At 39.2% G+C, this 132,533-nt stretch overlaps 3 protein-coding genes across 8 annotated transcripts; all 3 read left to right on the top strand.

Annotated features, from left to right (window-relative positions):
- The first annotated feature begins 51,701 nt into the window (after positions 1–51,701).
- Positions 51,702–71,892, top strand: STYK1 (serine/threonine/tyrosine kinase 1). 2 transcript variants are annotated; one of them, XM_032647255.1, is made up of 10 exons: positions 51,702–51,832; positions 52,484–52,637; positions 53,048–53,182; positions 55,903–56,169; positions 56,890–57,071; positions 58,903–58,986; positions 63,426–63,634; positions 65,404–65,444; positions 66,256–66,352; positions 69,074–71,892. In XM_032647255.1, the coding sequence occupies exons 2-10, from the start codon at positions 52,574–52,576 to the stop codon at positions 69,276–69,278; spliced, it is 1,284 nt and encodes a 427-aa protein (XP_032503146.1). In that variant the 5' UTR covers positions 51,702–51,832; positions 52,484–52,573; the 3' UTR covers positions 69,279–71,892. The 2 variants fall into 2 exon arrangements, with proteins under 2 accessions (XP_032503146.1, XP_032503147.1); XM_032647256.1 differs by having other exon boundaries at positions 55,983–56,169.
- Positions 71,893–76,819: 4,927 nt separating this feature from the next.
- On the top strand, positions 76,820–89,487 carry MAGOHB (mago homolog B, exon junction complex subunit). Of its 5 annotated transcripts, XM_032645412.1 has the most exons (7): positions 76,844–76,969; positions 77,371–77,579; positions 79,145–79,203; positions 79,884–79,994; positions 82,285–82,367; positions 87,359–87,448; positions 89,267–89,486. In XM_032645412.1, exons 3-7 carry the CDS (start codon positions 79,189–79,191, stop codon positions 89,367–89,369), a joined length of 402 nt encoding a protein of 133 aa, XP_032501303.1. In that variant the 5' UTR covers positions 76,844–76,969; positions 77,371–77,579; positions 79,145–79,188; the 3' UTR covers positions 89,370–89,486. The 5 variants fall into 5 exon arrangements, with proteins under 5 accessions (XP_032501301.1, XP_032501302.1, XP_032501303.1 ...); XM_032645410.1 differs by lacking the exon at positions 77,371–77,579 and having other exon boundaries at positions 76,820–76,969; positions 89,267–89,481; XM_032645414.1 differs by lacking the exon at positions 77,371–77,579 and having other exon boundaries at positions 76,960–77,050; positions 89,267–89,487.
- A 12,969-nt stretch (positions 89,488–102,456) lies between these two features.
- LOC116761237 (C-type lectin domain family 12 member B-like) lies at positions 102,457–112,786 on the top strand. Its single transcript, XM_032646980.1, has 11 exons — positions 102,457–102,484; positions 102,746–102,801; positions 103,192–103,306; positions 105,386–105,484; positions 106,495–106,614; positions 107,716–107,759; positions 107,980–108,019; positions 108,164–108,315; positions 109,828–109,934; positions 112,284–112,440; positions 112,536–112,786. Exons 1-10 carry the CDS (start codon positions 102,457–102,459, stop codon positions 112,423–112,425), a joined length of 903 nt encoding a protein of 300 aa, XP_032502871.1. The 3' UTR covers positions 112,426–112,440; positions 112,536–112,786.
- Positions 112,787–132,533: the final 19,747 nt, after the last annotated feature.

A 132,533-nucleotide genomic window follows, 5' to 3' on the forward strand; every position in this document is an offset into this window, starting at 1 on the left:
ACTTGAGCCTAGGCTTGCACAAAGCACTGTTCGAGTGGCACAAACCCACAAAGGACCCGAGTCCCGCGGAGTTTGCGTTTTAGTGAGTGAATATAGAGAATCAACAAATATGTAAACAAATGTGAAATTTAATATCAGATGGCAATGTATGTTATAAAGAAAAATAAAACATGGTAAGGGGCAGAGATTGGCATAATTGTGGGAGGTATGTTTATTTTAAAGGGGGGTGTCTTTCCTATAAGATAAGAGGATATATAGATGGAGTCCTGTGGTGAGGGATGGATAACCATTTGACTATCTGGAGAGAAGAACATTCCAGGCAGAGGGAGCAGATGCAAAGACTCTAAGCAGGGAGCATACGTGGCTTGTTTGAGAAATCACAAGCTGGAGAAAGTGGATTGTTCAAGAACCTTGTATTGCTTTGCAAGTTTAAAAAAAAATCAAAATTGGTAATATGCGCAAGGCAAAAATGTTCAAAGATATTAAAAAGTATTTTATGAAATAAGTCTCCCATCTCAGTCCTGGTTCCCTCAAGGCAACCGGTTAGCATGTTTTAAAAACATATATCTGTTTCAGATATGTTTTGTGCGTGAGTCTGTGTGCATGTGTGTGTCTGACCAACTAATGTGAATTCGGGGAGACAGGGTCTTAATTGTCTCTAATGAGACTTATACATCTGTTGTTATAATTCTGTAGGTAACTTTACTGCCCGGCTGTTTGCTCTCTTTTCTAACTTTCCCCTTTTCTCTGCTCATTTTAAAGCAATTTTACTATTATGGAGTATTTCCAACATACTTTTTAAAATGTTTTTTTAAAAATATACCATATACATTTGGGCCCTGAGATTCTTTTCCACCTAATATCTTTCCTCTTGTTCCGTCATCAGTGTATGTAGAGTCCTCTTATCCCTTGTACTGGCTCCATAACTTTGCATTGCATAGTTCTCCATACCTTTGTCAGTCTTCTATTATTGGGTATTGAAGGTTTTTCAACATTGCAATTATAAACACTTTGTCATTCCAACACCCTTACCTCTAAATACCGCCATCCATCAGGGTTACAGCTATTCTATTTCTAGAGAAAAAAATGTAGCAATGAGTGCAAAGAGTTAGGGGAAAAAAGTCTTAACTTTGGTAGTGTATATAATTACAACCCTAAAACACACTGGTTGGAGCTACAGGAGAAAATACAAATTGGATGTGATATGAGGATGGGCCTGAAGTAGGTTCTTTTACAGCACAAAATCAGGGACTTGAATTACTTTACCAAGAGACACACAGTCCCTGGGTGGGAGCACAGCTATAGAGATTAACTAGAGCCTGTCATCCCGTGATTACACATTAGCTGTGATCGGTATTCATTTGAAGCTCTGGAGTTTTGCATATTTGCAACAGCACCTATTGGGAAAGTAGCCCTATGCAACTCAAAATGATAGGGCCTGCTATGTGCCAAGTGATGCTGGGTGTTTTCACGTCACAAATATATCAGTTGCAATCAGCATTATCGGGATTCCTGCGTTTATTGCACAGAGGCAATTTTCGAAAGTACTTTTGCCCTTAGTGGATTGAAGAAATGTGTTATAAAGACTAATACTTCGAGATTTTGAAGTAATAAAGTTCTTTGAATCTTAGAACTGACACATTAAATCCAAGAGCTCGTACTTGGTTTCAGCTGAAAAGAGGAAAAAAGTCTCTTGACTTTAGAGGAATAATTGTATATATTATGGCATGAATGTCTGGTTTAATAGGAAAAGTCTAGAAAGGAAGCAGGTGCTGATAGAAATCTCTGAAAATTAGGTGATCTTGTCAGTGGCAGTGGTAAAGACTTCATCAGCTTTGTGACTTTCTCAGGGTGAAAACATTTCATTTTAACTGATAAACTAGTTCCAGAGCCACCCAGATACTCAGAATGGGGATGGGAAGCTGTAATGGAATTGAAACCACGCTGATAATGTAATATTTCCCCCAGCCCCTGTAGTTTGGGCAGTATTCCGTTAAGAAGGGTATAGAGTGGAAGCATGTGAGAAATGAGAAATTGCTACTTTGTTACTGCCATAGTATCATCCTTTCATGCACTGATCTTTTCACCGTTTCATTCATGGAGTATTTCACCTGTGGAGTTCTGAGTGACTCCTATACCTGCTACATTGACATGGTACCACGGGAACAGAATTTACCGAGCAATAAACACATGGGGAATTGCATGCGTGTGTGTGTATTTTATTTAAGGAGTTCCTAAACTATTTGCTAGAATGGTTGTTAGGGGCTGAATTGTGTTCCAAATTCTTACGTTGAAGCCCTAACTCCCAGTGCCTCAGAATATAACCATATCTGGAGATAGGTTAATGAGGCCATTAGGGTGGGGCTCAATTCCATAGGATTGGTGCCCTTATAAGACCAGGAAGAGACACCAGGGGCTCGCATGTGCTGAAGGATGACCATGTGAAGGGGCAGGCAATAGGGCAGCTATCTGCAAGCCGAGATGCCTCAGGAGAAACCAAACCAGCCAGCACCTTGGTCTTGGACTTCCAGCTCCAGTACTCTGAGAAAATAAATTGTTTAAACCATCCAGTCTGTGGTGTGTTTTTGTGGCAGCCCTAGCAGTCTAATACAGTGGCTGTATCATTTTACATTCATAGCAGCCATGTATGAGAGTTTTTATCTGCATTTGGTATTGTCACTTTTTAAAATTTAGCTCTTCTGTAAATAATGTGTGTGGTGATATTTATTGTGATTTTAATTTGCATTTCCCTAGTGGCTAATAATGTTGAATATATTTTCACGTGCTCATCTGTTGTGTGTATATTCTCTGGTGAAACGTCTATTCATGTCTTTTACAATTTTTTTTTTTTTTTTTTTTAAGCTGGCTATGTAGTGGCTGAGTCCTTTGGCTCAGCCAATCTTTTCAGCCTCAGGATCTAGAAGGGACCGTTGGAGGAACAGACCCTGGTCCCTGCTTCTTTGTCCTGGTGGCTGGGCCAAACAGGGCCCTTGCTCTTGAAGTCCGGGACTGGGCATTGACCTTGCGGGAACACGCTGAATTTGAAGTGCTGGGAAGAGTTTTAAGGGCCAGGGATGGATCTTTTCTAAATGTTATTACTTGTAAATAAAGTCTATTTTTCTCCCTTGGTGGGAAAATTTATTAAAAAAAGAAAACAGTTCTTTATGTTTTATAATTTAGATATGAGTCCTTTGTCAAATATGTGGTTTGTAAATATTTTTCTTCCAGTTAGTGGCTTGTCTTTTCACCCTCTTAACGGTATCTTTTGTTAGAGCAAAAGGTTTTGATTTCGATAAAGTCCAATTTATTATTTTTCCTCTATGAATTGTGCTTTTGGTGTCATGTCTAACAACTTTTCACCTAGCCTAGGTCTTGAAGATTTTCTTCTATGTTTTCCTCTGAGATAACTTTTGTATAGGATGTGAGGTACAGGTTGAGGTTCATTTTTTTGCCTACGAATATCCGATTATCCCAGCACCATGTCTTGAAAAGACTATCGTTCCTTGGCTGCACTACTTATGCCTTTGCCAAAATCCAGTTGGCCCTGCTCATGTGGGTTTACTTATGGGGTCTCTATTCTGTTCCATTGGTCTAGCTTGTCCCTCTGCCAACAACACATTGTCTTGATTACTGTAAATCCTAAAATATAGAAATACAATAGTTTTTATATGTTGACCATGTATTCTATAAATTCACTGAATCCATTTATCAGTTCTAGGAATTTTTTTTTTTTTTTGGTAAATTGGGATTTTCCGTAGTTACAAAACAGGATTTTTATCATATTATCTGAATATAGGGACAGTTTTATCCTTTTTTTCCAGTCTGTGTGCCTTTTATTTCCTCTCCTTGCCTCATTCTGCTGGTTGGCTAGGACTTCTCTTTTTATTTCATTGATTTCTGCACGTTATTATTTCCTTTGGGTTTATTTTGCTCTTCAGTTTCTGGTTTTTTTAAGATGGGAGCTTAGATTATTGACTTGAGACTTTTCTCCTATTTTAAGATAAGCATTTTAACGCTATAAATGTCCCTCTCAGCAGTACTTTACTTGTGTCCCACAAATTTAAAATGTTGTATTTACATTTTCATACAGTTTAGTGTATTTCTAAATTTCTCTTGAGACTTTCTCATTCACCCATTTAGAAGTGTGGTGCTTAATTTCCAAGTGTTTACTGATTTTTCTGTTCTCTTTCTGATGTTAATTTCTAATTTTATTCCCTTGTTGTCAGAGAACGTGCTGAGTAATTTTACTTCCTTAAAATTTGTTGAGAGCTTCCGGGAAGATGGCGGAAGAGTAAGACACGGAGATCACCTTCCTCCCCACAGATACACCGGAAATACATCTACACGTGGAACAACTCCTACAGAACACCTCCTGAACGCTGGCAGAAGACCTCAGACCTCCCAAAAGGCAAGAAACCCCCCCACGTACCTGGGTAGGGCAAAAGAAAAAAGAATAAACAGACAAAAGGATAGGGACTGGACTTGCACCAGTGGGAGGGAGCAGTGAAGGAGGAAAGGTTTCCACACACTAGGAGGCCCCTACACGGGCGGAGACTGGGTGGCGGAGGGGGAAAGCTTCGGTGCCGCCGAGTAGAGCACAGTAGCGGGGGTGCGGGGGGCAAAGCGGAGAGATTCCCGCACAGAGGATCGGAGCTGACCGGCACTCACCAGCCCGAGAGGCTTGTCTGCTCACCCGCCGGGGCGGGCGGGGCTGGGAGCTGAGGCTCGGGCTTCGGTCGGAGCGCCGGGAGAGGACTGGGGTTGACGGCGTGAACACAGCCTGCGGGGTTAGTACGCCACGTCTGGCCGGGAGGGAGTCCGGGGAAAAGTCTGGACCTGCCGAAGAGGCAAGAGACTTTTTCTTCCCTCTTTGTTTCCTGGTGCGCGAGGAGAGGGGATTAAGAGCACTGCTTAAAGGAGCTCCAGAGACGGGCGTGGGCCGCGGCTAAAAGCGTGGACCCCAGGGACGGGCATGAGATGCTAAGGCTGCTGCTGCCGCCACGAAGAAGCCTGTGTGCGAGCACAGGTTACTATCCACACCCCCCTTCCGGGGAGCCTGTGCAGCCCGCCACTGCTAGGGTCCCGGGATCCAGGGACAACTTCCCCGGGAGAACGCACGGTGTGCCTCAGGCTGCTGCAACGTCACGCTGGCCTCTGCCGCCGCAGGCCCGCCCCACCCTCTGTGCCCCTCCCTCCTCCCCCCCCCACCCCGGCCTGAGTGAGCCAGAGCCCCCGAATCAGCGGCTCCTTTAACCCCATCCTCTCTGAGCGAAGAACAGACGCCCTCTGGCGACCTACACGCAGAGGCGGGGCCAAATCCAAAGCAGAGCCTCTGGGAGCTGTGAGAGCAAAGAAGAGAAAGGGAAATCTCTCCCAGCAGCCTCAGAAGCAGCGGATTAAAGCTCCACAATCAACTTGATGTACCTGCATCTGTGGAATACCTGAATAGATAACGAATCATCCCAAATTGAGGAGGTGGACTTTGAGAGCAACATTTATGATTTTCCCCCCTTTTCCTTTTTTTCTCAGTGTGTATGTGTATGCTTCTGTGTGAGATTTTGTCTGTATAGCTTTGCTTCCACCATTTGTCCAAGGGTTCTATCCGTCCATTGTTTTTTTTTCTTAATAATTACTTTTTATTTTAATAACTTTATTTTATTTTACTTTATCTTCGTTCTTTCCTTCCTTCCCTCCTTTAGACAACGAATCATCACAAATTGAGGAGGTGGACTTTGAGAGCAAGACTTATGATTTTTTTCCCCTTTTCCTCTTTCTGTGAGTGTGTATGTTTCTATGTGAGATTTTGTCTGTATATCTTTGCTTCCACCATTTGTACTAGGGCTCTATCCGTCCATTTTTATTTTCTCTTAGTAATTATTTTTTTATTTTAATAACTTTATTATATTTTATCTTACTTTATTTTATTTTACTTTATCTTCTTTCTTTTTTCCTTCCTTTCCTCCTTCCTTCCTTCCTTCCTCCCTCTCTCCCTCCCTCCTTCCCTCCCTCCTTTCTTTCTTTCTTTCTACTTCAACTAATTCTTTCTTTCTACTTTTTCTCCCTTTTATTCTGAGCCGTGTGGATGAAAGGCTCTTGGTGCTGCAACCAGGAGTCAGTGCAGTGCCTCTGAGGTGGGAGAGCCAACTTCAGGACACTGGTCCACAAAAGACCTCCCAGCTCCACATAATATCAAGTGGCGAAAATCTCCCAGAGATCTCCATCTCAACACTATGACACAGCTTCACTCAACGACCAGCAAGCTATAGTGCTGAACATCCTATGCCAAACAACTAGCAAGACAGGAGCACAACCCCACCCATTAGCAGAGAGGCTGCCTAAAATCATAATAAGTCCACAAACACCCCAAAACACACCACCAGACGTGGACCTGCCCAACAGAAAGACAAGATCCACCCTCACCCACGAGAACACAGGCACTAGTCCCCTCCACCAGGAAGCCTACACAACCCACTGAACCAACCTTAGCCACTGGGGACAGACACCAAAAACAAAGGGAACTACAAACCTGCAGCCTGCAAAAAGGAGACACCAAACACAGTAAGATAAGCAAAATGAGAAGACAGAAAAACACACAGCAGATGAAGGAGCAAGATAAAAACCCACCAGACCTAACAAATGAAGAGGAAATAGGCAGTCTACCTGAAAAAGAATTCAGGATATTGATAGTAAAGATGATCCAAAATCTTGGAAATAGAATAGACAAAATGCAAGAAACATTTAACAAGGACCTAGAAGACTAAAGATGAACCAAACAATGATGAACAGCAAAATAAATGAAATGAATAATACTCTAGATGGAATCAATAGCAGAATAACTGAGGCAGAAGAACGGATAAGTGAACTGGAAGATAAAATAGTGGAAATAGCTACTGCAGAGCAGAATAAAGAAAAAAGAATGAAAAGAACTGTCTCAGAGACCTCTGGGACAACATTAAACGCACCAACATTCGAATTATAGGGGTTCCAGAAGAAGAAGAGAAAAAGAAAGGGGCTGTGAAAATATTTGAAGAGATTATAGTTGAAAACTTCCCTAATATGGGAAAGGAAATAGTTAAAGTCCAGGGGGCACAGAGAGTCCCATACAGGATAAATCCAAGGAGAAATACGCCAACACACATATTAATCAGACTGTCAAAAATTAAATACAAAGAAAACGTATTAAAAGCAGCAAGGGAAAAACAACAAATAACACACAAGGAAATCCCCATAAGGTTAACAGCTGATCTTTCAGCAGAAACTCTGCAAGCCAGAAGGGACTGGCAGGACATATTTAAAGTGATGAAGGAGAAAAACCTGTAACCAAGATTACTCTTCCCAGCAAGGATCTCATTCAGATTTGATGGAGAAATTAAAACCTTTACAGACAAGCAAAAGCTGAGAGAGTTCAGCACCACCAAACCAGCTCTACAACAACTGCTGAAGGAACTTCTCTAGGCAAGAAACACAAGAGAAGGAAAAGACCTACAATAACGAACCCAAAACAATTAAGAAAATGAGAATAGGAACATACATATCAATAATTACTTTAAATGTAAAGGGACTAAATGCTCCCACCAAAAGACACAGATTGGCTGAATGGACACAAAAACAAGACCCATATATTTGCTGTCTACAAGAGACCCACTTCAGACCTAGAGACACATACAGACTGAAAGTAAGGGGATGGAAAAAGATATTTCATGCAAATGAAAACCAAAAGAAAGCTGGAGTAGCAATTCTCATATCACAAAATAGACTTTAAAATAAAGACTATTAGAAGAGACAAAGAAGGACACTACATAATGATCAAGGGATCGATCCAAGAAGAAGATATAACAATTGTAAATATTTATGCACCCAACATAGGAGCACCTCAATACATAAGGCAAATACTAACAGCCATAAAAGGGGAAATCGACAGTAACACATTCATAGTAGGGGACTTTAACACCCCACTTTCACCAATGGACAGATCATCCAAAATGAAAATAAATAAGGAAACACAAGCTTTAAATGATACATTAAAAAAGGTGGACTTAATTGATATTTATAGGAAATTCCATCCAAAAACAACAGAATACACATTTTTCTCAAGTGCTCATGGAACATTCTCCAGGATAGATCATACCTTGGGTCACAGATCAAGCCTTGGTAAATTTAAGAAAATCGAAGTTGTATCAAGTATCCTTTCCAACCACAACGCTATGAGATAAGATATCAATTACCGGAAAAGATCGTTAAAAAAAATACCAACACATGGAGGCTAAACAATACACTACTTAATACGAAGTGATCACTGAAGAAATCAAAGAGGAAATTTAAAAATACCTAGAAACAAATGACAATGGAGACACGACGACCCAAAACCTATGGGATGCAGCAAAAGCAGTTCTAAGAGGGAAGTTTATAGCAATACAAGCCTACCTTAAGAAACAGGAAACATCTCGAATAAACAACCTAACCTTGCACCTAAAGCAATTAGAGGAAGAGGAACAAAAAACCCCCAAAGTTAGCAGAAGGAAAGAAATAATAAAAATCAGATCAGAAATAAATGAAAAAGAAACAAAGGAAACGGCAGCAAAGATCAATAAAACTAAAAGCTGGTTCTTTGAGAAGATAAACAAAATTGATAAACCATTAGCCAGACTTATCAAGATAAAAAGGGAGAAGACTCAAATCAATAAAATTACAAATGAAAAAGGAGAAGTAACAAGTGACACTGCAGAAATACAAAAGATCATGAGAGATTACTACAAGCAACTCTATGCCAATAAAATGGACAACCTGGAAGAAATGGACAAATTCTTAGAAATGCACAACCTGCCAAGTCTGAATCAGGAAGAAATAGAAAATATGAACAGACCAATCACAAGCACTGAAATTGAAACTGTAATTAAAAATCTTCCAACAAACAAAAGCCCAGGATCAGATGGCTTCACAGGCGAATTCTATCAAACATTTAGAGAAGAGCTAACACCTATCCTTCTCAAACTCTTCCAAAATATAGTAGAGGGAGGAACACTCCCAAACTCATTCTATGAGGCCACCATCACCCTGACACCAAAACCAGACAAGGATGTCACAAGGAAAGAAAACTATAGGCCAATATCACTGATGAACATAGATGCAAAAATCCTCAACAAAATACTAGCAAACAGAATCCAACAGCACATTAAACGGATCATACACCATGATCAAGTGGGGTTTATTCCAGGAATGCAAGGATTCTTCAATATACGCAAATCAATCAACGTGATACTCCATATTAACAAACTGAAGGAGAAAAACCATATGATCATCTCAATAGATGCAGAGAAAGCTTTCGACAAAATTCAACACCCATTTATGATAAAAACCCTCTAGAAAGTAGGCATAGAGGGAACTTTCCTCAACATAATAAAGGCCATATATGACAAACCCACAGCCAACATCGTTCTCAACGGTGAAAAACTGAAAGCATTTCCACTAAGATCAGGAACAAGACAAGGTTGCCCACTCTCACCACTCTTATTCAACATAGCTTTGGAAGTTTTAGCCACAGCAATCAGAGAAGAAAAGAAAATAAAAGGAATCCAAATCGGAAAAGAAGTAAAGCTGTCACCGTTTGCAGATGACATGATACTTTACATAGAGAATCCTAAAGATGCTACCAGAAGACTACTAGAGCTAATCAGTGAATTTGGTAAAGTAGCAGGATACAAAATTAATGCACAGAAATCTCTGGCATTCCTATACACTAATGATGAAAAATCTGAAAGTGAAATCACGAAAACACTCCCATTTACCATTGCAACAAAAAAAATAAAATGCCTAGGAATAAACCTACCTAAGGAGACGAAAGACCTGTATGCAGAAAATTATAAGACACTGATGATAGAAATTAAAGATGATACAAATAGATGGAGAGATATACCATGTTCTTGGATTGGAAGAATCAACATTGTGAAAATGACTGTACTACCCAAAGCAATCTACAGATTCAATGCAATCCCTATCAAACTACCACTGGCATTTTTCATAGAACTAGAACAAAAAATTTCACAATTTGTATGGAAACACAAAAGACCCCGAATAGCTAAAGCAATCTTGAGAAAGAAAAACGGAGCTGGAGGAATCAGGCTCCCTGACTTCAGACTATACTACAAAGCTACAGTAATCGAGACAGTATGGTACTGGCACAAAAACAGAAAGATAGATCAATGGAACAGGATAGAAAGCCCAGAGATAAACCCACACACATATGGTCACCTTATCTTTGATAAAGGAGGCAGGAATGTACAGTGGAGAAAGGACAGCCTCTTCAATAAGTGGTGCTGGGAAAACTGGTCAGGTACATGTCCAAGTATGAGATTAGATCACTCCCTAACACCATACAGAAAAATAAACTCAAAATAGATTAAAGACCTAAATGTAAGGCCGGAAACTATCAAACTGGTAGAGGAAAACATAGACAGGACACTCTATGACATAAATCACAGCAAGATCCTTTTTGACCCACCTCCTAGAGAAATGGAAATAAAAACAAAAGTAAACAAATGGGACCTAATGAAACTTCAAAGCTTTTGCACAGCAAAGGAAACCATAAACAAGACCAAAAGACAACCCTCAGAATGGGAGAAAATATTTGCAAATGAAGCAACTGACAAAGGATTAATCTCCAAAATTTACAAGCAGCTCATGCAGCTTAATAACAAAAAAACAAACAACCCAGTCCAAAAATGGGCAGAAGACCTAAATAGACATTTCTCCAAAGAAGATATACGGACTGCCAACAAACACATGAAAGAATGCTCAACATCATTAATCATTAGAGAAATGCAAATCAAAACTACAATGAGATATCATCTCACACCAGTCAGAATGGCCATCATCAAAAAATCTAGAAACAATAAATGCTGTAGAGGGTGTGGAGAAAAGGGAACTCTGTTACACTGTTGGTGGGAATGTAAATTGATACAGCCACTGTGGAGAATAGTATGGAGGTTCCTTAAAAAACTACAAATAGAACTGCCATATGACCCAGCAATCCCACTACTGGGTATATACCCTGAGAAAACCATAATTCAAAAAGAGTCATGTACCAAAATGTTCATTGCAGCTCTATTTACAATAGCCCGGAGTTGGAAACAACCTAAGTGCCCATCATCGGATGAATGGATAAAGAAGATGTGGCACATATATACAATGGAATATTCCTCAGCCAAAAAAAGAAACGAAATTGAGCTATTTGTAATGAGGTGGATAGACCTAGAGTCTGTCATACAGAGTGAAGTAAGTCAGAAAGAGAGAGACAAATACCGTATGCTAACAGATATATATGGAATTTAAGAAAAAATAAATGTCATGAAGAGCCTAGGGGTAAGACATGAATAAAGACACAGACCTACTAAGGAATGGACTTGAGCATATGGGGAGGGGGAAGGGTAAGCTGTGACAAAGCGAGAGAGAGTCATGGGCATATATACACTACCAAACGTAAGGTAGATTAGCTAGTGGGAAGCAGCCGCATAGCACAGGGAGATCAGCTCCGTGCTTTGTCATCGCCTGGAGGGGTGGGATAGGGAGGGTGGGAGGGAGGGAGACGCAAGAGGGAAGAGATATGGGAACATATGTATAGCTGATTCACTTTGTTATAAAGCAGAAACTAACACAGCATTGTAAAGCAATTATACTCCAATAAAGACGTTAACAAATTTTGTTGAGTCGTTTTGGTTTTATGGCTCATGGTATGGTCTATCATATAGCATGTTCTATGAGCTCTTACAAATATTTCTGCTCTTGTTGGGTGGACTGTTCTATGAATGTCAAGAAGATTCTGTTGATTGATGTTGTTGTCAACTTTTCCTGTATTCTTGCACCAACAGAGCATCTATCCATCTAGACCCACTGGTTTCTCCTCCATCAACATGCAGTGCTGAGTTTTGGGGGAGACAAAGGAAATCTTCAAAGCTATATACAGAGTTTATCCAAAGGTATGGTTTCAAATTGGGAGATTGGAATTGACATATATACACTAATATGTATAAAATAGATAACTAATAAGAACCTGTTGTATAAAAAAATAAAATAAAATCCAGAAATTAAAAACTAAAAAGATGTGGTTTCAGCCAGACTGAGTGAAGAAGGGGCAAGATCTTAGCACCTTCCCCACTTTGAAACTTGTCTTGTGAACTCATGTAGACCTAAGCTAAACCTACCTTAACTCCTTCAAAAATTTAAGAAACTGGGTCAGGCAAATTAAAGATGATAAAAATTGTATGGAAAAAAAGTAAAGAAATACGGTATTATTAACTTAGGGACTTTTTAATCTTTAAGGTTTCTTGCATAAATGAAAAATACATTAAGTGCCAGTGTTCTCAGCATTGTTTAAACCTTCACACCAATCCTGGCTAGTAGCTTTTGTTGCCGTTTAGGAAATGAGAAACTTGTGGTTCCAGGTCACACAGATTCAGTAGGAGGCTCAAGCCCACGGAAATGGAGGAGACAGGAAGAGTCTGGGAATCAGAAGATCTGGGTTCAGATCCAAAGTTTTCATCATCTTTAATCTCAAGCCACTCACACAGCAGCGGGATTTTCATGTCTGGCTGAAAGAAAAAACGTTGTGTGGATCAGTGGTTTTCAACTGGGGGTCAGGGTGAAGTAATTGCAGAATTTTCCCCAGCTCTCTCTCAACTTTAGTATGCCATTATCCCTTTGTAAGTGCCTCTGTCAAGACCACTTCTAGGGGTGGCACCAAAGAACTATATTTCACTGGCTGATATCCATAATCTGTGTCTGCACATAATTGTAGGGGAAATGATAGCAGAGGTTACAGCCAATGTAGAGTGTTCCAAGCATGTGGCAACACACAGGAACAGGCAACGGAGAAGCTGAATGAGGATTGGACAATTTGCTCACTTAGTGTCTGTTTAGAAGTGTGTTTAGGAACTTTCCTGGTGGCGCAGTGGTTAAAAATCTGCCTGCCAATGCAGGGGACACGGGTTCGAGCCCTGGTCTGGGAAGATCCCACATGCCCCAGAGCAACTAAGCCTGTGCACCACAACTACTGAGCCCGCGTGCCACAACTACTGAAGCCCACGCACATAGAGCCCATTCTCTGCAACAAGAGAAGACACCACAGTGAGAAGCCCGCACACCGCAACGAAGGGTAGCCCCTGCTCGCCACAGCTAGAGGGAGCCCACGCTCAGCAACGAAGACCCAACACAGCCAAAAATAAATAAATAAAATAAATTCATTTTTAAAAAAAGGAAAAAAAGAAGTGTGTTTAAACTGTGATATGAGACCATTTTTGACAAGTATAGTTTGAGATAACTCTAAAGTTGCTATAGTTAAGATGTACTAGTGATGATTAAGAACTACTGAAGTCATTTTCTTGATGGACTCTGAACTTTTCTTTTTCCTCCACTTTTCCTTTGCTTAGTTCTTCCGCTCCTCTTCCTTCTTCTTTTTTTTTTTTTTTTGCGGTACGCGGGCCTCCCACTGCTGTGGCCTCTCCCGTTGCGGAGCACAGGCTCCAGACGCGCAGGCTCAGCGGCCATGGCTCACGGGCCCAGCCGCTCCGCGGCTTGTGGGATCTTCCCGGACCGGGGCACGAACCCGTGTCCCCTGCATCGACAGGCAGACTCTCAACCACTGCGCCACCAGGGAAGCCCTATCATAGTTTTTTGGCTTTGTTTTGTTTTTCTGTTTTGTGAAATAACTCTCCCAGTTGTACTTACGGTCGCCTTTCCTGAGGCTCAGTTATGTTATAGGGTCTAGGCCAAAGGACTTTAAGAGACAGACACAACGCTGAACATCATTCTATTCTTGTCATTGGGCAAAGCCTTCTCGCTCCGACTCTTTCCTTATAATTAACAATTTTCTAGGGCTTTCTCCATGCCTCACGTAAACAGATTTCAGGAGGGTCCACCCCACCAGTCTTCAAGCTGGAATTCCTCCTCACATTTGTAGAACCCAACAGAATACACTAAATAACACAGGAACGAGTGTTGTTGTAGGAATTTAGAGGATCTGGTAGAGGTGTGTATGGACTAAACTGCAGAATGAAGAGGTCCCCAGTATATATTTCAGAGTGACCTCTTGCTGTTCAGTACTTAACATTGGCAGAGCGGAAAATGGGCATTCAGTAAATGCTGATTGAACGAATGGCGAGGCAGAAACAGCCGTCTGGCAGGGAAGGATGGACTGATGCGTTGCTGAAAATGAGTAGGAGGGACAGAGGTAATAATGGAAATTATAAGGGAATGAACACTTGGAGAGAAAAGAGAAATAAGGGATATCTAGACACCTTATTCATGCATATATGTGTGGGACCAGTGATACATATATGCCTCCTGTTTACATCTTCTGTTTAAGATTCTCTATCTAGCAGGTATGTAGGTGTTTCTGTGTCTGTGCAGTTATTTCCAGAGTTTTCCCTATCTCAGAAATTTTAAAAATTCATAATTTATTTGAATTGTTTATTAAAATTGGAGAATAAACTTTTGAATCCCCCTTTGTTCTATCTGTATATATTTTTTTAAATTTCTAGGTCCTAGAGGTTATTACTTCTGTGACTGTAGTGGGTCCTTTACAAAAACTAGATTTTTAAACACAACTCTGTGTATCAGAATGGGTATCTAGCAGTATGTTGGATGCTGCAGGAATTACAAAAATGAGTAAGCCATGGTCTCTGACTTCAAGGAGATCAGGGTTCTTGGGGAAGTAGAGTAGGAGATTACATAATATAAAGCTCAGATGAGTTCATGTGTCTTTTATTCATCAATTATGACATAAAGGATGGGAAGAAAATTTGAGTGATGAGACTTCATGCATTCTTTTTTAAAATTGAGGTAAAATTCCCATAACAGAATTAACCATCAACCATTCTTATCAGTGGCATTCAGTACAGTTCATCCTATTTTAAAAGAGATCTGAAGGAAATAAAACTGTCAATAGCAAAGACTAGAGAACTGAAGTATCTCAGTCTCTAAATGTGTCACGTCACATTGCACCCAAATTCTTTCTGTTCTAATGATGCCCAATTTCTGCTTAGTTTGTTAACAATGCTGAACAAACTGGTCATCTATTCAATCTATGACCTATATTTCTTGAATAGAACGTGTATTAGGTGTTAGTATCTAATTTGGAATTCTGTGTATTTTCTTCAGTGTCTCCTATGATTGTAAAATCCATGTGGGGGGACTTCCCTGGTGGCACAATGGTTAAGAATCCGCCTGCCAATGCAGGGGACACGGGTTCGAGACCTGGAAAGATCCCACATGCCGCAGAGCAGCTAAGCGCATGGGCTGCAACTACTGAGCCCGCATTCCACAAATAGTACTGGAGCCCGTGTGCCTAGAGCCCGTGCTCTGCAGCAAGAGAAGCCACTACAATGAGAAGCTCACGCACGGAAACGAAGAACAGCCCCTGCTCGCTGCGACTAGAGAAAGCCCAGGCGCAGCAACAAAGACCCAACGCAGCCATAAATAAATAGATAGATAGATAAATAAATAAGTTTTTAAAAAAGTTAACATGAATTCCACATGGGCCAGTAACCTAACTAGTTGTTCATCACTGTATCCCTAGAGGAGAACCGAGCACACAGATTATGTAAAAAGCATTTGTGAATGATTGATTACCTACTCCTGGGATCTTTATTTTCGCTTGTCCCATATCTATTGCCTCATGTCATAGCAGTGGTCAATATAATCTGGTGCACCCAGTAAAGACTTGGGGCTGCGATTGTCCCTGGAGCTAAAGTCAAATCCTGACCATTCTGAGCACCAATGAAGGCAGCTGTTATTGGGTCGCACAGGAGGTGGCGCTGTTGCGCTTTATCATGACTATAATTTCACCTGGACAGGCGTCTCCTTTATACCGGTCTAGCAATCAATAGTGAAGGAATTGAATAAGTTGATCAGCGACAAGTCCAGCTTTTACAGTTTCGGCAGAGGTTTCCTGCTGGTTCGTGTGTGGTGAGTCCCGGAAACCTCAGTGCCCGCAGACTTTCCTTTGTGGGAACCCCGCCCAAACTCCATCCTTTGCTGGCAGCCACGCCCCACAGTGGGAAGGAGGGACTGAAAAGCATTTCCCTGAGGACGGCACAGCTTGCCCTACCCAAAACAGTCTTTTTTTTTTTTTTTTTTTTTTTTTCCGGCTGGGCCCGTTTCATCTGAAATACAGAGTGACCGGAGGAAGGACACGGTAGTAAAAAGGGTTTGGGGGTACTAAGGGTGGGAGGGGGATGGCAGTGATGCAGCTCTGGGTGGACTTTGATGTTTGGGAAGAAAAAAAGGGAGGCGGCCGAAAATGGGGTGGTTGCGAGTGGCTGTTTCTATTTTATGTGAACAGCAATCACCAGGTGAATGAATCTGTATTTCTTTGGAACAAGCATCTCGTGGGTTTTGGCTTCTGTCTTTTTTTAAGGAGAGGCTAAACTTGCCTCAGCAATTTTGGTAAGGACAGAGGCAGCCAGAAAGCGAAGTGATGAGGGGTCTCTGTGTATTACTGGAGAGGAGGCCATCAGGAAAGGGGAGATATATAGAAACAAGCAGGTACAGGAATTACAGTACTTGTCACAGGACAATACAGTCGTTCAGACGTGCCGCCTTGGGCTCCCTGCTGTCAGCTTCAATTCCTCATCTCTTATGCATAATGAAGAACGTAATTACCTCACGGGGTTGTTGTGATATTTAAATGAGATGAGATAATATCTATAATCACGCTTAAAAATTGTGCAGTCTGATAATGCTGTTCTTCGTTTACCAAATTTCAGTTTCCTTCTTAATTTGTCTTCTTTTTCTTTTTTATTGAAGTATAGTTGATTTACAATATTATTAGTTTCAGGTGTACAGCATAGTGATTCAGTATTTTTATAGATTTTACTCTGTTAAAAGTTATTACAAAATAATGGCTATTATCCCCTGTGTTGTGCAATATATCCTTGTTGCTTATGTATTTTATACAAAGTAGTTTGTATCTCTTAATCCCATACCCCTATCTTGCTCCTTCCCCCTTCCCTCTCCCCACTGGTAACTACTACTTTGTTTTCTATATCTGTGGGTCTCTTCTGTTTTGCTATATACATTCATTTGTTTTATTTTTTATATTCCACAAGTAAGTGTGAATACAATATTTGTCTTTGTCTGACTTATTTTACTATGCATGCTGTTCTCTAGGTCCATCCATGTTGCTGCAAATGGCAGAATTTCATTCTTTTTTATGGCTGAGTAATATTCCATTATATATGCATATATAATGTATATATGTCCTTTTTTATCCATTTGTCTGTTGATGGCCACTCGGGTTGCTTCCATATTTTGGCTATTATAAATAATGCTGTTTTGAACATTGGTGTGCATGTATCTTTTCAAATAAGTGTTTTCATGTTTCCGGATATATACCCAGGGGTGGATTTGCTGGGTCATGGTAATCCTATGTTTAATTTTTTGAGGAACATCCATCCTGTTTTCCGTAGCAACTGCACCAATTTACATTCTCACCATTAGTGTACGAGAGTTCCCTGATCTCTACATCCCTTCCAACATTTGTTATTTAAAGCTATTCTCACAGGTGTGAGATGATATCTCATTGTGGTTTTGATTTGCATTTCCTTGCTGATTAGTGATGTTGAGCAACCTTTCATTTGCCTGTTAGCCATCTGTATGTCTTCTTTGGAAAAATGTCTATTCAGGTCTTCTGACCATTTTTTTGATTGGGTTGTTTGGTTTTTTTTAATATTGAATTGGATGAGCTGTTTGTATATTTTGTATATTAAGCCCTTGTTGGTTGTGTCATTTGCCAACACTTTCTCCTATTCCATAGGTTGTCTTTTTGTTTTGTTGGTGGTTTCCTTTGCTGTGCAAAAGCATTTAAGTTTAATTAGGTCCCATTTGGTTACTTTTGCTTTTATTTCTTTTGCCTTAGGAGACTGATCCAAGAAAATATTGCTATGATTTATGTCAAAGAGTGTTCTGCCTATGTTCTTTTTTAGGAATTTTATGGTTTTAGGTCTTACATTTAGGTCCTTTAACCTTTTTGAGTTTATTCTTGTATATGGTGTAAAGAAATGTTCTAATCTCATTGCTTTATGTAGCTGTCCAGTTTTCCCAGCACCACTTGTTGAAGAGACTGTCTTTTCTCTGTTGCATATTCTTGCTTCCTCTGTTGTAGATTAATCGACCATAAATGCGTGGGTTTATTTCTGCTTTCTATTCTGTTCTACTGATCTATGTGTATGGTTTTATGCCAGTACTGTGCTATTTTGATTACTGTAGCTTTGTAGTCTAGTCTGAAGTCAGGGAGAGTGATTCCTCTAGCTGTGCTCTTCTTTCTCAAGATGGTTTTGGTTATTTGGAGTCTTTTGTGTTTCCGTACAACTTTCTTAAGTATTTGTTCTGGTTCTGTGAAAAATACCATTGACATTTTAATAGAGACTGCATTGAATGTGTAGGTTGCCTTGGGCAGCACGGTCATTTTAACAATATTAATTCTTCCAATCCAGGAGCAGGATATATCTCTCCATCTGTCTGTGTCGTCTTCAGTGTCTTATAGTTTTCAGAGTACAGTTCTTCTGCCTCCTTAGGTAGGTTTATCCCTAAGGTATTTTATTCTTTTTGAAGTGATTATAAATGAGTTTTGATCCCCTTCCCTCTGTCTTCTCCTTTGATAACCCCTTTAATGAAAATATTGGTGTACTTAATGTTATCCCAGAGATCTCTTAGATTGATTTCATTTATTAAAATTTGCTTTTCTTTCTTTTTTTTTTTTTTTTTTTTTGCGGTATGCGGGCCTCTCACTGTTGTGGCCTCTCCCGTTGCGGAGCACAGGCTCCGGACGCGCAGGCTCAGCGGCCGTGGCTCACGGGTGCAGCCGCTCCACGGCATGTGGGATCTTCCCGGACCGGGGCACGAACCCGTGTCCCCTGCATCGGCAGGCGGACTCTCAACCACCGTGCCATCAGGGAAGCCCAAAATTTGCTTTTCTTTTTGCTGTTGTGATTGGGTGATTTCCATTATTCTATCTTCCAGATTGCGTACGTGTTCTTCTGTATCACTTAGTCTGCTATTCATTCTTTCTAGTGTGTTTTTTATTTGTTATTGAGTTCATCATTTTTGATTGAGTTTTTAAAAATATATTCTAGTTCTGTGTTAAAATTCCCATGGTGTTCATCTATTCTTTTCCTTAATTTAGTTAACATCCTTATTACTGATGCTTTGAATTCTTTACCTGGTAATTGTTTATTTCTGTTTGTTATTTATTTTTTCAGCATTTATTATTATTTTTTGGCTTAACTTTCTCTGACTGTATTGACTCTATGAACAGTTGTCTTGAAGGGGTGTTCTTGTGTGGGAGCATCCCTATACAGACTATGTGTGCCCAGTGCCTTTGGTGGGAGAGCTGGATTTACTGTGTCTGCAATCATGTCTTTCCTCAGGGTGTGCTGGCAGCTATCATTTTGGTAGGAGGTGGGGCTGGACATGGAGGGGCTGGAGCTGGAGCTGGTGTGAGGCGGGACTTCCCCTCTTCTCAGTGGCCATCGCTGCCCTATTGGTGGTGGGGTATGACCCCAAGTTGCTGGAGCAGAAGCCCTGAGGGTTGGGCCAAGCTGGCTCTGTTTCCTTTAAGCGTGTGTTTTCCCCTCCCTCTGTTCCGGGACCCTTGTCTGAATTGTCTCTGATGTGCTGCACGTGCAGATGCCTGCAATTGCTTCCCTCGCTCTGCTCAGAAGTAGCCTTGGGTCCAAGTCCCTTTTGCCCCTCACAGCTGATCACTGCCCCACCCAGGTCACCTCTGCATTGAACAGCTGAGCTTTCTTCCTGGCTGTGGCCACCCCAGATCCAGTGTCACACTAAGACCCAGAGTAAGTGGGGCTGGAGAGTTCTCTCTGCTTGGGCTGGGGCACATGCCGAGGCTGTCTCGGGAAAGCTGGCAGCCACTGGAGTAGTCCTCACTCCGTCCTCTCCACTTTGCCTCAGGGGCAAGCCAGCACCTGTGCGCTCCTCATGAGTGAGTCCAGGCTCCCCACAGCTCTCCTGTTAGCCCCAGTGGTCTTCCCACAAGCCAAGGGAGCTCATCTCCCCTGTGTAGGGGGATGCCCAATATGTGGCTTGAACTGCTCACTCCCCAACATGGGTCTTCACCTGTGTAATCTTCCTTTTCCCCTGAGTCGCCTTCCAGGGGCACAGGTCCTAACCTGATCACTTCTCTTCCCTTCTTATCCAGTTATGTGTGGATCTTTCCTATAGCCTTGTTTGTACAGGAGTCTTTCTGCCAGACTCTAGTTAGTTTTCAGTGAGAATTCTTCCATATGTAGATGTATTTTTGATGTGTTCGTGGGGGAGAAGTGAGCTCCGCCTCCTCCTACGCCACCATCTTGATTGATCCCATCTCTGTCTTCTCTTTTTCTTCATTTGTTTTTCCTTTCTATCAATCCCTCAACCTCATTCCCATGTTGTCTCCTATCTTTCCCTGTTATTTCTGTGATTGTGGACTCCTTCTGATATGAATCCTCTTCCCATCTGAGTTGTTCTACATTTCAGACCAAGCTTTCTTCCCACTACTTACTTGCAGCCATCGGTAGTTATGGTGATAAAGGCATTAAGCTACTGTAATGTGTAACACACCCACTCTGAAAAGCACCCGGAAAAAGCCCTGTTACCAAGTGCTAGGGGTACAGCCAGGAAGAAAATAGCCAAAGTCCCCAAATGCTTGTTCTCGTGAAGGCTTTCGTGCTTTCTCTTCTAACTCCCCACCAGGCTACTGCTCTGTGTCTGCTTCTAGGCTGTGCTCATAAAAGGACGTAAAGAAACTGAGTGTGCCCTCAAGGAAATTACTATCTGGTTAGAAAGAAACAGATAATCATAGGCAAACTGATTAAGTACTGAATAAGTAAGTTGGGTATTCAATGCTCTATATTAGCATATCATTTCTTGGATACAGTTTCTAACTGGGGAAAGTACAAGTAGAAGGGAATAAATGTACACAAAGAAAAAGGAGATATTATATACATAGTGTAAAGTGGAAAGAGTCCTGTCCTGAGTCCAAGGATCTGAAATCTGTTTTAAGCTCTGGTACTTTTTGTGAGCAAAGAACAAGGTACTTACTTCAGTGTGCTTAGTTGTTTTATTATTTTTTTTTTTTCTGTCTTAGAAAGTAAAGGGTTGAGGTAGACTGGCAAATCTTGGGAATTCTTCCAGATTAAAAAACTGGGTCTTTTATTGTGGAATTTCTCATAATTTCTCTCAGTTTCGTAATCAGAATGATCATGAGGAGATAGGTTAGAATTTAGCTGAGGAGACAGTCAACTCTGGATAAGGAAAGGAAGATGGGGATGAAGTGAAAGGGTTCCTATCCATGCCTTAGCTTCAACCTCATTTCCTAAAGTTAGTCTTACCCCCCTCAGCTCAGGTGGCCTTCTCCACAACGTTCCCCTGCCTACAATGCTAGCTGAACTGGGCGGTGTAGACTCCAGCTATATAACGCCGTGAAGGCCCCTTCCTAAGCGAGAGATTTCAGGGAACAGAAGGATTTCCTGATGCTCATGCTTTCTTTAACCCTCATCAGTCTAGGTTCTATCTCAGCTTTTAAGCATTGTCTGCCCCTGCACTTAATATGCTTTCTTACTTATAATGATAATCGTTCTTGGCCTTGATGTAGCCAATTGCCAGTACAGCCGATTCTTTTTCTTTTTAATTAAAGAGTAATTGGCTTACGGCACTTTGTTAGTTCCAGGTGGACAAAATAGTAATTCAGTATCTCTTTACATTACAAAATGATCAACACAATAAGTCTAGTTACCATCTGTTACCATACAAAGTTATTACAATGTTATTGACTACCTTCCCCGGGTTCTATATTTCATCCAAGTGACTCATTTATTTTGTAACTAGAAGTTTGTACCTCTTAATCTCCCTCACCTACTTCACTGGTTGTCCCCCCCTCCTCCCCTATGGCTGCCACCTGTTTGTTGTCTGTATCTATGAGTCTATTTCTCTTTTGCTGTGTTTGTTCATTTGCTTTGTTTTTTTAGATCTCGCATATAAGTGAGATCATACGATATTTGTCTTTCTCTGTCTGACTTATTTCATTTAGCATAATGCCCTCTAGGTCCATTAATGTCAAAAATGGCAAGATACCATTCTTTTTTATGACTGTGTAATATTCCATTGTATATCTATCTATCTATCTCACATATTCTTTATCCATTCATCTATTGATGGACAGTTAGGTTACTTCCATACATTTGCTCTTATGAATAATGCTGCAATGAATGTGGGGATGCATATATCTTTTTTTTAGTATTTTTATTGGAGTATAATTGATCTACAATGTTGTGTTAGTTTCTGCTATACAGCAAAGTGAGTCAGTTATACATATACATATATCCACACTTTTTTAGATTCCTTTCCCACATAGGTCATTACAGAGTATTGAGTAGAGTTCAGTAGGTCTTTATTAGTTATCTATTTTATATATGGTTTTGTGTATATGTCAGTCCCAATCTCCCAATTTATCCTTCCTCCCCTTTCCCCCTTGGTAACCATAAGTTTGTTTTCTACATCTGTGACTCTATTTCTGTTTTGTAAATAAGCTCATTTGTACCAGATTCCACATATAAGTGATATCATATGATATTTGTCTTTCTCTGTCTGACTTATTTCACTCAGTATTCATATCACCTCTTTTTACATGCATTACCCTTTGTCTCCCTAAAGATTATTATTAGTGATATATGAGAGGAGAAAAAATATGACCAATGAATAATAGGGCAATGAACATATATCTTTTTGAATTAGTATTTTTTTCTTCAGAAAAATATCCTGAAGAGTAATTGCTGGCTCGTATGTTAGTTCTGTTTTAATTTTTTGAGGAACCTCCATACTTTTCTCCATAGCGGCTGTACCTCACATTCTCATCAACAGTATATTAGGGTTCCCTTTTCTCCACATTTGTGCCAACACTTGTTTATTTGTTGTTATTTTGAGAATAACCATTCTGATAGGTATGAGTTGATATCTCACTGTGGTTTTGATTTACATTTCCATGATGATTAGTGAAGAGCATCTTTTCATGTGTATGTTGGCCACCTGTATGTCTTCTTTGGAAAAATTCCATTCAGGCTCTCTGCCCATTTATTAATTTTTTTTTTGATGAGTGTGTGTTTTTTATATATTTTGGATATTAAGCCCTTGTCAGATATATCATTTCCAAATATCTTCTTCAATTTAGTAGGTGGCCTTTTCATTTTGTTAAGAGTTTCCTTCACTGTGCAAAAATGTTTTAGTTTGATGTAGCCCCATTTGTTTTGTTTTCTTTTTTGCTTTTGTTTCCCTTGCCTGAGGAGACATATTCAAAAAATATTTCTTTGTCAAAATGTATATATTACCTATGTTTTATTCTAGGAATTTATGGTTTCAGTTCTTACAGTTCAGTCTTTAATCCAGTTTGAATTTTTTTTGTATATGGTGTAAGAAAGGAGTCCAGTTTGATTCTTTTGCATAGTGCTGTCCAGTTTTCTCAACAACATTTATTGAAAAGGCAGTCTTTTCCCCATTATATATTTTTTCCTCCTTTATCATGGATTAATTGACTGTATAAGCATGGGTTCATTTCTGGGCTCTCTATTCTGTTCCAGTAACCTATTGTGTTTGTGCCAGTACCATATGTTTTGATTACTGTAGCTTTAGAGTATAGATGGAAATCAGGGAGTGTGATACTTCCACCTTTGTTCTTTCTCAAGATAGTTTTGGCTATTTGAGGTCTTTTGTGCTTCCATACAAATTTAGAATTATTTGTTCTTGTTCTGTGAAAAATACTATTGGTATTTTGATAGGGATTACATTGAATCTGTAGATTGCCTTGAAGAGTATGTTCATTTTAATAGTGTTAATTCTTCCAATCCATGAACATTGTATATATTTTCATCTGTTTGTTTCCTTTTCAATTTCTTTCATCAGTGACTTATAGTTTTCTGAGTATAGGTCTTTTACCTCCTTGGCTAGATTTATTCTGAGGTGTTGTATTCTGTTGATGCAATTGTAAATAGGATTGTTTTCTTAATTTATTTTTCTGATAGTTCATTGTTAGTGTACAGAAACAGAACTTATTTCTATATTTTAATTTTGTATCCTAAACTTTATTTGTTAGTTCTGATAGTTTTTGTGGTGGTTTCTTTAGGATTTTCTGTATAATATTACATCATCTGCAAACAGAGTTTTACTTCTTCCTTTTAAATTTGGATTCCTTTTTTTCTTCTTCTTGCTTGATTGCCATGGCCAGGAATTCCAATACTATGTTGAATAAAAGTGGTGAGGATGGGCATTCTTGTCCTGTTCCTGATCTTAGAGGAAATGCTTTCAGCTTTTCACTTTTGAGTAAGATGTTAGCTGTGGACTTACATATATGGCCTCTATTATGTTGAGGTATGTTCCCTCTATATATACTTTGTTGAGAGTTTTTGTCATAAGTGGATGTTGAGTTTTGTTGGAAGATTTTTCTGCATCTATTGAGATGATCATATAGTTTTTATCCTTCAATTTGTTAATGTGGTGTATCACATTGATTGATTTGAGGATATTGAACCATCCTTGTATCCTTGGGATTAATCCCACTTGTTCATGGTATATGATCCTTTTAACGTATTGTTAAATTTGGTTTGCTAATATTTTGTTGAGGATTTTTGCATCTATGTTCATTAGTGATACTGGCCTCTGGTTTTCTTTTTTTTTGGTGTCTTTGCTTGGTTTTGATATTAGGGTAATGCCTGCTTTGTAGAATGGGTTTGGAAACATTCCTTTATCTTCATTTTTTGGAATAGTTTGGTAAGGACAGCGTTAATTCTTCATTAAATGTTTGGTAGAATTCACCTGTAAATCTGTCTGATCCTAGACTTTCTTTTTTTGGGAGTTTTTTGATTACTGATTCAATTTCATTACCAGTAATTGGTCTGCTCATATTTTCTAATTCTTCCTGGTTCATTCTTGGGACTCTATATGTTTTTAGAAATTTATTCATTTCTTCTAGATTTTACATTTCATTGGTGTATAATTGTTCATAGTAGTGTCTTATGACCCTTTGTATCTCTGTGCTTTTGGTTGTAACTTCTCCCCTTTCGTTTTTTATTTTATTTATTTTGGCCCTCTCTTTTTTTCTTGATGAGTCTGGATGAAGGTTTATGAATTTTGTCTATTTTTTTCAAAGAACCAGCTCTTAGTTTCATTGCTCTTTTCCCTTTTTGTCTCTATTTTCTTTCTTTCTTTCTTTTTTGCCATGCCATGCAGCATGTGGGATCTTAGTTCTCTGACCAGGGATCAAACCCACACCCTCTGCAGTGGAAGAGTGGAGTCTTAACCACCAGACCACAGGGAAGTCCCACTTTATCTCTTTTTTGATCTTTATAATTTTTTCCTTCTACTAACTTTGGATTTTTGTTTGTTCTTTCTTTCCCAGTTCCATTAGTTGCAAGGTTAGGATGTTTATTTGAGATTTTTCTTGTTTCCTGAGGTAGGCTTATATTGCTATAAACTTCCCTCATAGAACTATTTTTTCTGTTTCCCATTGATTTTGGATCATTGTGTTTCCATTTTAATTTATTCTCAGGTATTTTTTGATTTCCTCTTTGATTTCCTCAGTGACCCATTGGTTGTTTAATAGCATGTTTTGTAGCCTCCATGTGTTGTGGTTTGTGCAGTTTTTTTTTCTTGTAGTTGACTTCTAGTCTCATACTGTTGTAGTTGGAAAAGATGCTTGATATGATTCAATCCTCAAACATTTATTGAGACTTGTTTTTTATCCTGCCATGTGATCTCTCCTGGAGAGTGTTCCACATGCACTTGAAAAGAATGTATATTCTTCTGCTTTTGAATGGAATGTTCTGTATATATAAAATCTATCTGATGCAATCTATCATTTAAGCCAGTGTTTCCTTATTGATTTTCTGTCTGGATGATCTATCCATTGATGTAAGCAGGGTGTTAAATTTCCCCTACTATTATTGTGTTATTGTCAACTTCTCCCTTTATGATTGTTAACATTTGCTTTGTGCATTTAGGTGCTCCTATGTTAGGTGCATCTATATATACAACTGTTATATATTCTTGTTGGATTGATCTCTTGATCATTATGTAATTTCCTTCTTTGTCTCTTGTTACAGTCTTTGTTTTAAAGTCTATTTTGTCTGATATAAGTATTGCTACCCCAGCTTTCTTTTGGTTTTAATTTTCATGGAATTCCTTTTTCCATCCCCTTGCTTTCAGTCTGTATGTGTCTCTAGATCTGAAGTGAGTCTCTCGTAGACAGCATATATATTGGTCTTGTTTTTTTTTTAATCCATTCAGCCACTCGTTGTCCTTTGATTGGAGCATTTAGTCCATTTACATTTAAAGTAATTATCGATAGGTATGTACTTTTTGCCATTTTGTTAATTGTTTTTGGATTGTTTTTGTCCTTTTTTGTTCCTTTCTTCTTTATTTGCTCTCTTCCCTTGTGATTTGATGACTATCTTTAGTGCTGTATTTGGATTTCTTTCTTTTGTGTGTGTGTGTCTATCTATTTTAGATTTTTGATTTGTGGTTACCATGAAGTTTAAATAGAGCAACCTAAATATTTACATGATTATTTAAGTTGATGATCTCAAGTTCAAATGTATTCTAACAATCCTGCATTTAACACCCTCCCCCCACACACACTGCATGTTATTTACACCATATTTTACATCTTTTTGTTTTGTATATTCCTTAACTATTTTTGTGGATATAGATGCTTTGACTAATTTCATCTTTTAAGCTTTCTACTAGGTTTGTAAGTGGTTGATCTACTATCTTTACTGTATATTTGCCTTTACCAATGAGAATTTTCCTTTCATAATTTTTATATTTCTAGTTGTGGTTTTTTTCTGTTCTGCTTAGAGAAGTCCCTTTAACATTTCTTGAAAAGCTGGTTTAGTGGTGCTGAACTCTTTTAGATTTTGTTTGTCTGTAAACCTCTTAATCTCCTTTTCAGATCTGAATGATAGTCTTGTCAGGAAGAGTATTCTTGGTTGTAGATTATTTTCTTTCATCACTTTAAATATATGTTGCCACTCCCATCTGGCCTGCAAAGTTTCTGCTGAAAAGTTAGCTGATAGTCTCATCAGAGTTCTCTTGTACATAGTAGTTGCTTTTCCTTTGCTTCTTTTAAGATTATCTCTTTATCTTTAAGTATTACCATTTTCATTACAATGTATCATGGTGTGAAACTCTATGGGTTCGTTTTGTTTAGGATGCTCTGTGATTCCTGGACCTGGATGCCTTTTTTTTTTCCATATTACAGAAGTTTTCAGCTTCTTTTTCTTCAAGTAACTTCTCTGCCTCTTACCCTCTTTTCTCTTTCTGGGACCCATAAAATGTGAATGTTAGTACACTTGAAGTTGTCCAGAAGGCCTCTTAAATTATCCTCATTTTGAAGAATTATTTTTTCCTTTTTCTGTTCGGCTTGGGTGATTTCCACTAGTCTGTCTTCTAGTTCGCTGATCTGTTCCCTGTATAATCTAATCTCCTATTATTCTTTCTAGTGTATATTTTTAATTTTTGTTATTGTATTTTTCAGTTCTTTTTGGATCTTCTTTTAATTTTCTGTTTGTTAAACTTCTCACTGTGTTCATCCATTCTTCTCCTTAGTTCATTGAGCATCTTTATGATTATTACCCTAAACTCTTTATTGGGTAGGTTGCTTATCTCCACTTAGCTCAATCCTTCTTCTGGGGTTTTACCTTGTTCCTTTATTTGGAGTGTATTCCTCTGTCACCTCATTTTGCCTAATTCTCTCTCTCTCTCTCTCTCTCTCTCTCTCTCTCTCTCTCTCTCTCTCTCTCTCTCTATATATATATATATATATATATATATATATATATATATATGGTTGGTTATACATCCCAATCTTGGAGAAGTGGCTTCTGTAGGAGACATCCTATAGGGCCCATCATCACACTCTCCTCTGGCCACCAGAGCCGTATGCTCTAAGGGTACCCCCTATGTGGACGGCATGGACCCTTCTGTTGTGGTGAGCTGACTACTGTAGGTGTGCTGGTAGGTGGCGCTTGCCCCCGGCCAGTGGCTCTCAGGCCCTGCCTCATGTGAAGGATGCTGGCCCACTGGAGGGTGGAACTGGGTCCTTGGGTGACTGCTTGTGGGGCTTGAGCTGGGGGGGTTCCCAGGGCTGGTTCCCCCCATGTGGCTGGTTTCTTGGCCTGTGGGGTCCTAGGACTGGTGCCTACTGGCTGATGGGCAGGTAAGCCCCTGGTGCTAATAGGCTAGAGGAACGATTCCAAAACGGTGCTTGCCAGTGTTACCGAAAGCTCGGTCTCTCTGTACACGGGTGCCGAATCAAATCCTGGAGACAGAGTGTTGGGTGAAGTAGAAAAGGATAGCTTTATTATTCAATACTCTGCCAGGCAAAGGGAGACACACTGGGCTTCTGCCTTGAAAAACTGTGTGTCTCAACCCCAGAGGATTTGATGAAGGGTTTTACAGCAGTGGTTCAAAGGTGGGGCCTCTGACAAGATTAGGGTGTGAGCAGGGCTGCTCTCCCTTAATCTCATCTCTGGTCTCCTAATCTTGATGAGCTTCTCTGGTCCCTTTAATCTTTCCTCAGGTGGTTTCGTGGCTGCTCCTCCCTAGATTAGCAACTGTTCAAATCTGCCCTTTGGAACTCAGGGAAGGTCATGGAGGCTGGAGTCTTGCTTATAAGAAGTGGTGGACAAAAGGAGGCCTCCGTGCCTGCCCCACTAGGTTTCACCAGCACCAGTGTTCTTGTAGTAGAATGAGTTCCCAAAATGGCTTCTGTCAGCATCTATGTCCCCAGAGGGAACCCCAGTTGCTTCCTGCCTCTCTGGGAGGCTCTCCAAGATCAGCACATGAGCTTAACCCAAGCTCCTTTAAAATTACTGCCTCTTCACTGGGTCTTGGAGCATGTGAGATTTTGTGTGAGCCCTTTAAGAGTGAGTCTCTTTTTCCAAGACAGCTCTCCCTATGCAACTCGCCCTATGCAAGCCCTACTGACCTGCAAAGCCAGGCATTCTACGGGCTCAACTTCCTGGTGCCGGAACCCCAGGCTTGGGAGCCCAATGTGGGACTCAGAACCTCACTCGTTGGTGAGAACCTCTGCAGCTGTTATTAACCTCCAGTCTGTGGGTCACCCAGCTGCAGGTATGGGGCTTGACTAGACCATTCTCCTCATTCTCTTCACCTCCTACTTATCTCATTGTGGTTCCTTCTCTGTATCTTTGATTGTGAAAAATCCTCTCTTCTAGTCATCAGGTCATTTTCATCTATAGTTGCTCTGTAAATAGTTGTAATTTTGGTGTGCTGGTGAGCAGAGGCGAGCTCAGGGTCTTTTACTCCATCCTCTTGACCACTCCACCTCAATAAAACCAATTCTTGACAACTGCATGATCATAGCAACTTGAAGATAGTGATTGAATTTTTTGGACCTACACTTTTATACTTTCATGGACTAAATTACTGGCAAGAATGATAAATGAAAGGGAAATCTGCTTCAGTTTTTTTCTTGTACAGCTGTTAACATCTTATACCTTCCGTCATAGTAAACTGCCCCATCTTTGTATAGTTAACAGTGGTTCTTAAAATTGTCAGGTGACAAAATACATAGAAATATGGTGCTGTTTCTAGAACATTGATCTAAATTAAAATTATTATATGTATATAATTCTAGGCTATGTTAGAATTCTACTAAGAACAAATTGTAGCAGATGCTAAAGTTTAAGAAAAAAATGTGTTTCCAAGTGTACGTTGTAGCCATAGAAAAATCTCAATAATACATATATAAGACTCATATGTTAAGCCAGTTAGCTTCCTGGAGAAGACTTCAAAATTATTAGTTTTCATCTGATCATCGTTTTGAATGATTTAACCAAATGTACTGTTTTGTTGGATAAGTGTGGGGTGTTGGGTTGAACAACTCTGGGAGACACCATTTATGTTATATCCATATTATGCTATCACCTGAATGATGAAAAATACTTGCCAAAGATGATAATTTGGAGCTTAGAGAAGATGATCTTAAACATTTTTTTTTTCTGACAATAATCAGTTTTCAAGACCAATTGTAGACCCAGCCACCCCTAGTTTGTGTCATTAGGATCAACTTCTCCGAAGTCCCTTTTAAGTCAGGTGGGGTTAGCTTAGCCCAGACAAGGAAGTCGCCTGCTGACCCTTGCCTACGTGCTGTACGATGCCCCTCCAGCTGAGACCCAAAGTCAGTGCTGCCTCTGGCTAGTTAGAGGCTACAGCAGCAGGAAAGGATTTGTTTATCTGAGTAGAAGTGACAAGCTTGGCTTGTGGTTCAAGGAAGGGGGAGGGGAGCTGAGGGAATGCTGAAAATCTGTCTTGACTGCCTTGTTTTCTACGGGATTTAAAAGCAGTTTCCACAAATCCAACCAGTCTGGTCTAAAGCTGCCCTGCCTCCTACCTCCGTGGTCTTTCCCGGTAGGTCCCAATGCCTCACCCCTTGAGTGTTCCTTGGGGCTGATATCTTAGTATGAATCAAAATGAGTTTTGAAAAAAAAAAAAAAATGAGTTTTGGGGGAGGGATAAATAAGCAGAATATTCACAAGAATATTCTTAAAGCCCTGCAGTGCCAGCAAGGAAAATACAACTGGAATGTAAAGTCTCTCAAACCTTGGAAACGTATGGGGTAGATTTCCAGAGGTTAATCCAGATACATACACAACCCAAAGGCCTGGCAGGCAGAAGAAACTATGAAACTGTAAGCATGTTATGAATTCTAAGAGCTAGGATCTTCCTCCTTATCCTCATCTGTACAAAACTTAACTTAAAGAAGAGATCAAATGTCCAGTCAGCCTTTGGAAGGGTGAAAAATTACAGTAAAAGAACACCAGATGGACATTCAAGGCACACAAGGCTAGTCTTAGCTTAAGTTCTAATTAGCTGTTGGAAGACACCTAAATCCTGTGCCTCAGTTTCCTCATCAGCTACTTATGGAGGTTAGGGCTTTTTTGGTTGCCTTCAAAGGGCTCTTCTTGTTGTACATGTTTAGAATGCATTTGTGGAGTTCATGTTGCATCTCACAGTGTACCTGTAAAGCAGGATAAGAACTGGAAGACAGGGTTTCTATTTTTATAGTTTCTTTAGCAGGGAGCTGTGTCTGCAGTGGCACAGGAGATACAGTGGTGGTTTATGGTATGGGAGTAGAATGGCTTTTTGACACTGAAAGTTGAACCTGCTGTGTTTGCGTCCCTTCTTGAAGCCCAAATAGCTCCCTTAACACCAAGTGACCTCGATTTCATGCCCTGTCTTTCTTGTCCTCACCCATGTTCCACTCTTAAGATGGTCTAATAATGGATTCATGATCAGAAGGTCCCACATCTGATTAGATCTCTGATTTATTTTCTGACCCTAGGCGAGTCACCTTTTCACTTGGATCTTAGTTTCCACATGCAGTCTGAAGTTCTTAAAACAGCCATGGATTATTCTGAATGGCTTGCTATCGTAAAAATGAAGATAACTTAAGGGACTTCCCTGGCGGTCCAGTGGTTAAAATTCCATGCTTCCACTGCAAGGGGTGCGCGTTCAATCCCTGGTCAGGGAACTAAGATCCTACATGCTGCATGGCCAAAAATAAATAAATAAATAACTTTGAAGAACACTCCAAGTTTTTAGGATTGGGGAAAAAAGAAATGTAGATTAACCAAACGCTATTTTGTAATTATCTGTAAAGCACCTCCCCTTCATCACCACCACCTTTATCTTTCTAGGTCTCCTTTTCTTGGGCTGATATTAAAATTGATTATTTTTAATTCACTGAGTTAATGCACTGGGAACTAGAGGCAAACTGACTTACAAATAAAAGTATGAGCTTAGGTTATCTACAAACAGATGGGCAATAAAAACTTGATAGTATCAGCAAGACCACAGGTTGTGGGCTTATAGAGAGCTAGATAGTGTGTGAGATCAATCTCTCAGACAAAGTTCACTGAACCTTGGGATAGAACTCTGTGCTAGATGGAAATCCCCATATCTTCATACCTGAGTTTAACAGCTATATTGGAGCCTGCACCTCTGTGGCTTTTATTTCAACCTTAATCAAACAAATTTTGGGTGCCCAGGGAACAGATTTTTTTGCAGGTTAGGTTTATAGAAACATTTATGTTGCTAACAATTTAGAGATGTGACTCTTTTGTTACAGTCTCTAGTCCCGCCAATTCATGGCAACCTAAGAAACTGAGACCAACTCAGGAGGTCAAAGAAAAGAAACTGGTTTCTGACACTGAGAGCTACAGAATGTGGCGCTCTATAGTCTGTGTACTTACCCAGATATGAGAAAGATAAGCAGTGGTCTTCTGTTATCTTATATAAGGCATGTCTGGTCAGCTTCTAGGAGACATGTACTGTGCAACCTGTTTTAGAACTGATTTTCTCAGACACAGAACATTCTGTGTTATCACCAAGCCATACACAAATTCTGATTTAACCTTTAGAGGCCATGGACCTGCAAATGCTAACAATAAATGAGACTTGTATACTGAAAACTACAAAATGTCATTGAAAGAAATGAAAAAACTGAATCAGCAGAAAGACATCCTGTAGGAGTAGGAAGACTTAATATTGTTAAGACAGCAGTCCTCCCAAGTTGATGGACACAGTCAATGCAGTCTCTGCCGAAATTCCAGATTTTTTGTTCAGAAATGGTCAAGCTGATTCTAAAATTCATATAAGAGGGAACACAAGGGACTTTGGGTATCCCAAACAATCTTCAAGAGAACAAAGTAGTAGGACTCAGACTTCATAATTTTAATTTTTTTTTTTTTTTTTTTTTTTTTTGGCCACACTGCACGGCTTGTGGGATCTTAGTTCCTCGACCAGGGATTGAATTGAACCCAGGTCCTCAGAAGTGAAAGCGCTGAATCCTAACCACTGGACCGCCAGGGAATTCTCCAGACTTAATCATTTTAAAACATACTACACAGCTGCAGTAATTAGGACATGCGTTATTGGCATAAGGAGAAATATGGACTTCAGACTCCTGGACCCCTGTTTTCAGGCCTCCAGCCTCGGATTGAATTATAGCCCCAGATTTCCTGGTTCCCCAGCTTGCAGATGGCAGACTGTGGGACGTCTTGGCCTCCATAGCCTTGTGAGCCAATTCCTATAATAAATCTCCTCTTATGTATGTCTTTCTCTATATATGCTGTTGGTTCTGTTTCTCAGAGAACCCTCACTAGTACAATGGATGAAACTTGAAAACTTGCTAAGTGAAAGAAGGTCACAAATTGTATGATTCAATTTATATGAAATATCCCAAATAGACGAACCTTTAAAGACGGAAAATAGATTAGTGATTGCCTAGGGACTTGGAGCGGGGAGGTGGGCACTGGGGAGTGACTGCTACCAGTACAGGGTTGTTTTTTTGGGGTGGGGGATTAAAATAGTCTAGCAGTGTGGTTGCACAACCTTCTGAAAATGCTAAAAAGCACTGAATGGTATACTTTAAAAGGGTGAATTTTATGGTATGTGAATTATATCTCAATTTTTAAAAAAACCCAAAGCAATATTAAAGGTCATTTTTAAAAATATAAACTTATTTATTTTTGGCTGCATTGGGTCTTCGTTGCTGCATGCAGGCTTTCTCTACTTGCAGCGAGCGGGGCTACTCTTCGTTGCAGTGCGCGGGCTTCTCATTGCGGTGGCTTCTCTTGTTGCAAAGCGTGGGCTCTAGGCGCGCGAGCTTCAGTAGTTGTAGCATGCAGGCTCAGTAGTTGTGGCTCAGGGCTCTACAGCACAGGCTCAGTCGTTGTGGCACAGGCTTAGTTGCTCCGCAGCAGGTGGGATCTTCCCGGACCAGGGCTTGAACCCGTGTCCCCTGCATTGGCAGGCAGATTCTTAACCACTGCGCCACCAGGGAAATCCCTAAAGGTAATTTTAATTAAAAAAAAAAAGTTTTTTGAGAATCTGCTATGGAAGCAGTATATAGTATAATGTAAAAACACAGATTCTAAAACCACACAACCTGGGCTGAGGTTCCAAATCCCTGCTTACTAGCTGTGTGATCTAGAGCAAGTTACTTAACCTCTCTGTGACACAGTTTCTTGATATGTAAAGTGCTTAGAACAGTACCAAACACATGGTGAGCACTGTATAAGTGTTTGTCATTTTAACTATATGCCATGAAATGGACTAGGCAGTATCGGGAAGCAAACACCAGTATCGAGGAAGTGGTGCTGAGCACAAATATCAGTTAGGGGTGGTGGCGTCCACAGCAGGTTGCTTCACTTGCTTTTTTGTTTGAACTCTGCTCATTGCTCACTCGTGAAAAGAGCCTGGGTTTAGTGGAAAAGGAGGGAAAGATACTGTGGGTCCAAGGATACAATACCTGAATTTAACCTTGCTACCTGGGTCCTGGAAGAAGGTCCAAAATATGTTAGGAGAGATATATAGAGAAAAAAACAGAGCAAGGGATGGTGAACAGTACTTCATATATTTTTGTTGTTCAGTTGAATGTGTTAGGCAACAATTCTGAGGGTTTTCCTCTGGAATTTAGACACTAACCTCATGATCTGTGTTCTCTTGTCCTGTCTTTGTTGGGATCTTTTTTGCTCTTTCATTTCAAAATGTAAGATCAAGCAGACCTTTAAAGTTCATGTCCCTGCCACATTTTTATTCCCAGGACAAATCAAGAACCCAGGAGGGTGGCGGACATTTCAGGCAATATTTGCAAAGATGCTTTCTGCATCTTTGTAGGGGTGCACTTACAGTTATTGATTTTTCTGTGGATCTCAATCTGTTGACAGACACCAAATAAAGATTCTAGCAGAAGGACTGGATTGCGTACCCATTTTGAGGGAATGATATAAGGTATTAAATTCCCTACTTAGAAGGATAGAGAAAAACCCTGTTGTCTACCTTTCTCTGGTTTTACACTTCTGAATTCTCTTCTACTATGTAAATATATTTTATACATACTTGGTTTCATCATAGTTCTGCTTTCTTGAATATTCTCCATTGGATATCAATAAATAATTATAATGCTTTGTATTTTTACTCTTTACATATTATTTCTTGGTGCTTTACATACAACCCTTTGACAAAGAGATGTTAATTGACTTGTTTAAGGTCACACACAAGAACTTGCTGACCCAGAATCATTACTTAGATCTCGTGACTCCTTTGCCTGTATTAGGAGAGGTTTCTTCCCTTTTACTGTACATTTCTCCTAGAACTTTCTATTGAGAAATAATCAGGGTGAGGAAAATATGGTGAATTCCAGGGCAGAAGGCAGCCGAAGTCTGAAGATTAATGCCAGGGCCTCATTATACTGGCATCCACGCTGGTACAGATATAGCGTTATTTAAAATTCATTCGATATCAGATTTTTCTCCTAGGTGAATCTCATATCACCTTTTTAAAGATGCATTAACCTTTGTCTCCCTAAAGATTATTAGTAGTGATATATGAGAAAAAGTATGACTAATAAATGATAGGGCAATGAGCAGAGTTGGCTTGAAGTTCTCTGGAATACCTTAACAAAGCTTAACGGATCCCCAAGTTATTACTGTAGGAAAGCTTTACCTGTGGGGTGTGTGTGTGTGTGTGTGTGTGTGTGTGTGTGTGTTGGGTGTGGGAGGGTGGAACATGATTCTGAAATCCTTTTATTCTAAAACTGTAAGTGTCCTCTCATATGTTTTATGTCATTTGTCAGAATGTCTTTGGTTAGATAAGGATGACAATATATTATGTTATAGATTAGGAATTAAAACACAGAGGAGGGCTTCCCTGGTGGCGCAGTGGTTGAGAGCCCACCTGCCGATGCAGGTGACGAGGGTTCGTGCCCCGGTCTGGGAAGATCCCACATGCCGCGGAGCGGCTGGGCCCGTGAGCCATGGCCGCTGAGCCTGCGCGTCTGGAGCCTGTGCTCCGCAACGGGAGAGGCCACAACAGTGAGAGGCCCGCGTACCACAAAAGAAAAAAAAAAAAAAAAACCACACAGGGGAATGATAATATTTGGCCAAAGAGAGAGAAAGAGAGAGTACTAAAACATAGTTGCCAATTTAGAGCCTTATCTATTCAGGGTGATCAGCTCGGTGCTCTGTGATGACCTAGAGTGGTTGGATAGGGAAGGTGGGAGGGAGGTTCACGAGGGAAGGGATATTGGGATATATGTATACATATAGCTGATTCACTTTGTTGTACAGCAGAAACTAATACAACATTGTAAAGCAATTATACTCCAATAAAGATGAAAGAACCTTATATATTTTTAGAAATAAATATGTATTTTTCATTTTTGGCTGCGTTGGGTCTTCGTTGCTGCACACAAGCTTTCTCTACTTGCGATGCGCGGGCTACTCATTGCGGTGGCTTCTCTTGTTGTGGAGCACGGGCTCTAGGCGTGCGGGCTTCAGTAGTTGTGGCTTGCGGGCTCTAGAGCGCAAGCTCAGTAGTTGTGGCACACGGGCTTAGTTGCTCCACCGCATGTGGGGTCTTCCCGGACCAGGGCTCGAACCTGTGTGCCCTGCACTGGCGGCGGATTCTTAACCACTGTGCCACCAGGGAAGTCCCAGAACCTTATCTATTAAATTAGAGCCTGATGAATTTCCTCTGTATTAAGTAAGAAAGGAAGGTAATGCTGGTTTAAGGCAGAGTTCCCAAACTTGGTTGCATACTGGAATTAACCTTCAGAGCTTTAGCAGATCCCAGTACTTTGTTCCCATTCCCAGAGACTCTGATTCTGACTTAACTGATGCATCTTGGGCGTTGAAACTTTTAAAAAGCTACTTTAGCCACACTGGTTTAACTCTGGGAGGGGGTTAGAGTCGGGGTAAGGAAATCTACAATCAGTTTTATCTACTTTTATTGTAAGTATATGATGTTTTAAATTTAAAAACTATGAAGCAATTTATAAAAAAGAACACGAAAGTAGAAAATTTAAGATTTAAAAAAATCAGGTACTTCACAGAAGGAAGGTGAGAAAATTGTAGTAGAAGCCTGGTAATATTTACTCTAAGAATACATTAAATTTAGATTTCAGGAAATAATTTTCTTATTCCTATGATACACAGACATATGAGTATTCTAATTGTGTTATTATGTCATGATATTGGTATGAAATCTCATACAAAAGGATAGGTCATTTGAAGATATCATAATTTGAATAATAATAGTTATTATTATAGGAATATTTTTATTTCTATAATTATTATAGGAATAATTAATAATAGCTACTGTTTGCTATGTGCTATATATTGTTCTAAGGATCATTTAATTCTTACAGCGACTCTTGGAGCTAGATAATACTGTAAACCCAATTTAACAGATGAAAAAAATGAGATTTAAGAGAAATTAAGTAATTTGCTCAAGAGTACACAGTTAATTAGTAGCAGAAGTGGGTATATTGGGTTTCAGAAATGCATTGGGCTATACTTCTGAGACCTGTAATAAAAACTGAAAGGTAGCTGAAGCCTGGGTGTGTGCCTTTCTGGCCTTTGTTGTGGAAGATATAAAAGACCTCAAGGAAAGAAGCGTCTAAAAACAAAGCATCTTCCTCATAAGTTCGGAGCAGGGAAGAAAGGGACAAAGACAGATGGCTGAGATGGGGCCAGCTGTTGGGCTGCACTGGGGCTATATTAAGACAACGGGCCAGCTATAGAAGAATCTCTCAGTTCTATTTAAGAAAATACATGCCTGCATACCCTACTCACCCACACCCACGTTCTCCACATTCGCGTGCGCACATGCGGTGGTTTGGCATTTTTTTGCTCACTGAATTTATTTTCCAACTATTCTCCTTTAACATTTAGCAAGTCTTTTGGCACTTTCATTATGTTGTGCCTGTGTTAAGGAGAAAGGGATTTTATCCACAGTTATGCCAGTGCTTTGAAGGAAAGCCACAATCTCTTGAGCTCATCATGGTGGACCAGTAGTAATCAGAGTTAGAGACCGTCAAGTAGAGTATATTATTCAGGAACGGTACGTTGGACCCCTTGGTCTGAAAAGTAACTATGCTACACACATGAATTCTTGTTAGAAGAGGAACTTATAACTACTACCATTGAAGAACACTTTTACAATCTTATTAATTCTCACTAGAATCCTCTGAGCTAAGTGGCCATGATGATCTCAGTTGCAAAAATTAGAAAACCAAGGCTTTACAAGGTTGAGATAAGTCCATTCTGCATCTCCATCTCTGATGCCTGTGTTCTTTCAACTATACCACAGTTTGATGAAGATGATATATTAACTTTGTTCCCGAAAGTTCCAACTTGGCTGTTTCCCAGATAGGAAAGATAATGCCTCCAGCAAGCAATAAGAAAGGACTTGCTAAACTTTAGAGCTTCACCTTGACTTTAGGCCAAGAGAGCCCTCTTTGAAGCCATAAATCTTGACTTACTGATTCTACCTTATCTTTAATTCTGATCACTAGTTAAGAAGAAGATTTTAAAGAAGAGTTTTTCTTCTGTCTTTTCTGTCACCCTCAGCCAGTTTTCTTTTGATGTCTCTGCTTTCAACTTTTTCTGGCTTCCAGACTTTCTTCCTTTTCATTTTTTTATTATAAAATAATGAAGGCTTAATTCAGACTATCTGAAAAATAAAAAATGGAGGAAAAAAATCAATCTTACTGTCACCATTGTTGCTGTAACATTCTGATATATTTCTCTTTTGGGTTCCCCTGCATGGGTGTTTCCCCCTAACCAGTACTGGTGTGGTCTTCGCTTATATATGTATATTTTTTAAATCTGCTTTTATCATCTAATGTGCTACCAATTAAAATTCCCCATTTATTAAAAATTTTCATGAACATAAAGTTAATGTATTTACAGTATTCCACTCTATAGCTATATAAAAATTTAACATCCCTCCTTGTATTACTTAGGGTTCTCCAGAGAAATAGAATCAGCAAGAAGTATGTGTGTGTGTGTGTGTGTGTGTGTGTGTGTGTGTGTGTGTGTGTATTTATCTCACTATCTATCAGTCATCAATCTATCTACCTATCCGATCTATCAAGATATATGAAATCCATGGATACTTGGCAAGTTCAAAATCTTCAGGGTAGGTGAAGACCCAGGGAAGAGTTGCCATTTGAATCCAAAGGTAGTCTGCTGGCAGAATTCCCTCTTCTTCTGGGCAGGTCAGTCATTTTCTATTAAGACTTTCAGCTGATTTGATGAAGCCCACCCACATTATGGACGGTAATCTGTTTTACTCAAAGTTCACTGAGTTAAATGTTAATCTCATTTAAAAAATTCCTTCACAGAAACATTTAGAATAATGTTTGACCAAATATCTTGGTAGCATGGCCTAGCCAAGTTGACACAAAAATTAACCGTTACACTCTTTTTGATGACAATTTGTTTATATTTTTATCTTTTTTTATTGTAGAAAATTTCAAATCTATACAAAAACAGAAAAAAGTAGGTAGGATGGGAAGACGGCTACCGATGTATTAATCACCCAAATTCAACACTTTTAAACACATGGTCAATCTTGATTTTTACATCTCCACCCACTCTCCTTCAAGTCCTGGGATTATTTTGAAGTAAATGTATATTTTTGCTTTCAAGAGAAATAGATGACAGTACAATAAAAATGTTTGTCTGTGTTCAGAAACATCTTCCATTTAAAAAAGATCTTCTGGGACTTCCCTGGTGGTGCAGTGGTTAAGAATCCGCCTGCCAATGCAGGAGACATGGGTTCGAGCCCTGGTCCAGAAAGATCCCAAATGCCGCGGAGCAACTAAGTCTGTGTGCCACAACTACCGAGCCCATGCTCTAGAGCCCACGAGCCACAACTACTGAAGCCCGCATGCCTAGAGCCCGTGCTCTGCAACAAGAGAAGCCACCGCAATGAGAAGCCCGCACACGGCAACGAACAGTAGCCCCTGCTCACCCAACTAAAGAAAGTCCACATGCAGCAACGGAGACCCCAAAATAAATAAATAAATATTTTAAAATAAAAAATGAAAAAGATCTTCTTATAATTGATTCCTAGGAGAGAAATTATTGGGTCAAAATTATAAATGTCATTAAGGCTCTTCATTTACATATTGCCAAATTTGTTTCCGTAAATGTTGAAATTTTGATAACCTGTCAAAAAAAAAAGAGAGACCGTTTTTTTATTTTAAACACTCTTGCACTGTTAGTGGGAATGTAAACTGGTACAGCCACTATGGAGAACAGTATGGAGGTTCCTTAAAACACTAAAAAAGAGTGAGCTTTTTAATAAGGCTCTTCAGTGCATCAAAGTTCTTTCTTTCATTTTTTTCTTAAGCGGATAAGCAAAAAAAAAAAAAAATTGCGTCTTGTTTTTATTTTAATGTGTATTATTTAATTACTAGTTAAATTGAATATCTTTAATCTTACTCCCCCGTGGTTCTATATTTGTTAAACATTTTGGTTTGATGAATTTGTTTTCTTCAGTTTTTCATTTTCCATGGCCATTTATTTATTGGCATCTTAATAATTTTCTTATTTATTGCTGTAAAATTTCTATGCTTTTATTTGTTCATTGGTTGATCTCTTTTTTTTTTCTATTGGAAAGAATCTTTTCTTTAAAATTTAGCAAGTCCTTGCCAATCCAATATAACTTATACTGTTATTTTTTATGTTTCTTAAAACATACAGTCATTTTTCCAACTAAAATTTATTTTTACATAGGGATGAAGCAAGGATCTAAAGTATTTTTGCCAAATGAGTAACCCATAATATGCATATTATGCGTAATTCATATAATGCATACTCTATCTCAGTACTTCTCAATATCAGGTATAGTTTAGTATCTCCTGGGAAACATGGAGACACTCTTCCTTTTTTCAGTGCTGATAGGTGAAAGCATAATCTATTGGATTCATAATCATCATAATCTCTTCCAGGGGTGGGGGGGTGGTGAGCTCCAGCACTATAGTACTAGTATTTTTTTAGAAGCTCACTAAAAATTCTAAGGTACAGACCAAGTTTGAGAATCTGCTTGTTTTTTTCATGCTGACTTCTTTATATTAAATTTCTAAATATATGTTTTATTTATAGGATATTTACGTGTTCTATTAATCTTTCTATTTTTCAGTGTCATTGTGTGTGAGTGTGTCTGGGTGTGTGTGTGTGTGTGTGTGTGAGTGTGTCTGAGTGTGTCTGGGTGTGTGTGTGTGTCTGGGGGTGTGTGTGTGTGTGTGTATTAGGCTTTGTCATATATTCAGGCTTAGAACATGCCTCTCGGGCTCAAAGTTTGATTTGTTTTGTTTTTAGAATAAAAGATTACCTCATGCTGGGATGTTGCTGGTTCCCTCCCTCATCTTGCTGGAGCCCTAAGTTTCCAAACAAACCACCTATAAGAGCTCTCCCTGGGGGCTTCCCTGGTGGCGCAGTGGTTGAGAGTCCGCCTGCCGATTCAGGGGACGCGGGTTCGTGCCCCGGTCCGGGAAGATCCCACGTGCCGCGGAACGGCTGGGCCCGTAAGCCATGGCCGCTAAGCCTGCACATCTGGAGCCTGTGCTCCGCAACGGGAGAGGCCACAACAGTGAGAGGCCCGTGTACCGCAAAAAAAAAAAAAAGAGCTCTCCTTGAACTCCTTATCTTAGTCTTCTCATTCTTAGCTAAGCATCTTAGAAAAGCTACCTAAACACATTTTCTCCACATCCTCACTTTCTATTTATTCCCTGAACGACACCACTCTCTGGCTCTGCTTCTGCCCTGACACTACTCTTTCTATGGCCAAGAGTGATCTCCATGTTGCCTTTATCCATTGGTGACTTTTTTCTCGTAATTTTCATCAGCTTTACGACCAATTGTCTGAGCAAGAGATGTGAGATTAACTAGGTTGCAGAGGTAGACGGTAGGTAAAGATGGACAGTTCGGTTATAGAGTCAAATGCAGGCAAGAATAAGCAACTTGGGTTTTTGGTGGCGTGAACAGAGCACACGGGCAAGAGGTCCCGGGGTGTGTGGGTAGACATGAAATAGAGTAGGGATGGGGTGATGGCTGTGATTCAGGCTCTAGGCCGGCAGGGGTGTTTACCTGGGGGGAGATGTCTTGCCATTTGTAGCAGAACCTCAGTAACCAGAGTATAGAGCAAAGTTCTAATCTCATGAAGGAGGATTGATTTAGGCAGAGAGGACAGTAAGATCCTATCCACCCGTGAGGATGGATTCAGGATGGGACCCCAGATTTGAGAGTGCTTGGATCCATAGCACGGGTAACCAGACATGCCTTGTGAAAATGGACCGAGGCTTTGTCCTCTCAAACTGGGGAGGCTGGTGAGAGGAAGGGGAGAGGGGAACTGAGACTATTGATCACTACTGATCTCCTTACTGCCTCTGTCAAGATGGGTTCAGGACCTGGGTGAAGACTGAGCCAGCAGATAGGTGGTATCAATGGAACCAGCTAGAAGGAGTTGAGGAATTTAGAGACAGAGGTTAATTAATTAACTAATTAATTATGTCACTATTTATTATAGCGTTCTCTCTGTTTTTGTACCTTTGTTCACAGCGTTATGCTCTTTGATCCACCACGTCTAAATCTCCCTTCCTCGACATGATTGTTTTTTCTTTTTTAAAAATTTTATTTATTTATTTATTTTATTTATTTTTGGCTGTGTTGGGTCTTTGTTGCTGCACACTGGCTTTCTCTGGTTGCGGTGAGCGGGGGCTACTCTTCCGTCCGGTGTGTGGGCTTTCTCTGGTTGCGGTGAGCGGGCTCCCCACTGCAGTAGCTTCTCTGGTTGTGGAGCACAGGCTCTAGGCGTGCAGGCTTCGGTAGTCGTGGCTCGCGGGCTCTAGAGCGCAGGCTCAGTAGTTGTTGCGCACGGGCTTAGTTGCTCCACGGCATGTGGGACCTTCCCAGGCCAGGGCTCAAACCTGTGTCCCCTGCATTGGCAGGCGGATTCGTAACCACTGTGCCACCAGGGAAGCCCGACATGATTGCTAAATTCAGACACCTCCTGGCAGGTGTAATACTTAGGCTGTCAAATCACACTTTGTAGGTGTATGCAGATTTTTAAAAAATATTTATTTATTTATTTGGTTGCAGTGAGTCTTAGTTGTGGCAGGTGGGCTCCTTAGTTGTGGCTCACAGGCTCCTTAGTTGTGGCATGGGAACTCTTAGTTGAGGCATACATGTAGGATCTAGTTCCCTGAGCAGGGATCGAACCCGGGCGCCCTGCATTGGGAGCGTGGAGCCTTATCCACTTCACCACCAGGGAAGTCCCTGTATGCAGATTTTTAAAACCTACATTAATTTGTGATTACTTTAACTCGCTCTTCAAGCACAGGACTACATATACTTAGATCCACAAATATTATAAATATTTTGATAATGGTTTTTTTTGTTTTGTTTTTTTATTTGTAGTTATATATGCTTACCTGATTGGTACAGCTGTGTGACTACCTCCCAACCTGGAAAACAGGTGAAGAAGGGAGAGACTAATATACTGTATATGGATTGCCTGTAATGGACCTGGCACGACACCAGGTATTTTACATAAATTATCCCATATAATTTTCAACAGCCTTGGAAGGTAGATATTATTGTCTCCACTTTACAGGTGGAAAAACAGAGGCTCAGAAAGTTAGGATAACTTATACACAGTCATGGTGAATAGTAGAACTGAGATTCAAATAGAAGCCCTACTCCAGAGCTCCTTCTCTTACTGTTACCCCAAAGGAAATTACAGGCAGGGGAGGGATAGGAATGAAAACTTGCGAGGTTCTGGGGCTGCCATGATGTGGGTAGGAAGATGCAGGTCCAAGGGAGCCTTCAGAATTTGAGAGAGGCGAGGGGGGATTACTGGTTGTGGGGACTTCTTGGCTGGCCTGCCCCTTTTCTGGTGTCGTTCATTTCCTGCAGCTCTCTGTAGTTCTTTACTAGCCTCAGGAGAGAAGCAGGTGTCTCGGTCCCGAAATTAGGAAGAGAAGGGATGACAAGGTCAAGTGATATGCTCAGTGAATCACCTACCAACCCAGAACTAGAACTTCAAACCTCTGCTCTGTAATCCTAGCACCAGGTCAGCGCTGATGCTACTTCCCCGGACTCCAGACCGCTCAGCTCAGAAGCATGCTGGCCCACTCCTGAGGCGGGGAATCTACTGTTTGCTCCTGACGGTGCAGAATGAGGTGGTGATGTGTTCCCACAGGTGCCTTTTTCATCTTGCCAGGCCTTTGCTATTGTTTACCTGGAATTACCTTCTGTGTATAGAGCACTTACAAGGGCACACCCTGTGTGACAAAGCACTGAGGTGAACGGCAGCTGAGCTGATTTCCTGATTGTGGAGTCTCCTATCTGTCTCTCTGCCTGCCTGCATCTGGGACTCATTTATCAGAAAATGAGAAAGTGTGCTTGTGTGTGTGTGTGTGTGTGTGTGTGTGTGTGTGTGTGTGTGTGTGTTTCCCACAATCTTTTGGAGACTTTCTTTTTTTTTTTTAAACTGTGAACTGTTTGTCCTATTAGCATTTCCTGATTGGCAAGCTTATAAACATATTCCGCAACCTCTACAAATACACATTTTCTCATTGCATAATTTCTTTCGATGTGGTATAAGGTGTTTGTCCAGTGAACAGAAACATCTTCAGTTTTTCTCTAATAAGAAGATAAAGTAGTTAAATGTAGACATGTTCAGCAATTAATCAGACTGTCTTCTTTCTGCCCTCCTCTCTGCAGAGGGCTGTGTGTTAGAAAAGGCTGGAGGCCTGGCAGGACAACAAAATAGATCTCCTCACTTATAGGGGAAACGGAAACGGTCAAAAGATTTTTAAAGTACCAGAAGCTCCCCCTTAGAAGGAAAAGCCAAGTGGGGTGAATCACAAAGATGGGGACTGGTCCCTGGAAATGCAGTGTGACTGACAACAGTAAAAACAAAGTATTTGAAACAAGCCCCAAGCAGCACATACAGGCATCTTTGGTGTGTCCATCAGGTAGGAGAAAATAAATGGATCAGAGGCAACTCTGTTTTCAGAGCAGGTGGTGATTGTATGTTCTTGGCCTTTCCTGTTTTGTTTTTTGTTTGTAATAACCCGCAGTGCCCAGCGTGTCACTGATATTCAATCAATGAATAAGGGAGTGGACAGCACTTTGCAGGGAGTTGACGTTGGGAGGCAGCAAAGGAGCTAAATAGCCATTGGCCTTTCCTTCCTATCAATAATCTTTATCATGGGCTTGGGAAATTGCTGTTGGTTAGTAATCCCAGGAAGAGAAAATAGCCACCAAGAGAGAGTATAATTATATATATATTATTTCCGGACTTTGGAGGTTTGCACGTGGTGGATGCAGGGTTATGGAATCGGGAATGCGATAAGTAAAATGATCATTATAATAAAAACAAAATGTCTCGAATTTGTATAACACCTCAAAGGACATAACATGTGTTCATGTCTGTAACGATATTTAAAATCTGATGCTGTTTGTGACGTGGGCACTGCACCTCGTGCCTAGGAATCCTGGGGCTGCGTATCTTGCATTCCATGTCCTCCCCTACGGAGCAAGCTTTTCAGGAGAAGCCAAGATAAAATTTAGGCTTCCTCATCTCTCCTGCATATCACGTATATTTCAGGAATTCTCAAAGAGGTAAAAACTCCTGACAGGTGAAAATAAGCAAGAAGAGCGGATAACGCTCTGTCCTGTCGTCAAAAGATTTTGTTTAAACATGGTCAGGACTCCCAGGCAGCATGGCAGGACCTCTTTTTTTATGGTTCAAAGTGCATTTCAAGCCTTAGGTCTCTAGGAAGGTGGAAGAGGGTGGAGATCAGCCCAGTCACAATCCTTCCATATCTGAGAAGTACGGGAGGACGAGGGGTTCTCTCTGGCTACCTCCTCTCCTCTCCGCCTTATCTGCACCAGGAGATATCCCTGGGCATAAGGTGAGTTATCTCTGTAAGTCTGATTCTCTGGGTTTAAAGAGCAAGCCCTTTCATCTACTTGTCCTCTCACGAGTGCGCTGCAGGAGAAAGGTAGAGCCTGAGGCGCTCAGCAGGGCAACTCTGATGATGAGGCCAGTGCTCTGTCCGCTGGGGGTTCTGGCCCTTTCCTGAGCCCCGGGCTCACGGTGGAAGATCGCTAGTGCTGGAAACCAGGCCCTTTTCCCCAAAATGGAAGATAGAAATAGGCTTGGCCTCAGATCCAGGAAAATGAACAGACAAAGAAAATGATCCTGGATTCCATCACCTGGTGAGTACTGGAAACCATTTCTGATTCGACACTCATATTCAGAAAGCATTTTGAAGACAGACATGCAGACGTGCCCCTAGGTGACCTCGGAGAACGCACAGATTCTACTCACCTGTTCTTTCCAATTTATGGTCTATTTGTTGGTGAAATTTAGTTTCAGCCTTGTGGTTTCCATGATTGTTTTGCATTCTGACATAATTCCTTCTTGACACTATGTGTCTTGTCCATTTGAATGGCAAGGACATACACGTAATGAAGTAGTTTATTATTTATTTATTGGGCTGCGTTGGGTTTTCATTGCCGCGCGTGGGCTTTCTCTAGTTGCAGCGAGCGGAGGCTACACTTCATTGCGGTGCACGGACTTCTCATTGCGGTGCACGGACTTCTCATTGCGGTGGCTTCTCTTGTTGAATGTGCTCTAGGCACGCGGGCTTCAGTAGTTGTGGCTCGCGGGCTCAGTAGTTGTGGCTCATGAGCTTAGTTGCTCCGCAGCATGTGGGATCTTCCCGGACCAGGGCTCGAACCCGTGTCCCCTGCATTGGCGGGTGGATTCTTAACCACTGCATCACCAGGGAAGTCCCAATGAAGTAGTTTAAAGAACATTGGGTTTGTAGTTAAAAGACTGAGGTATGGGAAATTCCCTGGTGCTCCAGTGGTTAGGACTCTGTGCTTTCACTGCTGAGGGTGCGGGGTCAATCCCTGGTCAGGAAATTAAGATCCCGCAAACTGCACGGCCAAAAGAAAGAAAAAGGTCTGGGGTATGAAACCTTTCTCTGACATTTATTTACTTGCCTTTTGTTTTTTTTAAAACCCTAATTCAGAACTTAATCTCTCTGAGCCTCAGTTTCCTCCTGTGTGTGAAAGTGGCTAGCCTAGCATGATACGTGCACCCTGTAGCTCATCAATATATGTTTATTGGATCTGAAAACAGGAAGGACAGCTCGGTTTTCAGAATGTTGGAGATAAGTAATTCTGGAATCCTCTAGATCTGAGCAGTTCTTTTCTATCTTGCTTCCAACTTAACATTGTCACTCCATTAAGTGAAGTTTTTGGCTAGACAGCTCAGGGGTAAGGATGATGGGGGAAGAGAAGGGAAGGCTGAGTGACAGAGCCAGGAGGCAGATGGTCTCTTGTCTCGGGGTGCCATCTCCACATATTTTATCTTCCTCACTTTGGGTCTTTGTGTCCTCTGCCCCATAGCCCACAGCTAATAAGCCCCTTGACCCAGTGCAGTGCCCAGCTAGGCAGCGAGGCACTTGTCTGTATGAAGATAATATGGCTGGCAGATCCACTTGTGCAGAGATGCAGGTGGTAAGATTGAGGGTGAGGCAGGCAAAACAGATTTACTCACACCTTATGGGGATGGGACCATGTGTCATACAGTCTTTCGAGGAATTTCTCACAACACATAGGCAGACAGAGTACAGGAGAATGCATCTAAATTTTTTTTTTTTTTTTTTTGGCCTCAACCTGTGGCATGCGTGATCTTAGTTCCCGGACCAGGGATGAAACCCCTGCCCCCTGCAGTGGAAGCTTGGAGTCTTAACCACTGGACCACCAGGGAAGTCCCTGCATCTAATTTTTAAAGTTCTATTTGCAGATGAATTTTGATAAGAGTTTCTTCTGGACACTCACAAGTAAATCGCTGTTTATGTCCAGGACATTATTATGCTAACTGAACAGAAATGTCACTCATCAGAGTTGTGTTATTATTGCAAACAGAACTGTCTTTCTTTGTGTGTAATAAAACAGATGCAAAGATGCAGTGTGCATTGTACTTACATTGGAAATATGTGTAAGAATCTGGAGGGCTAATATGAATACTTAGTTCAATTCCAGTTGTGATCATTCACTTCTTTTTTTTTTTTTTTACGTCTTTATTGGAGTATAATTGCTTTACAATGGTGTGTTAGTTTCTGCTTTATAACAAAGTGAATCAGCTATACGTATACATATGTCCCCATATCCCCTCCCTCTTGCATCTCCCTCCCACCCTACTTATCCCACCCCTCTAGGTGGTCACAAAGCACCGAGCTGATCTCCCTGTGCTATGCGGCTGCTTCCCACTAGCTATCTACCTTACATTTGGTAGTGTATATATGTCCATGCCTCTCTCTCGCTTTGTCACAGCTTACCCTTCCCCCTCCCCATATCCTCAAGTCCATTCTCTAGTAGGTCTGTGTCTTTATTCCTGTCTTACCCCTAGGTTCTTCATGACATTTTTTCCCCTTAAATTCCATATATATGTGTTAGCATACGGTATTTGTCTTTTTCTTTCTGACTTACTTCACTCTGTATGACAGACTCTAGGTCTATCCACCTCATTACAAATAGCTCAGTTTCGTTTCTTTTTATGGCTGAGTAATATTCCATTGTATATATGTGCCACATCTTCTTTATCCATTTATCCGATGATGAATACTTAGGTTGTTTCCATCTCTGGGCTATTGTAAATAGAGCTGCAGTGAACATTTTGGTACATGGCTCTTTTTGAATTATGGTTTTCTCAGGGTATATGCCCAGTAGTGGGATTGCTGGGTCATGATCATTCACTTCTATGGTCTCTAGACTGCAGTCTTGAAAAAATTTGGGGTGGATTTCGCTTCCCATTTTATTCTCATTCTCTTCCTATTTGTATCTCCTTCATACTGCTCTGTGTCCCTCTAGATTCTCGATTTGGGGGGCGGGGGAACTAAATCTTTTTTTTTTTTTTTTCTTTGCAGTACACGGGCCTCTCACTGCTGCAGTCTCTCCCGCCACAGAGCACAGGCTCCGGAGCGCAGGCTCAGCGGCCATGGCCCACAGGCCCAGCTGCTCCGCGTCACACGGGATCCTCCCAGACCGGGTCAGGAACCCATGTCCCCTGCATCGGCAGGCGGACTCTCAACCACTGCGCCACCAGGGAAGCCCGGAACTAAATCTTTTAATATGCTAACAGAGTCAGGAGCAAATGAAAAGAGAAAAAATAAGGAAGGATAACCACAAATGAGGCAATAATATTGTTTTAATTAGAGCCCTGCCTGAGAGATTTGGCACCATACGTATGTGTAAACTTTAGGCAAGCTATGTACATATTTTCCACTGTCAAATATAGTTATCAGAATTAACAATTTCACAACCTCACTCGACCCTTGATTCCAATGCCCTGCGTGTAGTAATACATGGCACTAAAGAGAGAACTTGAAATCTGCCAACTCTTTATTCACTGTCTGAATTAGCTTTGTATAAAAATGAAATTAAATGTTTTGTTTAGAAAATAAGTGAGACACAGAGAAAATTAGACCTGCTTAACGACCGTAGGGGAGGTAGACTTTTCCCACATAACCCACGGACCACAATTGTTCAGACAGGTGCTGTGAACATCTACTTGAGCCCTAGAGCAGGGGTCTCGGGTGTGAGGGGAGCCTTTAAAACTAATTTGAGAAACAATGGCATGAAAGGATAAGACATATAGGGTTGTGTTTTACATACTTAAGGACTTGACACTCCAATTAAGAGACGAAGCAGTAGCGAACATATTTTTTTCTTTTAACCCAGTGAGATATAGTTGAAGGGGACAGAGTATTGCTCATATTGTACAGAAATGCTGGTCAGATACGTTCTTCTAATAATCAGATGGGTTAGAATCAAATGCATAAGAACGGCCGTCCCAGAAGGTTTTTTCATCTAGCCATGGCTTGTCTTAGCTTGACACGGAGTGGGCAGGCCAAGTCATGTGGTAATTGAATGTTCGTATTCAACTAACTGCAGAGAGAAAAATGATGTGGAGAGAAATATTGTTCTTACAAGTGATTATAAGAACTTTGTGACCTAAGTGCTTTGGAGGGCTCTGTGTGGTAAGTTTCCTCTGTAGGCGTTCATGGATATAGGGGTATACCTGGCGCATATTCCTTAAAAATTCTACATTCATTTGGTATATTAAAGATGCCTCTAGCCAAAGCGTAATCTTCGGAAAGGGCTTATTATACAAACATCTGGAAAGCAATTTATTGAGTGGGCCTCGCCACATTATAGGTTTATTTCCTTGCTTCAGCATCCAGTTTCGTTGGGCCGCTACATGTTGTTAAGCCCAGTCTCTATAAACTGTCTAAGCACAATTACAACTCATGGTGAGAACCTTGCTCAGGAAATGCAATAGAAGGTCACGTTGTATCCCAAGGTGGGTGCTCTGTAGTAAGTGTGATACCCAGGTGAAAGGGTATAGGCGTGGACTTGGGGTCTTGGCCACAGGTATGTTTGGCCATGTGCTGTCATCGTGGGCGGCCACCTGAGCAGCTCTACGTGGGGACACATGCACAGGGCTTTACATTTCGTGCTCAAGTGTGCGTCAGCACGTGTGTAGTTTGGTTTCTGGGCGGAGCTCACGAGTTGGAGCTGGCTGCTGCCTGACCCTTTTTCCCTCTTGTACTGTGGTAAGAGAGATTATGCTCCCAGAACCGACTCCCCAGAGAGCCAAACTCGTTTAACTGGCTGCTCCCTGAACGAAAATAATTACATCTGATAATGCACCCAAAAGGAAGTAAGAGGAAAGGAAAATAAGAATTAGAATGACATTTGCAAATTATGTTTGAATTCTCCCGGCTGAGCTAATGTTTTATTTTTAGGACCTTCTTCGCTCCGCCCTCTCAAGGCTCTCTGTTTCTTGCCCTTTTATGAGTGTTTTCCCTTTCATGCAGTCTTGTGGAATTGTGGGAACTTTCACCTTGCCTTTTTGGCTTGCAAACTCCATTAGATGGACTTTACTATCTTACCATTCATTGCCTTCATAGATCCCTCCCTATGCGAAAGCCCACAGATAAGAATTTCACTTTCTCTCTGTGATGTTCCTTCTCCTGGCTACTCCTCTGTTTACTTAGGTTTCTGTCAACCAGCCACACACCTGTATCTCTTCTGAGCTGTAAGGGGATTGTTTAACTCTCATCCCCTCGGACAAACTCATGCAACTCCAGGAATAGTGAAAAGAAGACAGCTGGCTGGGAGGTTTCTTTACATGTGTTTCTGGCACTGAGACACTCTGCCTCAATAAGGTATTAGTGGTTATTAGTATTAATAATAAAACACAACATGTAAGGTAACAGACGGGACCATAATATGGCTAATGTCACATGTGTACAATATAGTATAATATCATATAAGCTACAATTATGATTTTCTAAAATTTACCTTGTTATTAAATCACTACAGAACTAGATCACATATTCAGTTACCTAGGCAGTGAAAAATCACCATATTTGTTTCAAATCAATCAGAATTAAAGAAGTTGGCTTTGCTGGCCATGGAATCAAGTTAACCAAGGGCAAAATAAAGTTTTTATATACATGGAAGAGCGGTGACCACCAGTTCTCTTCAGAAAGGAAGAATTGGGTTTTTGGAAATATATGCTGATTATATAGAATTCTATAGAAATATAAGCTGATTATATAGAATTCTATAGAAATATATGCTGATGATATAGAATATAATCATGTAAAGAATCTCTGGTCAGGTAAGCAAGAAACTCACAACTATAGTCTACTTGGAGGAGAACTGGGAACTGGACAGATGGAGAAGGATGGGGTGGGGAAAAGATTTTCATGGTATACCATTTTATATTTTTATTTTTGGATCATATGGACATATTTCTTTTTTGTTAAAAAAAAGAGAGAGGAAGAGAAGATGGCTTAGTCCTGACGCTTGCTTTCATCCACGTATTGGTAAGAATGAGTGTCTGTGTCTATCTGTATATGATGGGCAGGGAAAGCTCCGAGAGTTGCAGAATTAAATAGTTTTATTGATAACTGCTATCTGCTCACTGGTAGCGAGAATGCGGTAGAGGGATGTTTCAGAGAAGGAAAGCAAATGCATAACTCATCTCTCTTGAAATCTGCCAACTATGGATTCATTGTCTGAATTAGTTTTATATAAAAATGAAATTAAGTGTTTTGTTTAAAAATTAGGGGATACACAGAAAAAGAAAATTAGACCTTCTTAAGGACTGTAAGAGAGAGATAGATCTTGGGCTTCCCTGGTGGCGCAGTGGTTGAGAGTCCGCCTGCCGATGCAGGGGACACGGGTTCGTGCCCCGGTCCGGGAGGATCCCACATGCCGCGGAGCGGCTGGGCCCGTGAGCCATGGCCGCTGAGCCTGCGCGTCCGGAGCCTGTGCTCCGCAACGGGAGAGGCCACAGCAGTGAGAGGCCCGCGTACCGCAAAAAAAAAAAACAAAAAACGTTCTTCCAGTTTGAATGTCAGATAGTTGGATAGAGATGAATTGGTGGCTTGGAGCGTTCCAGGTACCTGTGTACTTAATAACTAGTTATTTGGAGAGGTGTTTTAAAATTCTCTGTGTGCCCCATTTTATTTTAGTTTTTCAGAACAACTCAATCCTTGGGGATTATTCTCTAGTGCTCTTTGCATCCTCTGGGGGTCAAGCGCTGAACTGGATTCTGTGTGGCAATGGGAGATGAGAGGCGCATGACGCGGATGCTGTTGGAATGCAGTCTCAGTGACAAGTTGTGTAGTAAGTACAGATGATATAGAGATCTGCCCTCTGAGTTTAGGATGATGGAGATTAAGATCTGAATAGATTCTGGAAGGAAGATCATCTGATTTCTCATAGAAATGAAGCAATGGTGAGAACTGAATTGGCACTAGTGGCTTTGGGCGGAGGGGGGAGAGTGGCAGTCATAGGTCCAGATGTGCTGCATCCTCCAACTCAGTAGGAAAAATGAGAGACGAGGTGCATAGCATACTTCATGGGCTAAGAGACAGGGACATTGGGATTTCAGAGCAGGGAGTTGATCCCGATTGTGGTAGAGGGATCAGGAGGAAGAGATGATCGTGTGGGGTGAGCTGAAGACTGATGGGTAGGGGAAGTCAGGGGAGGCTGCTTCTTCAATCTCTTCTCTACTTCCTCGATTTCCTACCTAGTTGTCCAGGAGCAGCAGTATGAAATCATCATCATCCCAACGCTTCTGGTTGGGATCTTCCTCATTCTCCTTGGGGTCATCCTGTGGCTTTTCATCAGAGAACAAAGAGAGCAACAGCGGTCTCCTGGACTCCGAGGTAAAGTTCAGACTGGGGCTGGGCAGTGGCTCGGGGAAGACGGAGATTGTAGAAAATGAGGCACAAGCCTCCATGAGCCCAAGTCTAGAGGACCCTGCAATGAGATAGTGGGTATGGGTCCCCTCCTGTGTAGTTGAGAGGGGGGTGAGCTCGTCTCAAGGAAATGTAATGTATGCTTGTGAGCTGAAAGAAGAGTAGGCAAGAGAGGCCTCCTGTAACCTGTTTCTGTCTTCTTCGTCCTATTGCACTATCAAATCTTTGGCCACGTGAGTGTCTAAGGACTGGGGAGCAAGGCTTGGGTAAAGCCCAGGGCTTTGTAACCAGTTTGGAAGGATGACATTTTACTCTACAATGCGTTACAGCCCTACCCTGTGCTTCTGGAATTTAGGATGTAAAGGGGTAGCCTTCATAATAGTCCTTGAAGCATTAGGTAGGAGGTGATAATGTGCTATTCTGGGGTACCACTGAGCATATAATGGAAGAGAATCAGCTCATACAGGAAACTCAGAGAAAAAAGAAGGAAAAAAATATCCTGACAGTAAATGAAACTCTACAGTGGCTGACCCCTAATCCTTCTCTAAACTGTATCCCAAGTCTCTTATAATTCACTCTTACAAAGAACTTCTCAAAGAATTTATCTAAACTCACTCTCACTACTTCTACTTGTCACATTCTTTTCTGAACATACTAAAACAAGGCTTTCCCCCCCACCCCAATCCACCAAAAGAACTCTTTCCAAGATCACCAGTGTCAGCTCTGTTGGGTTTTCATCCTACTTGACCTGTCAAAAGCATTTGACACTATTTTGCACTTCCTTCTTCTTGAAACACTTTTTTCTTTCCTTTCAAATCTACAGTCACTTTGTAAATGATCTCATTTTCAGTCTTGTGGATTCAATTATTTTCTCAGTTCTGACTACAGTCCCCTGATTTTTATACTAAACCACCTACTTTGCAGTTTGGACCTAGTACACATCTAATACGTAATGTGTGTAAAACAAAGGTCCTGAAATTCCCTCACAGTGTCCCCTCCCAACAGCCTTCCCTATCTTAGTAAATGGCAAGCCCAGCTCCCTATATGTTCAGTCTAAAATCTTGAAGATGTCCTTGACCCCTCTTTCTGTCACACTCCGTCTCTAGTCCATTAGCAAATCCTGTTAACTGTCTTCAAAATAGACTCAAGCCACCCTCACCTCTCATAGATAATTGCAATACACTCTTAAGTGGTTTCCCCACTTCTGCCTGTATCCTTTTATGCTCTATTGTCCCAGAGCAGCAGAATGATTCTTTTAAGGCATAAGTCAATCCTGTCAGTTCTCTGCATGAAACCCCCAGTTGCTTCTCAACTTAGAATGAAAAAAGACAAAATTCTTTTTTAAAATAATGAATTTTTTGGGCTGTGTTGGGTCTTTGTTGCTGCACGCGGGCTTTCTCTAGTTGTGGTAAGCTGGGGCTACTCTTCGTTGCGGTGCGCGGACTTCTCATTGCAGTGGCTTCTCTTGTTGCGGAGCACGGGCTCTAGGCGCACGGGCTTCAGTAGTTGTGGCTTGTGGGCTCTATAGCACAGGCTCAGTAGTTGTGGTGCATGGGGTTAGTTGCTCCGCGGCATATGGGATCTTCTTGGACCAGGGCTCGAACCTGTGTGCCCTGCACGGGCAGGCAGATTCTTAGCCACTGCGCCACCAGGGAAGTACAAGACAAATTTCTTTTAATGGTCTTACATGACCTGGGCCCTCTCTGGCCTTATCTCCTGTAACCCTCCAGTTTTTCCCTTGGTTCCAGGGGCACTGATTTCATTACTCTTCCTCAAATATGTCAAAAATGCTCCTTCCTCAACCTTTGCACTTCTTCCTGATACCAGTATGGTTTGCTCTCAAATTGCTTCTATTTCTCAAAAGTCATCTTCTCAGAAAGACCTTTCCTGACCTTCAAACATAAAGTTGCATAACTGGTGCTCCTTCTTCCCCTCTTTTCCTCCATAACACTCCTTACCTAGTATATTATTATCTGCTTCCTCTCTCCTACCACTAGATAGTAATCTTCATGAGAATCTGGACTTTGCCTCTTCCTATCACCTAGAAGAGTGCCTGGCACAGAGGAGGTGATATTTGTTGAATAAATGGATGAATTAATGAATGAATAAAGATTTAATAAAAAGAATGAATCTCTCTTCTCTAATGGAGAAAAGCTGGTTTAGAAAGGGGGAAAGTACCGAAAGAATGTTTTGATTGAGACTCTTGGAAATACGGAATAATTTGATTTTGGGGACAACTTGAGGGAGGAGTAACTTTTGCTCAGAGTTGAGTAGTTATCCATACCTACCCTCCACCTTGGGAAGCTGTTTGATTGACTTTAATGATAGTCTCCACTGGCAGTTCCCACCACATTTAGGTGTCTGTGGTTTGAATACCTATTCAGTAACTTCCTTAATTGTCTTCATACTATACTCATACTGAACTGTAATCCTGAGGAAGGCTGAAATGAAATGTCATTACCCATTTTCAGAGGTCCATCTCCAGTTGTCTTAGAAGTAATGGGATTATTACATAAATTCTACAAGGTTTGTATTGATGCTGGTTCATAGAGAAGCATCAGAAGGTATCCTCACATTGGCCAGAGAGAAAATTGCTGAAGGGACTCCTCGATGGTTTGTTCCAGGTTCTGCTTTCTTGGAGTCCCTAGCCTAGGAAAAAGCTTGTTGCTGCCACCTCTTTGTTTTAGGTGTTGCCCACATGCCTCCATCTAGGGGCCTAAGCTGGGAAGCAGCAAGACCTGAAGGAAGTGTGTTTGTACCACTTAAGGAGACATCAGTGGAAAGCCTTCTACGAACTTCCACACAGGCCCTGGCTAAGCTGCAGGTGCCCCGGGAGCACCTCTCTGAAGTTCTGGAGCAAATCCACAATGGTAGTTTTGGGACCATCTACCGAACCAAGATACATACTGGGGACACTGATGAGCCCAAGAGTGTCGTCCTCAAGGCTTTAAAAGGTAAAAGGAGAAGTGTTGGACTTCCTTTCCTCTTTTAACTTGTTTTTACTGTGAGCCCTCAGCAGTGAATGCTAACAGGCTTGCAGACATTAAATGTTAATCAACAGATAGTTGTGGTCACAGTTGGGCACAGAATAAGAAGGGAATAGAAAGTAAAAACTCTGAAACAGAAAGGTTCTTCTTTGGGTCTTTCCCTAGCTCAACCTTGCCTATCAAGGCTGTTAAAACTGATTTTTCCATATTAGATATTACTTGAATGAGGATTTTGTGGTTGTTTCTTCATTTTTCTTCACTGTTTTGATATCTTTTCCAGTTACTGCATTTTTCTTCTTTTTGCTGATACTCATTGATATGGACCAGTAATGATGGATACATAAAACAGCACAAGGATAGGATTAGCAAGAATATTAATCCAAAGGTCTAGAAGTGGTAATATGTTAATGTGTGATAATATTTTAATGTGAACAGAACACTTGTCTTTTAGGCAGAGGAAAGCCCATCCAGTTCTAAAGACCTGCGGTTCTATGTTACCTTTGACAAAAGATCAGTGACATTGAAGATCATCTTCTAATTGATTCTCTTTCTTTTTACCTTTTGTCTACACTCACTCCCCTTTGGAGCCTTGAAATTTATCATCTGAGGTTGCTTCCTGACTTGAACCCCCATTTTATTGGTGATACTCTGACTGCTCACTCCCCATGGTTCTTCTGTCTTCCACAGAACCAGCTGGGCTCCAAGAGGTGCAGGAGTTCTTAGGGCAAATCCAGTTCTATCAGTACCTGGGGAAGCACAAGAACCTGGTACAGCTGGAAGGCTGCTGCACAGAAGGGCTGCCGCTCTATATGGTGTTGGAGGATGTGGCCCAGGGGGACCTGCTCAGCTTTCTCTGGACGTGTCGCCGGGTAAGTGGTAAGGTAGAGGTGTTGGGAAGGAAAGGCATGACCTGACTTATTAGCTGTTCACATGTCAATTAGCCTGACAAATGACAAATGAGAGAGACATTATAATACCATAACAGAGTGATTATCACCAACCAATAGAATGTTTAGTGATGATGGAATATCTGCTCTGTCCAATATGGTAGCCACTGATCACATGTGGCTACAGAACCCTTGAAATGAGGCTGATATGATTAAGAAACTGAATTTTCAAATTTATTTAATTTTAAATAATATATGTTTAAATAGGCATATGTGGGTAATGGCTACCATATTGGGCGGTGCAGATTTAGAGAATGGACCTTGGGCTCCATCTCCTACAAGCTATGTGACTTTGGGCAAATCACCTCTCTGAGTCTGAGTTTTCGGCATCTGTAAAGTGGGAGTAATAATAAATACTTATTAAAATTCAAGGAAATTATGTCTGTAAAAACATAGTGATTGGAACATATTAAGCACTCAAAATGGTAGCTGTTTTAATGATAATTGCATAACAACCTAACTGCTGTTAGCAATGATCTTGTTGTTAGTGTCAAGTATATTTTCCATTCTGTAACGTCACCCTAGTGTGCCGAGGCTGAGTTAAGGAAATGTCAGCCTGCGAGTTTGTGTATCTCCAATTCATATTTTGAAAAATTTAAATGTTCAGAAATTTCCAGGCTAAAGTGCAAGTCCTATTCCTTACAATTTCACCACTCCTCTATCTACTCCTCTTTTTGAAGTGCTCCATGTTTTCCTAGTTAGCTCGTCACTTGCTGATGAACAAAGTTCAATATTAATCAAGCCTCCTAGGTAGGCTGATCATTGTGTTACTAAATGTGTATGAAAAAGAGACTTTGTTGACTTCTTCCATCCAGTGATGCGAATAGGACAGTGTGCACATCATGAGATTTAAACTTTTTAAGACCATCTGTCACTTGGTCTGTGCCCTAACCTCACTTGTTTCTTTTTATTTTTCAGACTGCATGCCTCTCTATTTCAGATTGTTTTCACATGCTTTTCTCATTACACCAGACTTCTCTCCCCTTCCCTTCTTTGTAGGGTCAATGGCCACTCACTCTTTGGATCTCGTCAAGAGCTTTCCTTGCTTCTCCAACTGAATGAGCTCTCTTTCCTCCACCATCATATGATCTCTTTTACATTTCTTTCATGGCACTTATAGATATGTAACCATGTATTTATGTATGATTATTTTATTTTGATTCACATGTGTTTGCCACAGTATAAGCTCCAAAAGGCGTAGACATATTTATTTTGCTCACTTTTGTATTCTGAGGTCCTAAGATGGAATCTGGCACATAGTAGGCATTCAGTCAAGATGTGTTCAGTTAATGTGCTTTCTCTCTCTCTCTCTCTGTCTCTCTCTCTCTCTCTCTCTGTCTCTCTCTCTCTCTCTGTCTCTCTCTCTGTCTCTCTCTCTCTCTCTCTCACACACACACACACACACACACACACACACACACACACACACACACACACATGTTCTGCCTTAGGAAAAGTGCTGCTTTATCCAATGGATAGTCTTATATATACTTGTCTTTCTTACCTGCTATTCTGTTCTTCATTCTGCTATTCATCTACATTCTTTACTGTTTTCCTGGTCCAATAAATCATGGTACTTCTCTGCATATCTGAGAACCTCTCATATCATCTGTCCTTGAATCTTATAGTCCTTATATTTTTGTGTATTTTCCTTAGCTTTGATAACTGCATTTAAGAATATCTCTACCCCTAGCTTTTCTTTCAGATCTGTTCATGTCATTTTGATGTACTGCTTTTTTCTCTATCTATTTAGGATGTGATGACCATGGATGGCCTTCCGTATGACCTCACAGAAAAACAAATATATCACATAGGGAAGCAGGTCCTTTTGGCTGTGGTAAGGCTTGGAGAAATGACAACAGATGGCAGTGATTTTTCTTGTTAGCTTGGTATTTAATGTCATATTTCTCAGTTATGCTCTCAAATGGGGTATATATTATAAAGGAAGTCAGATGGAAGTTAGGGGATGGAAACTCAAGCACCAATAAATTGTTTTCAATTCTTTCATGAAATTATTTAGATAATATAATTCAGGATTGGTAATTCTAGGAAGAAAGTAGTCGGTTTAAAGTGTTTTTTTAATATTTATTTATTTGGTTGCATCGGGTCTTAGTTGTGGCAGGCGGGCTCCTTAGTTGTAGCTCACTGGCTTCTTAGTTGCGTTACGTGGGCTTCTTTTTTTTTTTTTAAAGAAGATGTTGGGGGTAGGAGTTTATTAATTTATTTTTGCTGTGTTGCGTCTTCATTTCTGTGCGAGGGCTTTCTCTAGTTGTGGCAAGCGGGGGCCACTCTTCATCGTGGTGTGGGGGCCTCTCACTATTGCGGCCTTTCTTGTTGCAGAGCACAGGCTCCAGACGCGCAGGCTCAGTAGTTGTGGCTCACGGGCCTAGTTGCTCCACCGGCATGTGGGATCCTCCCAGACCAGGGCTCGAACCCGTGTCCCCTGCATTAGCAGGCAGATTCTCAACCACTGCGCCACCAGGGAAGCCCTGGGCTTCTTCATTGCAGCAGGCGGGCTCCTTAGTTGCAGCTCGCCAGCTCCTTAGTTGTGGCATGCGAACTCTTAGTTGCAGCATGCATGTGGGATCTAGTTCCCGGACTAGGGATCAAACCCAGGCCCCCTGCATTGGGAGCACAGAGTCTCAACCACTGTGCCACCAGGGAAGTCCCAATTTAGGGTTTTTAGAAGGAACAGGGGGGCTTCCCTGGTGGCGCAGTGGTTGGGAATCCGCTTGCCAATGCAAGGGACACAGGTTCGAGCCCTGGGAAGATCCCACATGCCACGGAGCAACTAAGCCCGTGCGCCACAATTACTGAGCCTGTGCTCTAGAGCCCATGAGCCACATCTACTGAGCCTGCATGCCACAACTACTGAAGCCCTTGCACCTCGAGCCTGTGCTCCCCAACAGGAGACACCACCGCGATGAGAGGCCTGTGCATCACAATGAAGAGTAGCCCCTGCTTGCAGCAGCTAGAGAAAGCCCAGGTGCGACAATGAAGACCCAATGCAGCCAAAAATAAATAAATTTATTATTAATTTTTTTAAAAAAGAAGGAACAGGAAGGGTTTTAAAAGGTTTCTCAGTCTTAAGGGTAAAAAACCAGGGCCAAGAGCTGTATGTCCACATACTTCCAGATATATACTAATGTTAACAGATGTAAAAGGGGAAAGGGGAAGCAAGTTGGGAGAAGAAATGGGAATAGAAACTGAAAGGGTGAAAGGCTACAGAACCAGAAGGAAGCTTATAATTTATACCTGTAAAACAAGAAATACTAGTTCAGAACATGTTAGGTTGTAGATTTGCTTCGATACTGAATGTGATAGGAGTTACAGATACTTTAAAAAGAACAAGGAACAAGTAGAAGAGGAGGAATAAAAAAGAAGGGGCAGAAGTGAGAGCATTTCTTTATTTTAAACTAACCTAAATAAACAGGGAAGAGAAAGAACTCAAGGTTTAAGAAAAAAAAAGTTACCTTTACCAGAATTACTCAGGAAATTTAGATGACTATTCCTATGAAATTATTTAGATAATTGTGTTTAAAATTAGTTACGGAAAATCAGGGCTCTGTGAAGCTACTATTTTAGTATTTGATATATCTTGCCACCTTGAGGTATGAAATATACAAGGGATATAAAAAGAATCAGAGAAAGCTTAGGAAAAAAGAGGTGATGCAGTGAGAAAAAGTTGAAGTTCTCATGGAGCGAGGGAGAGAGCACATCATACAAATAAATGTTAACTATGGTGTTTGGATGGCCTAGTTGGTATATTTCCTTGATAAAATTAGGGTATCAGGGGCTTCCCTGGTGGCGCAGTGGTTGAGAGTCCGCCTGCCGATGCAGGGGACACAGGTTCGTGCCCCGGTCCGGGAGGATCCCACATGCTGCGGAGCGGCTGGGCCCGTGAGCCATGGCCGCTGAGCCTGCGCGTCCGGAGCCTGTGCTCCGCAACGGGAGAGGCCACAGCAGTGAGAGGTCTGCGTACCGCAAAAAAAAAAAAAAGAAAAAAAAAAAAAGTTAGGGTATCAGGACAAATGAACTATTTAAAAAACAGAAATAGACTCACAGCATTGAAAACAAACTTATGATTACCAGAGGGGAAAGGGGAGAGGAGGGATAAGTGAGGAGTTTGGGATTAACAGATACACACTACCATATATAAAACAGATAAACAACAGGGACCTACTGTATACCACAGGGGACTATATTCAATATCTTGTAATAACCTATAATGGAAAAGAATCTGAAAAAGAATATATATTTATATATGTATATGTGAATATATATATATACATATATATATATATATATATATATACGTATATATCTGAATCACTTTGCTGTACATCTGAAACTAACACAACACTGTAAATCAACTATACTTCAATAAAAAGTTAGGGTATCAGGACAGAGCTTACCTTGTATTCTGAACCATAATTGCAGGGGTGCCCCATAGAGATGCAGTGATCACACTGGAGCATTCCTGAGAGCCCAAGGTTACCAGTTATAAGGCAATATCACACTATTTTTTCTAACTTTTAACAACCTCAAGATCAGTACATTCTTCAGTTCTTCTCATTAGAGTATAATATCTTTGTTCTGAGACCTCACCTGAGACAAAAAACTAAAAAAACAAAAAACAAAAAAATCCCTGCTAGTCACCGTTTGCTTCACCATCAATGACTGGAAATTACCACCTTCACCTTTTATTTTTTCACACCATTCTTGTTTGGTAATCATAGACCTCAGTCTCTAGCGCTTCAGTCATGTATAGTTTTTCAGCATCTCTGTATGCCTTGAACACCTTGATGTTGGGGGAAATGATTTCAATACATCAGTGTCATTCAGGTGCAGTGGTTCTCAAATGTCTTCTTGGCTGTGCTATAATCATTTTGATACTTCTTAAAAAGATAGATTATCAGGTCCCTCTTCCTAGATTTTGGTTAAATAAATCCGGAGAGAAAACCTTATGAATTTATAAATCTCCCAGGCAATTCTGATTTGCAGCCTGGCCTGAAAAGTATTAGTAGAATTTGCAGTACTTCCTATGAATTAGAATACTGGGTTCTGGTCACTACCACTTAGTACCAGTGTGACCTTATATAATCATTTAGATTTATCTGAAAGTTACTTCCCTAACTCACCTCATCTAGTTATTTTAGGGACAAAATGAGATGATGTAAAGCTGTATATAAACTTATTATTATGACACTCAATTTTGCTATGTATATATTACCCTGTTTGGGAGACTGCTGCTAGAAACTTGAAACCTACGCTCCTTCCCCTTGTCTAGCTGGGTCCTATCTGAGAGGAAAATCAGGCCAGGGTCAGGGTCAGAGTAGGAGATTATAATTTCCAAACCCAGTACAAATGTTATTTGGATTATTTGCTGTTTGCTAAGATTTGTTTGTTTGTTTTAAAGCAAAGCTAGTGTATTTACTAATACATGTGTCTTCAAAAATATAAGGGTATATCAACGTATCCAAAATGTGTAAATCATTTGTCAAACCCCAGAGAATGTACAATGCGAAAAGTGAACCCTGAAGTAAACTCTGGACTTCAGTTGAAAATAGTGTATCAGTATCAGCTCATCAGTTGTAACAAATGTATCACACTGATGCTAGTTGTTAATAATAGAGGAAACTATGAAGTGGGAGGGAAGGGATGTGGGAGTGCTCTGGATTTCCCACTCAATTTTGCTGTCAACCTAAAACAACTCTTTAAAAAAAGTCTTTTAATTTTTTTAAAGAAAGGAATGAAGTATTGGTATCGGTTTGCTAATCTTAAACACAATGCAAACATGTCTGATTCATTATAACTACTTGGAAGCCGGACTTCCCTGGTGGCGCAGTGGTTAGGAATCTGCCTGCCAATGCAGGGGACACAGGTTCCATCCCTGGTCCAGGAAGATCCCACATGCTGTGGAGCAACTAAGCCCGCATGCCACAAGAGCCACAACTACTGAGCCCGCGTGCCACAACTACTGAAGCCCGTGTGCCTAGATCCCGTGCTCTGCAACAAGAGAAGCCACCACAATAAGCCCCTGCTCGCTGCAACTAGAGAAAGTCTGCGTGTAGCAACAAAGATCCAACACAGCCAAAAATAAATAAATAAAAATTAATTAAAAAATTAATAAATACTTGGAAGCAATATGTCATTATTAATGAGGCTTGTTCAGAGTAGAAAATATACTTTTCTTTTCAAGGATTTGTTTCTCTTTATCTGTGACCTAAGCCATGACCTCAGAAAGCTAATCCATCTTTGATCTCATGTTGACAGGAATTTCTCCAGGATAAGCATCTGTTCCATGGGGATGTGGCAGCCAGGAACATCCTGATCCAGTGTGATCTCACTGCTAAGCTCTGCGGACTGGGCCTGGCTTATGAAGTCCACTCCCGAGGGGCCATCTCGTCTACTCGCATCGTACCTCTCAAGTGGCTCGCCCCAGAACGGCTTCTGCTGAGACCAGCTGGCATCAAAGGAGACATGTATGGTTTGTTCCTGCCCTGCCCTATGGATTTCTTCCTTTCTTGACCCAGGTGTCCTCCAGCTCATGAACATGACTGAGTCTACTGTCAATTATGTCTCCACATGAAATGTCTACTGAGAAGTCAGACTCTCAAGCAAAAATGCGTGTTATGTGGCAGAGCTCATACTTGGCATCTGCCTGCAATCCTTTTTAGTGCCTTTTGAAGTATTCCCTCTGTGTTAGATTAGAAACCTTAATTAGGAGAGAAAAAAATGAATAGATTATTCATGCTAGTATCTGAGGACTTAATCTGGTGGAGTTTTATCTGTTATCTAGTTTTATCTGAAAGAGGTAGGTCCGCTTAATCCAAAGTTTAGTTAATAAGTTTAGGACTTATTAAAATAAGTACATATGTGTGTGTATACTCAATCTATTTTAACTTAAAACATATAAATAGATATTTAATTATCAGTCTTTTGGAGGAGGGCCAAGGGGATAGACCTGCTATGCTAAATGAAGTCACGTGTTGTGTTTCTTGTATAAGTAGCATCCATAATGAATTATTTTTGAGTTTCAGTTTGGGATGACTCTAAATAGAGTGGGAAACTTGAAAACATTTGTGACGCAATTTGACTACAGACACTTATTGTTAATTTTTTCCCAGTTTTCTACAGTTGTCTCACCCACGCAATTTGACAACACTTTCTTTTTAGCAGCTTGGTTTTATAGAATATTTTCAAAGCATTCAATCTAGTTTTCAGGGCATGTATATTTAATCAGCTTACATAATATTTAATTGCTTACATAATTACAGTTACAGGTAGGATTGGCATAAACAGGATTGTAAAGAACTGCGATTGACTTTTGGTAGCCATATAACTCAACTGCTCAGAGGAGCACATAAACATAATAGAGAATATGTTACGAGCCATGAATGTTATGAGTTGCGGGGGAAATTTAGAACATCAGTTGATGTGGTGAGTCAATTAAAAGACTGCTTTTTTATTTTATTTATTTATTTTTTGGCTGTGCCGCGCGGCATGTGGGAGCTTAGTTCCCCGACCAGGGATAGAACCCATGCCCCCCTGCAGTGGAGGTGCAGAGTCTTAACCACTGGGCCTCCAGGGAAGTCCCCAGAAGACTGCTTTTTTATTTCATTGCTGTTTCGCTGACATCTCCTTTTGAATAGAGGTCTGGGAGCTTTGAGAGCTTAACTGGGAAATATTGCTCATTTAATGATGATATTATAGAATAGCGAAATATACATCTCTTGAATCATATTACTTAGGCAAATGCCTACTCCAATTATGTATAAAACTTGTTATGTTAATATTTTTCCTAGGTTTGGGCAATTAGATCTACTGAGGAAATGGTAGATAAATGATAAAACTTACTTGGCCTTGAGCTAAGAATAAAGGCTAGAACTTCAGCAGGGAGAAATGGAAAGGATGAAAAAGACGCAGAGGGGAATTTCTGTATGTTTGGGCGAATATGTTTGCATGTTTGCACAAACACTCACAATTTAGCAAATAATGGTATATATCTATTAATGTGTAATATAGAAAAAAGGAGACATAAATTCAGTACTCAAATAGATTAGATTCTAAGGGGATTGGACAGAAATGCTTTCTAATGGCACTACCTCATTGCTTATTGTATCAGTCACCCTTGATTCCCTTTCATTGCCCTTGTAATGGGGTTCTTACTGAAGGCCTCTGGTATTTAAGTGAGCTGTCTTTACGAAAGGCAGAAATAGAAATTAAATCCATGGCCTTGTTTCTTTTACAGCTGGTCTTTTGGGATACTGCTCTACGAGATGGTGACTCTAGGTAAGGAGGATCCCCAAAGTAGTGTGCACCTATACAAAAATATACAAGGATGTTTATTTGGGTGGTGGATGACATTTGCTATGAGAAGGGGTTTCGGTACAATCTCTGAAGGTTGAACTGAGTTGACATAGAATCCTGATTTTTGAGATAGTCTTGTAATGTCTTGATTCCCTCCCTCTCTCTCTCCTTCCCTCTTCTGTTTTTAACTTTCTTTTGCTTTCTTTCTCTTTCTTTCCCTCAAGACATTACCAATTCCATGGGATGTTTTAAAATCCAAGGATGATCTTGCATAAACATAAAAATATTGTCTTTAGATTTATTAATCCACTTGATGGAGAAACGATAGCACCTTCTCATGTTTGGGAAGTAGAGGGCAGATCTTATTTCTCACTTTGCTTTATTTTGTTACTTTTCTAAAGACTCAACGTTCTGCTAAGTTATCAGTACCCACCCCCATCTCTTTTTTTCCAAAATTCTCTAAGCTATATCCTTACTTGATCACCAGGGAGCAATTATATTATATCTATTATTTTTTCTATGGCTATACTTTTGCAGGTAATTAGCCCAAAAAATAAAGGCTCAACGTTCTGCTAAGTTATCAGTACCCACCCCCATCTCTTTATTTCCAAAATTCTCTAAGCTATATCCTTACTTGATCACCAGGGAGCAATTATATTATATCTATTATTTTTTCTATGGCTATACTTTTGCAGGTAATTAGCCCAGGTGGATGGAGAGTAGTGTTAGTTATACTTTGTATTCTGAGGACCCTTAAGTTCTCTTACTTCTCTCATTCTTTCCATACCAACAGGGGCACCTCCATATCCTGAAATCCCCCCTACCAGCATCCTACAGCATCTCCAAAGAAGGAAAATCATGAAGAGACCCAGTAGCTGCACACACACCATGTAAATGGTTTTTAAAATCTTTTTTTGCTCTTCATCAGTCGTGCTCCTTTCAGAGTGGCTCAGATGACCCTCAGCTGTCCTTTATGCGCTAATGTACAACCCTAAACCAAACCTCTGCAGTAAAACACATCTGCTCACATATACGATGTACATGTATATGTATATCATCTGTATGTGTGTATACATACACACACAAAATATTGAGGCAACCACTGAGTACTATATTAGAAATTTAAGTTTGCTAACGTTGTTAAAGCTTAGTTCTTCTGGAAGCTTTTAAAGCAGACCAAATCCAATGCAAATACAGTAGTGTTTTATCTATTTAAATGTCAGTCTCAGTTAGAGACTACTGGCTTCAGTTCTAATATAGTTGTCATAAAATCCATTGCAGTACAGTTACTCACTGGTTCCTATTTAATATTTAACTTAAAAACATATTGATTATCTGTTTTCCCAGTTCTAAGCATGTTGGAAGCCAACCAAAAGTGGGGGTGAGAAGAAATGAGGCAGGAGAAGGAGGATATCAAATTGCCAGCAGAAAGGGACAATTGGTGAACTAACGTAGAGGCAGAAAATGGAAAAATTTTTAATTACACTCAGAATTTTATAACCAATAAAGTACAAAAAAAGGTTGTTATAGAACATAAGAAAAGGTTAAATTATTTTTAAGAAGACAGGAGTTAATATATTAATATACATTTCTATTAAAGTTGTTGCTATTTTGTAAATTTTTCAGCACTGAAAGGGTAAATTTCCAGCACCTGGGTTTCCCAACATTAAACAGTTACAGCATCAAGCATGTTAAAAATGTTAAATATCATAACTGTTGATATATATTTTTATGTGTATATACACACAGTATAGTTATACTGGCTGGGTATACTAGAATGAAGTTGTTGACAAATATTTCTCATAGGCTTTATGTGTATAAAAGGCTGTCCTTGATACTGGGGAGAGACATTTAACTGATAAAGTACCTGGTCTTGAGGAAGGATGTCAGAAACAACATGAAAATCAACATAAAGTTTGAGGCAATAAGTAGAATGGTTAAAAGCTCAGATTCATCTCACAGAGTCAAAAAGACACATGTTCAGTCCTAGTCCTACTACTTTACTGTGCGTTGTTTACTTATCTTAAAATAGGTATAATGATAATCCTACCTCAAAATTATTGTGAGGCTACAATGAAATAATGCATGTTAAGTTCCCCTACCATGCCTTTTATAATAAGTAAGTTCTTGGTAAAACATTAGCAGTATTATTAAAGTAGCATCTTCTACAAAGTCTCATCGTACAACATTAAAGAGTGTGGGAATAAAGAAGATGTGGCACAAATACACAATGGAATATTACTCAGCCTTAAAAAGAAATGAAATTGAGCTATTTGTAATGAGATGTATAGACCTAGAGTCTGTCATACAGAGTGAAGTAAGTCAGAAAGAAAAAGACAAATACCGTATGCTAACACATATATATGGAATTTAAGGGGAAAAAATGTCATGAAGAACCTAGGGGTAAGACAGGAATAAAGACGCAGACCTACTGGAGAACGGACTTGAGGATATGGAGAGGGGGAAGGGTGAGTTTTGACAGGGCGAGAGAGAGTCATGGACATACACACACTAACAAACGTAGTAAGGTAGATAGCTAGGGGGAAGCAGCCGCAAGGCACAGGGATATTAGCTCGGTGCTTTGTGACAGCCTGGAGGGGTGGGATGAGGAGAGTGGGAGGGAGGGAGACGCAAGAGGGAAGACATATGGGAACATATGTATATGTATAGCTGATGCACTTTGTTATAAAGCAGAAACTAACACACCATTGTAAAGCAATTATACCGCAATAAAGATGTTTTAAAAAAAAAAAAAAGAGTGTGGGAAACACAGTGCATGCTGAGGTTTATAAGGAAAGGAATTGAGACTTAAATCTGTAGGAAAGGATATTCAAGGAATTAGGCAGAGCACGAGCAAAGACGGAGCTGGGTGTTACTAACCACATCTAGGGCATAGCAAGACACTGACTTGTCAGGAGGAGAGGGCTTCAGTTAGGCAAGAGCTATATGCTAAGAAGCTAGGGGGTGGGATGTTGACTTTATATGGTGAGCAGTGGTAAATCACTGTAGGTTCTTGGGCAGGAATGAGACTTGATGAAGAGTGTTTGAAAACAGGCTGTGTTGTAAATTCTCTAGACACTGGATTGAAGCAAAGACAGATTAAAGGTGGTAAGTACTTCTATCTCGGTTAAGGCAATTTCCTGGAGAAGCTAAGTAATAAAGGGGGGAAATGACCTGGATTAAAGGAAGGAACCATCTAATTACATTAGCTGAAATTAGTATGAATCGTATTATTCCATACCTTCTTATTTTCCTTGCTCTAATGTAGCTCATACTGGTAGATAAGTTATAGCAATGGTTTGGAATGATGCAAATTAATAACATGCAAGATGAAAACACTTAAGAGTTTTGGGTAATCTAATGGAAAAAAAACCTGTTCTGTCATACTGATTGTAGTTTAAGAAATATTTAGTCATTCCTTTTATAAAAAGGGTCCTGTTGAGAAGATGATATTAAGAGACTTAGCATTAGGAGGATGAGAAGGAACAGTATTCTCTGGGAAGCATGTGGGACACAGCAGTGAGAAGTAGGTTAAAGACTCATAGGTTTCTTTTGTTAAGGTTTGTTAGGAGACGAGACAGTTTCTCTTGTTTCTCTTGTTTTCCTTTCAGGTACCGTCTCATGAAGTCCTGCTGGCGTTGGAGTGAGGACAGCCGCCCCTCACTTAGAGAGCTACACTCACGCCTAGAAACTGCCGCTCGAACTGCAAATGACAAGGCTGTGTTGCAAGTACCAGAATTGGTGGTGCCTGAATTGTACGCAGCCGTGGCAGGCGTCAGCGTGGAGAGTCTCTCCTATAGCTATAGCATCCTTTGAAGATCCTGGGGCAGCACACATTTTTGGGAGATCATATACTCTTGGAACCAATTCCTCCAAGAACAGAGACAAGACTTTCTAGTGGGACATAAAGGGAGGAATGGGACGTGGATCCTGCATCTTCCCCTACACATTTCCCCAGAAACCTGAAATGATGCTAGATGAGGCTGCACACAACATATACCCTCGAGACTGAGAAGTACAGTTTCATTTCTGTTATCCCAGTCCTGAAGATGCAGGGTAGATGGGATGGACCGTGTCAACGCCAGGGAGGTTTTACAAGTCTGCAGCGTTCGTCGCAGCATGGCACAGATGAGCTGGTCCCTCCCACCACAGGCTGGTTTCCTTTGAAACATGCTTTTATCTAGATTATTATAAGGTCCAGAAAATTGGAATCAAATGAGGGAAGAGAAAGCTGATAAAGGAGTTGATGAGAAGAAAATTGAAGGTTCTACTTGCTCAGGAGTATAGATGAGGACCAAGGTCATCCTTCAGAGAGAAGGGGGAGGAAGGACATACAGGACTTCATTCCTGGTCCGTTCATGCAGGGCTGAAGGAGAACCATTAAGGAAGACTTCTGAGCTCCCCCTAAGGTGTATATAGGAGAAATATGGTCCCCTTCGATCTAATTCTGAGGTAGGTGAACCCTGTTGGTACTATTTTAACTAGAAGCTGGAGGGGGTCATTTCATGATTAAGAACATTCAACGTGTACTTTTCAACAGTCTGGCTTCCTGGCCCCTATGAGACTAGGGAGATTGAGCCCAGAGGGTCAACTGGGTCGATGATGAATACACTGTGTATTTAATAAATGGGAAATATGGAAGTCAAGCAAAAGTGCTTAGTAGGCAAGGACGTCTTTAAAAGGGCTGGAAAAGGATGTAACCTGAGATGGAAGGATGATAGGTTCCCATTTTCAATCATCCAGTGATCTACTGTGAAACTTATTTCATTAAATTCATATTTATTGAGTGAAAGTAGGCTTTTCAGGTTATACAGTTGCCAAAATCTCTCCAAGAGGGAGGCTAACGGTAGATAAATGAAAGCTAATGACAACAGAAAAATTCAAGAGGCAATCTACGTTGTCAGAAAAGGGATTCCTCATGCGTGAAAAGGGGATACTACCTACCTCACAGGGTTGTCATGAGGACTGAATGAGAGTATATATTTGTACCGTATCTGGCACATACTATGTGCTCAATAAATGTTAATTTCCTTACTCTCATCCTTACTAGCCTAGAATCTTTCATATCTTTTTCATTTAACACCTACGGTTGCCAAGAAGAGAACCTCGGTCTGTCAGTCACACTGCAAGGGAGGACATGCTTAAAGATGATGGGATGGTGCAAATACCACTTGACTAAAATGAGGAAGTCGTAATTTTTGTGTGAGCGTGTGGATGATGACAGTCATCTCCTACTAGTTCAAAATACTGGAAATATCATGATAATGACAGTTCAGTTGAACACGTGGTCTGTGATTTTAAACAATACCTTGGATACTCTAGAAGGGACATCCAAGGCTGCTATAGGAAAATGACTGGCAGTTGAAAAACTTGCAGAAGTTAGAATCCTGATGGAGTCATGATGAGTCGCCCAACTGAATAATGATTCTTGCACCTCTAGGAATACCACACTGACTAGACAGAATTTAAATGGGTGGTAAGCAGCAACAGAGAGAAGGGAGGAAGAATGGCTCAGCACAAAATGATGAAGTCCTATGGAATCTCATTGTTCTCAGCTGTTCATTTCAGTCAAATTTACAAAATATTTATTTATTTATTCAACTATTTTCAAAGAATAGAGTGTTAAGGACAACTGTGCCAGACACTGTGCTAGGTGTTGGATAAAAGAAACGGAGAGCTTTGGCTTACAGTCCAGAAAGCAAGAGACACTATATACACATTTATGTGGGTATTTGTTAATTACAACTGTGATCAGTGCTGTGAAGAAAAAGTATAGGGTAGTAGAAGGGAGTATAAAATGGGGACCTCCCTGAAAAAATGGCATTTAGACTGAGACCTTAGGGATGGGTAAGCCTGACAGTGAGGAGAAGAGACTTCCAGTTGAAGGATTATGTATGTGAAAACTCTGAGGCGAGAAAAAACTCAGTTTGAGGAACTGCAAGGAGGCTAGTGGGAGGGAGGTATAGTCAAGTGGGAGGAGAGTGGTGCATGATGAAACTGAGCATTGCTCTTTCACGCTGTATTTTTTCTTTTGCAAGGGAAATAATGAATTCACCTTTACCAATGATATTCAAAGTAGCACTCGACACTCATCCATCAGGGGTAAATTAGGAATAATAAAAATCGACTCTACCAACAGTCTGGGAATAGATCAGATGATCCAAGAGGGAATACTTCTCAAAATCCCCACCGTGTACAAAAATAGACTCAATGGAAGAGAGCAGCTTTTAAAATATGTAAGAGGAAAAGAATATTAATTCTACAAATAGTTATTCATTGTATACCACACACAAAGCTCAAAGTTAGCTTCTATGGAAGAAATAAAGACAAATCCTGAATGACTCAAGCCTTCAAGTCACTTATTTGGTAGTAAATTGGTTCCCCTCATTTTTTTAATTACATATCTTTATTAGGAAAAATATTTTGAGCACTCAACCCTACTAAAATTATATATAGATGCAAAATATACACAGTATAAAATAAATGCAATATAAATTAAAATTGGTAAAATAAAGAAATATTTTTTAATTTTATTGGAGTATAGTTGCTTGAAATAAATCTTATTTTAAAAATATTTTGCTAATTGTCTCACATTGTATGTTAATGTTTGTTTTGGTAGGAGGCAAAGAAACAGACAATTGCCATTTTAAACTTTGTTTTTCTGGATATAGGTCTGGAACATTGGATACAGTAATTGTTTATTCGGAGGAAACTGGGTCTTTCCCTCACTTGGCCAGGCTTTTTCCAAAGGAGAATTATATTTCTGGCATCTTTGACTTATCAGCCATACCAGATATTCCCAAGCTAATGAATGGAAAAAAGAATGAAAATATTTACCATTTAATCAAGTTGAATCCAGGTTAGGGTTTGTTTTATTGTTTTGATTCCCTCCTCTCCCAGTCTTGCTTTTCCAATTTATGCTTTATGGTTAAAAAAAAAATTGCAAAATAGCTAGGAACTGAGCAAATGCCCACCTGGAAACCACGTCTCATTGAAACTTGACAATGTAACTCAACTTAGAATAGTCTGAACCAGTAGTTCTCAAATCATGTTCGTACACAACACTAGTTTTAGGTATTTTCTATTAAAATTGAATAATAATATTTTTCACCATGCTAAAGAAAAAGTTAGTGAATAGAATCTTCTAAATCTTAACCTTGCTGTAACAACTGTTGTTAAATTTTTGCTCTACCATGACTCATTTAAACAAATAAATGTGTATCAAATACAGTAGAAGACTGGGAGAATCACCTATTATGCTTAATTTAGCAGACTGGTTTTACTTGTATTGGAAATAAGAATCAGTGGTTATGTTATGTGTTAGAAGCATATAATATTGTCACATGCTCGATAAATTATTAATTTGAATAATGGAATTGAATATATCATGTCCTAATAATCTAGCAATAGCTTCAAGTGCTCACTCACCATATATGAACATATTTGAGAAACAATGGTGTGGAAGTTTTGGTGTTTCTGCATGATGGTGGTTTTCTCATTAAAAAAAGTAACTCCACTGAGTGGTTTAAAACAGCGGTCCCCAACCCCTGCGAGGGGGAGGTGGGGGCGCGGTTCCTGTTAAGAACCAGGCCGCACAGCAGGAGGTGAGCCAGCGAAGCTTCATCTGCCGCTCCCCCTCGCACTGCTCCCCGCACTGCTCGCATTACCGCCTGACCATCCCCCTAACCCCGCATCCGTGCAAAAGCTGTCTTCCACAAAACCGGTCCCTGGTGCCAAAAAGGTTGGGGACCACTGGTTTAAAAGACATATATGGTTAAAACAGAGAAGTCTGCTACAGAAGGGAAGAGAGAAAGGTGGGTGGATGGAATGAAGACTGAAATAGACCATAGTCATTCTGACATTTAAAAACATTTCAATTACCTTAGAATAATTTTTTAGACCATATAATATTCTTGATTTACTACTCTGATCCATTTAATGTAATGAGCTATCCCTAACAGTTTTTGTCTGTAAATACAAAATCAAAACTATTCAAAAGCTACTGATAAAATAAAGAAAACAAATGAAAACAACAACTATCTTTGGGCTTGCCTGGTGGCGCAGTGGTTAAGAATCCGCCTGCCAGTGCAGGGGACACGGGTTCGAGCCCTGGTCTGGGAAGATCCCACATGCCACGGAACAACTAAGCCCGTGCGCCACAGCTACTGAGGCTGCGCTCTAAAGCCCACGAGCCCCAACTACTGAGCCTACGTGCCACAACAACTGAAGCCCGTGCGCCTAGAGCCTGTGCTCCACAACAAGAGAAGTCACCACAATGAGAAGCGCGCTCACTGCAACAAAGAGTAGCCCCTGCTCGCCGCAACTAGAGAAAGCCTGCGCACAGCAACGAAGACCCAATGCAGCCAAATAAATAAATAAATAAATAAAAACAAAACAAAAGTATCTTCTCTAATTATCACAAGAAAATCAGAACATATTTCTGGAAATTGTAAGTAGGAATGATTCGATAATTTTAAATAGTGGGGCAAAAGGCAAAAGAGGTGTGAGGACAGAGCAGACATGAGAGATCAAAGGAAGAGAGAATTTTAGACATAGGAAACATCAGAATATTTAAAAGATGAAATTAACACTTAGAAGAAATAATCATCTCTGACCCTAGCCCTCTGACTTGATTCGTCATCATGAAGTTGAAAGCAATAAACTTAAAAACTTTAATGGGAAATCATTATTTTATCAATGAATAATGTGTATTTGATTAAATCATTAAGCCTTCATTTCAGCTGGAGTTGGAAAATGAAATGTTTATTTCTTAATTACTTCACAAGGGTTTTTGAAGCTAACCACAGAGAGATTGCATTAGCAAAGGCAGAAATAGTTCTTCATTTGGCTTCATTTAAGCAGCCCAAACATTTATTTTTATAAATAAACTATGCTGTTACCAGTAAGTATGTCCTAATTTGAAGCCTACAGCCATTGAGATTGAGATTTCTCAATGTTCCAAAAATATTTTCTCTGTTTCCAGCCCATGTAAAAGCATATAAAATGGTTCTTATATAACTTTATTGTCCAAAATGATAGCCACTAGACATGTCTGGCTATTTAAATATTAGGTTCACACAAATTAAATAATATTTAAAAATAAAAATTCAGTTCCTCAGTCTCACCAGCCACATTTCAAGTGCTCAGTAGCCATTCAGAAAGTTTCCATAGCTCTGGTGTATAACATCCAAGAAGACCACAATACACAAATGCTTTATCACTTTCCAATCTTTACGGTGACACAAGAGACGTACAGTTTGGCTTTTTTTTTTCTTATTTTTTTTTGTTAATTATAGGAAGGATTGAGTAAGTATATTTTCCACATTTCATCTTAAAAACAGATAGGGTTAGGGAGGATTAGTCTTGAGCTCAGATGTCTTTTTAGGGGATAAAGACAGTAATTGGTTACAGATAAAAATCTTAACCCTGTGCATTCCATAAGCTCTATTTACACAGTCACAGACCTGGTACCTGTAGCTCTACTTAGGTAAGCGTGAACACTTGGCACATTTGCCAAAAATGGGAAGGAAATGCATTAGGAAATCCAAAGATTGCATGAGGCTCCCTACAAAAAACAAATGGATTACTGCCTATATTTTCAGAGATATTATGGAATATTATGATCAAGTTTCTGTGGATTATTTCTGTGGTAAGTACAGTGACTGATGTATCCCAGTTTGCCTGGGAAGTTCCAGGTTTTAAGACGGAAAGTCCCACATCCTAGGAAACTCCTTGGTCCTGGGCAGACTGGAATGGTTCATCACCCTAGTGATGAGGGATGGTGCTTTATGTTTCTTGTATATTTTCCATAATGGCAGCCTATATTGGAACTGAATAATTTTTCTATATTAACATTTATACAATGGTTAATAGAGTTTTCTATATTGACAGTTATACAATTGCTAATACAGACTCAACATAACCTGCTCAGTCTGCTTTTCTGGTTATTCCACTTCCATGAACTTTGTGTTCTAATTATACTGAAATGCTTGGCTTTCCCAAGGCATGCACTGTAACACGACTGCACCTTTGCTCAGGCTATTTGCTTTTCCATCCCTCTGAACATATACTGAATTTACCCAACAAGGTCCAACTCAAATAGCACATCTTGTCACAGGCCTTCCCTGGTACTTCCCCTTTCTTCAACTTCCCCAGTAAAGTGACTTGTGTCCTTATAGCATTTGCTTCCTTGGGCTAGTATGTGTCTACATGTTTGTTTTCTAGACTACAAGTGCAAAGGGCTCTTTTTTAATTACCAGTGCCCAACAATTTCTGGCATGTAGGAAATGCCCGTTATAACTCATTATATAATGTTTTATAAATTCTAAATCTTATTTGACATGCGTTATCTCATCTGATCTTTTCAACAATTCTTTGAGCTTGACAAAGTTTATTGTAGTCTATTCGTTTGGCTGACGAATAAACAGGCTTAGAGAGAGCGTCTTAACCACGGTTAGGTAGAGATACGTGATGGGAATGAATCCCAGGTCTTCTGACTGCCACTCTTTCTACCAAATCCCACTGAAGGTTAAAATCATCCAACAGGCAGGATTATTCTGTGTGTTGGTAAAAGAAAGGTAATGAATAATATCTGAACAATAGGCTTTGTGTAAAGCTCACCGTGCCTTTCCCCATCCTTCAAAACCTATCCTAGATGAGCACTCCTTCCCTTTCCCCGTGTAATTCTATCTGGTAAGAAACGCGGGCTGAACCATTTGATCTTAAGTCAAGGTGCCAAAACTCCAGAGGCCACCAGAGAGTAACCCTTACTGAATAAGTTTTACTATTAAAAGGAATTCTTTTATATCATGACTGCCAGAGATTTTTCAGTTTCAACGTGCCTTTCAAAATTTCAGACCTCCTGTCTGATGAATTCTTTTTACTTTGTCTCTACTACTGGCTTCTAGGTGTCGGATAACTAGCCATCATTGTCCGAAGGGGAAGGCCCGTGTTAGGAATCTAGCAGGAGAAGGGTTTGTATTCCCGATGTGCCATTCTGATCCCGGGATTTCTCTTTACTCACTCCACGAATCAGGGGAATAAGGCCACACCCACCCCACGGATGCCGCGAGAATTAGAGACCCGACAAGTCAGAACGACTGCGAAACCTTAGCTCCAAGACCGTAACAAATGCTTTCTTTTCACACTTCTGTGCTTTCCTAATAGAATATGATCTACTGAATTTTAAAAATAATATGCTTCCAACCTAGTAAAGGAAAGTTCAGGTCGTTGCCGCCCGCCCCTTCCCGCGCGCCTCCAGGACTCTCACTCGAGTCTCCGCCCGCCCGCTTTCCTCTGGGGTCGCAGGAGGCGGAAATGCCGCAGTGACGCGTTTATCCTGGGCGACTGACGTCACTGCCAGGCGTCCGGCGGCGCGTTGGCTGGGCCTTCGGCGGGCTTTTCGGCGACGAGGATGGCTATGGCCAGCGATTTCTACCTGCGCTACTATGTAGGGCACAAGGGCAAGTTTGGACACGAGTTTCTGGAATTTGAGTTTCGGCCGGACGGTGAGCAGAAAAGCGGCCGCGGCAACGAAGCGCGGTGCTGAGCACGGGGAAGCGACGTGGAGAGGCCGCGGAGGAGTTGGGGTGGGTGGGCGCGCCTCCGCGGGCTCGCGAGTGTGCAGTAGGGCCGAGGAGCTTAAGGAAAATAGGAAGCGTACATTGGCTTTGTGAATAAAAGAGTAAATTGGTGTCAGTTAATTAAGAAAAGCCAATACTGCCAGATAGTAAAGTTCAGAATCCTAGGATCAGTTCACCGGAAGGGACCTTAAAGGCCCTCTAGTTTATCTGCCTAATACCTGAACGTTTGTGAGAACATCTCACCACGCGGTGGACGCATGGATGCTTAAAATCTTCCGGTGAGCAGTAAATTTCGGACTGCCCATTCATCTTTTTTATTCATTCAGGCGCTGTATGGAAGGCAAAATGTCGAGAAAAACGAATGAGGCCTGCTCTGAAGCGGGGAGCCCCACGTGTAGAAAAATGCGTGTAATGACGTGTTTGGGGTGCCTAAATACAGTTGTTCCCTATACGATGCATTAAGACTATAAAGAAGGGGCGTGGTTAGTTCTACATGAAAGAGTCGGCAGTCTTTTTAGAGAAGGTGACAGTTGAGGTGAGTCTTGAAACGAGAGTAGATTTTTTTCTTGGTCTCTGAGGGGAAAAAAAGAGTCAGACTGCTGAGAGCCGTATGAGGTGAAACTGCCTACTGCCCAAGCAAAGTGCAGCAAATTCTGTCTTCGGACAGCTCTGATTCTCCTTAGATGGTTGTACTGTATATTGAATTCTTATTGTAACAACGACAGTCCCACTGCATAGGCTTTTCTTTTTTGAATGCATATTATATGCTGGGCAACATGTAAAAACAAAAATTGAAGGGACAGTAACGCATAAGACTCTTTACTTCCCCTCCAGGAGTTATACCTTGGTGGGTGACATAGACATGAAACTAACCGTAAGGCAGTATAGATATTAAGGGCTGTCGTTCATGCTTTGGACAAAGTTCTGTGAAGGCATGAAAGAAAAATTAGGGGAGGATGACATATTAGGAAAGGGGAGGAACGTCGCACATTTCATGTAGAAGTCAGGGTAACTTCGGCTCCGCAATTATTTAGAAACCTTAATCACCTTACCCTCCCTGGTTCTCCCCAAGTCTTTTCTAAATTTAGCTAAGGAGCCAAGTTTACCTGAATTCTCCATCTGTTCTTTCTTTGTGTGATACTGTTTTCAGGGCCTTTGCCTGTGAACAACTTTTAGCTTGTCTGTATCACTTTTAGCCAGTCACATAAATGAGGTAGTCTAAGATTATCAGGGAAATTTCATTCCAGAACACTGGTTCTCATCTGCCACCACACCATTCCACAACCTTTCCATAAGTAATGATGAGTCCCAAAGACAGTGATTCCTAAGGGCTTCTCATTAGGATAACCTGTCATTTTAGAGGACCAGGGTTACATTATCACATTATATCTGTATCTGGGCAACTGACCAGCCACGAGGAGAAGCAGACATTAGGGAATACATCAAAATTAAATGTAGATCAGGTAACAAACTGGTCAATTTTTATTCAGAAGTTATAGTTTGTGTGCTTCTTAATTACAATTCTAAAACAGTATCATTGCCATAATACATTAATTTGAAGGCAAATAATTAAAAGAACATTTTGGAGTAGTGGGGAAAGCATGTGTATTGGAAGAAGGTAGATCTAGGTCTAAATCTTGTGTGACCCCGGGCAAGTTACTTAACTCTGTTTTCTCAACTATGAATAGGTGAGAGAATAAAACATACTTTTTAGGGTTGTTGTACAGATTAGATTAAATGTTCTGGGTAACTCAGCACCAATAAGACATGTAATGTAAACTTTAGAAGAAGTGTTAGTTCCTTTTTTAGATTCCCTGTCTAGATCATGACATAGCTTAAGAAAAATGGGCCTTGAAAATAACCCTCCCATTATATGGAATCGTATTGAAGGCATGGAGTTTAAAAAGTTGACTGGCTTCAACTTCAGCCAACTTAACAGCAAATACATGTTCAGCATTGATCTTATGCCAGGAGGGAGGAAATATTAATAAAAGTAGTAGTATAAAATGATTTTTACCTTCAAAATTGCTTACGATGTCATTTCTTTATACTTTAGCAGTTTTTGCTGTTATAGATTGAATTTTTTTCCACTTCCCACAGGAAAACTTAGATATGCTAACAACAGCAATTATAAAAATGATGTCATGATCAGAAAGGAGGTAAGTTTTTTACAGATGTGTAATTTTTTATATTAAGCCTGTTTCCCTCATGTCTATGTTTTTATTTACATATTTAAAGTACATCTAAGGCAGTAAAGAAGAAGCCGATGTATAGATTGAAAAAGGTTTCTAATTGTAGCATCAATAACAACAAAAGAAGCAATCTGAATATATTAAGTTGTAGTCCCACATTCGAGTGTATCATTTAATTCATTTTATAATTAACTTTGTCTTTTTACTCTATTCATTATTTAAAACTAATTGATAATTATGTTTTAAACACAGTATGAATTTTAAATGAAAGTCTCAAAAGTTAGGTATAAGAAAAAGTTCAAAGCACTAACTGTGATGTGTATTTGTATTTGTCACTGTTCACCTCATAGATTTTGTGTTGCCCACTCAGAGGTATTTGAGTCCTGTGTTACAAAGGCAGAATACAAGGTTTTAAGATGGGGCTGGTGTTGAGAAGAGGGAAAAATATGTTTTAAAGGAAAGGGCAAGAGAGTGAAGAAAAATCATAGGGAAGAATGATTCTTTCCCATGTTGTACTTTTAGAATCAGAATTAAATTTTTCTTTAATATTCTATTTGAATACTCAGGGTTTGTAACTCTTTTATTATTGCCTTCTGAGTTGTGTTGAGAAATAGAGAGACACTGAAATTTTTATAACTTGTTTTCAGGCTTATGTACACAAGAGTGTAATGGAAGAACTGAAGAGAATTATTGATGACAGTGAAATTACAAAAGAAGATGATGCTTTGTGGCCTCCCCCTGACAGGGTTGGCCGGCAGGTTTGTATTTAATAATTCTTTAAATGCATAAATACTAAAAATTGTTAATATAATTGTTATGTTTCTCCTTGTTTATTTAGAATAGCTCCTCATTGAGGCTTGGGTTTTCCATTTAGTAGGCACCTGGTAAATACTTTATAATTTTATTTCACTTTGCGTCATTTTCTGTGCTACCGCCTAGTAGTAAAGGAGTCACTTTAGACATCTTTCTGAACAGTCTTCTCTGCAGCCACCCCAGCTAAAGTTAAGATGTTTCACAGTGTTACGAATGATTGCTATTATTGGTTAATTACTTTTATTAGGAAATAAAAATAGGTAGGAAAAAACACAAGTGTTTGTTAAATTTGAGAATTAGAATTTTCATTGACTACGTAAAATTCACTTTCGCCAGATTTATAACTTTGAAAGGTCTTACTTGCATCTTTATGCCCCAGAGAGTGATTTGATTGGTTTCTTTGTTCCAACTGACCGTTGCCTTTGCCTCTCATATTCCCTTCAGAAAAATCGATGGGCTGCTGAAGAGCTCTGAAGGCCTAATTTCACTCTGTAGAAAGCCAGTTTGATTTCTGAATTGGGTCTTTTCACCTGTTGGAGAAATGAGATATGACCCCAGGAGGAAGAAACATTTAATTTCGCTTTTGTATATTCCCGAGGATTATACTGTATAACAACTTCTTTGACTAGAAGAAAATGTGGCGAAATCTAATAGATGCTGACTCTCTGTAGCAGTAACTTAACACTTCTCTTTAAAGAAATATTATTTAGGAAAGCAAAGGTAATAGTTAACAGTATTTATTTTATGCACTGCAAACACTTTTAAGAAGTAAATTTAGATCTGTTTGTTTTATACATATATACGTTTGCATTAAAAATAGCAACAAACCTTTTATTATCTCTTTTAGACTCAAGGAGAGAACAGTGTTTTCATCTACCCACTTGATGATGTGTTCATGTGTTTTGGTTAGTGGGGAGGATTACTCGTGCTCCAGAAATTGTCTATTGGATCTTTAAGTCAAAGATTTTACGATTGTTTGAGAGTCTTATTTAATTCTCCATTATGTGTGTGCCATAAACTGTACATAATTAGATTTTCTGCTCAAATACATAGCTAGGAGTGTCTTTAAGGTCATCTGTTAATTTAAACTGAAAAATCACTACAGACATAGCCTCTTACTTTTTCATTTTAGATTTGCAGATAAAATATGGAGAAAAATTTATACTTAATTTTGGCACACTAGAAATATCTATATTATGTTATATTTGTTTTTCTAGTTCTTAATTTTAATTGTTTTGTGAAGTCAAAAGAGTATGAATCTCTCAGTCTTAAAGTCCAGGATTCAAATATTAGTACCATCACTTACTAGTGGTTCTACATCAACAGTTTTTTTCCTCTGTTTTATGAGTCTTGGATTTCACATTTGTAAAATTAGGCAAATAAAGCTGACTTGAGAAGGGTAGGCTTTGTTAGTCCAATTTTAGGGATTACAGAGAATGTTTGTAAAGTCCCTGGCACCAGGCCTGACACATAGTGGGTGCTGAGTAGTACTGTTATTAATATGCAGTTTATTTGTAGAGCCTGGTAGAAAGGGTAAATGTGTTTGTATTTATTATATTAAAAATGGGCTTATACCCATATTACTAGTTTTACTCACATAAGAAACATTTCTCTGTCACTCGTAAGTATATCATTCCTTTGATAGCATCATCTTTTTTTTTCCTCTTTTTTTTCATTATTTCTCTCTTTTTTTAACATCTGCATTTATTTCTATTTATTTATTTATGGCTGTGCTGGGTCTTCGTTGCTGCGCCTGGGCTTTCTCTAGTTGCGGCGAGCAGGGGCTACTTTTCATTGTGGTTCATGGGCTTCACATTGCTGTGGCTTCTCTTGTTGCGGAGCAGGGGCTCTGGGTGCGCGGGCTTCAGTAGTTGTGGTGCATGGGCTTAGTTGCTCCACGGCATGTGGGATCTTCCCGGACCAGGGCTCGAACCTGTGTCCCCTGCATTGGCAGGTGGATTCTGAACCACTGTGCCACCAGAGAAGTCCCTGGAAAGCAATTCTTGATTCATCCTAATATTGGGAACACCTGAGGAGCTGATGAGGTTTTTTTTGTTTGTTTTTTTTTACATAGTTTATAGCTAACAGGTCGTTTCATTTTTGATTTTTTTTTTCCTCCTCTATGATGGCTAGAAAACCTGCAGCTAAAATTGGGACTTCTTGGTAGCAAGAATACATATATCTTGTGGGATGGATTTTTATATTAACTACATTTCTCTGTTTTATTTTTTTCAGGAGCTTGAAATTGTAATTGGAGATGAACACATTTCTTTTACCACATCAAAAATAGGTTCTCTTATTGATGTCAATCAGTCAAAGTGAGTATGTTAAAGCATTTTGACTAAATTGACATAATTTATTAGAGGGGCTCATTTTAGAACTATAGCCAGTTTGGTAAGATTATTTTAATTGCAACCTGTATCAGTTCATTATGTATATGTAATCCTCATTTTTATAGTAGTGGAGACTTGTTATCAAAGAAATTAGCGTTATATTTTACTGATTGCCAAAAATAATCTTAATCTGGACACAGCATCATAAAATTTAAAAGAAGTCCTTATTGGATTTATCAGCCTTATTCGTCCCATATAACATCATTCTCCTCCTTGGATTTAATACTTGAAAGAAATGGAAAAAGCCCCAGTATAGCTTAAGTATAGCTTTAGCTACCTGTGTCTTCCCAAGCTTTGTAAGTGCAGTACCACATAACCATTGTCTGAAAAATCTCTCTGCCTCCAGTTATTTCTTTCCACTCTTTCCCCTCAAAATGTTCTTATAGTGTCTTTTTCCTATCCCCCTAAATTGTAATAACTTATTTGTTTGCTTAACTGGTTTCAGTGTAAGCTCCCTGAGAACCTTGCCGTATCTCAAAGTTAGTGCAATGCCTGGCACACAATAGGTGCTTTATGATCTATAGAGGAAAGGAGAAAGGAATTAATGCATAACTACTGGCTACAAAAGGCTATGTTCATATATGAAGACTGGCAAGATACTTTTAAACTGTCACATCTATTTTCCCATAGTTGGTGAGGATGTGGCATTTGTATCCTGCTGGGATTGTAAATTGTTACAGTGTTTTTTGGAAAGCAATTTGATAATATGCATCAAAAGCTGTTAATATTTTTCATTTATCTTTGTCCAACTGATTTCATTTCTGAGCATCCATCTATCCTGGGAAATACTCTGAAATAATGAAAAAACTTTATTATTCATAAAGATGTTCATTAAAACCTTAGTGATAATTGGAAAAAAAATCCAAATGCTAACAAGGAGAGATTTGCTAAATTAATTAAAAATTATTTGTGACCTTTTTTTAATGTAATGGAAAAAGTAATGTTTAAAAGGCCACAGTAAATGATTTTAATTATGAAAAATATTAGAGAAATACCAAAATATTTATAATTATTCCATGAGGAATGCCATTATATAGTATTGAGTTTCTTTTTTCTATCTTTATAATTTTATTTGCCTTAAACATTTTTGTGATGCATAAATGTTATTTTTTATAAGGAAATAAACACTTTAAATATGAAATGAATACTGATGAAGAAATTTATGTATCTTTTTCTTACAGAAAAGGTAGAGATGGGAATTGTTCAGGTTATCCATTTTAGTTATCAGAAAATGCTTTCTTTCTCCTCAGAATTCCTTTAACGTAATTGTTTTAGGTTTTTGGTCTTTGTTTTGTTTTAGGAATTAATTTGTACTATTATGTTGCTTCATTTTAGGAAGAAAAAAGTAACTTTTATCTTTTTAAATTTTAGGGATCCTGAAGGCCTTCGAGTATTTTACTATTTGGTACAGGACCTGAAATGTTTAGTTTTTAGTCTTATTGGATTACATTTCAAGATTAAACCAATCTAAATTGTTTTTTGAAACTGTGTTTATATTTAATTAAGGGATGGGTGAGGGAGGGTTTGCCATTTATGATATTAGGGTTTTTATGAATGTGAAGCAAGCTTTTTTTGTATGCAAACTGAAAATAAGAGAATGCATAAACAGGCTTAATGATTATCTTCCCCTGGGTCCAAGTGGATTGGACAGTCCCCACACACATTAAATTCTGTAAATAAAAGCCACCTTTATTGAAATTTTGCTCCAATAAAACATATCAAAGCCTGGATGGAGAGTGCATTTTTTCCTTCAGGAGGCTGTATCTCTGATTCATTTTAAAGATAAAAATTGTTCTAGTAGGTGCATTCTATGGCAGAGGGTCTTTCACGTAGAAACATGTAGCCAGATACCCATCCATTTAAAGGCAATTGTAGATCTTCCCTTGTTTCTACCATACCTGATGGGATTTAATTTTTTGGTGCTTATAGAAGTTGTTTGTAGAAGGTTTTGGATTTTTTACATTTGTCACAAACCCCTCAGGGGTCATTCACATTTAAATGTTTTTGTATAGCTGTGATTTCCTCAAGGTTACGAAGGTAAAGTCAGTACCCCAAATTAGGCACATCTTTTATTATGCCCCTGTTTCCATTATTTCTCAATGTATATATTTTGTATATCTGTGGGAAGTAAATGAGTTCTCAGCTCTAAAAATTATTTAAAATTTAGACTTATGTATATATGTGTGTGTGTATGTATTTATATCCTAACTCCTAATGAACACATCCCAGTCATGTTTCTCAGTTCCCTTCAACCCCTTTCTGATAGACCTGATTACTTCTCCTGTTAGTAGCTAATGCCCTGATATTCTGTTACTTTTACATCTGAACCTTCACTCTAAAAGTATGCAGGCCTGTTAGTCATCATCCGCTTTGCCCAGGGACCTTAGAGTGGAAGAATTGGTGTCTGAAGGCTCACCGGGGCTCCTGAGCAGCTATGGCCAGTAAACTGTGCGATAATAGAGATGTTCTGTATCTGAGCAGTCCAATAGGGTAGCCACTGGATACTACATGTGGCTACTGAGTACTTGAGATGTGGCTAATATAACTGAATTTGTAGTCCTGTTTAATTAAAAATACTTTCCACCATTTTATTATGAAAAATTTCAAACGTAGAAAACTTGAAAGAATTGTAAAATGAACACCCATATGCCAATCTAGATTCTATAATTAACATTTTTCATTTACTGTAATAAGTCTATTATAAGTCATATCGTTGATTTCTCACTTATGGCTGGAATAACTAGTATAATTGGTGTCAATAAACTTATTTTTATTTTTTTATAAATTTATTTATTTATTTATTTATTATTTTTGGCTGCCTTGGGTCTTTGCTGCATGCGAGCTTTCTCTAGTTGCGGTGAGCGGGGGCTACTCTTTGTTGTGGCTCGCGGGCTCTGGAGTGCAGGCTCAGGAGTTGTGGCGCACGGGCTTAGTTGCTCCATGGCATGTGAGATCTTACCGGACCGGGGCTCGAACCCGTGTCCCCTGCACTGGCAGGCGGATTCTTAACCACCGTGCCACCAGGGAAGTCCCCAAGAGACTTTTTTAAAGTGCTATTTAATTTTTATTAAATTTAGATAGCCAGATGAGGTTTGTGGCTACCCTTTGGACAGTGTAGCTCTAGAGCATGGCTTGGAAGCTTGTTTACCTTGGAGTGCTTCTGGTCCTTTGCATTGCATTAAAATGCGTGGCCATCCTCTTCGGGTTTGCCATGGAAAGTCACCTGATCTCCAGATTGCCACTGTGCAAGACTGCTGTCACCCCCTTGAGGTCTCTTATATGAAAATAAGCATTTCTGTTCAAGCTGTAGACCTTGATGGATGTGTAATATAAAACTATGTTATAATTCTCTTAAGCTAGATGTCAACCTCAAGGAGAAAACTGGGCCCACGATTTTGGTTGCTCCTCAGAACACTCATTCTGTGGCTCCTATTGAATAAGGCAGTCCACTCAAGACTGAGCAGGACTGGGGAGAAATAGTCCTTGGGTTAGAAAGTTTTCGATACGTTAACTCCGTCCTCATTCTTAACTTCCCCCTAGTGCTGATTTACTTATGGTCTATCTTCACTATCTACTAAGGTTCTCGTATTCAAACCAAGATTGGAGAATAGGTCATTAGGATAAATATTTTATATTTTCTCTGATATTCTTGTCATTTTTGAACTGGCTCTTGCTTGATTGTAAGTGGCTGGTGGAAAACGAGCATTAAAAATTAAATTTTGTACAGCACTAGTTTTATGTGAAACAGGATTTTTATAGCACTCAGGTCAGCAGATACATGTCTCCACCTCTCACTCCCCCCATAATAAAGAGACCTCTTTAAATAAATTTTTTTCTTTTTTAATAAATTTATTTATTTTTGGCTGAGTTGGGTCTTTGTCGCTGTGCACGGGCTTTCTTTAGTTGCTGTGAGTGGGGGCTACTCTTTGTTGCGGTGTGAGGGCTTCTCATTGCGGTGGCTTTTCTTGTGGAGCACAGGCTCTAGGCACGTGGGCTTCAGTAGTTGTGGCACGCGGGCTCAGTAGTTGTGGCTCATAGGCTCTAGAGCGCAGGCTCAGTAGTTGTGGCGCACGGGCTTAGTTGCTCTGTGGCATGGGGGATCTTCCCAGACCAGGGCTCGAACGCATGTCCCCTTCATTGGCAGGTGGATTCTTAACCACTGCATCACCAGGGAAGCCCTAAATTTACTTTTCAAGTGTTGATTTTGTGCCTCATCCCTTTATTTGCCCCTTCATGGGATGGAGTGTCACTACCCAGCATCTAACACAGTCTTTTCTATGTAGTAGGTGCTTTGTAAACATTTTTTCAGCATTTTATTGTCTTTTATATTTACTGCCTTCAGATTATTTGTCTTTGTAACTTAGTCTGAGGTGTAAGAGATTCATTTCTGTCACTATGGATACCTTTCATTACCATGAATTTTTCAAATGCACATACTCATACCACAGAGTTGTATATTCGAACACTGGATAAGGATGTGTCTTTTGGGTGTGGCCCAACTGTGATCCTAAGTTCTGTGTATAGTCTGATTTCCTCAATCAAAGCAACCAATACAGCACAGCAAAGAGGACGGGTGAGAATCGGGGTGATCCGCCAGGCTGTACCATTCTATTTTATTTATATATATTTGTTTACAAAATATACTTTATTTTTTAAATTATAGATTTACAAAAAATTGAAAAGGTAGCGCAAAGAATTCCCATATGCCCCCCACCCAGTTTCCCCCATGCCCCTCTTTTACATGAATGTAATACAAACTATGCATTATTATATTTCTCTTTTCTTATTGTGCCTACATGTGCCTATTCCTACTGTGCCCCAATAATCATTGTAGATAGAGAAATAGATAATATTATAAATTGGGGAGTGGAAATCTGTAGTATTGCTTTAGTAACACCATCTTAACTTCGCTTGAGGTCAAGAAAGCCTTTGAGTGACATAACCCATGGAAAGCTGAAAGCTGACCAGCCTCTGGTGGAATTTGACCTTCTGGGGAGGACTACCAGGTGGGTAAATGGTGGTGTCTCTGCCATGAAACCAACGCTAAATCTGGAACTTTTTCTAAGGGTCAAGGATAGCTGGGCATGGTGGAAAGAGTTGCTTAATGTCAAATGTTTAAACCTCTGGTCTTTGAAGTAAAGGGTTGTGATAAATAATCTTTAATGTTTCCTCTTAGCTGTAGTAACATATGAGGCAGAGATTAAAAAAAAAAAAAAGTGCCTTATATGAAAGAAAAACCAGGTTTTGTGCCTCTTCTTACTGTCAAAAGTACAAGTAGATATTTCATTGATATCAGGCTGAATCTATTCATGTGGGCATTTAAAATATGAATATAGGGGCTTCCCTGGTGGCGCAGTGGTTGAGAGTCCGCCTGCCGATGCAGGGGACACGGGTTCGTGCCCCGGTCCGGGAGGATCCCACATGCCACGGAGCGACTGGGCCCGTGAGCCATGGCTGCTGAGCCTGCGCGTCCGGAGCCTGTGCTCCGCAACGGGAGAGGCCACAACAGTGAGAGGCCGGCATACCGCAAAAAAAAATAATAATAATAATGAATATACATGAGATTATTTTATATATCCTATTGTTAGACTACTTTGTTTTCATTTGAAATGTGTGAGACCTGTGAACATGGGTTGTGCTGCAAGTTCAACGACTGATCCATATGATTTTTTTAAAAAAACTTTTTAGAGCAGTTTTAGGTTCACAGCAAAATTGAGAGGGAAGTACAAAGATTTCCTGTATATTCCCGGCCCCCCCCACATGCATAGCTTCCCCCATTATCAACATCTCCCACCAGAGTGGTACATTTGTTACAACTGATGAACCTACATTATTAGGTTTCACTCTTGGCCGTGTACATTCTATAGGTTTGGAAAAAATGTATAATGATGTATCCATTATTACGGTATCATAGAGTGTATTTTCACTACCCTTAAAAACCTCTGTCTATTTGTTTCTCTCTATCCTCAACAGCTGGCAACTTCTATTTACTGGCTCCATAGTTTTGCCTTTTCCATAAAGTCATATAGTTGGAATCATACAGTCTGTAGCCTTTTCAGACTGCCTTCTTTCACTCAGTAATACACATTTAAGGTTCCTCCATGTCTTTTCATGGCTTGATAGCTCATTTCTTTTTAAGGCTGAATAATATTCCATTGTCTAGATGTACCACAGTTTGTTTATCCATTCACCTACTGAAGGACATCTTAGTTGCTTCCAAGTTTTGGCCATCCTAAATAAAGCTGCTATAAACATGTGTGTTCAGGTTTTTGTGTGGACCTTAAATTTTTTGATTATTTTAATAATTGGTTTCCTAGCATTATATGGCAATGAGCTAGATTGAAAATCCAAAAAAATTAATAAAAATAACAAAGGTAGGGCTTCCCTGGTGGCGCAGTGGTTGGGAGTCCGCCTGCCGATGCAGGGGACACAGGTTCGTGCCCCGGTCCGCGAGGATCCCACATGCCGCAGAGTGGCTGGGCCCGTGAGCCATGGCCGCTGAGACTGCGCGTCCAGAGCCTGTGCTCCGCAACGGGAGAGGCCACAACAGTGAGAGGCCCGCGTAATGCAAAAAAAAAAAAAAAAGTAACAAAGGTAAATGAATGATTTGAGGATGAGCTTAGAGTCCAAACCATGTGATACAGTGGCAAGAACACTGAAGAACTGAAATCCTTCATTATGGCACTACTTCACAGAACTATTTTCCCTTTCGACCTGTGAATAGGCTTTATCCCTTAGTGGCACAGAGTCTGAATAGTTATCCAAAATCCTTTTATTTGTTTTTTCTTTTGCCATTATTTTTTCATGCTTTCTTATTTCCTCAGGTGTTCTCATTTATTTAGAAGTTGGAGGAAGGATGCTTCCTGTTTGATTGGCTGCTGGAGACCAGCTGGGACAATAGAGAAATTCTCTAGACCATTAGAATAGATTTTATCGTCAAGAGAAGGAGGACAGGGCTTCCCTGGTGGCGCAGTGGTTGAGAATCTGCCTGCTAATGCAGGGGACACGGGTTCGAGCCCTGGTCTGGGAGGATCCCACATGCCTCGGAGCAACTAGGCCCGTGAGCCACAACTACTGAGCCTGCGCATCTGGAGCCTGTGCTCTGCAACAAGAGAGGCCGCGATAGTGAGAGGCCCATGCACCGCGATGAAGAGTGGCCCCTGCTTGCCACAACTAGAGTAACCCCTCTCTCAGAAACGAAGACCCAACACAGCAAAAATAAATAAATTAATAAACTCCTACCCCCAAAATCTTCATTAAAAAAAAAAAGGACAAAGTAGCTAATTAGGGAAACAGGAAACCTCAAACAACGTGTTCTTTTGAGTTTTTACTGTAAAAGCCAGGAAATTTCATATGGCTCAGTGGCATAAAGGTTAGGCATTAGGACAAATAGCCATGGAGGGGGGAACCTGGCCAGGTGAGGTTACTCCTCCCGATAAGAGAGATAAAGACCATCTTCCCCTGGGATCTGGTGGTGGTTCTTGAAACCTTCACTTCAGGCTGGGACAGGAAGAACAGCCTGCTGCTGTGAAATGATAAGCCATCGAGGTTTGAAGGTGTGACTAGGAGCTGTGTGCTAAGCCTCTAGCTGACGAAGTTAATATCAGCAGGAAGGGACGGGTAAAAGGTGTGGTTTCCTAAATGAAGAACGCCTTTAAGCAGCTAGGAAGTAAGTGAATGCTTTATGTATTCATGTTGTGTATGTGTTATCTGTGTTTTGCGCAAAAGTGAATTTGGAAGACAATGTACAGGAACATTCAAAACATTCTTCAGACTATTCATCTTTCTGTTTTCTTAAGGAGTGGGTGTGATAGATGAAGTTTAGTGCTTCCATTTTGTGCTTCTTTGACCAAATGGTAATGCTATAGGAGTTTCAGTTAGTCCTGTCTGAAGTTACCGCTGTTATCTTCTGATGCTGGTTTGAGTTCTTATTTAAGAAGGGATTTGCCTTTCCCAGAAATCAGAGCTTCGTAATAAAAAGAAACTGGAGCTTAGAGGGAGCAGCTACACAGTTTGGCTTTCCCATTATTAATCTCATGATGTCTCTCTACGAAACTATGAAAAATCTAGATTTTGTAGTCAGTTCTTACCTTTAACCACCTTGTTCATCAAGGGCACATGTAGGCCTCATATCTCTTCTATGTGCTACAGTTAGAATAACGAATGGGACCGATGTTCTCGTGGTATGGAGTTTATACAGAGGAAACAGACGACTATGTAAGTGTAAAAATATGTTCTGCCCCCGTCTCAGCCTCCATCATGAGAGCTATCCACCCTCTTACCAGCTATGAGCATGTAAAACAAAGAAAAAAAGCTCATCATGACCAATATCTCCATGGGGCGGTAAGACATAAAATAACCAGATCTGTGGTCGTGGAATGCCTTTTTCTATAGAGGCAGTGGGATGCTGCCGTGTCTCCCAGCTCCTACATTGTGTTAATATGCACCGCCTTCACCCCCCGGCCCCTCCGCCCAGCCCCGCTTCCTTCTAAGCATCTACACTCCTGGCTCAGTGTGTCAGCATTTCTGTATTGCAGTCCTGGCTCTTTCACTATTCATAGACCCCTCGAAGAAAGAGAAAAAAATGAATATTTACTTATTTTTGAAGTCTAAGAAATCCTAGCTGGAGTGCTAATCTAATTGAATTCTTCCAGATACATAAAGTGAGTGACATTCTTATTGAACGTGTGAAGAAACAGGCTGAAGATCTGGAGTGGCAAGTTCAAATTTTTACAGCTAGAAAGGATTTGAATCTTGGACTTCAAATAATAGTATTTAATGTTTCATGAACATTAGCATTAGGTCTGGTTAGCACTTTATATACCCTACAGTCTTGGGAAGCAAAAGCACTATTTTACTTTCGTCGAATCTGAGGTTTAAAAAAGTGAAGTGACTTGCCTCAAGTCACACATAGAAGTGAGGGCTGGTATTTCAAGCCAGATCTGCCGGGTTCCAGAATTCACGCTTGGTGGCAAGAGATTAGTTGAAAATCCAGGCTCTTCTGAATCCAAAGCCCATCTGTGTTCTGTGTATTTAGTCAGGCCTGATTTTAAACATGGGTCAAGAATTAGCAATAATGTGTTCTTTGGTAAGTCAATTACCTTCTTAACATTAGTTTCTTCATTTGTAAGAGGGGGATGATAGTAAGTAGCTGTCAGCGTTGGGAGGTTTCAATATGGTTATACACACAGCAGTCCTCCAGCAAATGATGGCATCTCTCTCTGCCACCTTTTGACAACCATTACTATTTCTCCCACCCCTACTCCCTACGTTCTCTCAGCTGACTTCATTCGTTCATTTCTGGCATTGGGATTGAGGGCTCGGGATCTTTCTGTTTTGAGATTGACAAAGTCAATCCAGGATGAGGGTAAAGAGAGAAGAAAATGCACAGCAGTCAAAGTGTTCCTGAAGTGTCCAGACTCCACTCATGAAACTTTGTGTGATTGAATTAAATTAGTCTCTGGGAGGTAATTCAGCTGACTGCCTGCCCGTGATGACAGGTGGCAGACTCAATGGTGATTCTGAGATTAAGAATTGCATCGGAGGATAGGGGTGGGTCAGCTGACAGCCAGACAATAGGCGGCATAACCTAGTGGTGGGGGGGTCCTAGTGGTCAGAACATTCCGTAGACTGTGTTTGTAAAGTAGTTTGGAAGAGACGTGGGAGGTGAAGAATGGGGATGCCTTCTAAAGGGTGATGGTTAGTTGTGGCTGGAGTTTGGTAAGGGAAGAAAAGAATAAGCAAGGAATGTGGTTAGAACCTGGTGAAATAGGGCTGGGTTTGTCTCTGCATAATCAATTTCACCTTATGTTTCCCACCTCACTCCTCTTCCCCCACAGGGTCTGGCTCATAGAAACAGACTTAAAGAAATGAATTTCTTTTCACTGGAAGATTATAGGTCTTCACGTGAGGTAAGATTCGTGGATGAAACTCAAGTAGAAGAATAATTCACCAGTATTTCTTAAAAATATCAAATGTGAACACTTTCACACTAGTGTATAAATGGGAACAACTTTTCTGGAGGGCATTTGGTAATATGTATCAAAGTTCTTTAATGTATATATCCCTTGGCCCCATAATTTCTTGTTTAAAATTTTTTTCCTAAGGAAATATTTGAAAGTACAGGACAAATTTTTTTAATACTCACAAAAAAATGTAAACAACATAAATGTCCAGCAGTATGGGATTGCCTAAATACATTATGGTATAATCTATATGGATAAAAACTATACATTGTTTTTATTTCTTATTTTTTGCGATACGCGGGCCTCTCACTGTTGTGGTCTCTCCCGTTGCGGAGCACAGGCTCCGGACACGCAGGCTCAATGGCCATGGCTCATGGGCCCAGCCGCTCCGCGGCATGTGAGATCTTCCTGGACCGGGGCACGAACCTGCGTCCCCTGCATCGGCAGGCGGACTCTCAACCACTGTGCCACCAGGGAAGCCCCCTTGTAAGAACTTTTTACTACTGATATGTAGTCCTGAATACACATATATATGCATATATGTATGTATGTATATATATATATATATATATATATATATATATATATATGTTTTAAGCCAAGATATTTATATTTTTTCAGAATCCCAAAAAGTAGAATTTTTGTTTTTTGAATTAATAGTTTTAAAAGTGTCTCAGTAATTTGGGATGGTATCACTTTGTCTAACATGTGTATATATATATACGTTGAACATTTTGAGCTGAACTGAATAGGACCCAGCCTATCTAATCTATTGGTAAATTTTTAAAAATTCTTTCCTTATTTTCTAATAATCATGGCTGTAGTTACTAGGAGTACAAATGACTTTAGCAAAAATACTGAAAGGTTTTCATTTCTTATATAAATCAGTCTCAGCCTACATGCTTTAGGCACTTGAAGGAGTTAATAAACACACGTCCACAGACACACACACATACATCTTAATCCTGGTGTGTTGCTATAGACTAACCTTTTAATTTTTCTTTGCATAAAAATCATTCTGTTACAAAGTTTTAATGCAAAACACATACCTCACCTCTTTTTACTTTAGAGATGAGTGATCAAGAAGGGACTTATTCCATCCTGAGATTTCTTCGGTCACCTTCGGAGTCACAAAATAGATCAAGGCCTGGTAGTACCCAAAACCCTGGCAAGACTGACGGAAAAGGTAGATGTTTGAAGCAACTAGATTCACCCATCTCTTATGAATTGTCAAACTTCTGACATTAGAAATAAAAAGTTCCTATCTATATTCTAGGTTCTCAGTAATATGAAACCATAATGGTCTTTAGTATCTTTTTTGTTTTTAATTTTGTGAGAATGGAGAAATTAATTCTTTTAAATTTGAGAAGGTAATATAATTTTTTTTTAATAAATTTATTTATTTTTGGCTATGTTGGGTCTTCGTTGCTGTGCGCAGGCTTTCTCTAGTTGCAGTGAACGGGGGATACTCTTCGTTGCAGTGCGAGGGCTTCTCATTGTGGTGGCTTCTCTTATTGCGGAGCACGGGCTCTAGGCACGTGGGCTTCAGTAGTTGTGGCTTGCAGGCTTCAGTAGTTGTGGCTCGCGGGCTCTAGAGTGCAGGCTCAGTAGTTGTGGCACACAGGCTTAGTTGCTCCACAGCATGTGGGATCTTCCCGGACCAGGGCTCGAACCCGTGTCCCCTGCATTGGAAGGCGGATTCTTTTTTTTTTTTTTTTGCGGTACGTGGGCCTCTCACTGTTGTGGCCTCTCCCGTTGCGGAGCACAGGCTCTGGACGCGCAGGCTCAGCAGCCATGGCTCACGGGCCCAGCGGCATGTGGAATCTTCCCGGACCGGGGCATGAACCCGAGTCCCCTGCATCGGCAGGTGGACTCTCAACCACTGCGCCACCAGGGAAGTCCCAATAGAATGTTTTCATTCGAATTTGGTCAAGAGAAATTCATGAGGACTTTTTTTTTTTTTTTTGGCCAGACCAAAAGGCTTGCTGGATCTTAGTTCCCCGACCAGGGATGGAACCTGGGCCCCCAGCAGTGGAAACGTGGAGTCCTAACCACTGGACCGCCAGGGAATTCCCTCATGAGGATTTTAAAAGTAAAGGACAGACTAGAGTCTCAAGAAAACATTGCAGGGGCTTCCTGGGTGGCGCAGTGGTTGAGAATCCGCCTGCCAATGCAGGGGACACAGGTTCGAGCCCTGGTCCAGGAGGATCCCACATTCCGCAGAGCAACTGGGCGTATGCGCCACAGCTGCTGGGCCTACGCTCTGGAGCCTGTGAGCCACAAGTCCTGAAGCCTGGGCGCCTGGAGCCCGTGCTCTGCAAAGAGAGAGGCCACCGCAGTGAGAAGCCCGCGCACCGCAAGGAGGAATGTTTCCCGCTTGCTGCAACTGGAGAGAGCCCGCGCAATGTTAATTCTTAAGGGAGGAGACATTTGGCTCAGGTCACAGATCTTTTTCAACTTACCCGTGAATCCCAAGACTCCTGTTGTTAAAAGGAGAAACAGAAGATTCCAAGAATCACTAGAGTGGGAAAGCAGGCAAATGGAACTGAAGACCCTGCCCGGAGAGAAAACAAAGAGGCTGAGGAGACCAGCAGGGGAAAGACTGAGTTACAGGGCTTAGAGGGGGACGTTCCGTAAATTCAAGACCCTAACTCTTGAATGTCTTCAAACTTGAAATCATAAATTGAAAGGGATACTGGACAATTTGAAACATCAACGGACTGGGAGTTAGATGCCAGGGTTCTACTCCCTATTCTGCTACTATATACCTCTGAGGGAAGTCACTTATTCTATCTTTACCAAAATACTCCTCTGATTCATCTCCATGATTTATGAATACAAAGTGAATACTAGATATGAGGACTTGGTTTTTGAGATGCAAACATACTTCTAAATAAAACATATCTGGGGCTTCCCTGGTGGCGCAGTGGTTGAGAATCTGCCTGCCGATGCAGCGGACACGGGTTCGAGCCCTGGTCTGGGAAGATCCCACATGCCGCGGAGCAACTGGGCCCGTGAGCCACAACTACTGAGCCTGCGCGTCTGGAGCCTGTGCTGCGCAACAAGAGAGGCCGCGATAGTGAGAGGCCCGCGCACCGCTATGAAGAGTGGCCCCTGCTTACCACAACTAGAGAAAGCTCTCACACAGAAACGAAGACCCAACACACCCTTAAATAAATAAATAAATAAATAAAACATATCTGTATAGTCAATTTTATTGACCCATAATCAGAAGATATTTATTATCCTGTAAATATCATATGCTTGCATATATATCCATCATTTTCTCATTGGAGCCTCACTACAGTTCTTCAACAGTAGAAGAAATTATAATTCCAAACATGTATCAAATAATGTTAATCAAATATTGTTTCTTGAAACTTCATAAAATGAGTGGATATAGACATCAGGAGATTCACAATTGTTTCCAAATTGAAAAGCAGTAATTTTCCTGCTTGATTTGCTCAGTTATGAATTTATGTATATAGCACCCAAACTACATTAATTATCTGGAATATACTAAATATGGACATTTCACTTTCAATACCATTTTTTTTGTTTAGATTATAAGATATAGTTTAAGCAACCTCATGAAACTGGGCAGGCTTAGTTATTTGCGGCCGTGGTAGGCTGAGCAATTGGAGGACAGGTAAGCTAGGTCCTCTACATAAACTTTACCTTTTTCTTCAGGTGATTCAGTTCTTGTTATCTTTGTCCGATTGGACTTTGTAGCGCATATTTTCGCTTCTGCGTAAATTAGCTGCTCTTTTGTCTCTGGAGATTAAAAGAGAGACGTGGTTACCACGCCATAGTCACACTGTTTCTTGGAAAGCATGCAAGTTATCAGTATGTGTGAAGGGAGTTGACAGAATAGGATTTTTTCCAAATCGAGGAGATCTATATACTTGTTTTCTTCTTACCATGTGAAGTCCATCAGGTAAATCTTTTAAGTAACAAAATCTTGAAAAACAGTTAGACATAATGTGCCATATGCTAAATTATAATGACATTCTTTAGAAAAATTATTTAACAAGGAAAAGAAAATAATATCAGAGTTCAGTAGGGACTGGAAGAAAAAAATACTCACTTTCTGCATCTGCTTCTTGGAAGGGATGTGTTTCAGCTCTGCATATCCTGGGTGTTTTTCATTCATCTCTAAACATTTTTGAGATACAACTCTAAGATGCAGACATCAACAGGTTTTTTAGAAACTAAGTTTTCAGGTTCTGTCTTTCTGAGTTCTCTGTGTATTATTGAAATGACTATTTCATACCATTTAAATACTGATGCATGATTTTACTTCTGAAATTTTCTTCCAAGAGAGATTTTTGCCTCAGATTATTTTCTTTCCCATTCCTAAAATTATCAGTTACCAGCATCTCTTTAGATGTCATTTCACCTGTTACCTGGAGTTCTCCAAATGTGGTATTTAACTTTAAAAGGGTAACAGTGCTATGATCTATGAAATGTTTATACTACACTTAAAAACTGTCCCTATCCAGAAAAATAAAAAGATAATTTTTATGAGTCATTTTGTATTGTAAAGATAACTAGTGTTACATAGTAGGTTATTCTAAAAGTTCTCTTTCAGGAGTTCTCCTGATTTTTTTTCTATTTATCTTCACTCTTTTTTTTAATGATTAAAGATAGTTTACTTTCCGTGATCTCCTGAAGAATCTCTTCCAACAAGTTGTTAAAAATGAAAGCCCTACAATTGGGATGCAAATTAGTTTAGTTGTACTCTTGTGGGGTGTGTAGCATTGTGCCCATAATATTTGAAGGCATAGGCTAAAAGCAACCAATTCTCCTTGAAATATTAACTTTACTTGCAAATTTTTTGAAAAGTTAATTAATTTATTTCAAGTATTTCAAATATCATTTTTATAATCAAAGCAATTTATATAGAATAGAATTCTGATAACACAAAAAGTTTTAAAATTCTTATGTTCACTAGTTTGCCAGCGTATCATCAAATAAAACACTTTTTATATATTTTATTTCCTCAGAGAATTATGCCCTGTTGTTGTCTTTTATACTGATGAAAATATATAGGCCTTCGTGTGTTCATAATATTCACTTATAACATCTAATAGTTTCCCACAAGATAACTTCTCATAAGAAAACATGATTGTGCAGAAATAGGTTTATAATGCCTTTAAAACTTCTTTACCAAGTTTGTAATATCTCAGGAATATGGAAGCTATATCACATAAATAAGAAAATTCTAGATTTGGATGTGAAATAGAGAAACACACTATTATACAGACAAGAACAATTAATTACTGATTAAATAATTATTTTATTATTCATATCCTGGCTTCATCGATGTGACCATTCGCTTTATTAACTCAGTTAATCTGAGAGATATCCTGAAATATTTTCTAACAGTGCTATCAGTTATATTCAATGGTAAACCATGAAAATATCTGAGGTAATTTACCTTGTAAAGTGAGTTTTAAACCTGAATGGGTTAGTTCTTTTTCTACAAGATTAAATTTACTGGATTACTTTTTAAAATCTCTATTCTTTGTGCTCCGTATATGCACTAGTAACGATGAGATAAGCTGAGAGCGACAGCTATAGATACAGTTGGTGATACCTGTGTCAGTGTGGTAGTTTCTGCTGGAATCTGAACCCAATGGAAGAGGTGAACCCCAGTGGGCGAATGGCACAGTTGTGTGAGCTGTAGCTCAAGACGACTCTTCTGGGCTCTATATGTTATTGGCTCTTGTTATCAAAGAAGCTTCAGTGTTTGCCAGCTCTTCATGAACATGTGAGAAAGCAGTTCATATTTGTACTTCAGGCTTCACAATTTGCATCTTCTACGGAGAAAGGCAGTTTTTAAGCAAGGGAGATGAGTGGGCAATATAATTTAAAGGGCCATGCCCATTTTGCACAGAATTCAACACTGAACTTAAAAAAAAAAAAAGCACCAAAAAGGCCACCATCACCACTATGACCACCACCAAATACTATGGTTCTAAATATAATCCCTATATAGATTAGACACTAGTTTGGGCTCTAAATAGAAACTGTACATAATGGGATATTTAAATCCATCTTCTAAACTATGCTAGTGTTAGCTAAATGGAAACATTAATACATGAATACTAATAGTCCATTATTCTCCACAGTTATCTGAAGGAGATTTTGAAAAATAAAGTTTTAAGATGTTAAGTTTTATTAGATGAAGAGCTAGTCAATCCCTGGTTCCTTTAAAATATATCTAAATTCAATTGCTTTATTCTTTGAAACATTTTTTTCAGAACATATACTTTTTACAGTCTGTTTTTTCAATTCATTCCAATACAAGTATACTCTCTAAATATACTCTCTCTATATAAACTTCAGGTTTTGAGGTTTTTGGTTCCCTTCTCCTTCAGTCTGTACTCTAATTATAAAGAGTAGAAATATATTGGCTTCCCCCTTAGTGGTCTAAAGTGGCATTTCCAATAGTGTAATGGATAAACGGTGACAGTGCAGTTGGAATATATATGTTTCAACTCAGTAGAAAAGGATTGATAGCTTTATCTGTTTTCACCATTCAATAATGGTAAAAAAACACAATAAAGAAATGTATTTCAATTGTGGATTTCATTCCTTCAAAAATCCCATTTTAGACTGGTACATTCGCAAGAGTTTTACATTGAGTTCTAGTATGGAGAAATGATGACAAAAGAAAAACCTATTTTGATGTAAAAACAAGTTGTTACGGAAATTTTCAAACAGAATGAGTGTAATAAAAAAATAACCCTGTGTAGCCTGAGAAAGAGGAATATTATTTATGTTCTGGCTATATGTTCTTTCTGGCTTTGTTATAGTCCCTTCTTATTCTTGTCTTGCTCTCTCAAACTGCTAGAGACTTCACCTAAAACAACCATCTGGTAAGCTCAACACTCAACACCACGGTAATTGGAATATTAGAACTTGAAAACATTTGCTTAGGCCTTAACTTCTCACATTTGGAAGTCCATCAAACATTTCCATTTCTTCCTAATCACTAACTTTCTGCACTTAAACAAAAAGTCAGTTCTCTGATCTACTTCTTTATCATTTTTCTTTACAATATTATACCTCTTTACAGCAATTTTTCTTTTTTAACCAATGGTATAATGTAATAATTATTTTCATCATGAAACATATATGCCCCATTATTTCTAAATAGTTCACTAATTCTTTAATCTTTCATATTCAAAATAGCTCTCTTAGTCTTTAGTACGATTATGCTTCACCTTACAAATTACCTTCTTGCTTGTAGGTGTTTCCCTTTCATCACTTTAAATATGTCTTGCCACTCCCTTCTGGCTTGCAGAGTTTCTGCCGAAAGATCAGCTGTTAACCTTATGGGTATTCCCTTGTATGTTGTTTGTTGTTTTTTCCCTTGCTACTTTTAATATTTTTTTCTTGGTATTTAATTTTTGATAGTTTGATTAATATGTGTCTTGAGTGTTTTTCCTTGGATTTATCCTGTACGGGACTCTCTGCTCTTCCTGGACTTGATTGACTATTTCCTTTCCCATATTAGGGAAGTTTTCAACTATAATCTTTTCAAATATTTTCTAAGTCCCTTTCTTTTTCTCTTCTTCTTCTGGGACCCCTATAATTCAAATGTTGGTGCGTTTAATGTTGTCTCAGAGGTCTCTGAGACTGTCCTCAATTCTTTTCATTCTTTTTTGTGTATTCTGCTCTTTAGTAGTTATTTCCACTATTTTATCTTCCAGATCACTTATCCATTCTTCTGCCTCAGTTATTCTGCTATTGATTCCTTCTAGAGAATTTTTAATTTCATTTATTGTGTCTTTCATCATTGTTTGTTTGCTCTTTATTTCTTCCAGGTCCTTGTTAAACGTTTCTTGTATTTTCTCCATTCCATTTCCAAGATTTTGGATCATCTTTGCTAGCGTTACTCTGAATTATTTTTCAGGTAGACTGCCTATTTCCTCTTCATTTGTTTAGTCTGGTGGGTTTTTACCTTGCTCCTTAATCTGCTGCATATTTCTCTGTCTTCTCATTTTGCTTAACTTACTGAGTTTGGAGTCTCCTTTTTGCAGGATGCAGGCTCGTAGTTCCCGTTGTTTTTGGTGTCTGCCCCCAGTGGCTAAGGTTGGTTCAGTGGGTTGTGCAGGCTTCCTGGTGGAGGGGACTAGTGCCTGTGGTCTGGTGGATGAGGCTGGATCTTGTCTTTCTGGTGGGCAGGACTGCGTCCGGTGGTGTGTTTTGGGGTGTCTGTGACCTTATTATGATATTAGGCCACCTCTCTGCTAATGGGTGGGGTTGTGTTCCTGTCTTGCTCTCTAAATATACTCTCTCTATATAAACTTCAGGTTTTGAGGTTTTTGGTTCCCTTCTCCTTCAGTCTGTACTCTAATTATAAAGAGTAGAAATATATTGGCTTCCCCCTTAGTGGTCTAAAGTGGCATTTCCAATAGTGTAATGGATAAACGGTGACAGTGCAGTTGGAATATATATGTTTCAACTCAGTAGAAAAGGATTGATAGCTTTATCTGTTTTCACCATTCAATAATGGTAAAAAAACACAATAAAGAAATGTATTTCAATTGTGGATTTCATTCCTTCAAAAATCCCATTTTAGACTGGTACATTCGCAAGAGTTTTACATTGAGTTCTAGTATGGAGAAATGATGACAAAAGAAAAACCTAGTTGTTTGGCACAGGGTGCCCAGCACTGTAGCTTGCTGGTTGTTGAGTGGAGCTGGGTGTTAGTGTTGAGATGGAGATCTCTGGGAGAGCTCTTGCTGATTGATATTATGTGGAGCTGGGAGGTCTCTGGTGGACCAATGTCCTGAACTCACCTTTCCCACCTCAGGCCTGACACCTGGCCAGAGCACCAAGACCCTCTCAGCCACACGGCTTTTGGGAAGTCTGAGGTCTTCTGCCAGCATTCAGTAGGTGTTCTGTGGGAGCTGTTCCACATGTAGATGTATTTCTGATGTATTTGTGGGGAGGAAGTTGATTTCCACCTCTTACTCCTTCGCCATCTTGAAGGTGACACCAGATTTTTCAATTTAGAGTCAGAAAGTAAACAAAATAAAAATGAATTACAATATAGGCGGACAATCGGTGTAGAATATTTTTTATAAAATCTCTGCTATCTCTACCCTTAGTTTACTGAGAATTTTTTTTTGTGTGTGTGGTACGTGGGCCTCACACTGCTGTGGCCTCTCCCGTTGTGGAGCACAGGCTCCGGACGCACAGGCTCAGCGACCATGGCTCACGGGCCCAGCCGCTCCGCGGCATGTGGGATCTTCCCGGACCAGGGCACAAACCCGCGTCCCCTGCATTGGCAGGCGGACTCTCAACCACTGCACCACCAGGGAAGCCCCTACTGAGATCTTTGAATGAACAGGAATGTTATAATATTCTTCTTGGTCAACCAACCTTGTATTTCATACAGTAAAAGATAAAATGTGATATATTTTTAGGATTATCTGTAAGACCTTTTGATCTGAACTGGACATAGGACCATGGGAAACTTATGACCACTGCCTGTATCTGAGGCATCTTGTGTGGTTTCACCTGACTCACACATACATTAGTTTCTATGAGGTTATAGCCCCGATAAGAGTCTTAGGTCTATTTTTGTTTGTGTACAATATCTATTTATTCCCACTACAAATACTGAACTTTTTTCACTTGAGCAGTAAAGAGCAAAAGGTAGATTGTTGGTGGCTACCCAACCATATTTATATGAATAGAATTTGTTTTTCCTCTGAAACAAAGTCAGGGTGGGGGTAGTACCAAAACACCTTAAGCCAAACTGTCACTATCTGGACATATAGGTTTTATTATGTGATTTCTCTCTTCAAATGCCTTTTTATATAAGCAGTCATTTAAATCCACCTTTGATGAACAGACATGTTATTTACAGCATTATTCCTTTTTAAAATTCCTCTGGTTGCCTAGAACCTTATTTTCCATATACCTGTGTCTTCCTTTACTGCATACTCAGTTCTCATAAAAATTTTCACTCTAGACTACTCAGTTATATTATTTATGACAGTGGCTTTTCCTAATTTATTTCTGGAGTGATGGACTATTACCTGTACAAACCAGGCGGTATTTAAAGGCTTGTTGTACATAGTTTAGTTAAGTAGATGTGATTTTATTTTTGTATACCTATTAGAAAATATCCAGTTAGAGATTCATATTTCCTCTGTGGTTTTTACCAAACTAAGTTAGTTTCATACAACTGTGAGTAGCTGTACCACCTGAGGCTAGGTCTGGACTTGTCATCAACTGTAGGAGGATAGTGGAAGAAATATCTCTTCATTCATCCGCCGACAACTTTGTAAGCTCTCCTTCACCTTTGGGATAAAGAAATCATCCAAAAGTCTCCACAATGTCAACTGCTTCAGACTGTGATCAACCTCCAGGTATTTTTTTAAAATCTAAATGTCCTGTGCCATTTCAATGGAAATAAAAGTTTTGTTGTTTTTGTTTGTAAGAAGTGCTGGTTATGATTATACTAGGGGCATTGTATTTTTAATATTTCCCACATATACCTGAAAGAGTGCCTTTAAATATATTTAAAAGAAGTAATTATCTGTTTCCTGGCTTGATCCAAAGTGTAATCAACCAGTTTAAATACTTTTAGGAAAGCTGGATGGGCTGTCGAGTGGAAATGTGTTTTGAGTATCTTTGATTTTACTACTACTATATTTGTTATTTCTAGTGATCTTTGAAAATGGTAATGAATCTCTTAAGTTCTAATCTCACTTGCTTTACAAGGTTATAAAGCAATTATATATTTTCTATGCTAAAAGAAAACAGAGCAGACAGAGACAATCCCTATTGTGGATGTGGAACGGCCTCTTGCCCTTCCTCCTCCTCCACCTGAGGATGAATGGCGACCGATTCCTGAGCACACCAATGTGGATGGTAAAGTAGATATACCAGATTTTATTCGTTTACTGTCTCTTTTTGTTATCTTTAGATACATCTTCCATTTTATGTTTCTCTACTTGTTACTATTCGGAAAATTTTAAATTTAGAGAAAATACAAAGATTAAAACATTTTCAAAACATATATAGAGGGCTTCCCTGGTAGCGCAGTGGTTGAGAGTCTGCCTGCCGATGCAGGGGACGCGGGTTCGTGCCCCGGTCCGGGAAGATCCCACGTGCCGCGGAGCGGCTGGGCCCGTGAGCCATGGCAGCTGAGCCTGCGCGTCTGGAGCCTGTGCTCCGCAACGGGAGAGACCGCAACAGTGAGAGGCCCGTGTACCGCAAACAACAAAAACAACAAAAAAAAAACATATATAGAAGTAAAACAAAAGTGTATTTTCTGACAGGTTTGAAATTTTCATATATTAAAGAGCATAGTTAAAGATGAAAGAAGCCATTGGTCCAAATTTAGATTTGTTTTCTCACATGAAACTGAGGGACTTAAGCTTGTTCAAGGTTTAAAACTCAGAAAATTTGTAAAAATGACAAAGAAGGGTAGAACCCTATTACATGATGCCTCCTTTTGATCATAATTAAACTTAACATGTTTTAATAGAACAGGGTTTTCCAAGCTCGGCACTAATGACATTTTGGGCTAGGTAACTCTTTGCTGTGGGACACTGTTTAGTGATTGTAGGATGTTTAGCACCATTCTTGGCATCCATGCACTAGATGTCAGTACCACCCACCCGTCAGTTATGATGCCAAGAATTTCTCCAGATATTTATTAATGTCCCCTGGGGGACAAACTTTCCTCTGGTTGATAACCACCAAGTTATATGATTCAGAAAATTAAAGAAATGGTTTGGGTATTAGTCATGAATATAACCATTCTCTTGACAGCAATTTTTTACCTTGTTTCAGAAATACAATTCTTCCAAAATATAAAGAAATATCTTCTTTACACTGGAGTTTATACATTTATTTTGGAGGGAAATAAACCTACCAATGAAAGACTATTAACAATGATCTCTGAAAGTTTAGTTTCTAGAATGTGGGGATGTAGCATATTATTTTTGTGAAATTGAATAAATTATAGATGTTGTTTGACCTAAAACCAAATATCATCCCTTTAAAACATTCACTAAGATTTACTGTAATTCTTTATGAAGGGAACGTACTACTAGTCATGAAGTTCAAAGAGTTCTGTCTTAATAATAACACAGATTTAAAATTGTTAAGCATTTCTCCATCTGATCATATTAATGAGGATAACGTAATCTGAACTGAAATTCTGTGTCTGGTTTAAGGATATTTAATAATGCCTGTATGTAAAATTTTCACCTGTGCTGGAAGTCCCCAAAGACACACTCAGGTTTAATGTTTCACTAGGAGAACTCGCAGGACTCTATACAGTTGTACTCCTAGCTGAGATTTACGACAATGAATGGCTAACAAGCATCATCAGCAAATGGAAAAGGCACATGGAGTGAAGTGTTGGGGAGACCAAGCTCAGGCTTGCAAGGGTGCTCTCCCAGTAGAGTCACACAGGTCCCACGAATTCCCCAGCAACAAGTTGGGACTATGTGTCACATGTTGCCAACCAGGGAAACTCATTAGAGAATCAATGTTCAGGGTATTTACTGGGGGTTAATCACATAGGCAGCTTCCAGCTGGCATGTAACAAAATTACAGACTTCCTGAAGGAAAGCAACGGTTCAGCACAAGCTATATTGTTTGCACAAACAGTGGAGACATGGTAAGCCATGCCTATCAATTAATGGTTGTGGAAACCCTACTGAAGTAGGTTTCCAGATGCCAGCCAAGGCCGGCCTTGTAAGCGGGCCTTTCAGGATAACAAGTCAGGTCTGCTACTTTAATTCTTTTCTGCACATCCTCCAAAATAGTTTTTTCCCCCTGTCATTCAGCCTAATAGTTCATAGTGATTCACACATTGGGCATTATTTTTCAGAAAATGTGGGCATTTTAACCATAATAAAAGGAAAATAATGATATTAGTCTTTCAAATAGCAGGAGTTTACATTATCTCTGATTTTCACTCACTCTGTTTCTTAGCCTCTCGTTTTTCCTTCTCTCTATGTGGAATAACCCCTGTGATCCTGGGAGTGTTCAGCCTGCTGCTTTTGATGTTGTGTGGATTCTTTCATTATCAGTGTAAGTCTGACCTATTGGGAGAAAAGAAATAATAGACTATTTGTCAGATGATCATATTTCATTAAACCATTCCCAGAGAATAGTTTTTGGTAAATGTTTTATTGCCATACTGAATGGAGAACAGGAAAAAATGACATGAAAGTATCACAACTTTTTACTATATGATTGAATTTAACCTTGTGAGTTCTCAGTAACCACATTTTTTTTTCCAGGGAAGATATATTGTTGAAATTACTGCAGAATTTACTGAGTGTAATGATTATTATCAGTATTTTGAAAGTTAGAAGTTACTATATATTAAGCTCGATGAATTTGTAACTGTCTTTATGTTGAAAATAAAAAGGAATTTTTCAGTTTGTTCAAACTGCCCATTCCTGCAGCATCCTAAATTAGATCAACAGAATGTTTGGATTATTATTAAAATTGTTCACAACTGGTTATTTTAAAATAGTAGTTTCTCCATTGTAAAGCAATTATACTCCAATAAAGATGTAAAAAAAAAGCTAGGAAGAAGTTACAGATATTTTCAGTAAATATTTCTGGTCTGTAAGTGTTTGCCAAGGTTATTTAAAGATAATAAAGACTTATGAATATGGAAAAAAATACTAGTTTCTCATTGATAAAGTTAACTTGAAATTCAGAATTCTAAAATTTGATTAGGAAGTGAAATTCTACACATTACATCAAGGCATGATGCCAAAAGATTCATTTGAGACCTGGCTTTTGCTGTTGTCATCTATTTTAATTCAATTGAACCACTGTCCTGTTCATATAAACACACATTTAATCTTATAAGGAATTAGGATGATATTTTAGATTTAGGCATAGACTTTAGAAATAATAGTGGATAAATGAAAACATACTTAGCTAAATATCTTTTTGCAGTTTTTGAAAACATTTATGGGGAACTTTATTAAAGATCTACTATAGAAATTAAGCTTCACAATCTAATACCCTACTGTTTCATAACTGAGCATGTGTTTTATACTCATCTGGAATTCTTGTTCCAGACTTTCAAAGTGTTCAGGAATCAGAGAGCAAGATGAAGAGCCTTATCCAACAGACTGAGTCTTTGCAAAACAAAGAGGAAAACTTTCTTCAGGTCCTAAAAGCTCTTGAGCAAAATAAAGGTAATGTTAGAGCTAGAACAAACTATCTTTAGATAGTTTAGAATGCTAGATTGTTTTTCTTGTTGCAGCCATAAAATGGTTGGTTGCATAATGCAATGGGAGCTAATAGAGCAGCATGGTGGTTTTGATGGCTTCTTGCCTCTTAGTTCTTCATGGATATTCTGAAACTGAGTGTCTCACATTTACCAAATATAGCCTCTTGTATTTATTAATTAATTCAGTTAATCATTCACATTTATTCAGTGCACACCAGATGCCAGCCACTTGGCTGGTGATCAAGGATAAATACAATATGAACCCTGCCCTTGGGAGGCTTAGAGAAAATATATAGACCAAAAGTAAACCAAAGTTTAAAGGTGTGCAGTAGATGTGCAAGATGTTCAGGGAGCATGAAAATGGAAGAACTCAAATATCTGAAAAGCAGTGGTGTTTTCATAGTTTCTGAGTGCCTCCTAAGGAGAGGCACTTACAATAATAATCATAAAGCTGCTTTTATGCTAATTAAATTATAATATAAAAATAGTCTATGTTGTGGTAAATAAATATTTTACAAAGGTCTTGCATTAAAATGTTAGGGTTTTTTTTCCCTTGAGGTATTGAACCTATAGTGAAAAATTAAATGAACCATCTGAAAGTCCATTAGTGATTCGTCATGTTAAAAGACTGGTTTCTTTTTTTTTTTTACTGAGATATGATTGACGTATAACCTTGTGTAATTTGGGGGGGTACAACACGTGTGTTTGATACATTTATATATTGCAATATGATTACTACAATAGTGTTAGCTAACACCTTTGTCATGTTACATAACTATCATTTCCTTTTTGTGTTGACAATTAAGTTTTAATCTCTTAGCAACTTTGTGCTTATAATACAGTATTGCTGACTATAATAACTAAGTTGTGCATTTTAAAAGGATGGTTTCTAAGCAGCTGATTACTTCAGTCAGAGATGAAGCTAATTAAGTAGGGAAGGGAATTGGACTAAAATTATTTGTACGTTTTGCCACTTGATCATTATTATTATTATGACTCTTGCACAGTAAAAAATCAGATGAAATGTGTATTCCTATCTAACGTTAAGTCTTGTTGTCTTATATAGAAATCTTACAGCAGCTTCAAAAACAGAATGAGTGGGCTTCTCTGGTGGCGCAGTGGTTGAGAGTCCGCCTGTTGATGCAGGGGACACGGGTTTGGACCTTGGTCCGGGAAGATCCCACATGCTGCGGAGCGGCTGGGCCCGTGAGCCATGGCCGCTGAGCCTGTGCGTCCGGAGCCTGTGCTCCGCAACGGGAGAGGCCACAACAGTGAGAGGCCCATGTACGCAAAAAAAAAAAAAAACAAACAAACAAAAAAAAACAATGAGTATATCACTGAGGCTCTACAAGAACTAAATGTGGAACAAGGTAATTTTTGGAAGTGAGAAAATTCCGAGTACATAGTAATTTTTAATAACAGCCTCATTCTTTGAAGTGGGAGAACGTGTGAAGACATGAGGCCTTGTTTGTGAGGTTCTGTGGGCTCTGAGTTGTAAATATTTTCTTTCCTAGGAGACAGGTGTGGACCTTCTCTGAGTCACTGGGTACAATACAGAGACCACTGCTACCACCAAACCGTGCAAATTGTTTCTTGGTTAGAGTGTTCGGATCTTTGCATCTCTTTGAATGCTACATTTTTAAAGACAGAAAGGAGTAGATTGATGGTGAGATTGTAGTTCATTCTTTACTTCTGGATAAATGTATAGTAGCCACCAGGAGAAGGAAGGGCTCACCTGCAGCTCTGAAACCAGGGTAAGGGGCACTCTCCTGCTTCATTTTCCACTCATCTTTCCCTGGCCTGCTCCACATCAACCCACCTTTCTTTCCTAACACACCATGCATGCATTCACTGCAGAAACACTGTGTTTGCATGCAGAATTCTTCTCTCAGATGCAACCACGGCGAACTACTTCATGTCCTTCAACTACTTATTCAGTTGTCACCTTCTTAATGAGACCTGCCCCGGCAACCTTACTTAAAATTGCAACCTGTGTCGGGCTTCCCTGGTGGCGCAGTGGTTGAGAGTCCACCTGCCGATGCAGGGGACACGGGTTCGTGCCCCGGTCCGGGAAGATCCCACATGCCGCGGAGCGGCCAGACCCGTGAGCCATGGCCGCTGAGCCTGCGCGTCTGGAGCCTGTGCTCCGCAACGGGAGAGGCCACAACAGTGAGAGGCCCGTGTACTAAAAAAAAAAAAAAAAAATTGCAACCTGTGTACCAGTGCCCACCCCACCACCAGACCCTCCTCTGTGCTTTTAGGCATTCTTACCCTGCTTTAACTTTTTATAGCACTTGTCACCTTCTTATGTATCATATCATTTACACCTATGTTTTTTACTTCTATCTGGCCCACATCCCCCAGAAGCAGGGATCTTTCTCATTTTTGTTCAATGATATATCTCAAGCTCTAAGAATAGGCACAACATTAAATAAATGATAAAATAAGAAAGTAATTCATATCTTGGTGTGGTGTCTTCTTAAATATAAAATTTTCTATTATAATCATCGCTTACTATTCGGTTCAGAAAAAATAATATTTACCTAGTAAAAGTATGGTAAATTTTACCTAGTAAAAACTGTGAAATAACTATATCAAAAGGATACAGGAAGTGAGAAGATAGGGCATGAGACTAAAAATTCTGCCTTCATAAAATAGGAAGTCATAGAACTAATAAAGAGTTAGGAACAGTTAATTGCCTCTGGAGAATGGCATTCATTGAGGGAGGAAATGACTACTATTTTGTATATATCAATATTTAGCATCATTTGACTTCTAAAACCAAGTGCATGCATTTGTGTGATTTAAAAAATATATGTAAGTGTAAAATATCAGATGAAATTACAATACAGTTAATGCTGTGCCCTTTCTTTTTACAACTTAAATATTTCTAAAATACACTGGGGAAATAAAAACCTTTATCATTACTGGAACTAAGCTAAAAAATAAAATAAAATTTTCTATTAGCTCTTTTTTTTTTTCTTCTTCCTCTTGGTGTTTAATTCCTGGTTTAAGAAATGCACAGATGCTGAAGAACTGAAATATTTTTTAATGTTTTATTTATCAGTGGGCATATATAGACTGCATTATTTTTATGATTCTTTAGACACAAGTTCTATATTTTTATCTCTAACGCACTCTTAGTATTAACACCTTTGTGTATTTTGGTTCCATGTAGTACATCATGAAGTTACTTGCAGCAAATCACACTTGGCTTGGCCTGTCTTATAATGAAGAGGACAATGAATGGAAGTGGGAGGATGGCTCCCTTCCTTCTCCTGGCCTGTAAGTTTCTGGTATAAAATCCAATTCCTTACTTCTTTTTCAATGTCTTTGGCCTAAAGAGCTTGAGGAGATAGAGAAGATCCTTTGGCCTAAAGAGCTTGAGGAAATAGAGAAGATCATTTCTCTTCTCGAAGAGGGATTGAATTTAGACCTCTTTATTTCTTGTTTTTATTTCATACTATACTGTCAGCAATTTTGTAAATCAAAGTCACTTAGATATTTCATAATTAGTGTAAATATACCCTTATTATTAGATGAGCTGAATGATTACAATTTCAGATAAGAAATACAATGTGGGGAAGAATATCATTAGTATGAATATGGGGACCTCTCTGGTATTTTTATTGGGAAGAAGTATAGATAAAATTGTCTTTCCTCAGCCAAATAATTTGGGATTTTTTTTTGGTTTTAAGTACATATTTTTCTATTGTTATTCAGAAACATTGCATTAGACAGCTATGGCAGAAAAAATATTTTCAAGCTGTTTCATCACTGTGTGCCAATCTTAGATAATATTTCAAAGTTTGATAATTTTGATAGCTGATTATTTTTATTTTGTTCCTTTAGGTTATATTATTATTACGTTTAGTGAGGCTGTTTTTCTTATAACTTATAATAATACTTTTGACAATTTTATAATATTTACCTTTTATTTCTTGGTATGATTCCTTATATATTATGTTTGTGACTTCTCTTGCACACATATCTTACCAGTGTTTTCCTTTAATAATTTGTCCTTTTAAGTTTATTTGCTTTTATTATATGAACAAATGGTTAACATTGAAGTATAATGAGATTGTCTTTGTTCATTTGAAATTTATTTTAAGACGTAAGGTATAAAGCTGAAACATGTACATGTATGTTTAAATGTAGATATAATTGTATGTCTGTCTGTGTGTATTTCAATTAAGTAATCAATTGTCAGTATTGTTTAAATGATTCATTTTACTTTCATCACTGATTTTAATGTCATTTATCATATGCTAAAATTTAATATTTAAATAATTTTAGCCTTTTTACATGTGCCTTAAGTATTTCATAGTTTGTATAAATATTTTATGTGTAAATATTCTTGAATATTTTCCCAGGCTTGCCTGCACTATTGCATCAAATTGTTAGTCTATTCTAACTTTATTGTTGATCATTTTAATTACTGGAATTTTGTAACTTGAAAGTTTTCCTCTGCTTCAAACCTTGTACAATGTTTGGAACATAGAACATTCAATAGGTATGTTGAATTAATGAATGAAATAACATATGAAATATTTTGGCGATTTAATATGCCCAACACAGTTCAGAATTTTTTTTCTAGCTCCTTTGGCATTTTTAAAAGAAATGTACTATGCATTTAATAAATCACGAAATAAGCTTTGCCTTTTTTTTTTTTAGATAGTACTGAACAACCAGCTTTGCTCTAGAGTTGATGAAAAATAGTCTTGTTAACATGGATCTAAAATGCTCTTTATAATCTAGACCTTTAGTAAAGGACTAAATTCAATCAGCATATTTGATAACATCTACCCTCTGGCATTTATATCAGTGGTAAATTAAAGTAAGATGTAAATTAAAGTAAAATGAACATTATCAGAGCGGAGGCAAGTGTCCTGAAATATTACACATACAGTTAACCCATGAATAATGCAAGGGTGTTAGGGGCACTAACTCCTCCATGTAGTGGAAAATCTGCTTAGAACTTATAGTCTACCCTTCTATAGGCAGTTCCAAAACTACATGTTAAACCAACCACAGTTAAAGCAACCTGTAGTACTGTAGTATTTACCATTGAAAAAATCCGCATATAGGTAGAACTGCGTAGTTCAAATCCAGGTTATTTAAGGATAAACACACACACACTCACTCACACACACATATATACGTATACATATATATTCTAAATTTCATTACTAATTTTGGCTAGCTTTCATATCTAATGTATTTATAAGTAAATATCCCTCCTCCAGTGGTAGCTGTACATGCATGTGGTTTCTATCATGCTAATCTGTACTTAAACGTAATTATGTACCCCAGATCATATGTCCTGTCTTTCCTGCTATTGCCATAATTTTCCAGCTGGACCATTCTCTTCTTCTCTATACAGGTGTACCTTTTCCCACTTATAAATACTCATAAATAACTATCACATTTTGTGAAGCTTATTTATGACTTAATGTCTATCTCTTTTTGTATATATACATGTATGAGTTCTTTGCAAAGAGGGAGAGTGCCTTTACTCCCTTGAGTTCCCTACAGCGCCAGGTATAATCGGTTTCACATAACGTGTTCTTAAGTAATGCTACTTAATTTGAACACAGTGAGTGGCCAGTGACTTGTGTTTTCTAAATTTCTCAGGAGTCTACCAAAGCCAAGTACGGATTTCCAGGGGAATTGTGTGTATGCAAATGTGAACACTGTTGGCATGGATACCTGCACTATGTCCTCTTCATGTGTGTGTGAGAAGCCTGTCTGTGCTAAACACTCAGAAGAAAGTTAAAAAAAAACTGATGAGGTTTGCACATCTCAATCACATTCCATATTCAAGACCTGCCTGCCTTTCTTCTATTGGCACTTCATGTTATTCACAACTCTTTTTTTTTGTGACAGAAACTGATAAATGACTTCATGATAGAAGAAGCCAGAGTCTAGAGTTAAAGGAGAAAAAACAGAGAAGCACAGAAAACTTAGAAACTCAGAACCTGTTTGATTTTCTGAGAATTATATAAATGAATTAAAAAACATATCATTTGTCATAAATACTTAATCTTTGGGAGTCTTTTTTTTATATTTCAAAATCTACTTACTCATTTACAATTGTGACCTGTGGAAATAAGCGTTTAGAACAAATACAGTGGGAAATATAAATGATAAATGGTTTACCACATAATACACAAAGAATGTAAAAAATGCAAAGAAATATCAATAATAACAAAAAGCAGAAATTAAAAAAAATTAATTAAAACAAATTGACGTAGTCATCTATTTCTCAAGTTGCTTGCAGAAGTCTTCCTAGCAGATTTTCAATATATCAATTTCACTCACATCTTTAATTTCTTTTCTCCCTTTTCTTTCTGGTTGAAAGTGATGTGTTTTAAAAGTAATTTGTCTTAATTAATGTTCCATTATAGAACCAAAGAATTATACTTTACAAACTTGAAATTTCTGTACATAGGAATAAGATTTATCAGAGATTAATATATTTAAAAAGCTACTTATTCTACTGAATATTTGTATTTAATTCTGTGTTTAATATTTAGCTCTTTGTTTTGCTTTCTATTTTTAGAAAATAGATTTGTCAAAATTCCTTTAACCTAAAGTAAGTGAGGGTCATTTAAAAATTTTTTTATTAGCGTATAGTTGATTTACAATGTTGTGTTAGTTTCAGGTGTACAGTAAAGTGAATCAGTTATACATATACATATATCCACTCTTTTTTTTTTTTTTTGATTCTTTACCCATATAGGCCATTACAGAGTACTGAGTAGTTTTCACTTTGCTCTACAGCAGCTTCTTATTAGTTATCTATTTTATATATAGTAGTGTGTATATGTCAATCCCAATCTCCCAATTTATTCCTCCTCCAACCCCCGCCTTGTCCCCTGGTAACCATAAGTTTGTTTTCTACATCCATGACTCTACTTCTGTTTTGTAAATAAGTTCATTTGTACGCTTTCTTTTTTAGATTCCGCATATAAGTGATATCATATGATACTGTTTTTCTTCACTCAGTATGACAATTGCTAGGTCCATCCATGTTGCTGCAAATGGCATTATTTTGTTCTTTTTTATGGCTGAGTAATATTCCATTGTATATATGTACCACATCTTCTTTATCCATTCATCTGTTGATGGACATTTAGGTTGCTTCCGTGTCCTGACTATTGTAAATAGTGCTAAAATGAACACTGGGGTGCATATATCTTTTTGAATTATGGTTTTCTCCAGGTATATGCCCAGGAGTGGGATTGCTGGGTCATATGGTAGCCCTATTTTTAGTATTTTTAAGGAACCTCCATACTGTTCGCCATACTGGCTGTATCAATTTGTACGTTGTAGTGGCTGTACATTCCCACCAACAGTGTAGGAGGGTTCCTTTTTCTCCACACCCTCTCCAGCATTTATTGTTTGTAGGTTTTTTGATGATGGCCATTCTGACTGGTGTGAAGTGATAGGTCACTGTAGTTTTGTTTTACATTTCTCTAGTAATTAGTGATGTTGAGCATATTTTCATGTGCCTCTTGGCCATATGTATGTCTTCTTCAGAGAAATGTCTATTTAGGTGTTCTGCCCATTTTTGATCGGGTTGTTTGTTTCTTTTTACATTGAGTTGCTGAGCTGTTTGCATATTTTGGAGATTAATCCCTTGCCAGTCACTTCGTTTGCAAATATTTTCTCCCATTCTGTGGGTTTTCTTTTCTTTTTGTTGATGGTTTCCTTTGCTGTGCAAAAGCTTTGAAGTTTAACTAGGTCCCATTTATTTATTTTTGTTTTTATTTTCATTACTCTAGGAGCGGGATCAAAAAAGATCTTGCTGCGATTTATCAAAGAGTATTGTGCCTATGTTTTGTCTAAGAGTTTCATAGTGTCTGGCCTTACATTTAGGTCTTTAATCCATTTTGAGTTTGTTTTTTTGTATGGGGTTAGGGAGTATTCTAATTTCATTCTTTTACATGTAGCTGTCCAGTTTTCCCAGCACCACTTATTGAAGAGAGGGTCTTTTCTCCATTGTATATTCTGACCTCCTTTGTCATAGATTAGATGACCGTAGGTGCTCGGCTTTATCTCTGGGCTTTCTGTCTTATTCCATTGATCTATATTTCTATTTTTGTGACAGTACCATACTGTCTTGACTGATGTACAAAATCAACTACAGATTCACTGAGAATGAAAGAGGAAATATAAGACTAAATTCCTGAAAGTTTTGGCTGGCAAAGTTTTTTTAAAGTATGTAGTTTAAAATCTAGCTAAATTCTACAAAAAGTCTTACCCAAGATTGTAGAGATTGGCATTTCAATTATTAGTTGTGTGTATACTTGGGAAGTGTGGGAAAAATCTAGAATTTTAAAAGACTAACAATAAAAAGTACAAAAATATAAAAGGATGGTACATTACCATTTTAAGTTCAGAATAAAATTGCAAACTGTCCTATTTTCTCATAAATGAAGAGTAAATTTTTGCATACCTTTGAATTATTGTTAGAACCTAGTAAAGTGGGCGATTTAATTCATGAAATATGTTCAATTTGAGTTGTACTGATATTTCAATTGGATATAGTCTTCCTACTGGGAAATTAATTTACTTGATGCTCATTTGAAAAAGAAAAATACATTTTGTTAAAGGATGAAGAATTTATAGACCTAAAAATACATATTATATGAATCTAAATGCTCAGATTTCAAGTAGTTTTTGTTGGATTTTTCTGTTTGCTATTTTTTCTCAGGAAATATTTCAGGGATTTTAACAAGGTTTAAACTGGGCATACAGTTGCCCCTCAGTATCCATGGGGGATTAGTTCTAGGACCCCACCCCCACTGTCGTATAACAAAATCTGCAGATGCACAAGTCCCTTGTAGAAAAGGGACTTGTATATAACCTTTGCTCATCCTCCTGTATACTTTAAGTCATCTCTAGACTACTTATAATACCTTATACAATGGAAATGCTATGAAAATAGTTTCAATTCAATGTAAACGCTATATGTGGAATCTAAAAAAAAGGCTACAAATGAACTTATCTACAAAACAAAAATAGAGTTACAGATGTAGAAAATAAACTTATGGTTACCTGGGGATGGGGAGGATAAATTGGAAGATTGGGATTGACACATACACACTACTCTATATAAAACAGATAACTAACAAGGACCTACTGTACAGCACAGGGAACTCTACTCAATACTCTATAATGGCCTGTATGAGAAAAGAATCTAAAAAAGAGTGGATATATGTATATGTATAACTGATTCACTTTGCTGAACAGCAGAAACTAACACAACATTGTAAATCAACTCTACCCCGAGAAAAATCAAAAAGAAAAATTATTTTTAATTCAGGAAAAACAAACTCCACTATGTAAATATTTGCCAGTGTGCAGTGCATTCAAGTTTTGCTTTTTTGAAACTTTCTGGAATTTTTTTTTCAAATATTTTCTATCAATGGTTGGTGTGATATAGGGATGTGGAGCCTGCAGATGTGGAGGGTCAATTGTATATGAAAATAATGTGAATTTTGATATATTTAATTAATTTAACTTATACTGATGGTTCTAACTTAGAACCTTTACTTCTGTTTTGAGACAGACAGAAAACAAGAAGCAAGACAGATTTGTCTTCTATATTTAAAAGCAGATCTTCTGAAGAGAAAAGAAGGCTGGAGGGACTCAAAACGTTTTCACTTCTTTATCTAGAGACTTAAAGAACTAAATCAAAGTTTTTATAGAGACTCCACCACTTATTTGTTTGATATATGGCAGAGAAGGCCCACTTTAGTCATTTGAAGCCTTTTCCTTCGTATTTTAAATTCCAGGTTTGGGTGGAATGAATTCCCAGACTCTGAGGATGGACACCTCATGCTAAAGATGTCCAAAGGTTATGTCATCTCTACCTCTAGTGCCAACTCAGTTCCCAAGAAAATGCCAGTATCATCGTTAAATTTCTCTCTCCTCTTTCCTTTTTTTTTTTTTTTTTTTTGCGGTATGCGGGCCTCTCACCACTGTGGCCTCTCCTGTTGCGGAGCACAGGCTCCAGACGCGCAGGCTCAGCGGCCATGGCTCACGGGCCCAGCCGCCCCGCGGCACGTGGGATCTTCCCGGACCGGGGCACGAACCCACGTCCCCTGCATCAGCAGGCGGACTCTCAACCACTGCGCCACCAGGGAAGCCCTCCTCTTTCCTTTTTAGTCTCCTGAATTTCACTCATTCATCAGGCCCTGATAGCATCTCTCCTAAACCTATTATTATTTTTATTATTAATTATTATCATTATTATTTACGACATCCTACATGTCATCCGATCATGACGTCTCTCATTAAAACCTTTATCATTTTTCTCCTGAACTGGGCTGCTGCCTTATAACTGTCTCCGTAGGACTGTCTTTGTTCTTAAAAGCCAATTCCATTTCTGCACAGCAGCCAGTTATATATTTAAAACTCAAATCGGTCAATGTCATATTACTTACATAACATGATAAACTTCCACTGACTATGAAATAATAATAAGGCTGCTGAAAGAGACGCAAAATTGTTCCTCACTCCTGCCATCTTTTCAGTTTTATTTCCTCTCACCACCCTCTTAATGCTTTGTGTTGCCACAAGGACTGTTTGCTCTGTTCATGATCTTATGTTGCTTTCTTTGTTTTGTCTGCTTTCCCCCTAACTTACATCATTAACTCTTAGTAACTCTTTAGGACTCAAATCAGTTACTATTTCTTAAAATACAAATTTTTAAACCTCCACCCTACTTCAACCCATGTCAGGATTTGATTTTGTGGTTCTCTTTCAAGCTGCACACCCATTTCACTGTCCCTTACACAATTACTTATAACCATTGCTCTATTTTTCTCAAATAGACTAAAAAACTGGACTCCAGTGACCATCTCTCTTCAGTGTGTAGCAGAGACACAGCTATATTATACACTCTTAATAATTATTAGTTTAAGGAATGAAATTAATGAGTATCAAACAGTATACATTCAATTAAGTTTGAGTATTTTTACTTCTTGTACCAAATAGCCTGAAAATGTCATGATGGATTTTCTGTAGGTCGGGAAGAAAAATCTGGTATAAATTATAATATGTACACTAATATATAAAACACATAATGTAAAATGTACACTGTATAAATCACAAGCCATGGGCAGCATCTTAAAGATTCAGGAACTCACTGTCAGAACTTAGGTAAAAGGAGAGACCAGTGTTGCTATCGAACCTCACACATATTAGGATAGGATAGAAATTTAAATAACGGTGGCTTCTGATATGTGTCCAAAGTATACATCACAAAGTCTGCCTCTCAAACTTTCAAGCCCTGATTTAGGATCAAGGATTTATTACCCATCCAACTTTATACAAGTGCTTCAAAAAAGGTGTTGAAGCAGGGAATCACCAACTGAATAACTTGGAAAGCGGCATGATTGAATTTGTACTTATGGCATTTTAAGCCAACAACTGAAATAAAAGAGATGGGAAGACCCTGTAAATAATATCTCAGATAAGAAAAATAACATAGATGGAGAAGAGGTAAAAAATGGAAAAAATGTTTTAGAGGTAAAATCTCCTAAAAACTTAGCACCTGATTGTACCGAATCTAAATCGGCACCTGTCTGTGCCTTCTCTTCTCCAGTTCAGTGCTCGGCTCAAACTTTCTTTTCTGGCATTCAAATAAACTTGCTCTTAATAGGTCACCAAAATTCTTCTTCTCTCTGAACCCAAATTAAATTTCAATATTGGTTTATCCTCTTAGAACGTTTGCCTTGACTAACTCCCCTTCTTATTTAAATTTTACCGATGCTTTTCTATCTTGGGTTTTTCTCTTAAGATCTCTGACGGCTGGATTCTACCCGCCTCAGCCCCCACTGACCAGCCGAGGAAGAGGGGTAGAAGAGGGAAGGGTAGATTCTGCCGCAGGAGAAAACGTGGCTGGGTGGCATCACTGCTCCCAATCTCCTAATCCTGGGCTCCAGCTCTTATGGCCCCTCCTTCGTCTGCAACCACACCCTCGCCCCCTTACCCACCTCTTCCCTTCCCCACCCTAGCCCTAGTCCCAGCTCTTGCTTCCCTTCCGCATGGCTAGTTCTCATTATTTTAGATTAGTATTTCATGTCTTTTTGGCTCTGTTACTGAGAAAACTGGATATAAAAAATAGCAAGCTCATTGTTTAAAAACTGAACTGGTGTTGTCTATGGTGGGAGAAACTCCTAATTAACCATTCTAAGACGAAACTGATTATATTTTCATCAGACTTCATCACGTTATATATATGTGTTATACAATATACATAGGTTATGTAGTTTTCATATTTTAATAAATAAAGGGTGTTATATAAATTAAAATATTCTGTTTTTTCTTTTTTCTGACCAAATATATTAGTTTTAAAAATTTGTCTTTATTTTCTATGTTTCTTGGCCTTACTCAAAGATTAAAAATACAATTTCTGTGTTTCATTCCCTTATACGTATTACTTACGTTTAGCATTTCATTTGCCTGACATAGGGAGTTAAGGTTAATTTTCCCAAAAGTATATCCAGTTGTTTAAACACAATTTATTGAGTGTTCTATAATTTATTGTCTGATTCACCCATTTAAGTAACATGTTTGGGTGCCTACTATATGTCAAGTCCTAAAATGATAAACAATAATAGACATATCCTTGTGGAAATTAGAATTGTTGGAGAAAACATATATCAGTCAAATAACTACAGAAATTATTTTTAAATTACAGTGTTGATTATTGCCTAGAAAAAGGTAAATTATCCACATGGTGCTATGAGAAATATCATAGAGGTAACTGAGCTAGTGTAGGAGTTCCCTGAAGATCTCTAAGGGAGTGCAGATTGGAATAGGTATTTTACAAATTGAATTCCTACAGTTACTTAGGTAAAGAAAAGAGGGAGAGAGTGTTTCAGGCAAGGACATTAGGATGTGTAAAGACCTGGTGATGTTAGGAAGAATGGCCCATTCAGTTAAAGAATGATGTGGCAGGAGCATAAAGATAGAAAGAAGTGTAGTATCACATGAAGCTGCAAAGGTGAGGCAGAGCAGAGGCAGACAGTCTGAGAATAATGTATTATTTAAAATAGGCCAAGTCTTGTAATTGACATAGATATAGAGAGAATGAGATAATAAGTAGAACTCCAGATTTCTTACTCCTTCAACAAGTTAAAAAATGGTGACCTTTACTAATATAGGAATGCATTTGTGATGATGATCTTGTTTACTTTGTTTTCATTTTTGAGGTGTTGAGTTTTAGTTGTTAATGTTTGGGGCACTAAGAGGAGATGTTAATTGACAAGGAGATAAGTGAGCTGAAACCTAAAGGAAAAATCTTTTCAGCACATACACATGTATAAACACTTGTTATAAGAAATCATTGAAACAATGATTGTGGATAAAGAGACCAAGAAAATACAGAATTAAGAAGAAATGTTTAAAAAGAAGGGAGTGGTGAATGGTGGTGAATGCTATTAAAAGCTCATCTAAAAGCGAAATAAAAGGATCCGTTTAGTGAAGCAGAGATCACTTATGATCTAAAGGTGTGCTGATGCCAAGGAATCACTGCGGCAGGAGCCAGGATGCAACGGCTTGAGTAGTGAGAATAAAAGATAAGAAATAGAGATGAAATGCAATGGCACTCTGAGAATTTTTCTTTTTTAAGAGTGATAGAGAGTGAAGATAGTAGATATATTGGGATTTGAGGTCTAATAAGGTTAAAAATTGCATGTAATTTTAAGCTGGTGAGAAGGAAACTACTAAGAAGACGTTGAATATTCAAAAGGAAAGAGGAGTGATAAATAGTGTATGATTCTCCGGTGATAGGAGTGGATAGATTCGAATACAGTTGAAATTGGCTTTACCGAAGAGGAAGAACAGCTCTGTTGAACAGGAGAGAAGATGAGATGCACGCATATATGGGGAGCAACCTGAGAGATGTTCAGTCTGATGATCTGGTGGCTTTTATTTTTCTGTGATATAGGTCATCTTCTGAGAACAAGAGTGGGTGTGGAAGAGACAGAGATTTGTGAAGAATGGAGAAAGTGTGATAAAATTGGTTTCAGAGAATGTAAAAGAATGTTGACCTGAAAAAAGTAACAGGCCCCCCAGCAGTGTTAAAGCAATTTCATGTTGGTGACAATGAATTTATATTGCAGAAAATCCGATCTGTTCTAAAAGCACTTGGCTTCTCAGACATTGACAAAGAGAAACAGATAATTTATACCATATAAGATAATGATTTTATTGAACAAGTGGGACCAAAAAAAGTTCAAGGAAGTTAGTGGTTGGCAGAAGAGAAACATATTATGGAATCAAGGTGGACATGGAGGAAGGTGATGTAAGAAGCAGACTGATAGATTAGAACAAAGCCGAGCTGGAGACAAGACTAGAGATGCTAGTGAGATCAAAGCATTTTCATGTTGGAAAGAGATAAATGAGCATCTAGAAAAGTTAGTGTGTTTGTGGAGGGTGGGAAGTTTTAATAAGACATTTTTGAGATGAAACATTTAAAGGTACGACAAGAACCAAGGTGTTCCCATGGGAGGGTTGGCTGAGCCAGAGTGGAGAAGTCACGTGGAGATGGCGAGGCAGAGCAATTGAGTGGCCTGGAGGTAAGAGGATGGTGCCCGTGGACACTGATGGATCAGAAGAATGTGATTCATCATCATTGGTCAATAACAAGGGTACCTGGGAGGACATACGCAACGATGAGAAGAGGGCAAATGAACGTTAGACTCATACGTAAGTGGGAGAGGCTTGAGGGAGGTGGTGTCCGTAGTAAGGTTCTCAGTCATCAGGTAAAAAGTAACAACAGAGAAATATTTGGAAATTTATAGTAAGATAATTTCTTTTTTACCTACAAGCTGGTGACCATTGAAGTCTTCCAAACTATATAGTTATTTACTGTAACACAACAGACTGTACTAAACTATATTACATGCTATAAAAACAAAATGTAAACTCCCTGCTATGGGTGGTGATATCAGCTACTACTAAGTAGTTACCAACTCCTAAGAATTATCTATTATAATTTAACCAGTAAAGCCAAAAATATAATTTCTATTCTGACAAATCTACATACTTTTCTCTGTATCCTATGGTATTTTTGTTCAATGTAACCTCTAATACAATATGTAATTTGGTTCATTTTTCTTCTCCTATAGGGCCTCAGACTTGTTATAGGAATACTCTTATTAAGCAGTCATTAAATATTTTTCTTATACATTTTAAATCAAAAAGTCTGTAATTTATGAAATAGTTTTCAAAATACCAAAGGTCATGTCATATTAAAGCACTATTTTTCACTTCCTGATAGGTACTTTGTGAAGGAGGTAAACTACAGATTAGCAGTTGCATGAAACTTCCTTTGTAGTTTTCCATGCATGCTTTGAATAACAAAAGATTATGTCATTATTAGATTATTTTTCAAACTAGAATCTTCCCTGGAGGTTCTTACGCCAGATTACCTACTATATAACTTTAATTCAGGCCTGCAACAATTTTACATTGTTTCATATCTATGGTTTTCCTACACATTTTTTTAAATTTATTTTTTATTTATTTATTTTTTTACATCTTTATTGGAGTATAATTGCTTTACAGTGGTGTGTCAGCTTCTGCTTTATAACAAAGTGAATCAGTTATACATGTACATATGTTTCCATATCTCTTCCCTCTTGCGTCTCCCTCCCTCCCACCCTCCCTATCTCACCCCTCCAGGCAGTCACAAAGGACAGAGCTGATCTCCCTGTGCTATGCGGCTGCTTCCCACTAGCTATCTACCTTACGTTTGGTAGTGTATATATGTCCATGCCTCTCTCTCGCTTTGTCACAGCTTAACCTTCCCCCTCCCCATAACCTCAAGTCCATTCTCTAGTAGGTCTGTGTCTTTATTCCTGTCTTACCCCTAGGTTCCTCATGACATTTTTTTTTAATTCCATATATATGTGTTAGCATACGGTATTTGTCTTTCTCTTTCTGACTTACTTCACTCTGTATGACAGACTCTAGGTCTATCCACCTCATTACAAATAGCTCAGTTTCATATCTTTTTATGGCTGAGTAATATTCCACTGTATATATGTGCCACATCTTCTTTATCCATTCATCCGATGACGGACACTTAGGTTGTTTCCATCTCCGGGCTATTGTAGATAGAGCTGCAATGAACATTTTGGTACATGACTCTTTTTGAATTATGGTTTTCTCAGGGTATATGCCCAGTAGTGGGATTGCTGGGTCATATGGTAGTTCTATTTGTAGTTCTTTAAGGAACCTCCATACTGTTCTCCACAGTGGCTGTATCAATTTACATTCCCACCAACAGTGCAAGAGTGTTCCCTTTTCTCCACACCCTCTCCAGCATTTATTGTTTGTAGATTTTTTGATGTTGGCCATTCTGACTGGTGTGAGGTGATATCTCATTGTAGTTTTGATTTGCATTTCTCTAATGATTAATGAAGTTGAGCATTCTTTCATGTGTTTGTTGGCAGTCTGTATATCTTCTTTGGAGAAATGTCTATTTAGGTCTTGTGCCCATTTTTGGATTGGGTTGTTTGTTTTTTTGTTATTGAGCTGCTTGTAAATTTTGGAGATTAATCCTTTGTCAGTTGCTTCATTTGCAAATATTTTCTCCCATTCTGAGGGTTGTCTTTTGGTCTTGTTTATGGTTTCCTTTGCTGTGCAAAAGCTTTGAAGTTTCATTAGGTCCCATTTGTTTATTTTTGTTTTTATTTCCATTTCTCTAGGAGGTGGGTCAAAAAGGATCTTGCTGTGATTTATGTCATAGAGTGTTCTGCCTATGTTTTCCTCTAAGAGTTTGATAGTTTCTGGCCTTACAATTAGGTCTTTAATCCATTTTGAGCTTATTTTTGTGTATGGTGTTAGGGAGTGATCTAATCTCATACTTTTACATGTACCTGTCCAGTTTTCCCAGCACCATTTCTTGAAGAGGCTGTCCTTTCTCCACTGTACATTCCTGCCTCCTTTATCAAAGATAAGGTGACCATATGTGCGTGGGTTTATCTCTGGGCTTTCTATCCTGTTCCATTGATCTATATGTCTGTTTTTGTGCCAGTACCATATTGTCTTGATTACTGTAGCTTTGTAGTATAGTCTGAAGTCAGGGAGCCTGATTCCTCCAGCTCCGTTTTTCATTCTCAAGATTTCTTCCTGATTCAGTCTTGGCAGGTTATGCATTTCTAACAATTTGTCCATTTCTTTGAGGTTGTCCATTTTATTGGCATACAGTTGCTTGTAGTAACCTCTCATGATCTTCTGTATTTCTAGTGTCAGTTGTTACTTCTCCTTTTTCATGTGTAATTCTATTGATTTGAGTCTTTTTCTTTTTTTTTTGATGAGTCTGGCTAATGGTTTACAAATTTTGTTTATCTTCTCAAAGAACCAGCTTTTAGTTTTATTGACCTTTGCTATTGTTTCCTTCATTTCTTTTTCATTTATTTCTGCTCTGATGTTTATGATTTCTTTCCTTCTGCTAACTTTGGGGGTTTTTTTGTTCTTCTTCCTCTAATTGCTTTAGGTGAAAGGTTAGGTTGTTTATTCGAGATGTTTCCTGTTTCTTAAGGTAGGATTGTATTGCTATAAACTTCCCTCTTAGAACTGCTTTTGCTGCATCCCATAGATTTTGGGTCATCGTGTCTCCATTGTCATTTGTTTCTAGGTATTCTTTTATTTCCTCTTTGATTTCTTCAGTGATCACTTTGTTATTAAGTAGTGTATTGTTTAGCCTCCATGTGTTTGTATTTTTTACAGATCTTTTCCTGTAATTGATATCTAGTCTCATAGTGTTGTGGTTGGAAAAGATACTTGAAACAACTTCGATTTTCTTAAATTTACCAAGGCTTGACTTGTGACCCAAAATATGATCTATCCTGGAGAATGTTCCATGAGCACTTGAGAAAAATGTGTATTCTGTTGTTTTTGGATGGAATGTCCTATAAATATCAATTAAGTCCATCTTGTTTAATGTATCATTTAAAGCTTGTGTCTCCTTATTTATTTTCATTTTGGATGATCTGTCTATTGGTGAAAGTGGGGTGTTAAAGTCCCCTACTATGAATGTGTTACTGTCGATTTCCCCTTTTATGGCTGTTAGTATTTGCCTTATGTGTTGAGGTGCTCCTATGTTGGGTGCGTAAATATTTACAATTGTTATATATTCTTCTTGGATCGATCCCTTGATCATTATGTAGTGTCCTTCTTTGTCTCTTCTAATAGTCTTTATTTTAAAGTCTATTTTGTCTGATATGAGAACTGTTACTCCAGCTTTCTTTTGGTTTCCATTTGCATGAAATATTTTTTCCATCCCCTTACTTTCAGTCTGTATGTGTCTCTAGGTCTGAAGTGGGTCTCTTGTAGACAGCAAATATATGGGTCTTGTTTTTGTATCCATTCAGCTAATCTGTGTCTTTTGGTGGGAGCATTTAGTCCATTTACATTTAAGGTAATTATCGATATGTATGTTCCTATTCCCATTTTCTTGATTGTTTTGGGTTCGGTATTGTAGGTCTTTTCCTTCTCTTGTGCTTCTTGCCTAGAGAAGTTCCTTTAGCAGTTGTTGTAAAGATGGTTTGGTGGTGCTAAACTCTCTCAGCTTTTGCTTGTCTGTATAGGTTTTAATTTCTCCATCAAATCTGAATGAGATCCTTGCTGGGTAGAGTAATCTTGGTTGCAGATTTTTCTCCTTCATCGCTTTAAATATGTCCTGCTACTCCCTTCTGGCTTGCAGAGTTTCTGCTGAAAGATTAGCTGTTAACCTTATGGGGATTCCCTTGTGTGTTATTTTTCCCTTGCTGCTTTTAATATGTTTTCTTTGTATTTAATTTTTGACAGTTTGATTAATATGTGTCTTGGCGTATTTCTCCTTAGATTTATCCTGTATGGGACTCTCTGTGCTTCCTGGACTTAACTATTTCCCTTCCCATATTAGGGAAGTTTTCAACTATAATCTCTTCAAATATTTTCACAGCCCCTTTCTTTTTCTCTTCTTCTTCTGGAACCCCTACAATTTGAATGTTGGTGTGTTTAATGTTGTTTCAGAGGTCTCTGAGACTGTCCTCAATTCTTTTCATTCTTTTTTGTGTATTCTGCTCTTTAGTAGTTATTTCCACTATTTTATCTTCCAGATCACTTATCCATTCTTCTGCCTCAGTTATTCTGCTATTGATTCCTTCTAGAGAATTTTTAATTTCATTTATTGTGTCTTTCATCATTGTTTGTTTGCTCTTTATTTCTTCTAGGTCCTTGTTAAACGTTTCTTGTATTTTCTCCATTCCATTTCCAAGATTTTGGATCATCTTTGCTAGCGTTACTCTGAATTATTTTTCAGGTAGACTGCCTATTTCCTCTTCATTTGTTTAGGTCTGGTGGGTTTTTATCTTGCTCCTTCATCTGCTGTGTGTTTTTCTGTCTTCTCATTTTGCTTATCTTACTGTGTTTGGGGTCTCCTTTTTGCAGGCTGCAGGTTTGTAGTTCTTTGTTTTTGGTGTCTGTCCCCAGTGTGTAAGGTTTGTTCAGTGGGTTGTGTAGGCTTCCTGGTGGAGGGGACTAGTGCCTGTGTTCTGGTGGATGAGGCTGGATCTTGTCTTTCTGGTGGGTGGGTCCACGTTTGATGGTGTGTTTTGGGGTGTCTGTGGCCTTATTATGATTTTAGGCAGCCTCTCTGCTAATGGGTGGGGTTGTGTTCCTGTCTTGCTAGTTGTTTGGCATAGGATGTCTAGCACTGTAGCTTGCTGGTCGTTGAGTGAAGCTGGGTGCTTGTGTTGAGATGGAGATCTCTGGGAGATTTTTGCCGTTTGATATTATGTGGAGCTGGGAGGTCTCTTGTGGACCAGTGTCCTGAAGTTGGCTCTCCCACCTCAGAGGCACAGCACTGACTCCTGGCTGCAGCACCAAGAGCCTTTCATCCACACGGCTCAGAATAAAAGGGGAAAAAAGTAGAAAGAAAGTATTAGTAGAAGTATAAAGAAAGAATGAAAGAAAGGGAGGAAGGGAGGGAGGAAGGAAGGAGGGAAGGAAGGAAAAATAGAAAGAAAGAAGATAAAGTAAAATAAAATAAAGATAAAATATAATAAAGTTATTAAAATAAAAGGTAATTATTAAGATAAAAAAAAACAACGGACGGATAGAACCCTAGGACAAATGGTGGAAGCAAAGGTATACAGCATAAATCTTGCTCTCAAAGTCCACCTCTTCAATTTGGGATGATTCATTGTGTATTCATATATTCCACAGACATGAAGTTGATTGCGGAGCTTTAATCCGCTGCTTCTGCGGCTGCTGGGAGAGATTTCCCTTTCCCTTCTGTGTTCTCACAGCTCCCGGGCACTCAGCTTTGGATTTGGACCCGCCTCTGCGTGTAGGTCGCCTGAGGGCGTCTGTTCTTTGCTCAGACAGGACGGGGTTAAAGGAGCCGCTGATTCGAGGGCTTGGCTCACTCAGACGGGGGGGGGGGGGGGGGCGGGGAGGGAGGGGCACGGAGTGCGGGGCGGGCCTGCGGTGGCAGAGGTCAGCGTGACGTTGCACCAGCCTGAGGCGCGCCGTGCATTCTCCCGGGAAAGTTGTCCCTGGATCCCGGGACCCTGGCAGTGGCAGGCTGCACAGGCTCCCCGGAAGCGGGGTGTGGAGAGTGACCTGTGCTCGCATACAGGCTTCTTGGTGGCGGCAGCAGCAGCCTTAGCGTCTCATGCCCGTCTCTGGGGTCCGCGCTTTTAGCCGCGGCTCGTGCCTGTCTCTGGAGCTCCTTTAAGCGGCGCCCTGAATCCCCTCTCCTCGCGCAGCAGGAAACAAAGAGGGAAGAAAAAGTCTCTTGCCTCTTCGGCAGCTCCAGACTTTTCCCCGGACTCCCTCCCGACTAGCCGTGGCGCACTAACCCCTGCAGTCTGTGTTCACGCCGCCAACCCCAGTCCTCTCCCTGCGCTCCGACCGAAGCCCGAGCCTCAGCTCCCAGCCCCGCCCGCTCCGGCGGGTGAGCAGCCAAGCCTCTCGGACTGGCGAGTGCCGGTCGGCACCGGTCCTCTGTGCGGGAATCTCTCCGCTTTGCCCTCCGCACCCCTGTTGCTGTGCTCTCTGCCGCTGCTCCGAAGCTTTCTCCTTCCTACACCTGCAGCCTCCGCCCGCAAAGGGGCTTCCTAGTGTGTGGAAACATTTCGTCCTTCACAGCTCCCTCCCGCTGGTGCAGGTACCATCCCTATCCTTTTTTCTCTGTTTTTTCTTTTTTCTTTTGCCCTACCCAGGTACGTGGGGGGTTTCTTGCCTTTTGGGAGGTCTGAGGTCTTCTGCCAGCGTTCAGTAGGTGTTCTGTAGGAGTTGTTCCACGTGTAGATGTATTTCTGGTGTATCTGTGGGCAGGAAGGTGACCTCCGCGTCTTACTCTTCCGCCATCTTCCCGGAAGCCCCTACAAAATTTATTTTTAAATTTATTCTTCAAATCACTGAGTATTACTTTTGTTTATTTCCTTCTCTCAAGAAGTTAAAAATGTATGTAACTTTTTAACACTAATTTCAACAATCAACTCAGAATGTATTAAATGATAGTTTAGGAAAAAATAATTTTTGTAAAATTATGTTACATGCTCATTTTGTAAACAATATTGTGGAGTATGAACCCAGCTATCCCTTGAACTTTTTTGTTTCTTTGTCTTGGAATTTTTCTGTTGTTTTATTTTCCAACTATTTAGCCTCTTTTTTGAAATAACCCATCATTTTCACATTATTTTGAAATGTTGGATCAGTAGATGTTTTTATTATTTGGTTTTGATATTTACATACTGACAAATTATTTTCCAGAAGGGAAAGATTTAGATTAACCAAAAGTCCGTGTAAATGAATGCCTGTTTTCCTGCACTTTGTCCAACTCTGTGTGGTTGCATTTGGCTTATAAATATTTACTGATTCTGTAGGTGAAAATGTATATCATTAATATAGTAGTTTGTATTTCTTTGGTTAGTGATGAAATAAAAGTCTTTTAATGTGATTATTATTGATAAAAATCTTTACATTAGCAAGAAAAATGATGTTTCTATAATTTAACCTAACTCTCTTTCTTGTCTGTGTGTGACTAGAAAGTTATAACTATTTACTTATACTTTCTTTCAATCGTTTATCAGTTTTATCATCTCATGGTTTACATTTAACATTTTAGTTTATCTGAAATTTGTTCAATTATATGTTGTGAAATTAGAGATCTAAGTCTATGTGCTTCAATTTGAACCAATATTCCACCTGATTCTATCGCTTTTAACATTTTCTAGATCAGCTTATTCAATTATTTATTTTCAAAAACAATAGTCATTTTTCTTCCTTTTCTGGTACAAAAAATAGTTTAATTGTTCTAAATATTTAAACAGCAACATTCTTTCAATGCCAGTTCCTCTTAAATATCATTTTTGCTGGTGCTAAATGAATTGGTCAAAACTTTCAGAAAACAATTTGAGGAAGTGTAAAAAATTCTTAATTTGAAAATAACTTTATCCCAGTTGTTTTGCGTTTACTCAGTAAATTTATAGAAGGATAAATATAGAAAAGGCCCTATGTATAAAATTATTTGTTATTCAATATTTTTAAATACTCAAATTTTCACCTTTAAATAGATTTTAACATATGTTCTTTAATTTTCAATAAAATTGAGAGAAGTGCAAACCTGCCAAAACTCTACCTACAAGTAACCACCAAAGACATAGCACGTTACAAATCTATTATTTTGCTTTACACATCAGTAATATTTGTTGGGCTTCCCTGGTGGCACAGTGGTTGAGAATCTGCCTGCCAATGCAGGGAACACGTGTTCGAGCCCTGGTCTGGGAAGATCCCACATGCCGCAGAGCATCTGGGCCCGTGAGCTATAATTACTGAGCCTGTGCGTCTGGAGCCTGTGCTCCACAACAACAGAGGCTGCGATAGTGAGAGGCCCGCGCACCGCGATGAAGAGTGGCCCCTCGTTGCCACAACTAGAGAAAGTCCACGCACAGAAACAAAGACCCAACACAGCCATAAATAAATAAATAAATAAAAATTTAAAATAATATTTGTTATATTAAACAATGGTATACTAGGGTATAAATGTCTCATAACTTTAACAACTCCCTTAATTGTGAACCGTTCTCTTGACAACTTTTTGTTCTTTTGTTTTTCCAATTTAGCTTTTAGTAAATAAAACCAAAAACAGGTGCTACACAACTTTGAATATTTAAAAAATATTTTGTAAGATAAATTACTTAAAATAGAATGCTGGTAAAAAGCCTATATATTTTATGTTTTAATAACTATTGACAATTTTATATGCACAGTCATTTGCCAATTCAGAAAAGTATCAGTTATTTAGTGTTCTCACAGGTGAAAGTTATTCTATTCTTTTCATTTGCTTTCTTTCTTTATTAATGAGATTGAATAAATTTAAAAAATTTTATACATTGCCTTTTAATTTCTTTTGTTTATTTTTGGTGATTCATTGGCCTTGTCTCTTTAATTTAGATGGTCTGTGTGTCTGCCTCTGTGTGTGAGTATGTGCCTGTAGGTAAATATAATCTAGTTAAGTAGAAAAAAGACGTTAGGCTGGCAGATTGAGAGATACATGGTTATTGTACAAATGTAGAATCTACCCAGTTCTTGAAAGAGATGGGGTTTTCCTCTATTAGTAAAGAATCTACTGAGTAATGGGTTATTTCAGTGATACAATAAACTTTATGCCAACCTGATTTGAAATAAAAACTTTAATATTAAATTTAAATAATCAACACTTTGTTAATGTAGTTGTGTTTTAACCATAGTCTACACATTGTCAACATGATTCATTATACAGAGAATGTTGAGAGGGAAAAACATATCTACTCCTTAATCTGCTCCTTTCAAAACCTGATTCAAAGAGGAAATGAAATGTATAATCTCATTAAAGGGGAATAAAATTATTCTTCTGAATAAGGACTGCAAAGTTGGGAGAGAGATTTAGTCTCTCATTTCCTCCCTTTTTTACCCTTTTAATGTTATACCTAAATGTTTACTTGTACATAAGAATGAAGGCAATTTTTGCTGTCTGAGCTGATACAATCACCATGTAACTCTTTTCCTCACATTTCTCTATTGCATAGATATTAAAGAGAGACACAGAAAGATATCAAGATTGAGCTGAAACAATCTAAGTCTTTCCAAAAAATAATGTTTAAGAGTGAGCAAAACAAGGATATTGTAAACAAGCAAAAGGTAACCTACACAGAACCAAAATTTTCCAAATCTCAACAGAAGCAAAAAATACCCAAGACAAACCAGAGAAGTGTCAAATCAAGTGAGCAGCAAGTAAATTACATGGAACTGAAGTTTCCAAGGCCCTCTCACCTTCAGCACAGAAAACGGTTGTTTAGGAAAAAAAGAAAAGGTACAATATTATATATATTTTGTTATTTGCTAGATCTTGATTCTTGGGTTTAGAAGATTACTTCTCTCAAAACCATTATAAAATTGCCTCATTACACTAATGATCTATCTTCAACACTCTCCTTAATTATTTTAGGATATTACCATGGAATTGTTTGTCTCTTAAATAGTCCTTCACTATGTTCATTTCCTCTAAAATAGCATTGATTCAAATTCCTACAGAATTGCATTACTTGTAAGAACTACTGTGAAAATTCTATTACTTTTTTTGTGTTATTTAAAAATTATTTTAAAATAATTCTTGATATTAGTCTTCAATTCAGTTTAATATAACTCAGTCCCACAACTATTTCTGAATTTGTTCTGTGAGCCTGCTCTGGACTTAGGGTACCTACAAAGATGAAGAGTCAATAACCACTTAGCTTCAAAGAACTAACAGAATTTGTTAGGGGAAAGACGGATTATAGAGAAAAAAAGTATTTTGGCAGTAGAGCTTATATGACTTCATGATTAACTGAAAGTTGGAGGTAAGGTGAGAAATGAGTAGAATAAGATAACGAGGTTTCTGGCTTAAGTGACTAAGTAGTTAATCATCTTACTCACCATTAAGAAAAATAATGTTTAATCCAGTAAAAGTCAGATCATATATGGCATTGAATTGTCTCTTGATCACTTCAGAGGACAACGTCCATAATGAAATTAGATTTAAAAGGCTGGATCTTCCAGAAGAGGATGGAAATGGGTGGGAAAGACTCAGTAGGTAAGGTTGCAAATAGAGATGATGGGGGTGAAAAGTCTATCATAGAGAAAAGCAGCATATAAGGCTTGAGTAGAGGAAGACTCAAGAAAGGTACATACGAAATGTATGTCCATTTCTGATAAGAAAGAACTGAAGTCAACAAGAAGCTAATAGGGAGGAAATTTGGGTATCAAAGAACTGGGTTCTCAATGTGGCTGAGAAATAGTTTTATTCAGGATGAACTCATTCAAGAATTAGAAAATGAATGGTTGCCCTCTGAGGGTGAAACACAATGGTCTTAAATTTTACATTTGATGACTTCTGGGAAATGATGAAACTTCATCATTGTTTCTGTTTTCTTTAGTGTTACACCACCGATCTACAGCATGGTGACTGGGAGTCTAGGGATCTTGTGTGTGGTCTGGATGACAACAGTGGGTGCCTTGCTTGCAAACTGTAAGTAATTAAGAAAATAATCTGTTTTTATTAAAATCAGTAACATAATACATACATTTCAATGATTTGCTTTCAAGACTGATTTTTACGTTGTCTTAATTATTTTATCCTATACAGAACTAATTACTACCATAATTTTTACCACAGTATTTTCTAGCAGAGAAGAACAAAACTGAAAAAGATCACCTGTTCCCACACTATCTTCTAAAAATGGTGGTGAGTATTCTCTCTGTTCAATCCACTTCTAATATTGATCATTGGAACTAAAGGGTTTGTCTTCCTGACAGCCACAAAACTTCGTGAATCATGATAGAAAA

Source organism: Phocoena sinus, chromosome 10 (genome assembly GCF_008692025.1).
Source record: "Phocoena sinus isolate mPhoSin1 chromosome 10, mPhoSin1.pri, whole genome shotgun sequence".
In the NCBI taxonomy this organism is placed as follows: domain Eukaryota; kingdom Metazoa; phylum Chordata; class Mammalia; order Artiodactyla; family Phocoenidae; genus Phocoena; species Phocoena sinus.

Bases quoted from the DNA above. Each gene is read 5' to 3' on its own strand.
- LOC116761237 (XM_032646980.1), top strand. From the start codon at position 102,457: ATGGACTATTACCTGTACAAACCAGGCG. The intron at 103,307-105,385 runs GTAAAGTAGATA...TCTGTTTCTTAG, and splicing joins TGAGCACACCAATGTGGATG to CCTCTCGTTTTTCCTTCTCT. The intron at 108,316-109,827 runs GTGAGATTGTAG...GGTTCCATGTAG, and splicing joins CAGAAAGGAGTAGATTGATG to TACATCATGAAGTTACTTGC.
- STYK1 (XM_032647255.1), top strand. From the start codon at position 52,574: ATGGGAGATGAGAGGCGCATGACGCGGATGCTGTTGGAATGCAGTCTC. The intron at 52,638-53,047 runs GTAAGTACAGAT...TTTCCTACCTAG, and splicing joins TCTCAGTGACAAGTTGTGTA to TTGTCCAGGAGCAGCAGTAT. The intron at 65,445-66,255 runs GTAAGGAGGATC...CCATACCAACAG, and splicing joins CTACGAGATGGTGACTCTAG to GGGCACCTCCATATCCTGAA.
- MAGOHB (XM_032645410.1), top strand. From the start codon at position 76,876: ATGGCTATGGCCAGCGATTTCTACCTGCGCTACTATGTAGGGCACAAG. The intron at 76,970-79,144 runs GTGAGCAGAAAA...CACTTCCCACAG, and splicing joins ATTTGAGTTTCGGCCGGACG to GAAAACTTAGATATGCTAAC. The intron at 82,368-87,358 runs GTGAGTATGTTA...ACTTCGCTTGAG, and splicing joins ATTGATGTCAATCAGTCAAA to GTCAAGAAAGCCTTTGAGTG.